Source organism: Centruroides vittatus, unplaced genomic scaffold, assembly GCF_030686945.1.
Source record: "Centruroides vittatus isolate TY-2023 unplaced genomic scaffold, ASM3068694v2 scaffold_944, whole genome shotgun sequence".
In the NCBI taxonomy this organism is placed as follows: Eukaryota; Metazoa; Arthropoda; class Arachnida; order Scorpiones; family Buthidae; genus Centruroides; species Centruroides vittatus.
The window spans coordinates 688,462-810,868 of NW_027122722.1; the positions used below are offsets into that span (position 1 = coordinate 688,462).

At 31.7% G+C, this 122,407-nt stretch overlaps 5 protein-coding genes across 9 annotated transcripts; 2 read left to right on the plus strand and 3 right to left on the minus strand.

Annotated features, from left to right (window-relative positions):
- Nucleotides 1-4,834: 4,834 nt before the first annotated feature.
- LOC136990478 (ankyrin repeat domain-containing protein 18B-like) lies at nt 4,835-6,977 on the minus strand. The gene has a single exon (XM_067288862.1). It carries the CDS (start codon nt 6,896-6,898, stop codon nt 4,889-4,891), a length of 2,010 nt encoding a protein of 669 aa, XP_067144963.1. The 5' UTR covers nt 6,899-6,977; the 3' UTR covers nt 4,835-4,888.
- A 10,983-nt stretch (nt 6,978-17,960) lies between these two features.
- On the minus strand, nt 17,961-18,450 carry LOC136990537 (uncharacterized). Its single transcript, XM_067288939.1, has 2 exons — nt 18,417-18,450; nt 17,961-18,352 (listed from the first exon to the last, which is right to left on the minus strand). The coding sequence occupies exons 1-2, from the start codon at nt 18,448-18,450 to the stop codon at nt 17,961-17,963; spliced, it is 426 nt and encodes a 141-aa protein (XP_067145040.1).
- A 2,397-nt stretch (nt 18,451-20,847) lies between these two features.
- LOC136990513 (mannosylglucosyl-3-phosphoglycerate phosphatase-like) lies at nt 20,848-62,096 on the plus strand. 4 transcript variants are annotated; one of them, XM_067288917.1, is made up of 15 exons: nt 20,848-20,869; nt 21,021-21,069; nt 26,208-26,367; nt 27,858-27,944; nt 30,100-30,239; nt 30,313-30,438; nt 34,888-35,013; nt 38,147-38,312; nt 45,690-45,785; nt 46,699-46,866; nt 49,355-49,527; nt 57,295-57,372; nt 57,463-57,590; nt 61,200-61,380; nt 61,454-62,096. In XM_067288917.1, exons 2-15 carry the CDS (start codon nt 21,028-21,030, stop codon nt 61,529-61,531), a joined length of 1,749 nt encoding a protein of 582 aa, XP_067145018.1. In that variant the 5' UTR covers nt 20,848-20,869; nt 21,021-21,027; the 3' UTR covers nt 61,532-62,096. The 4 variants fall into 4 exon arrangements, with proteins under 4 accessions (XP_067145018.1, XP_067145017.1, XP_067145016.1 ...); XM_067288916.1 differs by having other exon boundaries at nt 20,848-20,853; XM_067288915.1 differs by having other exon boundaries at nt 20,860-21,069; nt 26,193-26,367.
- Nucleotides 62,097-62,249: 153 nt separating this feature from the next.
- On the minus strand, nt 62,250-68,521 carry EMC4 (ER membrane protein complex subunit 4). 2 transcript variants are annotated; one of them, XM_067288932.1, is made up of 5 exons: nt 68,413-68,521; nt 63,105-63,216; nt 62,881-63,034; nt 62,653-62,810; nt 62,250-62,590 (listed from the first exon to the last, which is right to left on the minus strand). In XM_067288932.1, the coding sequence occupies exons 1-5, from the start codon at nt 68,475-68,477 to the stop codon at nt 62,555-62,557; spliced, it is 525 nt and encodes a 174-aa protein (XP_067145033.1). In that variant the 5' UTR covers nt 68,478-68,521; the 3' UTR covers nt 62,250-62,554. The 2 variants fall into 2 exon arrangements, with proteins under 2 accessions (XP_067145033.1, XP_067145034.1); XM_067288933.1 differs by having other exon boundaries at nt 63,105-63,213; nt 68,413-68,492.
- Nucleotides 68,522-70,699: 2,178 nt separating this feature from the next.
- LOC136990521 (neuroguidin) lies at nt 70,700-121,146 on the plus strand. The gene is made up of 13 exons (XM_067288928.1): nt 70,700-70,731; nt 80,691-80,831; nt 80,906-81,043; nt 85,391-85,475; nt 91,645-91,697; nt 95,884-95,989; nt 96,091-96,215; nt 99,755-99,810; nt 110,791-110,839; nt 117,189-117,275; nt 117,409-117,444; nt 117,612-117,642; nt 117,730-121,146. The coding sequence occupies exons 1-13, from the start codon at nt 70,720-70,722 to the stop codon at nt 117,750-117,752; spliced, it is 942 nt and encodes a 313-aa protein (XP_067145029.1). The 5' UTR covers nt 70,700-70,719; the 3' UTR covers nt 117,753-121,146.
- Nucleotides 121,147-122,407: the final 1,261 nt, after the last annotated feature.

The window sequence follows — 122,407 nt, forward strand, 5'->3', positions numbered from 1 at the left end:
CTCTCCGCCTCAAACTAGCACTGTCTTCCCCCTGTACATTATACTTGTCTTTTCGCAATAGAGTCGTGCCGGTCATCTATCTAACACCTTCCAGGAAAAAAATGTTTGAATTGAAATAACACGAATTCCTTTTGCATTTGACGTTTTATATATAGTTAATTGGGGTCTCTTGCCCCTAAGGTTTCCATATCTGGTTTCGTCATTCATGTCTCTAACTCCGTTTTCGAGATTAAGGAAAGACAGACGGACGACGACAGTGGGAATTTATAGGGCTGCAATTCGAAAAAATTGTAACCCCATAAAACTAAAATTCGTTGACAACGTGGTAGTGAATATAGAAAATCGTGAATAAGAAGGCAATAAAATGATCAAGACAGCAAATCGGCCATCTTTTTTACTTCTGTTATAATTCAGATTAGTATCTATGTTTAAAAGTTACAATTACACCATTAGTAATTTGTTTCTGTCTTCTAGGTTAAATCTCCGTTGTACAGGGTGTTTTATTTTTCTATCTTATTCTACAATTTCTTTGTATACTGAAAGTATACAAAGAATCTGATGAAAACGTAGAAAGTAACCTCTCAATTTTACAAAATTTACTTCAGTACTTACTAGCTAAACCAAATAATAAAAATTAATTATATTTATCTATAAATACTTTTTTATGAATACTATACTATATATTACTAATATACTATAAATACAAAAATAATAGTTGAACTTATAGAAACTTTTAACACATCAATTATTTTCGTTTTTTTTTTTTTTTTAAATGAAGTAAGTATCATACACTCTTATACACCACTCGATTTCTTGTTTTTTTTAACTTTTTCCACCCTGTGGGCACTAAGAAGGCCTCTATTAGCAAGCCCATTATGGGTTTGGCCAGACCCACAATGGGGCGGCCGGATAATGAGGGACGGGAGCCGACATATCCGATCGGATCAGGGTCGAAAAATCCCTAGGGATTTTTCGACCCTGTCCGAATTCGATCTCGGGTCCCCCCCAGAGGGGTAGGCTGCCACCTTGACCGCTCGATCATCCGGCCTATTCGATTTCTTTTTTATCAGAAAGAACACCAATAGTAGAAAATATCGCGTCTTCTTTCCAGCTTTACTCTAAGGTAACGTCACTGCACGGGCTGTCGTATCTTATCCGAAAATAAATTTTGAAATAGATATGAAAACGCCATATTCAAAATCAGTCATTCTAGTATGACGTCACAAAGTTTTCCATGCAATCACAAAGTAAGCCCGGTTTGCGATGTATAGATAAATATTCTGTATAAAACTATATTTATTTAAATAACTTGATACTAAAAACGAATTCCTATTCATCGTCTTATCTAAGCACAGAGAACATAAAGATCAATCTTCTGAATTTTCTAACGATTATTGACGATGGAGGAGTTATGGTGGGTCTTTGATGATGTAAAATTGCATCCATTGTTTGTTTTGCTGCCTAAGCATCACAAAATTGTCTGAAAATAATTCGTGGGTTTACGAATGGTTTTAACTTCTGGCTTGATGACATAATTAGTGAGGTGGAGTACCATGATTTCTGATGACCGGTCGTGATGAATGAAGGGGATCGAAAAGAGCAAATTTTTGCTGATTTAGTGCTTAAAGTCATTTTAAGAATGTCTTAATATAACCTCGTTCATTAATTGCAATTAAATTACTAAAAGGTAGATATTTTGAAACAAAAACACGAATAGCAATTTCGAAATGCCCGATAATTAAATATATTTTTAACAAAAAATTGGTTTGCTAATTGACCATAATCCATTAATTGATAAGCGTGGATTCCGAAGTTCGTAGGTTCCGAAGGAGTGTTTTGAAGTTCATAGACACTTAAAATATAAATAAACCAAAAAAGGTATAAAAATAAACATATTTGATGTTTATTCTTCGAATTTTGAATTAACGTTATGAATATAACAGCGAATTTGATAAAGTAACTTCCACGTTAACATATTCTCCTTTCCACAAGCTAGAAAAGTCAATGAGTTACTGTTCAACAAAGCAATAACATCACTATTTTATCTCACTCAGAAAAATAAACTGTAGTCATAAATTGCTACATTACGTTATAGCTAACTCCACTGTACATATTTTACTTTGAATTATAATTCTGTTATTACAAACTAAACGCATTCTTTGTATATTACTTCCAAGTACGGAAATGAGTTAAGAAATATTACCAAAACATTCTAGGAAACGAAACAATGCTGATTAATTCTTCTAACAAAATTTATTTAAATTGTTAGCTATTTCGTAGTAAAAAATTAGAGTTATATTATCGAATAAATTACCGTCTACATGATAGATATGTACAAACATCCTTATCGTAGAATACATTTATCATTTAAAAATATTTATAAATTATTGAATGATCAATTACATCAGGAATGTATCTTAATTCATTACTTCAGCGTCATTCAATATCCGAATTTCAACTGTTACTACCTACTTTTCTTATGCAATATGTTTTAAGAATAAAATCAAGCAACAGTGAAATTTCAATTGATAAGAATCTAGAGAAAAAATAAATTAAGAAAATTACAGTAATACTATAAAATTCTCAATTCCTACAGGAAACATTTTGAAATCAAATATTAGTGACGACTTTAATTTTTTTTTATTATTATTTTCTCGGCTGTTATATAACAGAAGCAGGGCCGGATTTACCAATCCAGGGGCCCTGGGCACAAATTCGGTGGGGTCCCCCCTTTAAGAGTAGGCAAATTTGATGATTTAGAAAATTTACACAAAATACTGTACTTTCAATTAGATTTGAACTAGGAAGTTGTAAATTTCATTTAAAAATAAGGTTATTGTAAAGATACATGTATTTTATTGTGTAAAACTAATTATTTTAATTTAACTGAAAAATACCTATGTGAAATTTTTTCCCGGGTTTGGTTTTCTCTGCCTGTTGCCCTCATGATTAGGCCACACTAGGCTGTCGCGGTAATAGAAAAAAAATTATGTTTAAACATAATTTTTTTTTTTTAGTTTCGTGGGGCCCCTATTTTGTGGGGGCCCTGGGCACAGGCCCCAAATGCCCTTATGTAAATCCGGCCCTGAACAGAAGGGATGTATGGAGATCGGCAAAAAAATGACCACCCCAAAATTTCCTATAAAGTTATTACTATGTTCTTTCTTACCTACTTAAAGTAATACAAAAAAAAAATTATAATTATGTAACTATCTTCTAGTATGTCTACACTCGTATTATGATTAGGAGCACATGGGACATAAATACATGTGTACATTTTTTTTTATTATTTGTTAGTTTAGCTTAAAAACAAGCTTTAAAACAAAAACTTAAAAATCTAAAAATGTTTATTCTATTTTTCCCCCTTTTTATTAGAGACGAAGAACTTGCACCAAGGAAACAGAAAAAATAATTATTTATTTTTCAAAAAGACAAGCTATGCATTTCTGATGATTTTTATTCAAAAATTTTCACCTTTCTTCAGAGGCTATAAAAAAAAAATAATAATAATAATACAATGTTTAGAGTATACAAAACACTAGTATCAATATAAACTTACAACTGACCTTTTTATCTTTTTTCATTTCTTTGACAAATTTTACAAATTAATTGACCGACATTCATTTTTGCACGCGCTTTTATTTCGGACGATCTCACATCATGCTCCTTCTGTTTTCATTTAATTATTTGCATGTACTGTACAATTGCCACATGTTCTTTAACTTTAAGCAAATACATGTGTTTTTCTTCATAGAGGATTTTAACATTATTCTTGTCAACGAAACATCCAAATTCCTCACAATGCTTAAACCATAGAGATTGGTTATATTTTAGTCTAAATCGCTGCTTTATGTTCGCGGATTTTAATTTTCAGCTGTTTTTCCGTTTCACCTATATAATTAATTGGATTTATACATGTGAAATTTAATTTATAGACTACTCCAGCCACTTCTATATTCTTTTTTTTTTTTTTTTTTTTTTTTTTTTTTTTGTTTTGCTAGGTTTAATTTTATTTTTTAAGTTAGCAGCTAATATAATTCCGTAATCTTTAAATTTATTTTTATACTTTTCAAATAAACCTTTAATATAAGGAAAGGATACATATATATTATTCTCATTTCTATATTTAACATTAAATTTATATTTATTACATTCTATAGAGCACTTTTTTAATAACCTGCGGGAGTAGCCACTTAATAAAAATGTGTATAACAACTTACGTTGTTCCTTAATCCTTTCTTCTTATGTTGGTGTTCTAATCCAAATCTTGGATAAGGCCGTTACAAATTTTTTTTTTTTTTTTTTATTTTATTGATAAAGGACAATATGATTTATAATTTATAGTTCTATCTATATTACAACTTTTTTTTTTTACATGAACTAATATCGATATTATTATTGTATCGTATTGTATTATTGAGTTATATAAACGCTATGTATATCTATTTAATAAAATATACATATTTGTAATTTACGGAGAGAAATATGCCTCTTTGCCACTTTCCCTCTCCGAATTCACCATTGATTAAACCTATGAGCAGGGTGGTGTTTATGACTGCTGTATTGGTAATATAAAAATTTTTCTGATTAATTTTTTTAATAGTTTTATATTGCGATAAGCTTTAGGGTTCATAAAGATTATGAATATGAAACCTTATCAACATAAAGTTTATGGTCGTTCACATTTAATGTTTTTCTATCTAAAAATCGTTTTCATTGCTATTTCACGAGAATCAAATTTAATGAATATGAATAACATTAAAATTATAACAGTTTAAGATCTTATTAACTGTTTATTCTTTGATTGAAAAAAAAACTTAAATATTAATTAATAGGCAAGTCCACTTTTATTTGGAAAATTGTTGCATTAATATAGCGATGATTGATTTTAAAGAGTCCATTGTTTGCGTGATTTTGGTTTTAACTTTCGACTCAAGCAATTAAATAATTTTTTCTTATGATGATGGTCATCTGTTTTCTTGTTGTCTTCTTGAAAATTTGACACTAATTCAGAATAATGATTAGAGAATGATTGCAATATATTCTGATCGCCCGAGAGTAAATCCGGTTTTTCGAAATTTTCTTGAAGATCCGTGAATATTCTATTTATTTCCGAATTCTCTTTTTCTAATTGAAACTCCGTATGTTGCAATGCTAAAGGCAATTCGTTTATGCTTTTAAGCAGGTTCTGATTATTTTTTCTTAATTGTTCCGCTCGATTTCGGAGTTCTCGTACCAAGTTGTAATGCAATCGTGATTGATTTTCTAATACTTGTTGTATTTTACTAATTTCTCTTTTTACACTGCTATATTTTACATTCATTACTTGTAATTCTTTTTCTTTAATGACTATTTTTTTATCGAATGTTAGTCTTCTTTTAGCTTCCATGTCTAAACATTTCTCAAGAGATTCTTTTTCAAAATTTAATTGGAGGAAATTCTTGTCGTTAATCTGTAACTGATCCTTCAAAGTTTCTTGCTTCATATTTATCTCTTTATGCAAAATTTCAATTTGCATCTGAAATCTTAACTTTTCATTCTTAGCAATGGTTAATTTATTTTCCCATTCTTCTATTTCATTAATTTTATTATTAATTTCGATATTAAGAAGGTTTCTCTGATTAATCGATGAATAATTTTCTGCATTCAGCTTTTTAATCTGAATTTTTATATCGTCCAATTCATCTTCCTTAGTTTTTACTGATGAAGCCATTTCTCTCTGTTTTAACTCATTGGTGTAATTTTTAAGATTATATGTTGTTTGTTTTTCTTCTTTCACCCTTTTTCTCAAAATATCCATTTCTGTTTTTAATTTTTGAATTTTTAAATAATTACATTTCAATTGGTTTTCTGAAGAGGCGATCGTAGACCTGAAATTCTCGAAATCTTTCTCAATTCTATTTTTATAGTTTTGTTCGTTTAGTAATTCTACACTTAAAGTTTTTAGTTTATGTTCATAACTTTGTTCGTTCATGTGTAACTGATTTATAACGTTTCGTATTGCATCTAGTCGACTAGCAAAACTTATTAATCCATTTGCAATTTCACACAAATCCATAATATCTTTATCAAATGTATTATCTTGAGGAATACACACCATTGACAAACTTTGACCTTCTATTGATATTTCGTTTGAGGCATTTGCAGAATTGTGGATATTAGATGATACTTCAACAATCCTTGGGTATATATTACTTTTTTGTAATTTTTCAGACCTTTCTATCTCATTCGAAACCTGTGTAAATTCATTGTCCGTTTCATTGCCAGTTTCATTTTTAGAATGATAAGAACCCTTATTCATAGTTTTCTGAAGAAGAAGATTTAGTATCTCTAAATGACCTTTCTTAAAAGATATTATTAAAGGAGTCTGGTGTTCATCATCCTGATATTCAATAGAAGCACCTCGTTGTAACAAACTATCCACAATATCTACCAAACCAAGAAGAGAAGCTAAGTGCAAAGGGGTCTGTCTTCTCTTATTAGTTATGTCCACAAACGGTATTTTTTCAATAAGAATAATGGCAATCTCTACGAGTTTGTTAGCAATCGCTATATGCAAGACTGTATTGCCATTTTTATCTTTGAGAGATATATCTGCTCCTTTCTCTAATAATAATTTAACAATTTCATTGTGTCCATGTTGAACAGCATTGAATATCGGCGTATGATTCTCGCAATCCACAGCATTTACGTTAGCACCGCTTTCTAGCAAAACAGTTACGATATTACGAAAACCTTGAATTGCTGCCAAATGAAGCAGTATTCTTTGATATTTATCTGTGACATTAACGTCCTTTGTAAACTTAATTATGCGCTTCACTTCATCGACATCGTCTGTTTGAAATGCTTTGTGAATGAATGATAATTCTGATACATCACAATGATCACTCTCATCCATCTTTTAAAAAAGTTTATCAGTGCGTAGAGAAGACAAATTTGGCTTGTAAACAATAAAACAAATAAATTCAAAAATTCATTATTTAGCAAATTCGTTTAATATTTGTTAAATAATAATGTAGAAATTATAAATCATATTTACAAATCTATTAATTAAAAATAAAGGTTTGTAAAGTTAGATTAATTATTTAATATCTGATATGCTTTACAGACCGGTATTCGGTATTATATATATTAAACCACTCTTAAACCTTTACCACCAAAATTATTTATATATACTGTATTAATAAATAATTTTGCTGGTAAAGGTTTAAGAGTGGCTTGATGTGAAATCGATTATCTTTATAAATATTTATTTAAAAGACAGAAAAATACTAGTTTATTAATACAATTTAAAATAAAGTTTTAAAAAATTATATATCGTATTAGGTTCATTTAGATTCATTCTTTCATTAGCAAACGATTTGTAGATAAAATTTGAATTAACCAATCAATATGAGTATCTTATTTATCTACACGAAATAACCAATTAGAGAATGCTACTAAATTCAAAACAACCAATAACAGTTTCATTTTAAAATTTTTATTTTTCTTTTTGGTGAAAATTGTAATTGTATAATAATTAATATGCTTATTAACAAATATTAATTATCATACAAATATTATTAAACGAAACGTATTATACATTTTTAAAAATTATCTGGAAATTAAATTTTTAAAAAGTGTATTAATTTAATTTTATACCGAAAGGTGGCAGCAGTATCTAACGTAGATTTTTGATATCAGATAACGAATTGGCTGTATGAATTAGGAAAACTTTATCTGATAAGACGTAAACAGTGCATAATATTTATAGATATTTTTTCATATATTTAAATCAGGACATTAGATTTTATCAATTAATTTCGGAAAAAGCGTATCAGTTTCCTTATCACTCCTAAATTTTCAACTAACACCACCGATATAGATATTATAATTAGCATTTAAGAAGTGTAAAGAACTCGATCGGGTTTTCTCGTTTATTAATTTACATTCGAATTGACGAATGAGGAAGTGCATTCCGATATCGATCTGGATCATCTCATTCATCCATCCATCCATCAGAATTGATATCCGACGGATGTTTTCCACGTCAAAAGATCTGTGCGATGAATTCAATTCACAAAAATTCCGATCTATAAACATTTTCTTGTATATTTTTAGGTTTATCAATACCCGACGGGTGAATGTCACCCCAAAAACAAGAAATCGGGGATTTCTGGAGTTTTTCCCACACAAATTGGATACGGAAACAGGGAAACGAAATTCGTAAACAGCTAAAAAATATGTTTACTTTGCAAAGAGATACATTAATTGCCCGTGATCAAGGTCAAAACTCCTTGAGGGCATGCTGCCAGGTTGTAAAATTAAGGCCCACTTTCGTGTTTACTATATTCTTCCAGGTATACAGTATTCTAACCACGTTAGTACCGTTATATCGAAAACAAAATACAGCTTAAGTTCCGTTAGACTAGAAAAATTGAATTAATTTACTGAAGATCCTAGAAGCCAACACGTGGTATTGCCACGGTGGCGATGTCCATGCGCTGATTGCTGCATCTTCAGTAAATTAAAGTTCATTTTTCTCACTAATTCAAAAAATCTTAGTTGAGATCAAGTTTTGCTTGAGGTAAACTGTAATTTTTCGTGTATTATTCCATAAAATATTAATTTTTTTAGATAAAATGAAGGTTCGAACTGTTGCAAAGTAAAATTCAAGTTCATTGAAAAGGGCAAAGTTCATCAATTAATGTAAATACTTTTTATAATGATTCTCAATAAGTTATATGTTAAAATTTACGGACTTTTCGGATAAAACACAATAAAAATATTAATTTAACATTTATTTTAGTTTTGTATCAATTTACTACAGTATCTGATTGTTCTTGGAACTATGCCCTCAGTATTCTGATTTCCCATAAATTCAGAGTGTAAATCAGTAGCCGATATGAGCACATGTTCACTAAAAAATAGGAAAAAAGCTGATCGTAATAGGAACCGAACCCACGATCGTAGTAATATATGAAATGTTACAACTAGAGAAAAATTATAACTTCACACCAGGACTGCCCATTTTAATCACATCATATGTTCATATAATTAATGGAAAGGGTTCGGATCGTATTGAGAACTTAATACACTTTCTCCTGCAGTCTTGGGTCCTTTTTAAAATAAACACGTGATTTGTAAGCTTTCACTAAGGTTTACAGGTTGTTCCCTTTCGAGGGTAGCTAAAGCAAAATTGTTTGTACGATAAAATGCGTTTACCTATTTTACTCTTAAATACACAGAGTAGGTTACGAATTGTTATCACGGATTTAGGTAATCCACTAGTTTTCGAGCTTTTGCCGCTTATGTCAGACTCGTAACTATTACTCTTTGAACAAAAGATTACCCCCGAGCGACTCAACTTTTAGCTTATTTCTGACTCGTACGCCTACATTTATCCTAGATACAAGTTATCCAATGGGTCGGGTTAAACGTGTTATAGTTTTAGTTTAATATTGTTAAATCGACTTTTCCGCTTAGTCTACGTAACAGTTCACGAGTGGCCTATTTCCAACTGGCTGAATGCCACGTTACATAAACGTTTGTACTGTACTTTAGTCGAACCTACGTCATCAATGTCAGTACCTAAATGTTATTGAAACGTGTGGGGACTTGTTAAACGTGCAAATTAAGAAAACAAAAAGTAAAATAAATTGCTTCGTTAGTCAATTTTATTTATTTTTTGAATCGTTATCTTACTAGTTATTGATGAAGATAATAAAAATCTGCACGGTTTTCTCTTCACTTTCGACATTCTTTGACGTCATCGGATCATGTAATTTATGAGGGTTTTTTTTGTGTGTTATTTTCTTAGCTTCTCACCGGTTTGGAATAAAAACGTTGCGATCAAGGACTTCTTATGTAACTTGATGTATGTATTACACATAGAAGATAATAAATCGTATCGTTGGGTGATAAGAAATCGACTTTCTAAGTGTCAAGTTCAATTAGATTTGGGGATATAAAAACGTTTCTGTGATGATTATATACTATCATTCAATCTTAAATATCATTAATAATGCCGTAATAATTATTAATTTAGTCTATAATCCGCGCTGTTCTACGCAATTAAACAGCAAAAGGGATCATCATAGTCCACGTGATGCTCGGGAAAAGTGAGGAAAAGTGCCTAATTATTAGGCAATTTTGGTTATCACAGTTAATTTTATGAGTCTGTTTAACTTCAAGATCATTTATCAGATAAATTATGAGGAAAACAATATAAATTCCCTACTCACGTTCCTGAATTACTCTTTATTCGAGGACAAATCTATAAACTTTAAGCATGTTAATAAATTCATGTTTATAAATTTAAAGATTGTTTTTATTAATTTTCTAATATTTACCTCAATCATTTATTAATTTTAGGCAATGCTTTAATTCTTGGTATTGTAGTTGTAAATAAGTTCTTATATCCTTTTCGCAGAAGTCGCAAAAAAATATTTTGTAAATTAAGATAATTTGAATTTTTGGGGACAAGAATACGGGAGTTAGATCACGTACACCTGTATATTTAATAAGCTTAACAACTTTTAAATTAGTTTGTAGGCAAACTAGAAGCGCGTAACACTTCCTCATTCGCACAGATTTTATGATCTAGTTATAATATTTCATAAAGAAAGGTGGAGAAAAACTGATTTAATGATCAACAAACAGAAAAAAATGTGTTCTTTTTTACGCCTACTTCGCTTTCGTGACATTAATTAATTTTTGAAGTGGATAGTAACGTAACATGCGTTAAATGAGGAGGAAGATTCATGCGATAAGTACAGGAGCTTCACTCCACTAACTGGATATTTTATGGTCCAAAAATTGAACAAAAAGCATTGTGTATGTATAAATTATTCTTTGAAAACACCGAATCTTCACAATGTTGCATTCAGTTAGGTGCATGACCTAAAAATTTGAAATTTTTAGTTAAATAATCACTACCAAAATTGCACTTAACACCCAAAATAAACTCTTGCACTAATCTATTTTTTATGTAAATCGTGTGAAGAGATATATTTCTATTTTTAAACGTAAACAACAAATATTTTTACAGTTAGATAGTAATTCTCTTGGATCTGAATAACAGGAAAGGGATACGTAGAAGCGTAACGTAAGTAACGAAGGAGATAAAGAGTTATCTCATTGTAAACAATTCGTAAGGCATTAAAAATATCTAATCGAATTCAACGTAACGGTTATTTTGTATCTAAAAACATCGATAGGCGTACATGAGATAATTTCGTACACATATTACATAATAGCAGCATCTACTAGAGCCGTACTAGAGTATTTAACATCCGTTAACGCCCACCATTTTTAGAGTTTCGAAGAGATAAACATTATGGACGAAGGTAGACAGCCTTCAAGTTTAGTCTCGACTCTGTTTTGTAATCACTTTTTAAACAATCATTAAACCATTAACCGCTAAAAAATTGCCACAACAGTAGACACGTAACATTTTACGCAAGGTGTAAGTAACTAATGCAATATTGCGCTTCATTAACGTCAATGCAAAAGTAATTATTGAATTATTTGGACCCTACGCTGCAATATCGACCCTGACCACAATTTGGACGCGTTTGTCCCATTTAAGCCTTCATCTAAAGATACAAATTGTAAACATCTATAAACCACACGCGTAGGAATATACAGAAATGATATAAAACTCCCATCCGCATCTAGGGATGGAAGAATCGGACCTGCAAAATTAATTCTACTCGTAGTTCACAAGTGATAACATTCGATTCGAGTTATTTCTTCACTTTTGTTATTTTGTAACGGTTCGAAATTATATATTTAGCAAGAAGTACACTTATAATTGTGTTTATTACGTGATATTGTAAGACTCGATACCGTGTATCAAGGAAAACGAGAAAACGAAAATTGAATTTTGAAGGTCGCTAAATATCTGTTCTATAGGATGTAACTTATACAATGTGATTAGTGGGAAAATCTAGGACAAAATTTCCATGGTAAAATTGTTTTTTTTTTTTTTTTTTTTTTTTTTGCGTTATGAAATGCTACGAAAGACAATAAAATAAATATTTTTGAAGTGAATTTTTCTGGGATTTTATAATAAATATTTACTTATTTCCTTGGCGCAATAAACGTCCTAATAAAATGCTTATAACGCCAAGTGAAATTGGAATTTTGCTTGTTTTTTTATTGGAATGTTCTCTAAACCAAGTAAGAACAATTTAGAATATACTAAAATTTATAGTTTTCTCTCATTAGATTTGTTTACTATTACACATAAATAATGTATAATAGATTTGTATACAGTAAACAAATGCTGTACATAATAGAAATATACAGACAACTTCCTAAAATTCTATAGAGAATTTACTTTATCCGCAATAAAACTAAAATTAAAATTCTGACAAACTTCATTTGTATTAGTTTATACAATTTATAATTACGATAATTGGCCACGATTCAAAAATATTTTTGGAAAACACCCAAATAAAGTAATATCAACGAACCGGGAAGGTTCAACTACAAAAGTCATTTAGGGCTGTTTCACACTGTCACCGACTGGTCCGACCGGTCCGACCCGACCGATCCTATAATCGGACCGACTAGTAGTAAAAGAATTCACACTGAATACGATTATGTCGGTGGCCGAGTCGTAAGGACCAATCGGAACGCGTCTTACAGGTCAGAACACTAGCCAATCGTGGTAAGTTTTTCAATTTAAACAGAAAACATGGCCGTCATTGAAAGGTTGTTGTGTGTACGCGTGTTCGCGGGCTAACGACACCATTTTAGCATTTTTAATGTTGCTTTCTCTTGTAAATGAAATGTATTATGGTGAATTAAAGTAATTCGTTTTGTTAATATCGATGAGTGCCTGCGTATTTCTTAATAAAGTTGTTCTTAAACGAAGCAAATAGACGGAAATAAAAAATCGTTCGTAACTTTTAAACGGTTGATCGTAAGTAATTTTTTTTAATACCAATCGATTCAGCGTATCAAATTACATTTAGATATGTCTACGTCTATTCGTTAATATGAAGTTTAAGACTATTTTTTAGCTGGATACCTTTCGCTTTACTCTAACCAATTATTTTTTTCAATGTCGCCTTTATAATCGGCTCGCCGAATATCATAAAGCCATGGATATTTTCTGACTTCGTTTATTAAAGCTTCCGAGAAAACTTTACCTTCCGCCATTTTCTAACTTCGGATAAATCTAAACTCTGATTGGTTATAGCTTCGAAGCTCTCATTGGCTGCAGCTCACCGACTGCTCCGACGCGACTACAAATATTTAACTTTTTAAATCTGTCCGACTGGAACGACCAGTCGGTCGACCGACTGCTGTTGCCATGGCAATACGACTAGGAGTCGGACCGGTCGGCCCAGAAGGTTCAACTACAAAAGTCATTTAGTTGAAAGTTCCTTGATCGCTTATATGACGTTATTTAGGGGGATACACCTAAAAAACAGAATTAATGAGGAAACTACAAGTTGCAGTTGTTCACTCGGTTATAGCGCAAAATTTACTGAAGAAATGTAAAATATTTCTGGCATGTTTAAAGGCTCTGAAATAAATTCAACCGCATCAACCTTTAAAAAACACTAGACTTTTATATATCGATATTAAAAATAACGTGTTCAAACGCCGCATTACTTTATTTATTTATTTATTATTATTTTTTTTTAATGTATTTTACCTCGTTGTAACGTTGTTTTGTACTTACAAATAACGACTTCCTTACTTTGCGCTACAGATATTTACGAAACACGCTTCGCATGAAGCACCCTAAACGAGGAAAATAACTTCTAATGGTTACATTTCAGACAATTTTTGACTTCAAAGTTATCGGCAAGACAATGCTAGGCGCCTAGTAAAAATTTGGCAACATACTTGGCATTGACATCAGCAGAGAATGAGTTAAACGTCTTTGCTTCTGGCCAACGAGCCGAGCAGAATACAAAACTAACCATAAACTTAGTGCGTATTTATACTGTTATAGTTCCACATCTTTAAATAACCGCTCGGTTCTACACCATCATAAAAAAAGTAACTCGGCTGTTATCCATCGATCGATAATCTAAAATTAATATTCAAATATAGGCCAGTAGGTTCTGTTCTTTCCTTTAACGTTTATTATTATCATAAACACACAAAAAAAATACACAAATAAAATATTTACTAAATGAATCAACTATTGTTATTGTTTATTTTTAACAGTAAACACGATTATTCTAGACATTGGATGACCTTCGTAATTATAAATACATAAACAAAATCGACTCGTCATTTTTACATTACTTTTCACTATTTTGCGAAGTTTATCTCCCCCCTTTCTAGAATTTATTGTCATTTTTATCGTTAGATATTTTCTCTATAATTCTCCTTGTAACGTTTTCGGAACCGATAATGACTTTCCTATTAAAAAATGGCGTGAAACGTGACTTACGTACTGATTTACCTGAAACTCTTGCATTTTTTCGGCTTTTTTAAATTCTAGAACTTTTACTGACAATTTTATAGCGTCTATTAGTACTAGTATACATTATATAACTATGTCATGTACTTTTATACAGTTTTTCATATGTTAAAACCATATTTTTATAGGTTTCGGGTAACGTTTTATACTGTTCCCGATAAAAGTATAACTGATTTTTTTATTTTATGTGATAATTCTAGAAAAATGCAACACATTAAACATTTCTCGTGTAATTGTTTTCCACGACGCAAGCCATTAACAGATATTCTAGAAAATAAAATGCAGAAAATGATGCGCGAAAAAGCATGCTTCACACATGTAAATTTTAGTAGAACTTACTTTTAGATAATTTGTACACGTATATATGCATAAGTTAGCTAAAAGTAAGCACTATTAAATTTTCTATTTTATAGCATTGCATACCATTTTTATAACGAATTTTTAAAACTAGAATTGTATCGTTTGTATAACGTGTATAAAAATGTTATCCATCAATTTATTTTTGTATTCGTTGGTTTAAATGGAGAAAATTTCAACTTTAAAAAAGACGTCTCGACTGATTAATCGGTCCTTAAATCCGATACTGGTGGCCTCTTGCCAGAAATGATTTTCGACACGGGAAATTACCTAAATTGCAGATGTTTTGATTATTCCGAAGTTATATAAAGATTGTATACATTATTTCTTATCTACTCAGATACAATATATCTATTATATACTTTGAAAACAAGCCAATCTTTAAGTAATATTATTTATTAGTGTGCTTTAGACAATTAACTTTGGCATGTTACACGAAGTGTATAAGAATTCATTTAAAAAAAAAAAAACGACGGAAACATATCTTAATTTTAAAAACTTTTCATTTATTTTCTATTTCTGTTGTTCTTTCCATAGCATTCCTGAAAATTATCCTTTGCTTAATCTTCAAGATCATCTTTGACATAAAGAATTGAACTGTAGATAAGCATATAAAATGCATATGAATGACTAACAGAATTAGATGATCTTAAAGAATTAATAAATATAAACAAACAGCTAAACATAACAGCAATTCATACAAATGCAGACAGTTCTGGGCTTAATTGACTGTTTATAAGCCCACTAAATAGGATAAAACGTATTATTATTTATCACAACTATTTGCTTAAACATCATATCACAAATATAAATCATCATTAATCTTTTAATTAGAAAGTATTTTATGTTTTTTAATATCTTTGAAACAAAATATACAAATTAATGAAATTTTTAGAGAAGAAATAATTACATCTTTTAAATATTTTTTGTGTTTTTTTTTTATTGAGAATATATTCACATTTTAGTTTATATTTTAGTAGTAAGTAAACAAGAAAAAACAAGCTGTCACCATAAACAGTAATATTTATATCATCAATATAAACAAGTATTGAAAATTTTTCTATCACATCTTAAATTTATCTATGCAATAAAGAAAATACTGGATAACTACAAACCATTGAGTTCTGTTGTATGTTTGCTAAATTCTTTAAATTATGGTAAGATAGTTTAAGATATTACTTAACTCAATTTACATTGCTTTGCTTGCCATTAATAACAAATCATATTAAACATTAATCTTGACAGTACAATGAAAATAATGATAGAATACAAAAAAGTAATGGCAAAGAAACTAATGCTGATACAACGATAATACAATAGCATTAAATTGCTATCAAGTTTTAAAACTGAATATTTATAGTTGGTCCTATAAATCCCATCAATAAATTCTACAATAATTAAATCAAGCATTTTCTGTTCCTGGTAGCAGTGATATTCAGAATGGCATCATTTGTGGTGCCAATAAAGGTTTCAGTACCCAGAGCACATCACCTGGATCAAAAAGAATTGTTCCACATAAGAAAGATACTCAACAGCCATTGAAGATTTACTTCTACAGAATACTTCATATATAAAGATGTTTATCAACAAAATATGGCAAATGTTACCTGCAATGCTAACCTGACTGTACTTTTAATATGAATGCCAATATACAAATTGGCTAATTTCCAGACAGGTCAAAAATTCACATAAAAACAAATTATTATTATTATTATTATCTTAAGAACATTAAAAACATTTTTCACAATTATATAAACAAAACTGATTCGAATAATAATTTTAACAGACTAAAGAAAATGACAATGGTTTAAAAGCACACCACATACAACAAATATAAGATAAATAAATATTTATCTAGCATCACATAATTCGGATAAAAATGTTAATTATTCCTTGACCAGGTATGTAAAGCTCTTTTATTCTATAAAAATTACTGTAAGAAATCACTACTGAATGAAAAAATAATAAATTCATAAAAATTAGTGTTTAAATTATGATATAAAATAAGATTACAAATTTATTTTATTTAATAGTAAGAAAATTTATCAAACTTTATGCATATTATGGAGATTAGAAGAAATAAGAAACAAGCACAACAGAAAACAGAGAATTCAAATAAATCAATATGACCTACAGAACTAATTTTTGTACATTTTTTTTTATTACTACCACATATAAATCAATAAAATTATATATTTTATTAATATTAATCAATGATTTTACTTCTGAAACAGTGTTGTAAGTCCATATCAAACATTTTTACTAAATTTATTAACATGCACATAAACTATTTTCAACCTGACAATCAAACATGCTGTTTCACTTAAACTTTCTAAACAAATGCTTTTATCAAAATACAAAATCAAAAAGCATTCGATTAAGCATTTTCAATTATGCATAAGTAAAACAAGATATTTTAAAAACGATTAAATTCTCCTTCTGTCAACATAACCGTCCTTGGGACTGTATTCGTCCGTCCGTTAAGATAACATTTATATCTAGCCTTCCAGATGCAAATAAATACATGGCAAACGAAAGACTGCTGGAATCACAAAGCCAAATAGGGAAGTTATGCACAAAGCATGAAGGAAGTCACGAAAAAACAAAAATACCACAAACAATAATAGAAAATGAATTAAAAACACTAAAAAATTTTCCTTAATACTGAATATTAAAATTTCTAACCACATCAGAGTCTCCAATCAAACGATTATGTGTAAAATTAACTTGTTAACTTCATTCATTTTAGAAAATTTTTAAATTCTCTATATTCAAATTTTCAAGATTAGTTTACAACTTTTTTTGTTTTATATAAAATTAAAAACGAATATGATTTAACACATTAAATTAAGGTACATAAATTTCAATTATTTATCTCTTTTAAAGAGCAGATAAGCGATCTAAACGTTTAAAACAATGTCCAATTAATGGAGTGCTGTTCTGTTTACACATTCTGTGCCATTGTCCTCTCAACCGGTTTTTTAATCAGTACACACGATGCTAAATATCATAAATAAATATGCCACAACGGCATATGGTGATAAACAACCGTCGAAAATGCAGTACCATCTTCGAGAACAAAGGCATTTCTTCTAAGTTCCTACGAGACTTGGAATAAAATTATACCTGGTAAGAGACAATACACAAAACACTAATGAAAAATGAGTGTGCATTAATGACTACAACTTCTATCGAATTCGCAATCGTAGTAATTGGAACATTTAGTCCTGGCTGATGAATGAAGACCTAGTTGCAATCTCCTTACTGCTTCTTTCACTAAGGAGCCTTCGTTTAGTAACTCTTGTAATAGTTGATAAGGATCTGTTGTTCCTCCAGTTTTCTTTATTTTCGTTCGACATACCTCGTGTACGGGATCCGGCGATGATGTACTTCCATACGATTGCTTGCTGCTAGTTTTGGTAGGGATCCTGTAGGGAGACATTCTCTTTTGTTTAGAACAAACCAAGTGGCATGGCCTAGACTTAAGTCTCAGATTGTGTTGCAGAGCCACAACTAAATCTTCTACGTCCGTTTGTACCATTTCACTTCCCGCGTTATCCATTTCTATGAAATTAACGTTCATATTAAGCATTCTGTAAACTATCCGCCGATCGCCATGTGTACTTACTTGTTTCTGTTTTTGTTTTGGTGTTTAAGCACATGCGCAAGAGCGCTCATTCGCACGCAGGCGTGCTCGATGACGTTTTTCCATCTCCGCACTCGAAGAAAATTACAAAACCGTTATTTGTTAATTGTTTAACGGTTAAGTAATAATTAATTTAAATCTAATTAAGCGTTAATTAATTTTTCCTTCTTTTATTTTACGAAATTATGCAGTTTCGAATTTCAGTCGAAGGTCGGTTTATTTCGTATCCATTATGTAGTTCGCGCATAACACCGGTAGATGTCAGATCGATCGTTGGCACAAGCGAATACTAATCGTTAATTATTTCAGTTTTTTAACTTTATTGTACAATCCAACCCGCATATTAATAAAATCGATTTTATTTATATATTATTCATTTTTGAAAACAAATAATAATAAAGACAACTTTTAATTAGAGTGCGCAGAAAAGTATTATAACTTTAAAGATAGATGGCAGTACGTTACCACAGACTTTGAACGACTTTGAATGCTTAGTTTAAAATTCAATTCATAACACATTTTTAAAATATTTGAATATATCGTTCTCTCAAATTAAATAAATATTTATGTTTAAAAATAAATCTACTCTGTTGGCACTTTATAATCATATTCATAGTGGATTTGGCCCGGATCATAATGGGGCGGTTGGGTTTTGTTTTTTTTTTTTTTCAACTCTTCCGCCCTGTGGGCACTAAGATGGCCTCTTTTAGCAAGCCCATTATGGGGTCAGCTAGGCCCACAATGGGGCGGCCGGATGGTGAGGGACGGGACCCGACATATCTGGACGGACTATCTCCCGAAAAGTTTCTGGGGATTTTTCGACCCGTCCGGACTCGATCTCGGGTCCCCAGAGCTCCCCCTCTCAGCCATCTGACCATCAAAGGGCGGACATATCTGAGAGAAGTCATCTCCGAAAAATTCCTGGGATTGCTCGCCCAGATTTAATTCCACTTCTCCCAAAGCGCTAGGCAAATGTGTTTTAACAGCCTCAGCCATCTGGGCCGCCTGTTGCCAGTCTGGAGGATCCAATTTGAGTCAAAGTGGCTTTCAAAAATTCTGATAGAATATATAATCCGTGTATAATAAGCCTCATCTTTCAAAACGCAGCCTTTTCCATTTTAAGCCTGATAGAACCCACAATGAATGTAATGATAGAGCCTCGTAGAGCCGATGGCCGGATGGCCGAGCGGTCAAGGTAGCAGCCTACCTCTCTGGGGACCCGGGGATGAATCCAAACGAGTCGATAAATCCCCAGGAATTTTTCGGGGAATAGTCCGTCCGGATATGTTACCATCCGGCAGTCCCATTGTGGGCCTAGCCGAACCCATAATGAGCTTGCTAATAGAGGCCTTAGTCAGCACAGGGCGGAAAGAGTTGAGGAAAAAGTAATATTTACTATACTGTACATTTATCGTTAAACATTAAATATTCATATACAATAATAATTTTTATTATTTAAATATTAAAATGAACGTCTAAATAAGAACTTCACAAAAACAAATCCCCAATTAGACGGCTAAAGGCCATCAGTCTATCACTTTCGGCTTCTAGGAGATTCAGCATCGAATCCGGGCATGTAACTTCCCAGAAATTTTTCATGGGCGTTCTGTTCCGGATATGTCTAGCCTCTTCCCTAACCATCAGGCCGTCCCCATTGTGGGCTCGGCTGAACTTACGAAGGGTATGGAAAAAGGTGAATTTAATGCCTATCGAGCGGAAAGAGCTAAAAATTAAAAAGTTTTTCATAATTAAACATTACACATATTAGAAATTTTTTTGACACTTTCTGCCCTGAGGCAATAAAAGGACCTTTTTATCAACCCATCGTGGGTTCGACCATACTCAAAATGGGACAGCCAGTTGTTAGGAGAATGGGCTTGACTTATCCGGGAAATAAAAAATTCTTGGGGATTTTCGACCGTCAGGATTAGATTCTGAGTAGCCCAAAGCAATACGCCTTAGCTAATATACCATCCGACCGTCTTTATAAAATCTATTGAAAATAACACTGACTTTTCAATCTTTGTTCTTCTGCAGTGTATTAGTGTGCATAAGAAACTAGATGAAGTAAAAACTGAAAATAGTTTCTTATAATGCTTATTTTATCATTTTGGCTCTTTCCACCCTGTAGGCATTAAGAGGATTTTTTAATGCTCATCCTAGTATGGGTATAGACGATACCCATACTAGATGACCGGCCGGTGAGGGACAAAGCCCGACTTGTGACCCGACATAAGTTTTTTCGTTCTTTTCAAAACGAATATTTTAAAGTGAAAATAAAGAGAAAAGTAATATGATTTTTTAATATTATTATTGTCGTAATATTTTATAATTTATAATTTAGCTTTTCCTATAAACAGAAATATAAATCCCATAATATATATTTTTATATATATTTTGAGTGGTGCTGCGATCGCCGGTAAGGGTTATGAATGGTTTGTTTTTGAATTTTTTCGTCTGCTTTCTGAATATTATACATTTAATTTTATTTACGACGATAATTTATCGAAATATATGAAAAGTTCGGGAGGAAGGAATTTATTTCCTTTTTAATGTTCTATTAGTTATTTTAAATTATGAAAAAAGAAGAAAAATGAATATCTTGGAATTATCAAAATTGAATTCTGGGAATGAGGTATATAAAATTCAAAATTGCTTTGAACTGTTACTGTATTTATTTATTTATTTAAATAATACCTTTTTTATAACCGAATTTTCTGTGGATGATTTCCTATAGTAAGTTGTAATTAAATATAATAAATTTCAAAATTTTATTTTTTAACTTGTTACTTTTAATAATTAAATTATTCAATTGGTTAGATGTGAACTCTGAATGAGGGATTTGCCACCCCTAGAGGTATAGACCCCTGTATGAGCAATTTTGTAGTCAATGGAACCGTATCTACGTGTGACCCTTCGCAAGATATTCACCTCCAAAGTCAGTTTTTCTGTTACTGATTCTGCTGCCTATTCTTTGTGCTCCGTGTCAGTTGAGCTGAATGATGGTGAGCCTTGACCGACACTCTGCGTGTAGTGTGCTTTGGTGCTCACTATTGCCCGCACTTTGGTGCCTGTGTGGGAATGAGCTCCTGCATCTCCTAAAACTATATAATGTCTAGTACTCCACGAATGGTCAATTGGACTACTCGAAGCTGGTGTGGTCACCTGGGCTAAATAGTTAAACATGTTAGTTTTGGTGGAGTAACACGATGCCCAATTGCCTGTGACCCGGATTTCTGGGGCTGTATCTTGCCAAGGGTCACATGTAGAGATATGGTTCCTTTGAAGTTTTTGCTCCTATGGGTACAGTCTAAGGCTTTGATAAGGTCCAAACCTTCTCATTCAGAGGTGTAATTGTAGCATTCAATTCCTAATTACATATTTACTTAATATTCAGTGATGCATTTAATATTTTACACTCTGCTGTTATATAGATTACTCCCCGTGGAATTTCGGGACTTTGAATATATATTTGAACTTGGGACAGAGATGAGTTCAACGGTACCCTACTTTTGGACCGGAGATGAAAAATAAGTTATCATATTTACGATTTCTTGCCTTTCACAATGCTTCTACGCCATTTTAGAGTTAGTTTTCCACTAGGTGGTATTTGACTGTTTGTGCTCTCGACAACTTCTTCCCAGAGGGGAACTGCCCAGTGTTTAATGTCACTAGTTATTGATTCACAGTAGTTCTTAAACAAAAGAAAAAAAGGTGGCAGTGTTCGACTTTTTGTGCTATCGACGGACTCCTCCCAGAGGGGAGCCACCAGCAGGCTGCCCAGTGTTTAACGTTACTAGTTATCGATTCACAGTAGTTCTTGAACAAAAGAAAGAAAAGGAAATGTATACTGAACTACAAACAGTGCCACCTAGTAGTAAACTAACTATAAAGTGGTGTAGAATGCATTGTGAAAGGCAAGAAATCGTAAATATCGTAACTTTCTTATTTTCTCTGGTCCGAAAGTAGGGTATTGTTGAACTCATCTTGGTCCCCTGAGTTCAAATATATACTCAAAGTCCCGAAATTCCATGGGGAGTAATCTGTACAACATTCCTACACTCATTCAATACTTTTATTAATTTTTCAGTGATTTGTTAAGATATTTTAATGCTTTAAATTTGAATGAAGCATTAAAATATGCTTCCAATAAAAATGCTTTATATTGAGAATAGTTGCCTTCTTATTGCTATGATGATCAAATCCAATCTGTGTTAAAGGAAGGATGATTGTATGTGTCAGTTGTCTGAGACAGTTCTGGATTTCTCCTGTCTTTAACCCTTAAAAATAGAATAAAATTTTTAATATAATCATTTTATGGGTCTTCTAATGCAATTTATAGGTCAATATATAAATAATTTAAAAAAACAGTTAATTTTAACCATTTTTACGCTAATTTTTCATTCACACTTAAAAAATATCCTGGTTTGAGTGATAAACAATATGGTAAAAGGATGTATTGTGCTGATGTTCTTTCATCTCTTTGTTGATGGATGAAATTTGAATGTTCTTAAGAATATTTTAAGATATATATATATATTTATATATTCTAATGTTAATGCATTATTACTGTGCAAACGACAATGTTCACAAACATGGCATGTTCATTTTTAATTTGTATAAATGGATGGCTTTGTAGTAGTTGTAGGCCAGTGAAAAAAGAATGGCCTTCTGGTTAAAATCACTTAGTGTAATAGATCTGAATAATTAGTCTAATTCATTATTCACATTAATTTTCATCAGATTTATTAAATGGTAAACTATATGGTTAAATTCATACAAAAATAAAGTCATATTAATAATGATATAATGATAAATATATAATTGTTTAAATAAATTGCTTTATAAAGATGTAAGAAATTCATAATGAAAAATCCAAATTTAGCAGTGGCGTGCTGTGACATTTGATGATAGGGAAGCTGTGTTTCTGTAAGAAGCCAACTTCCAGGGGCAGTCAGTTAATTGTGCATCAGTGATGGTCTAGGGTCTATTTGTACGTGCATGGTGGCAGAAGAGATAAAGACAACAAGTATCTGACAAAAACCATTTATTTTAACATAAAATAAACATACACTATGTACAAAATAGTTTGCTTTAGGACAATCAGCCGTTCGGATGTCCTGGGCATCGATGTGGTTCTTGAAGGTGGTGTTGACAAGTCTGTAAGAAGAGACTTCGTCTGTTGGCATTGGAGACACGGTCTAAGTCCAAAATGGCATGGGTTACAGGTTGGCACAATAGACAAGAAACTGTTTTTTTTTGCGCATTGACACATGGCATTTTGGTTATTAGAAACGTTAACAGAGTGCGAGGTGTCCTCGATTGTCGGGGATTATGTCAATCTCCGTTTTTTCTTTCGTTCATTTTGATTGGTCATTCTCCCTCAATCACACTTCTCGAGTGGTTGGTCCTTTGTTACTAAGCGTAACGAGACTCTTACCTGGAGCGCAAGAAAAGTCAAAATTGAAGATGAATCCGATCTTCCATTGATTGTAGGACAACTTCCTTCCACGATTTATGGTTTCTGTGTCGCAGTTTGATATAAACAATGGGTGTCCAACTGCAAATGACTTTTACCTATGTTTTTTTTAAAATAATAAATTTTTCTCAGAATTAACCGTTTTTTCGCGTCTTTCATGATGGGTCAGACCTGTCCGGTACATCACATTTCCATAAAAGTTTTAAAGAAATACTGGAAATGACAAAAATAAACAGTTTATGTATTTTATTTTTAAAATACAAATAATACATACATAATACAAATTGATATGATACAAACAATGATCGAAAAACTTGTTTTTTTTAAATTTTTTATAAACTAACTCTATTCAGCAATTTTTTCCATAAAGTCGTTAATTACTTTATCATAAAAGTCACTAGTTGTCAACTCCATCAATGTATTCGAAGGCTCTTTTTCTATCGATAGCAACGCTAGTGACAACAATTTTTCCTCTGAGTGAGTGTTTCTGGCCAATGTATGAATTTGCTTCGTGGTCAAAAAACAGTGCTCAACAGATGCACTGGTAGATGGTAAAAATTAATGATATTAAATCATATAATTCTTTTAGTACATCTTTGTTCGGATCGATATTAATTATAATGTGTTTTATGTCTAAGAGTTACTTGTTAATATAGTCCGGACACAAATATAAATATTGCGATTCAGTACATAATTTAGATAAATCAAAAATTTTCCATAAAATTTACTTAATTTAAAGAATTAAAACACGCTTGAAAAATTTGTTTTTCATAATATTAAAATTATTAACATCTAAAAGTGATAAAAATTCTAAAGATTTTACGTCTGAAAATATGTCAATATAATTACAGTATAATTAAAAGAAAATTATAATTAAATATAAGTTTGCAAAGAAACGTACATAAAATAACATTGAATACTCTTTACTTTTTAAATCTTAAACAATTCACATAGTCAGCTCCTTGCTAGTGGCTAAGGGATAGAATTGTTGGAAGCGTTATACAATATTTTGGTGTGTAGCTTCCACCATCTAAACCAGGTGAGGTTGGTGCTCTGTAAAGCACGTGCGCCAATGCCTATAATCTGGCTGCTTTACACCATTCAGTTATTTTCGCCGTGGAAGCCGACCCGGTTTTGACAATACAGCGCTTCCCAGACAATACACTACTGATATTTGAATATACAATAGCAATCTTATTGTTTTTTTTCACATGTAGTATAGAAATTTGTAATAAGATACATAATGCGGTTATAATAAAATACTAATTTTAATTAATTCAAAGTATGTTAAAATATGAAAATAATCGTCCAATATGAATTTATATTTTAGAAAATAGAAGGAAAGCGGCACTTCCACCGCTTCCAATGACAACACGCCACTGGAATTTAGTTTATGGAATGCTTTTATCTATTATTTTTTTACATCATTGGATTTACAACAATCTGACAATGCTCATTTATCATATTTAAAAAGCAGTACAACAGAAGATATAAGGCAACCATATCCTTTAGCAGTTTCTTACACCCATCTATACTGTCTGTTGAGGTTGTGATATTAGTTTAATTTGTCTGATTATTGAATCTTATACAACAGAAAAAATTGATTATTTTTGTTGACTTGAAAAAAGTTTATGATAAAAATATATTTTTATAAGTGCATGGTTAATCCAAAAATTGATTAAAAATATACTCATGTTACTAAGAAAAAATAAGTTTAATTAAAATTATTACAAACTTTAAATCAAGGATTTTGGTAATATTTGTGAAACTATTTTGAAAAATTTTTGGTGATATATAAACAATATAAAATAAAAGAAGATTTAAGCCATCAAATATAATTTATTTAAGAAAACATTTTCAATAAGACTTTGATTATCAACAGCTTATAAAATGATTCTTTTTTCATTTTATATTAAAATATAGTGCCAACATTTGTGAACTTTTATATTAAAAAACTAATAAATTGATTACAGTAATGTATAAAATGATATATTAAATTATAATTTAACATACATAAGATAAGTTTCTTATAAAAGTAAAGTTGAAAATCTAATAATATCGATTAAACTTAGAAATTTTGAATCATTGAATGAGTAAATATAAGTGTTTTAAAAAATGTTAATTTGAAATAAAATTTATATTTTTATTTCAGCCATTTTTAACTAAGAAAACAATAATAATAATAATAATGTTTTTGAGAAATTAACATAATGTTTATCTGAATGTGTTCAATGATGATCTGGTCTTGTTGTTTTTCTTCCTGTCCAATGTACCAGTATGTTGTTGAAAGAAAGAATATGATCACCATTCTCCATTTCAACGATGTTTACAATGTAGAACCTCGTGATATAGAGCCTGTGGGAGGAGCAGCCCGATTCTCTACTGCAATGAAGTCTTTCAGTCATTTGGATCCATTGATAATCTTTAGTGGTGATGTACTGTCACCATCTGTTTGTATGTATTTTTATTTGCATTTTATATAATTTGTTGATATTTAATGAAATAGTAAATTGTGATTAATTGCTATGGATTTACTAAATTATATGCATTAAAAACTCATAAATATTGCACATATATACATACTGTACTTCCTTGATTAAACCCTGATCTTCAAATAAATCCTGGGGAATAAAAGTGCTGTTAAAAATAAACTCTAGGTTAAAAAGCATAGGAAACCTGTTAAAGTACTGCATTGTATAGAATAATATAGTTTAGAGTGACAGATAAGGAATTTAACTAAAATTCTATCACTTCATGTTGTCAAGAGTTGGACAGCACTTTCTATTCCAAGGTTCACAGAAACAATTGAAGTAAAATTATAAATACAGGTAACCCTCATATAACACGGGAGTTACGTTCCAAAAAATTGCCATGTTATGTGAATCTGTGTTATACAAAACAAAGAACTAGTGCAAAAAGGGGGGTTAGGTTCCAAAAATTAAAAAAACATGCTGTTAAATCCTTCTTTAAATTGGATTTATGATTCACAAAAGGCTGATGCAGGCATCGGGGCATACAAAATTACAAATAAAAATAATAATATACTGAATATTATACTGTAAAAATATAAAATATATATAAAATAATTTATATTGTTAATTTAAATTAATTTAAATAATTGCTAGGGAGTGCCCCTAGTGGCTATTTTTGGCATACAGTGATAGAATCCGGTTTTTCAGCTTTATATAGTAGATTTTTTTTATGGGTAAAATACTAATTTAAGTAAATATTTTACCAGAGATTATTCATCCTATATGATGATCTCAGCATGAAAATCATCAACTGGTAACAGTTTTTAATACATTTTGTGTTGTACGAAGGTTTTACCTAATTCCCGAACCTTGTTAGAGTGAACCCATGCTATAAAAGCACCGTGTTATACAGGGGATGTTCCCAATTCTTGAACCGTGTTAGAGTGAACCCATGCTATAGAAGTGCCATGTTATATAGGGGTTACCTGTATTGTCAAACGTTGAGTGTGAGAAAATTGCAATTGAATTCTTAAGTTTAGAGTTTATCAGCCAAAGGATAATTGGGAAAACTCTGGTTCAAACTCACCATCTCTTTCTAATAGAGAGGGTAGGGTTGAACCAGAAGATGGTAGACAAGATCTTGATTCCTACAATGACATTGAAACAGACATAAATGATAAGATAATAACTGAATTGAAAGACATTGAATACAGTCAATAAATTTGAATTATATAACTTGGAAAACTTCACTGAAGATTTTACATTTTTTTTATTAAAAATTATATTGATATTTAATATTAAGATTGATTTTTACTACTTAAAAATAAAATTTATAAATTTTTTACTTTAACTAAAATAGTAATATGTAAATATTTACAAATAAATACATACAATGCAACTTTTTGTTGATTTTTACAATTTGTTATAACATCTGTTAAAGTTTTAGATTAATTTTTGTTTAACATTTTACAGTAAGTACTTTCACTCATGGAGAGCATATGATAGACGTACTTAATATTCTAGGCGTACATTGTTCTGTCTATGGAAATCATGAATTTGGTAATTTAATCATACTGTATTTAAATTTATTAATCAGAAATTAAGTTTATTTTCATTATTTCATTATTCAAATTTTCATTATTTTAATATTTAGTTTTTAATAGAGATGTTTATCTATCTTGAATTTTACGAGGGATGATCAAAAAGTAAGGTTACAAAGCCTGCAGTGAAAAGTGTACATTTTATCTCATACAACCAATACAGCCAACTGATAGTACATACATTAGGATATTTTTTGACATTGTCTCCATATCGGTTTAGGCACTTGTCACTTTGTGTGATGAGTTTGAAAATTCTCTCCTGGTAAAAATCCTGTCCTTGCATGTTCAGCCAAGTTGTCGCAAAGTGTTTCACTTTCTCATCTGAAGTGAATCATTGTCCTGCTAGGTTCTCCCTCAAGAGAGGAAACGGGTGAAAGTCGCTTTGAGCGAGGTCTGGGCTGCAGGGAGGGTGGTCGATGATGTTCCAGCGAAACTACTTCAACAGTGTGGTGGTCTTCTGGGCTGTATGTTGTCATGAAGGAAGATGATGCCCTCAATGAGAAGTCCTGGCTGTTTCCTTCTGATTGCTTTGCACAATCATGTCAAGGTCTTGCAGTATAGGTCAGCAGTTACTGTGTGCCCTCTTTCCAAAAACTCCATGAGTATGACACCTGTGCTGTCCCAGAACACTGTGGTCATCACCTTCCTGGCAGATGGTGTCACCTTAAACTTCTTTACCTTTGGAGAGAAGATGTGTTTCCACTCCATTGACGACCACTTACTGCTGGGGGTGTAGTGGTGGATCCGTGTTTCGTCACCTGTGACAATGCAGTGAAGAAAACTGTTCCATGGAGAACCGTAGCAAAAGTTGCAGACTTTTTCCCATGTGCTTCTCCTTATGTTGGTTGGACAGATTTTGTGGAACCTATTGGGCACAAACTTTCTGGTACTGCAGAATATCGTGAACAATGTGATGAATGCTTCCGAACGACATTTCCAATTCTATTGTCATATGCCGTAACGTGATTCTCCTGTTGTCTTGAATCAGCTCCTCCATGCAAGCTGTGTTGACATCTGCTGATGCCGTGCTGGGTCGGCCACTGCAATCCTCGTCGGTGACGTTTTCTCTACCGGCCACAAACGTCTGATACCATTCTGCAATATGCTGATGAGACATTACAGTCTCTCCGTAAACCTCTACCAGCTGCCAGTGAATTTCAGTCAAGGTTACATGTTTCATGCACAGAAATCAAATAACTGAGCGGATTTCTTTGCGAGACCAGTTTTCCAAACAAATCACCATTTGTGTTTACCTACAACTAGCACTGTAGGTGGCAGGTGGCTGAAACTCTGCAGAGTTGCCAACCACATGTATTGGAATTACCGCACACTTCTCATTTCTCTATACCAAATGAAACTCCAGGAATATCAGCTTTGTGACCTTACTTTTTGATCAACCCTTGTAATTATTGATTTTTAAAAAATTATTATATTAAAAATTTAACAGCAGATCAAATATTTTTTATTGCTCTATTTTCATAAATTTTTGTAGATTTAATCGCATTTCTCTTCTGGAAAAGTTTAATTTAGAATATATAAATTTTTTGATAGATTAGATGAATATTATTTTGAAGAAATATCAAATAATAATCATTTATTTTATTGAAAATAATATATCAACATTTCATATTAATGTACATCATTTTAATAATAATTGTTTTGGGTTTTAAATTCTTTAAGAATTTTAAATGTATAACCTATATTTTTATTATTTTATTTGAAATATTGAATCAAATAATGTTCCAATGTATGAAAGCACTGGATTATGTGGAACACACTATATTTTTTGTTTTATAAAAAAATTTTATAACAAGTTGGCTGGAATTTTTGCTTGTTTTACACCTATTATGTTTAAGTTTTAATTTTAAGAAATTGGGAATTTATTTGTAGTTCAATTAGTAATAAATAAAAATGAATTCCAGTTTAACACAAAAAAAGGTAAAAGAACATTTAAAGTGAAATTAGGAATGTATCTGAGCATATTGAAAATTTTAGATAAAAAATGATTATATTAAAAGATTAATTTAAGATAAAGTAAAATTAAAATAAGTAATTATTATTTGTATAATGAAAAATTTATTTGGTTTCAAATAGATAAAGTATTTTATTTTTAGACTTTGGTGTGGATCGTTTATTAGAATTTGCAGAGAGAACAAAATTTCCATGGTTAATGAGCAATGTTATAGATAAAGAAACTAATGAACCTTTAGGCAGTGGCAATATTACATATATTTTAGAACATCATGGGAAAAAAGTATGTTATTGGTTTAAACTTAATAATTAAAATTTCTATGAGGTAAAAATGAATTTAATTTTCAACTTTACAGTTTGGTTTTATAGGACTTGTTGAAAAAGAATGGTTAGTAACTCTTGCTACAGTAGATATAGATGATGTCATTTATTTAGATTTTGTTGATGTAGGAGAAAAGTTAGCTAAGCAATTAAAGGAAAATGTGAGTATAAGTACTTTATAAATTGAGAAATTTTTAACTGTTAGTGAAATTTTGTGAATTTTTTTTATCTATAATTAAGATTTAACTTTTAAGAACTTTTAACATGCAATAACTATATAATAACTTTTAAAAGTTTTTTTAATTACTGTATTTACTCGCATATAAGATTATCTCGCATATAGGACAAGGTGTGACTAATCTAATTTTCTTTATTTTGATCTTTAATTAGATTTATTAATAGAATTCTAATTTTATTTCATTTAATCACAAGTAAAATATCAAATGCATGTAAATGCACACATTGTCCCGCAAAAACTACTGGCATTTTAAACTTTAAGGAAAAAATCTTGTAAAATCTGTCCAAAACAGAACTTGGAATAAAACAAAAACCTGCTTAAATGGGAAAAATTCTTCAATTTTCTATGTTAAAAGAAATCTGTTCAAAATGGAAACCTGTCACACCATAAAAAATATTTGGTACCATGCAATTCTGGTTTATACAGGTTTTACTGTACTAACTTCAGTCATTTCAGCAAATAGGTTTTTCTTTATCATAACTAGCTGTAAAGAATTAAATTGTGACAATTAAAATATCAGGATGGAAAACATTTTAATAGCAACTGTAAATAAAAATAAAGCTTATTATATTTTACTTGTTAAATAACTTGCTTTCTGCAAAATTAATTTGTTTACAAGAACATATTCAAGTTTTAAAAATATAAATAAATTTAAATATTAAATTATTATGAAGTGTTACTAATATAAATTAACTTCTGTCAGTAGTATCAGTCCAAAAATACCAGTCAAAATTTTTTCTACTAATAATTTTTTAATCTTGTATATTCTCCAGATATAAATATATTTAATATGAACAATTAAAAAACAAAAAAGTAATGATTTGTAATTATTTTCAATGCATTTGAGTATTGGGCTGCAATTTGAAAAAATTGTAGACCTATAAATTCCCACTGTCATTCATTTGGCTGTCTGTTCTTCCTAAATCTCAAGAATGGTGTTAGATAAATGAAAGTCAAAGTATAGGGGCAGTATAGACCCAATTAACTATATATGAACTTCTGGTCTAGACTGGAAGTCACATGATTTCAATTCAAAAATTTTCCCCTGAATGGAGTTATTTAGATGACAGAATGACTGTTGTTATCAGGAAAAGTATTGTGTACAGGGGCAAGATACTATTAATTTGAAATGGAGAACATTTATAGTACAGTAATACCTCGACTTACGCTACCCCAACTTACGCGAACCCGGAGTTACGCAATTTTCAAATCTCGTCGATTTGTCTTTTGTTTGAGCACCACGCAACTCTTGATTACTCACTCCCCCCACATTATTGTTCAGCTTACATGTTTGGACATGTCGCGCGGAATCGACGCATAGCTACAATTTATTTTGTGTTGTTTATTTCTGTGTTTGTTATATCTACGGAGACTTGAGAGAGTACTATGTCATCCAAACGAAGTAGAACTGATTCTTCTGCATCAAACAAGAAAAGAAAAACTTTATCTTTGGAACTTAAAGTTAACATTATCAAAGACTTCGATACAAAAATGAAAATTTATAAATTGGCAAAGAAGTTTGATCTACCGGAATCGACGGTCAGAACAATTATAAAAGGTAAAGAAAAAATTCTTGAAGCTGTGAAAACTTGACAGAAGGCCTGAATTCAATTGAAAAGGGGTTACAAATTTTAGAAAATAGACTCCAACGAAGAGCGCATTTCTTCTACAAAACGAGAAATAAAAAAATTATTAGCATGCTATGAGGAAATTTTGTGGAGAAAAAAAATCTTTCAGCCGTCAGACGAATTTGTTCGATTTTATGAAGTATTCTACATCAAAATAACTTTGGTTTACGACTTTAATAATATAATTTGTTATACATATGTATTATCTAAGATTTTATTAAACATTTTTTTCTAAATTATTGTTTACTTTAGTCTCTGGCCCCAATTAAAAATAATTTGTATGTATTTATATGCGAAATTATACCCGACTTACGCAGTTATCGCTCAGTCCCACCTATCGCGTAAGTTCGGGGTATTACTGTATTTTAAATTAAATAAATTAAGAATATGATTAAAAATTGCAGCCTGGCATTGTGATGATGTCACAATAAATAAATGCTCATTTTAAAATTGAAAACTTATTATATGATATAAAATATGTAAAAAATTAATATGAGTAATGTGTAAAATAATTTTAAAGAAACTACAAGCTCATTTCACTATGACTCTAAATTATCAAATTTAATGACTTTCAAGTTTTTATAATATAATATCTAATGTTTAACTATTCTACTTGCTGCTAATGACTGTTGGAAAGTTAATAATTTTTGTTTTATTTATCATTAAATATTGAATGTGTATTATTTTATCCAATATTATCAAATTAAAATTCATACATTTTATCTTCAATTTATTTTATGTATTTTGCATGGATTTTATGTACAGTCAAGTGAAACAATCAGGACATGACAAGTTTGATTAACTAATCACACTTAGTAGTTTGATTTTAAACAAATTAAAAATGTTCATTTTAATTCTAGTACAATATTCTAGTACAATAGTAAAAATAAAAAAAGATAAGGCATAGAAATTTAATACATATGAATGATAAGAAATAATTTTTAAAAATTGTCTAATTTATTAAAGACAAGCTCTAATCTTTCGTTGCAATCTACAGTGTACCGATGAAACTTTGAATTAAAAGTAAAAAAATACATAATGGTAAAATTAATATTGAATAAAAGTACAACATTTGTGTTAAAATTATTTATTACAGTTTTTCTTGAAAGAAGTTACTTATGTTGTTTTGCTTTATATAGTTTAGTTTTTTTTTCTTTTTAACACTTACATTTCTGTCTTGTTTGATCACCATGAGAGTTGAAAAATCTGCTTTAAATTGCATTTCTAGCCATGCCAATGCTGTTTCTAATGAACTGTGCATTTGATGCATTATATGCCTAAGACTCATTCTTTTCTATTTGTACTGTTATAAGTAAAAGCTAACACTAGCATTGATAACAAGATAGCTGAATAGTGGGCTGACATAAGACTACTAACAACTATTATTAAATAAAACTTTGTAATTTCTGGGATTAATACTCTCTGAAATTGTTTAGTTAATTGGTTTTCAGACAATCAATACTTTATTGTATTTGTATAGTTTCAGAGTACCAATATAATGTGTTGACTTTGTGATGCTTACTTAATGAATTTCAATTAATAGCTTCATAGTATTATAATAGAAAGCTACAAATTGATACATTAAACTGTTTTTATTGATTTCTTTCATTTATATGTGATATTTTAAAGTTAATATATAATTTGAAATATATATATATATATAATTATTTTTATATATATGACAATTATATAAATGAAATTATAAAATGAATCTATAAAATATATATAAATGGTTTGCTGTATATTAGCTAATATGACGATTTTAGTCTCTGTAATCCAAATTCTTGGTAGACAAATCTCACAGCAATTTAAAACTTATTGGCAAATTAAATTTATTTTGTAAAGACTACATCAAATGCATTTCGGGCTGGTGTAATATCTTCCAGTCCCTCTTCAGTGAATAACCGTTGGTGGTAGTTACAATGATATTTCCATAGGTAAGGGTGGTAAACTTTGCACACATTTATAGGAATCAAGTTTAAGAAACTTTTCACACACGTGTATAATAAACATACTAAAACCTCCCATCATTAAAACAATTTTTTGACAAACAATTGTATAGATAATTCTAAAGCACTACAAATTTTTGACATCATTAACATCAGTATACCACAATCAACACTTCACAACAGTAATCAAGTGATATCCATTTATTTTATATCAGCGCCATCTATTAGATTATACCAGCTATAGTTTATTTCTATTCCTTTCGACTGATTTATTAAATTATTATTATTTTGTTTTCTAATTTCTCTGTGTTCTTTAAATTTTCTTTTATATATGTCTTTTTCAATATGTAAAATTTTTACATTGTTTCTATTGATATTACAATTATTACTATTGATGTGGTTAAACCACGGAGAATTCTGATACTTAAGCCGAGTGGCTGCTTCATGTTCTTTAACTCTAGTTTCCAGCCACAATCTATAATTAATTTTGTGGGATTTTTATTCAATAAAATCTGAGATTGAAAAAAAAAGTGATTAAAAAGAAATTTAATCTTAAATTAGATACAGCAGGCTTCTATAATTTATTTTTAAATAATTTTAATTTTTTCCAAGCTTTTTAAAATTTAGTTTTGTATATGTATAGAGAAAATTCTAAAAGATCTGCGTTTGTTTTGTATGTGTAAAAGTAATTTCATTTTTATATTATTTTTATATTAATACTTAATATATACATATTATATTATATACAGTATTAGTTTGTGTGTTTATTATGATAAGCTAATTTTTTGAATTAAGGATCAAGTAGATTTTGTAATAGCCATAACACATATGAGATTTCCTAATGACTGTCATCTAGCAGAGAAAGTTGAAGAAATTGATTTGATTCTGGGAGGTCATGATCATGTATATGATATAAAAGTGGTAAGAATTCTGTAAATTGAATATATTTTACTAATAAAAATTTTAATTCTGAAAATGTTTTTAATATTTTATAAAGATATAAGTTTTAGGATCTGGACTATTACTCCTAAGAATATATGTATTTTATATTTGAATTTTAAAAATAAATTTGGTTAATTTATTATAACTTTAATGAAAGCTTTAAAATTTATCCAAAATTAACTTTCATGAAATGAAGAACAACTATCATGAAGGATGAAAACAGGAAATATTTTCTCAGACAAATCACCCATTTATAGTTTTTCACTCCAAGAAAAATTGAAGAGAGAAAATTTTTATTGACTATTTTAGCATGAATTTAATCTTTGATTAGTCAAAGATGGATAATTTGTCAGAAATTTAAAAATAATTTAAAATATTCTCAAGACATTCAGTTTAATATCCATCACTGCATAATGCCTAGTTATTGAAAAATAGTCCATTTCCATCAGTTGATCTTAAATTGTTGATTTAAGTTATATTGTGCATTGTGCAATAATCCCTCCATTTATATGAATTCACTTTAACGCAATTGAAAAATTTTTAAATTTTAAATAATCAACTTTATGGAAATAAATGATAGCTTTATCAAGCAATGTGTCTTTTTGCTATCTGTAACCTGTTGTATAGATGCATATTTCAAAAAAACTTCAGTTAAAACTTTCCTATCCCAATGAGAATAAAATACAGTATTTGAGAATATGGAATAATCTCTATTTTAAACAGCTTTCCATGCCTCCATTTATGCAGTTTTATGGAACCAATTTTATTTGCATAAATGGAGGGAAAATACACAAGTAGTTGCCTGATCTCAGAATTAATTCTGATATTCTTTGTTAAAAATTAAACATCATGTGAATCCAGGATGAAAACTGATAATATTAATACTTTTGTTATAAATTAAAATATTTGATATATATGTATATATAAACAAATTAATTAAAATAATTAATTAAAATATTATATTTATATAATATATATTATATAAATAAATTATTTTAATTAATTTGTTTAATTACATACATATATATCAAATATTTTAATTTATAACAAAAGTATTAATATTATCAGTTTTCATCCTGGATTCCATGATGCTTAATTTTTAACAAGGAATGTCAGAATTGATACTGATATTAGGCAACTAATTGTGTTATCATCAAAATATGCAAATATAACATTGCAATCTTTCTTTATGTATGACTTTTAATATTGACGTATGTAATTAGTTAAAAATACTTTATTTTCCTTGTAGATTTTAGAATTTTTCTGTTTACATGTGTTTTAAATTTTTAATATCATTAATTAAATGCTGGATTATTTCAGACTGTTCTAGCCAACTATTAATTCTACAAACAAAGTAATTTGCTCCAAAGGTTAGGCTGATATCTTGTGCTAATTTCAATAATTACATTAATTTTTGAATCAAATGTAATAATTTAGAGTATTCTGGAAGAAAGATCTATTCAGAATTTGGGATTTGAAGCTGCAATTTCTGATTATCATACAGCTGCATTAACGGATGTCTGTGGTCCACACACTACGGCATGACACACACACACACACCACACACACACAACACACATGTATGTATATAAACAACTAAGCTTGAATATTAACATAAGCAAATCATTAAATATGGGATTATTTCAGATGATATTTCAGCTCAGTGATACTCAAACTGTGGTCTGAGGATCAGTGCTGGTCTGTGAACAGTTTATTACTGGGCTATATGCAATGAGTTTCACTTAAAATCTCATAATTTTTATATATTGTAAGCAGAGTTTAAAACCTGCTACTCATTAGCACCCCTCCCCATTAACTCCAATCTGTGATTGTCAAGAATTCAAAGAACTGAGGTTGAGGGGTCATGAAGGAGAAGGAAGAGCTTGATAGGGGATAGAGGAGAGAAAGGTCACCACCTTTTAGACTGGACATATGTGGAATGGACGTTGAATTCATCTGTGCTTGTGATCACCTTTCTTTTTAGTTCAATTGTTACATTATTAAAATTTGTAATATTACATATATTATGACTATTTAAACTATTATAACTGTTATAAACTATTATAACTATTTAAAAACTTATTGCCAAGTATGGATAAAATGTGGTGATCAAAGTCAGCAAAATTACTTGAAAATGGCCTACAAACCCTTTTTTTCAAAATGGCTAGAACAATTTATCTTACTAATTCAGTGTAAAAATTTTAAAAAAAATGCATTTGAACTTTATTCTCTATTTTATAATTATTTTTATTTAATTTTCCAAAAATACTGGTCTGTAAGGAATTGGAATGAAAAAAAACTGGCCCATGAACACAGTTTTAGAAACATTGTTTTCTAACTATTATGTTCAGTACATAATATATATTAAGTTGGCTGAGAGCCATAGAGGCCATGGGTGGAAGTTGTCCCTTGTCAGCACAATAAATAGATCTGTGTGGCTATATTTTTGAAATTAAATTAAATTTGTTTGAAAGAAAATGTTAGACAAAGATCTGGATGGCATAACAGGTAATACAATTGTCATAAATTAATTGTAAATTGTGGTTTGACTTCCACTTTGGGTCAATATTTTTTTCCAGAATATTCCAAATTATTAAATTTAATTTATACAGTAAAATAATTACTGAAATTTCAGTAATACAAGATGCTGCACTAATTTAGCTTTGGACTAGATTACTTTGTTTGGATAATTAATAGTTAGCTAAAATGCAACTTGTAATAATATGGCATTTAATGATTATGTTAATGTTAGGACTTAGCTTTTTAGTATTGTTGCCTTGTATAAAAACATTTTTGACAAGTAAATTTCAATATTTGAACATATTAGTTTAATTATTTTTAAATTAAAAGACATTGTAATTTGCATTATAGTAATTATGAAAATAATTTTATAAAAATTCATATTAAATAGCATATTTATGTGAAATTATGTGGTATGTCTCAAAATCTGAAAAGTTGCTTTTGATAATCTTTCATTAATATTAATCATTCATTTAAAATGGAAACAGTTTTAACTGTTTTTTAATTTTTCATTTATTTTTAATTTCAGAAATAAAAATGATTTTTGAATAATTTAAAAATTTGATAATAATTTGAATTGATTAATTTACAGGTAAATGGGAAATATATTATAAAAAGTGGTTCAGATTTTCAAAAATTTTCAAAAATAACATTGACATTTGGTAATCCTGTTACATCCATATCAATTGATGAAATTACAGTTACTTCAAAATATGAAGAAGATCCTGAATTAAAAGAAATTCTCAAAAATTATGAAGGTTAGTTAAAATGTTTATTTAAATTTATTCATAGTATTGTATTTTGTATATATATTATTCATCTTTGTTTATTTAGTAAATAATGTAAATATTCTTTTAGAGCTGATGACAGATTTCTCTATAAGATTTATTATGAACATAAATAGCTGTTTATTATTTTCTATATATTGTATAATGATGGTATCATAAAATTTAAATAAGTCAGATGAGCGGTGGACTAGCTTCAAAGAGCATATTTATTGATATAAATCCAAAAAATGGAAGTCAATATTGAATTACAGTTTTTTTTAGCATCATATTAGTGTTATGCCAGCTTTGAAATCATAGATTAATTTTAAAAACATGAATTGAGTTGTTGTAAATGTACCTATGTAGGAGTTACTAAGATGAATTTACATTAAAGTTTAATTGTGTGTTTTAAAGATAATTATTTACTTTGGCAATTAGCAGGTTGTTTGCCAATATTACAAAGTGTGTTGTTTAATGCAAGCCTAAAAATAATTAATATAATTAACATGAATTTATTTTGTCTATTCTGAGAACAATAGCATAGGTTTAATTTTATAAAATAATAATAATAATAATGAATGATGAATTGGTTAATTAACATTTTGAATTGCTTTCACCTGTCATTCATATACATCATTTGTTATAAATTTTATTAGGCTTATATGTAATATATAATGTTATATGTGTTATCAGCATAAAATTTTTATATTAATAAGTATTTTCAGTCTAAATTAGACCATCTTTATATTCTCTCTTATTTAACCTGTCAGCTGTGCATCTCGATAATCCAAAACAACACTGCTGTTGCATAGATGTTTTATGGTTTTTAAAGTGGTTTTTCAATTTGCAATATCTCGCTTAAAAATTATTGTAGATATGATCTGTTTTCGGTTTTATACCACGTACATATTACACTTTACGATTGGTAACTTCAAAATATTATGTATGTTTAAAAAAATTAATAAAATTTAAGATTTTAAAATATTTTAAAAAAATTGTTTTTATGTTTTTTTTTTTTATAAATTTGTTATATACATTACTTAGATATGTCTATTTTCTGTCAAATAAAAAAAAATGCAGCTTTCTAAATCGACGTAGAGAAATAATACGGCCTATAGATTATAACGCTGATTGGTGTGGGGGGGTGGCCTTTCTAAATCTAGGTCAATACACTTTTATTATTGATGATGTGTCTTTGATTCTATTTATACATTATTTACACTATTGTACTAATAGTAGACTATAATAAGCGATTATTACTTTATTATATTAACAACTATACATGTATTTTTTATGTATTACGGAAGTATTACGATAACCGGAAGTAATTTGTTTTTTGAAAGATTTATGGCTGAATGGTTTAAAAAACATGCTTATTTGTTAAATAGGATAAATACACATATAAATTTATTAAATTCAAGCTAAAAATAGATAAGAATAATGATTTATAATTGTTTGTTTATGTTTGTAGCTGACAACGTAGCTCCTAGTTGGTATAACTTTTTCCAAGAAAGTTCCCACCCCACAAACCAAAGTCGATGCTTATTGGTTATAGGATAGTCATTTAGCTATAATATACCAATTAGAGCTCAACAGGCATGCTAACTAGGATTTTATTGTCAAATGAACAAAAGAAGGGTCTCCCATAGACTTAACGTGGAAAGTAGGAGTTTTGTTAGTAAGTTTAAAAATACGGGGTTGTAACAAATATCTTATTCATTGAAACAGACTTAGTCTTTGTAGGTAAAAGCCAATCAGTGCTTAAATTGCCACCAACTAGTTAATTACGAAAAAAATTGACATTTACTCTAACTGGAGTAATGTGCAACAGTTTAATGAAAACTGGTTACTCCAATGGGAGTACTGTGCAAACAACTGGTTAAAAAGAATGCAATGTTTATTTCCTTAAAAGTGTAGAATAAATGTTAAAATGTGTTCTATCATGTATAAGGAACATAATTTAAAATACAATAATAAAATAATTCAAATAAATAAAGTAATTAAAATAATAAAATAAGTAACTTAAAAATAAACAAAAATTATATGAAAAATCAAACAAAAATTTTAATTGAATTAAAAACAAAACACAATAAATAAACCATATGTGTAAAACATAACCTCTTCAGGAAAATGCATTTACTTCGTATTATTTTTATCAGTATACGTCCATACATTAGCGAATGATTTTTTATTCTTGATTTTGATACATTTACAGTAAAAAGTAATAAAAATTCCACATAGTCTTGTAAAAGAACAAATTATGAAATTTACATTATAAGGTAGATAAAATTGTCTGTTTTAGTGAAAGTGTTTTGAGACTATATTATAGAAAAGAAATTATGCATTAAACTCAAAGATAAGAAAGACTCACAAATTTAATTGTCAAAATAACAGGTAAACTGATGCATTCATCCATGTGGGGTATTTTTGTGAATGTTGGCTGTTTGCATGGAATGATAAATAGATGAAAGATTACAATGTGATGATATAAAACCAAAGTTGCAAAAAATTTTAAATTTTCAAATATGGAGTAATGTGCAACAGTTATATTAAATTTAATTTAATAGTATATACAGTCAAACCTGTTTTTATGCGCTCTTTTTATGTGCGATTTTTATTTGTGCGATTTTTTTAATGCGAATTTTTAATTTGTGCGGTATAGTTGGCGACTAGTCTCGTGCGATTCGTCATGTCTTACGTTGACTTATTATAGCTAAATAAACTTATTATAGCATAAATGCACTTATTATAGTAATATTATTGCATGAATATGCGAAAAATGAAATAATTTACTTTTTAAGTCAACAAAACACCACCTGGACAAAAATATGTAAAACAGACGATAGACCAGACGATGCAGTCAAGTGCTGACATCTGTTGTCAATAAATTCTATTTCGTACGGTTTTGAGTTAGTTTCTATGTGAGACTTTTTTTATGCGGTCCCTGTTGACCGCATAAAAAAAATATTTTTTAATTGTGTTGCGAAAACTATTATTTACAGCCATTCGTGAAGTTTCGTGAGATTTTTTTTTATGCGTTTTTTTTTAATGCGGTCCCTATCCCCCGCATAAAAACAGGTTTGACTGTATTAAATTTTCATTTTTAAATTTTAAATTTTCAAATATGGCAAAATGACTGGTTTTCACCAGTCATTTTGCCATATTTGAAAATTTCCAGAGGAATCACTATGTATAACCAATGTTCCATGCATATATCAAAATTTATTTCTTTCACTGGAATGGCATATGTTCTTATCTTACAAGGAGCAATTAAAAAGAAAATGGATTTGGGCTATAATGATTTTAATACTTAACTAATGTAAATTTTTCCATCATTTCCTTCAAAGTAGGCCTTTCCTGCATTTATAAAGTGATCTCACTAAGCTTAAAATGTTCCTAAGAAGTCATTGTTTAAAAATTCCAAAGCATCTGCTATGGTTTGGACTGGATCTCCTCAACTGTATTGAAATGCCACCTTTTGAGCTTCAGTTTTATTTTGGAGAACCAAAAACAAGTCACAAGGGGGCTATATCAAGCAAATAACTAGGATACGGAAAGACTGTCGTATTGTTTTACATCAAAAATGTTTACATTTTGAAGGTTTTGTGCATGGAAGTGTTGGCATGATGAAGGAACCAGATTCAGTTGTGCTACAGTTCTGATTTTTTTTCAACAAATGGCCTCCACAATTGACTCAAAATGTTTGAATTCACTGTCTGTTCAGAAGGAACAAATTCCCAGTACACAATCTCCTTATGATAAAATAAAATCTTTGTTGTGCTCCTGATTTGTCTTGCCTTCTTGGTCTCATAAATTATAGTCTCACTCATGACCTAGTTGCGATAGACTTCAAGGGTCTGTGGTCTTACGCCATATTTTTTTTTTGTATATTTTATTTGTATATATATATATATGTATATGTATATATTCCTCTTTCCCTTTATTTCTCCACCCTTTGTTCCCTGCTCTCTTTCTTCTGGAAACTTCTCTCAGCGGGTGGCAACGAACTGGTTTTAAGACAAAGAAAAAGGGATAGCCTGCAGGGGCTAAAAGAGTGATAGACGGGCCACCTTTTTGGGCCGAGACGACGAGCTGTGAGGACGTGTTTAGTGAGGTCTCCAGGAATTTCGCGCCGACGGGAGCACGAAAGAGGCAGCAAACCGAACGTTACGGAATCTAGAGAAGAACTCTAGAAATCTCATACAAAAGCTCTTCTGGAAGTCTATCGGAAGAACACGAAGTAGAAAATTCGAACACTACGGTCGTCGAATCTCGTATCGTCCAAGAAGGCCTGAGTTATAGCCACCATCACGAGTTCACTAGCTAAGTTTGGGTACCCGTTCTTGTCTTGTTCTGTCCTATTATCTACATCTTCTTTTTCCCTCTCTAGCATAAGTAGTTTTAAGTAATTAGTTATAAGTTTCTTTTTCGCGCCCCTTCTGTAACGCGTCGCGTACATCAATTCTTTTGTCGTGAGTTTTTCGACTACGATTCTGCCAAGTTTTAAGCGATTTTGTAAAAGGAGTGTCGGAATACAAACGTGTATCGAGAATCCTGTATAATTTAACAAACGCGGGTGAAAAATAAAATAAAGTTGTTAAAATTTCCTTTATCTTCTCGTCGGACTTATTTTTTCACCACGTGCGTTTGACCACAGGTCTTTGTGCAGATTTTAAAGTTTAATGCAAAATTTAACATTTGCTCAATTTTCAAGTTCAGTCTTGAATCTCAGGGCAGCACTAACACACTACAAAATTGTGTATAGCAAGCATTTTGGATTAAAAAAAACAACGCCATTTGGCTATCTGATGCTCATACATCTAAGATATCAATTATTGGTGGCAAAAAGACTACTTTGTTGTATCACCAGTGGAAACAGTTTGGTTTTATCATTGCATTACATATATATGTGATTCACTTATTGTTATAGATAATGATTTACTTTAGGCTGAATATATGTAATTACAGTATGGAAATTTCTTAATTTTTAATATTTCATTTTTCATAGATTAGAAAAATCTTTTAAGATTGATGTTATGTATGTACAGTACACTTGCAATTGAAATATCCTGGATTGAAGCATGTGAGCTGAAACAAAGATTACTTTAGCAATGATTTCTTGATTTTTAAATTTTTGTTATAAAAATTTTAATTCTGTTTAATTAATTGAACATTTATTTTGATATACTATGTTTATTCTAATAAATGGTACAGCTACAAAATGAAAACAGTTATACACAGCATACTATTCATTACAATAACTAAGATATATTAGATTCAAGTCAATTACAGTATCTATCTTTTAGAGTTTTGGAATGTTTGTAAATCCAACTACATTAATATATATAATCTTAGAAAACTTTTTATTATTATTCTAAAACTATAAAAATCATAATTTTGTTTGAAATATATGAAACCACCAAAACATGTGTTTTATATTTGTTATATATTGATTTTTGGATATTTAATTTTTCAGCAACTGGTTTTATGCTACCTTTCAATGCAAAAACTACATAAAATATTTATAACTTACAATATTGTGACTGAAGGGTCAGCACCATGTCACGATGCCACTACTATGTCTTAGGTGAGCTAACACGATTTCTGTCACTTAAATACTCAACTACTCGTGTTCACACATGAGTAGTTGAGTATTTAGGTGGTCAGATCTGGGATGGAGGCAATACGAGAGAGTGTGCATTTTAAGAAAGTGCATTAAATGCAGGATTAACAATAACAAACATCTGTTTATGTACAGGAGGGTCTAATGATGTGTTCACTTGTTTATAATCGATCAGCGCCGCCGTAACTTATCCGTTACAATTCCCAGACACGCACCTGTTATCAAAGAGTTGACCGTTACGATTTGACCGTTACAAGATTGACGGTTGCGATTTGCGCTGATCGATTATAAACAAGTGAACACATCATTAGACCCTCCTGTACCATAAGCTATTTATAAATAGGCTGAACATAGGCTATTTACAATTGAAACGTTGAACATTATGACTATCTCTTTGTCTTTTTATAAGGCTAGTATATTATATTAAAGGCTTAGTAGATTATATTAACTATCCTCATTAGTCCTAATCTTGAGAGAGAGGGTTTACATAGGTTCGTGGGTGGATAAATACCTTGTAGAGAATCTGAGGATGCACTTCATTGTCAATCGGGTTGAGGACTTGAATTGATGACACAACGAATTGATGATTCGGAAGTTTCAATGGTAGGCTCTGGAAGGACTTGGTATATTTGGTAAGGTCTTGATATTCGAATTATTCAGGAGTGTCGTTGGATAGAGGGAAGTCACTTAGGACTGAGTAAAGGAAAAATCTTTGGTGTTGGTAAGGTATCCAAGCTCTATTACAACTCCAGAGAGGACGAACTTTCGATGAAGACAATCGTCATCGATTCCTCCTTTTTATTGGGGGGTCCTTCTCATTTTTTCTATTGCATTTTTTTGATAATGTTATAGGTTGTGGCCAATAATTGAATTTCAGTTGTAAGTTCCTGGTGACACATTTGGAAGATGTGTCACCTTTGAAAAGAAGTGAATCTGGTGAAAGATACAATCATATCCTTCCATCTTTTTATTAATTGTTTGGAAAATTTTATAGAGTTTTTTTTGCATTTAATGTAGATTTTTAAGCATTATTATTAATTTTTTGTTTATATAAATGTGCAAAAGTTTTATAGTTAAATAAAATCTAGGCTCTCACAATGTCATAGTTATTTTAATTATTGAATCAAAGTAATTTATAAGTTGACAAAATTCTGCTTTTGCTTCATGGTCAGTAGTACAAAAAGAGCTCTTATTATTATCAAACAGTTTTATTTGATTACTATTTTGTCTGTTTTATTATAAATTTAAAATAAAATTTGTATAATTATGATTATCACTGGACAGAAAAACTAATTTTTATTAATTATATTAGATTTTTTGTATTTGAAAAAATGGAATTTAGAAAAATGTTTATTCATTATTATTTATTTAATACAAAATTTAATAGTATTTTTCAGAAACTTTTCATTAACTATGTTAATGAAATTGCATGTCCAAAAATATTGTATTCTCTTCTAAATAATGTCATATTTTCAATATCTGTTTTCAATTATTTGAATGCAATAATATAAAGGATTTGACTACATTTTTTTTATCTCTATATATTGAAATGTGCGTGAAATAGACTCTTCTTCTAACAAAAAAAAATTAAATATGAACAGTTAATAGCTGGTAGTAAAAAAAATTTTTTGAACTATCAGCTGCATAATTATACAATAAAAAGATGCTTTTTATTTGATATATCCAATTATAAATATCTTAATGGATATTTTAATTTAATTTATATTTAATTCATTCTATTTTAGGAGTTGTTGCAGTTAAAATGGATGAAGTTTTAGCTCATTTTTCTGTAGATTTAGATGGAAGATTTTCAAGTGTTAGAACCATGGAAACAAATATTGGTATATAAATTTAATATTTTTCATAGATTCTTAATATAATTAATATATATACATACATTAGGGTGTCCCTTATTTTTCGAATATTTTTTTTTCTAATGCATAGAGCCTAGTTTTGTTTATTTTACCCTTAAATAAAATAAATCCGGAGAGATAAACCACCAAATCACGGGTGCAAAATTACCGTCAAATCGGCAAGTACCCGCAGTTTTGTTTTTTAACATTCGCGAAGTTAAACTAACTATGAGTGAAAGTGTAAATCTTGTAATATGTGAGTGTATCATATTTTGGGAAAAAGCTAGAATACCTAAAAAATCTATACCTAACTGTGTCAAGAAATTGGATATTTATCAAGTATTTATCAGGTATGGAGACTCTCCATATGTGATAAAGATCCACCAATTTCTTGACACGGTTAGGTATAGATTTTTTAGGTATTCTAGCTTTTTCCCAAAATATGATACACTCGCATATTACAAGATTTACGCTTTCACTCACAGTTAGTTTAACTTCACAAATGTTAAAAACCAAAACTGTGAGTACTTTCCAATTTGACGGTAATTTTGCACCCGTGATTTGGTGGTTTATCTCGCCGACTAAGAAAATATGTTTTTTAGTGCTTCATAATTCCACTGACATCTTCGAAAAAAACTATATGTGTTAATAGCCCGACAAATTGTGTTAGATTGGCAAACAAAGCAAATACGTGCCACTTCTCTAGCACCATATGTATGGAAATGATTCGATGCAAGTCGGCATGGGTTCTAGTGATCAAAATGAGCTGAAATTTATTGTGGGAGTATTTAAGGGTAAAATAAACAAAACTAGGCACTATGCGTTAGAAAACAAAATATTCGAAAAATAAGGGACACCCTAACATATATACATACATACATATATATATTTTTAATTTTAGGAAATTTTGTATGCGATGTTATGCTTGCTGCAACTCATGCAGATTTAACTATACTTAACTCAGGAACCATTAGATGTGATCGTATATATCCAAAAGGACCATTTAAAATGAGGGATTTAATTACTGTATTACCACTGATGGATCCTATGGTAGTACTTAAATGCACAGGTTAAGAATATTACTTTTACTTATGTTTTAACTAGTCTAACATTTAAATAAATCAAATCACTGCTTATTTAAGGAAGCCAACATTTCTTTTAATTAAAAATGTTAGCTTCCTTAAATAAGCAGTGATTTAATTTATTTATTTGTAAGAATGATACCATGTTTTATGAACTTTTATAATAGTTTTACAATATACATTTTTATTACAAATCTAACAATCTAAATTTGCTATAGTGTTCTATTTGAATTTGAATGCTACTTTACTTATTATTTAAATAAAATACAACTAAAATCTAAATAAAATGCCTATTTAATTTGACTTTTTCATGATTTTAAAAGATGATAATAAATATTTACATTATTAAATTGTATTTAATTTATGTGTATATAATATATATCTATATATATATAATAAGCATTGAGTTGTCTGGAAAGTTTGTTCATTTTTAAAACAAATAAATTTTTCTATTCAAAATTATTTTTAACCAAGAAAATAATTTAATATAATATATATTAGCATTTACAATTTTATCTTGTATATTTAGTAATTTTATTATATGATCTTTGAAAAATTTTGGCAGATTTAATTTGGGAAATAATTTTACAATTTTTATTTTCCATACTATATTAAATATTTTCTCATTGTAGTAATCAGGTAGCCTATCTCATATTGCATATGATATCTGAAAAACATAGAAAACAGTTAAGAATTTTCTAGTTAAATTCATTTGTTATTTAGTAAATACTGTACATTGTCCTAATACGCTAATGATGATCATTTTGATTACTAGCTTATTTTAAACTATTAGTTTACAAATACATCTATTTTTAATTAATGAGTTTATTATTTGTTTGAGCAAGATAAATATATTTAAGTTTATTTATGTAGATACAGTTTTTTCTTGGATGAAGATTAGGAAAAGATTGATTACATTACATTGCTGTCATTATTTTTTTACAATATTTACCATTAAATAATATACAGTAGAACATCGATTATCCGACTTAATTGGGGACTGGGGTTGGTCAGATAACCGAAAAGTATGAAAAAATACATTATTAGTATAGTGTATTAGGCCTGGTTTAAATACTAGCCTTCCTTTCATGGTTGAGCCAGTGCTGCCAGCCAAAACATGCAAAAATTTAACAAAAATAATATTAAAGTAGCCAAGACATAACCAAATATTGTAGCGCCACATCACTAGCGGACATTTGAATTTGCCGACTAGAACGTGGTTGGTTAATCGGGGGTCGGATAATCAATGCTCTACTGTATAGTGCATAATAAAAAAAACGCATAAACTTTCCATACAATTTAATAATTTTTCATTTAGCATTTTTGATTATGAAATTATTTTCAACATAGTTATTTGTTGTATAAATAAATATAAAAACAACGTTTAACAAGAATTACTCTGTTTCTGTTTATTCATCCGTCGTTCGCTCCAGATGACAGTCCAATTTCACAATCACGGAGGCGACCTTTCCTTAGAGGCTACTGCCTCCGGAATAAAATGCAAAACAGTCAACTAGCGTTCTCTGGGCTATCGCCACTTTCACAAATTACAATTATTTATTTATACAATTAAATGTATTACCGTCGGCCATGTTTTTTATATTTTTTACTTAAATAGTTATTTGTCTTTAATTTAAAAATTCAATAATTTTTTTACTGTAAAATAGAGGATTAAATTAATCAAAATTGTTTGTGAACAAAATTGTTTAATTGGCATGAATTGAGGATAAAAGTAAAAATACAAAGCATTCTTTTATTTTAATAACTCACTATTCAAATAAATGCAAATACTGTGACATAGAAGATTTATTTTCTGATTAGAACTAAAATTAAACAAGCAAAAATTATTGTGACATCTTCACAATGCTGGGCTGTAATTTTTAATCATTTTTTAAAATTTATTTAATTAAAAATATATCCTCTCGATCACAAATTTGTAGTGTCTTGCCCTTGCACATCATACTTTCTCTGATAACAACAGTGTCATGCCAATCATCTAAGTAACTCCATTCTGGGAAAAATTTTTGAATTTAAATTATGTGACTTCCAGTCTAGACCAGAAGTTCTTATATAGTTGATTGGGGCCTCTTGCCCCTAAGCTTTCCATATCTGGTCTTGTCTTTCATCTATCTAACTCTGTTCTCGAGATTAAGGAAGGACAGACGGATGGACAACAGTTGGAATTTATAGGTCTACAATTTTTTCAAATTGCACCCCAACAAGATCTATTATGATTACATTAACATTTGTACTTTATTTTATATAGTATAACAATAAATTAATTATTGAAGGATTAAAAGACTATTATCTTTTCAGATGATATGAAAAGGTTTATCTTAAAAAAGAAAATTGGTGAAATATATTTATTTGAATAATGTAGTATTTATACTTTCAAATTATTTTAAGAAAATCTTTTGTATTCACAAAAGCCATCAATAAAAATTTAGATATTCAACTCTAATTTTATTTATCCAGGCTATCAGGTATGGAAAGCATTAGAGAATGGCGTATCTCAGTATCCCAGATTAGATGGTAGATTTCCTCAAGTAGCTGGAATTAGTTTCAAGTTTGATCCCATGAAACCGCCAGGTGAAAGAATTGATCCTGTAGATATCAAAGTTGGCTTTGAACCTTTGGATATGAATCAAGTATTTTACATTTTATGTAAATTATATGTAGTAGTTATCATATTTAGCTATACTATTTCATTGTTTAATAATTTAATAGTGGGATATATTGGTTGATCAAACAAAAAGACTTGCAAAAAATAGCACGAGTAGTTTGGCAATGCTGCAAGTCAGATTTGGTGACACTATAAGATAGTTTTTTTTTTTTTTTTCCTTTAATGCATCTCAAGAGATATTTAAATTTTTTTGGTAAAACAAACACACAGTTGATCCACAAATTCTTTTTGGAAGCCACTATTTTATTACACATTCAGAAATAAAACTTTTAGACGACCTGACCTTCCTTTATAGGCTCTAAAAGTTTTATTTCTGAACACGTAATAAAATGGTGGCTTCGAAAAAGAATTTTTGGATCAACTGTGTCTTTGTTTTACGAAAAAAATTTTTAACCATCCGACGAAATCTTATAATTAAGATATTTAAATCTTGAAAATTTATATATTATGGACATAAGAGATAATAATTGGCAAGCGCCAAATCCGACAGAGGGCGCTCAAGATGGCTGCCGAAACAGGTAAGGAACCGACCATGTGTTTGTTCAATGCCTGAGCCGATTCAGTTTCCATCGGTGATGACTACTGCGATGACCAAATGGAGAACAAATCATTGAATTTATAAAGTAAATAATTAATAAAAAGTACATGGCCGGTGTTATTTACATTTAATAAATATATAAAAATATAAATACGACTATACAAAGATAAAACTTTGCTTCTGTCTTTCAGAAGCAAGTTTTATCTTTGTATAGTCGTATTTATATTTTTATATATTTATTAAATACATTGAATTTATGTCAAATTCTAGACTGTATCGGCGACAGGAAACATTGTCTTGTAGAAGGTGAAGCCGTTTTGGATGCGGACACATCGTATTTTGTGGATTAAACTATAACAACAACAACACTGAAAGTTCATGTTGTTGCTTTAGTGTTGCAATCTCAGATATTGTTGTTTTAATACGTCTCGATTACGGGGAGAATGCACGTGCAAAGCGGGGCTGTCTGGTTTTCGTAAACATGTGATAGCCAAGCATAATACTAAAATGAAAACAAAAAACGTAAATTAACTTATATTTTCAATTAAGAATATTTTTAAAAATTTAACTGGAAAGTTATCTCGACATATGTATATGAAGATAGAAAATTTACCTATTTTCTTTCCGATCTGCGTACAAAAACAATTTTTCGACAGGCATGTCCATTTACAAAAAAAAATTAGACATTTTTTTCTTTTTATGTGGACGGCTTCAGATTTTCAAGAGAATAATTTTCAAACTTGAATAGGAATATTACCGCTACGTCATGACTACATAAGAATTATTATTTAAAAATAAAATAAAAGACCATCGTGTGTAGAATTAAAACACTTCTCACCTGTTAACGTGTAACAGGTGAGAAGTGTTTAAATATTTTAAGCAGTATACACCATGTTCTAATATAAAAACATAACTATTATGATAAATAAAACTATGTTCAGTGTTGTTGTTAGAGTTTAATCCACAAAATACGATGTGTCCAGCATCCAAAACGGTTTCACCTTCTACAAGACAACGTTTCCTGTCAACTCCTTACCTGTTTCGGCAGCCATTTTGAGCTCCCTCTGTCGGATTTGGCGCTTGCCAATTGAAACTTTAAATAAATAAATAAAATGTTTCCGAACAACCCTTATGTCATAAGAGGCTAAATTTGATTATTTTTGTAACTGTATGAACAGAACTAAAACATCATTTACTCTCTTCAAATAAATGCATTAAAGATTTCATTGAATTTGCTTTTGAATATATGTAAATGTTCTGAATCCAATTATCTTGAATAATCAGATTTTTTTTTCAGATAACATTTTATTTACAACAATTCTGTTTTTGTTACACATAGTCTGTAGACTACCACTTGTTAAAAAGTTTGTAAACACAAACTTTGGTAGGCATAGAAAATTGGGATATTTACACATGAATTGTTGCCTTAATTCTCAGTAAGTTTTTTATATAACTTTACACTATGAAAACTCTCTATTCCGTAGTGTAAGGCAAGTGTCCTTAGCCTTTTCTTTTTGATGGGCTTACATTCAAATAGTCCAAACATTAAAGATTCCCTGGCAATTTCAAAAATCTGAAATTCAAAACTAGAATTATTGTACTCATAACACACGTATTAATGCTCTAAGTAGAAAACTTGTTTTTAATTTAAAGAACAAGTTTGAGAAGGCTGATGCTGTATCTAAGTGACAACCTTGAAAATATACTGTGTAGTTGAATACTGGATAGACTGATTCTGAGTTGTTATTCAACATTTTCAAACAATTTCTATATTCAAGTAGACTAAGGTGACCAGATTTTAACATTGGTAAAGCGGGACAAAATTCACGGGGAGGGGGAGGGGTTGTCTTGTTAAAAAAAATTGTTCTAGAGCAACAAAATTTTATCATTAAAAAAATGCATAAATTGTATTGTATTTTTTTAAATTTCAACATATGTAAAATTTACAAATATAATAAATATATATACTATTATAAATTTTTAAAAACTCTTCATTCTTTTGCATATTTCTCATTTGAGTGAATTTTTTTTTAATAAATCGCTGTGGTTGTTTGAAATGTCATAAAATTTTTCACAAGTATTTGTTAAATTAAATTTTACACATAATATTACTTTTATAGTCTCAACACTTAATTGTGATTTGTCAGATGTCCACACTTTATTCACGGTAGAAAAAACGCATTCAGTCAGGGCATGTGTTCCTGGTAAGGACAGTGCGTATTCCACAATTTTTAATGCATTATTGTATGGAACATAGTTTGTTTCAAAATGATGAAATATTTCTAGCCATTTGTTCTCTGTTAAGATTTTTGCTGATGCCCAAGATTTAACCTTTTCCTTATCAATATATTTTTTAATAATGATACTTCATTAAAAAGATCATTTTTAGAAATATTGCTATCTGGAAAATGTTGACTAATGTAATCGAATGATTTTTGCACATCTTCCCAATTAAGTTCTTGTTTTAACATGACCCAATGAAAATGTTCAATATCATTGTAATGTCCCAGCAAAGAATGCGCATTGTTCATACACACAGCCCTCAGGGTCACATTCCTCTCTTTTGTTCTAAAGGGATTGGTCACAACCACCCAAGTAGGAAGGGTTAGGAAGGAAATTTCTACAATAGACAAAAGAAAGGAAAATATACAAAAATTAGAACAAAATTTATATCTAATATGGCATACAGCCACAATACAAAATGATCTTTACTGAATCTTAAACATAAGACGCAAGTTTATGACACATAATTGACAAAAATTTAATTTCAACGCCGTGGGACGTGGGACAAATTGTTAAAAATCAGGACTGTCCTGCCAAAAGTGGGACATCTGGTCACTTTAAAGTAGACCAACTCAGCAAAATATAAATCAAAATACACCTTATGTTGCTGAGAAATTTAATAGAAACGCAACAAATGTTTTCAGCCAAATCAATTGGCCATTGTCAGGTTAGACAAATTTGAATATAAACAAATGGAACAAAATTTAAATACAAATGAAATAACAAAGAAAATAAGCATATATACATATAAAAAATAAAAATAAAAAACATAAAATAAAAATTATAATTAACTATATATATTAAGTATAGGATAAATAATTAAATAATAATGTATTATAATATTATACAATAATATCGTGTATGAAATATGAAAAACACAAGATATACAAAAACAAAAATCAAGGCTTAAACTATAAGCTCTCCAAGTTTTTAATTAGGTATTTCCAGGCTGTTGGTAACCCTTCGGCATCTCTAGAATTAATGCACATATCATGCAATCTGCCTTTATAGATTTCAATCTTTTCGGCATTTATGGCCAAAGTCGGGGAATGCACAGGTTTTATGATTCTTGCTTCATCCCACTTGACCACCAAGTCCTCAACTTATGCCATCTGTGATAGTATTGTGGCATTCAATCCTTTACTGACATTGTACTTATGCTCTCTCAATCTGACTCCTAAATTTCTGTTAGTGACACCAATATGTATATTTTATCCGTTATTTTATTTGTTTGTATTTAAATTTTTTGTTCCATTTTCTGTTTGCATTCGAATATGTTTAACCTGATGATGGCCAACAGATTTGGCTGAAAACGTTTGTTATTTATTAAATTTTCTCAGCAACTTAAGGTGTTTGGTTGTTTCTGATTTAATTTTGCTGAGTGAGTTCACTTCAATGTTCACTTCAATGACACCAATATAATTTTTCTTGATGTCTAGTTCCAAGTTTTTATATGGAATCTTGTATACTCCTGCTCTTCTTTCTTTATCAGTCTTGTCTTTATCGTTCCTTAGTATTTTACATAAATTGGGAGCTCTCTTGAAAATTAACATGGACTTTTTCAGTCCAAAATTTCCTTCATGATGGCTTTTTTACTTCTATCATAAGTGAACTTTGTGATTTTAGAGAAATTTCTGGCTGGAGCTTTTGCTTTGTTTATTTGTAGCTTTTGATAAGTGCGGTGATCTTATTTGCATTGTATCCTAGCACTTTGGCAATCTGAGTTATCCTATTGAATTCTTTTTGCCTATCTGTTATACTGCTGCAATAGAGAGAGGCTTTTTTAATGAGGGCATGGAAGACAGCCATTTTGTACCGGAAAGGATCGTTCGAGTGTGATGGAATGTACAGTGGGTTTTGCGTCGGTTTTATGTACACCTAAGTAACTAAATGCCCCTCTTTGAATCCAATATCTGTCTAAAAAATGCATCCATGAGGAACCTTTCTGTTCAATCTTCATCTTGAGGCTGTCATCATTGTTGTTGATTTTGCTAACAAACTCATCGATTTTTCAGTCATTCTTCCATAGCACAAAGACGTTATCTATGTATCTTTTAAAAAACACAACAGCTTTGAAGTCACAAAAAACACTTCTTTCTAGTTTTCTCAACACCAGGTCACATAACAGTCCTGATATGGGACTTCCCATAGGGACTCCTTTTTTTGTCTGTACTGACGGCCATTAAAGGTGAAAAAAGATTCATAACAAATGAGCCTAGCAAGTTCTATCAAATCTGGGTTGTTGTTGTGCATGAATTCCAAAAGTGCTGACATGCATGATTCAATTTTAATAGAGGGGTATAAGCTTACATAGTCCATTACAGTTCCCACTTCATCGTCCGCTAACATTAGATTTTGTATCTCATTAACTACATCTCTGGGATCCTGGGTTTCTTCCACCAAACTGCACTGCACTGCACTGATCCATCCAATGGATCAGCATATCATTCAGTTTGTCAAGCAAGACTACAAGAAAAAACTGCTGCTGACGGCCATATCAAAAGTCCAACCTATAGAAAAAACATTAAAAGAATTAACATGAAAGACTTGTTTCCTCCCTTTGTCAATCTTCGAATGCATTGCCCCCATCAGCCATTACATTGTGATGGAAAATCTTATGGCCAGAAATTGTCACACTCCTGGCACCGCTCCTCAAATCAGTGTTACTTCAGAAGTCATAGAGCAAGTTGCTATCGAAATGCAGATTAGTTCAGAAAATTTAGAAATTGGTATTGTGGAATGGATGAGAAGAAAGTGTGTTCCATCAAATGTCTGATGAGGAGATTGTCAACCAAGTTTCTATTCCAATAATAAATCAAGACAATGATGATGAAGTCATCGCAACTACTCAAGTGTCAGCTAAAGATGCAATTAATTCATTTGAGCTGGGTTTACAATGGACTGAAAAGAATGGTGCATTGTACAATGAAGTTTTACTTCTGAGGAGACTGAGAGACAAGGCCTTACTCTCACATTTAGCCAATGTAAAACAAAATAAAATTGATGAATATTTGCATGTACCATAAATTTATTTGTTTATCCATTTTCAAATTAAGATCATACATAGTATATACAGTACCTTGGAAATACTTGCATATGTTGTATGTAATTGATTGACATCAATATGTTTAGTTATTTTTTTGCAAGTGCTATAGCGTTAATGATGTTAATTTTATAATAAACCCTATGCTATCTATTGTGTTGTTTAATTTACTAAGTCCCATATCGTATATTATGTAGTACATATCGCTGGTACACAAGAATAGTGACACAACTCAAAAATTTCCAATTTCGAGTTTATTGTAGAAATGTATAGCAAACTCCCCATATTTTTATGTGGAAGAACAAACACTAATATTTATTTCAAAAATAGATTTGAAAATTTTCAAAATCCAAGATCATGACAAAGCCTTAACAAAAACAAGAAACTTTTAAGTGGCTGTTCTGGAAGATCTATTTTTTTGAGTTGTGTCACTATTCTTGTGCACCAACGATATAGATTTGATCTTACCATTTTTATAAGTATGTAATTTGTCGGATTACAAGGTACTCCTTTTCAAAAAAGTTCCAGACTACAAAGGGTTGGTGGCAGTACTCTATAGTCCGACAAATTCGATCATCCAACACTGGCTTGCAAAACCTTTGTCAGATGACCGTGAGTCTACTGTATAATAATTTAATGTTTTATAGGGTCTGAATATGTATTTTCTCCCAGCTCCCATTCTCCTTTGGACAGCCCTGAGTATTGGACAATAGTTTTATTCCACATAACTAAATTTAGATGGTGATGAAGAATTATTGAAAATACTTTTACAAATTTCTTTTTTTTACTTCAATTTTAAGTTTTTTTTTTGGAAATTATTTAAAACCATCTGATTGTATTAAGTTCAAAAACTTAATACAATCAGATGGTTCAATTTAAATAATTAATTTTAATTATTTTTTTTAATAATACAGTAGAGCGTCGTTTATCCGAATCAATTGGGGACTGGGGTTGTTCAGATAACCAATTATCTATGAAAAAATTTATTAACCTATCCCACATTGAAATTTTTCTCCGTTGCGTGTCGCTACGCATTGAATTTTCATCGATGTTAAGCCTAACGTAAATTTTTTAAAATAATAATTGTGGCTGTTCTATCGTTAAAAATTATTTCTTTATTTTGTACAAACAAAATAAATATATTGAAAAATATGAAAACAAAAAAATTATATTTTGGAAGTTAATCTAGTATCAAAAATGTTCAATTCAGCATGACACAGTCCACTGGAACGCTTTCAGTTAACCGACATTTTGGTTGATCAGCTTTCGGATAAACGACGCTCTATTGTAATTCATAAAAATTTAACCAAAAACATATTTAGAAAAGTAATATGTTTAGTTGACAAGTAATATTTAGTAATAGTATGTTGGCAAAAAATTTCTTATTAAAAAATATTGCCATGGCTCACTTTTACCACCGTGTCATTCATGGTGCAGGGGTTGGCGTCTTCACCTATTGGAAGAAGGGTTCCGGTTCGAACCTCTTTGATGTGGGTTTTTTTTTTTTTTTTGTGTGTGTGTACGTTCTCCCGGTCTGAGAACACATGGTAATTCATTATCATTTACATATTTCAACCATGTCCTCACAGTATATAATTGTGAGCTCTCAGGTTGAGGGTGGTTATTGTTCTAGCACTGCAAGCTGCAGTGGTTGTACATTCTCTGAGTGAATAAACACCCCTTTGTGTTCCTAAAGACTGGTTGCCATTTGTCTCCATGACAATATTAATATCTAAATTAATATTATTAATTTATTCATAAATTATTTAGATATTAATATTTTTTAATAAGATATTGTTTGTAAATATAAAATTTATTTTTCCCAATTTGTTAATAATACATTTTGAAATCTTTTGTAAATTGTTTAGGTTTATCTTGTTGCCACAAAAAAATATTGTGCCTTAGGAAGAGATGGATACGAAGCTCTGAAGAAATGTGAAATTATAGTATGTGCCTTTTTTAATATTTATAATAAAATGTAACTTTATTTTCAATAAAAATAATAAAGATTATAACTATTATTGTTTTTTATGTAGACCGATGAAGAAAACACACCCGAATTATGTATTTCAGTTCAAAATCACTTCAGATCGATAAAGTTTTTGACTGGTGCTGCGAGGCAACGTTCTCATCACAGACAGAGTTTATTTTGTGTTTCAAGAAGGTAAATATTACTAATAATGTTTTTTATTTTTTAATTTTTAAAGTTGCTTTAGGTTCTGGTCATAGTTTTAAAAGATGAGTTTAATTGAAATAATTCGTAATCAAGTTATATTTTTAAGTTTTTTTATTATTAGGTAAAACATAATCCATTTTTCAGAAAATTGTGCCACTTTTGTTTGCCTGTATATCCCCATTGTGTCTCCACTTTGTTATGGTGGAGGCTTTGTGATATACACTACAGTGTCGTGATGGAGTCTTCTTCATTTGAGGGCTGTGACTAATGCAGAGCCCCCAATGCAGACATAAGGCTAAACACAATGGGGTGTCACGTGATGCCCCAAGGAAATCATTCAAGGCATCCATTATACCATCCAAGTATCTTCCAGTCCTTGGCACAATGCTTTCCACTTTGGTTTATTTGGTTATGGCAATATGACACATGGGTTGGTCATATTGGACATATTGAACCCATATGTCATATGGCAATATGACATATGGGTTGGTCACACTCAACTGTTGGTGGGTGTCTGTCTTAACTGAACTTAGGTTCAGTTAAGACAGACACCCACCAACAGTTGAGTGGATAAAACCACCAAACACTGATAGTTAGTTGTGTGTTCATGCTTTGCCAACAGGCTGACCACATGGAGTTTTCCAGGTTTTCTTTACATTTATAACAGCTAAGTAGGAGCCAATTTCCTATAAAAGTCCTCCTGGGAGACATCTCCCCTTGACAGATTGCCCATGTGTCATATTGCCATAACCAAATAAACCAAAGTGGAAAGCATTGTGCCAAGGACTGGAAGATACTTGGATGGTATAATGGATGCCTTGAATGATTTCCTTGGGGCATCACGTGACACCCCATTGTGTTTAGCCTTATGTCTGCATTGGGGGCTCTGCAGGTATCAACCATGTATTTTCCCCTATTTCAAAATTGCAGTCTATGATACTGATTTATCTTCTGTTAAGTATAAGAAAAAATTAATGGCTTCATAGCTTTGGTGTTGACCTACAGAGAAAACATGATTACAATGGTAGTTTCTGTAGTATTGAATCACCATATAGTTGTGCAGGACAGGAACCAGTTGTTGTTGACTTTGTGCAACAGCATTTCTCAAGAGAAGCTCATCCATCATTTGGTTTCTTGATAAAACAAGGAGTTGAACTGTCTGAGGTCTTCTACTCAGAAGTTATTTAACCAAGCTAAGTGTGCTGGTGAATGGGAAGTTTATTGTAAAGCTCTCACCCAGTACAAAAAATAGATCTTTATGGAGGAACTTTTATTCAAATGTATCTCATGTTTTTCTAACAGTTCCAAATGCACGAAGATTTTATCTGGAGAATCCTGCTGTAAACTGAGTTACTTGATTTTTCCCTTGCATTAGGCTCATTTCCCAGGCACCAAAATCAATGATTGTAGTGAGTTTTTGGTTTACTAATCCCTTATCCAGATCCAGGAATCTTAGACTTTGGTTAGATGAGTGATTTCCATTTTTAAGATCAAATGGGCCATTTAAATAATTTGATCTATTTAAGCCAGCTAGATTTTATATTATTTCAGCTTATTTGGCAATTTTGAGCTGATATTTTGGCTTCTGTTTTTATCACATCTACCATGCCTGTTGGGTAGTCATGTGTCATATGTCAAATGGGTTTGGATTTAATGAAGATTTTATTTGTTAGCATATACAGTTTTTTTTTATAAAATTCATCTCTACCCTCAATATTAAGCATTTTGCCATTTTATAATAATTAAAAATATAGAAAGTTTTTATAACAAAATCTCATAACAGATGGCGTCACAAAATTTTATATATTTATTATGATTAATAATAAAAAAATTATTTTGAAAATGAAATCTCATAACAGTCAGGAAAGTTATGAAACTCGTTCCTAGATTTTTTTGAAAAGTAAGCCATGGACCCCATAGTTGTTGAAAGTTTTGGTATCCATGGAGTAGTTGCAGTTGATAGGTAGATAGCAATATATTGATAGAATATGCCTTCACCCAGAATTGATCAAGTATACAGTACATTGAAAAATGTTTTCAATGAGACATCATAAGTCACGTCAAGAAACTATTGCAAAAATGAGTGTTTAAAAAAGTTGGGATTTTTATGTAAGTGATACCATGGACCCCAGAGGTCTGCAAATTGTCAAATGGGAAAGATCTAGAGGATATAGTCTTGTTTACAGAGAGATCCAAACCAGCAGTGACATGGGGCAAAACATTTTTGTCCCTCTGTCTGAGTTCACTGTTGTGTTTCAAGTTGACTTGCTTGCTGTTTTTGGCTTGGTCAAGTTGACTTGCTTGCTGTTGTTATAAATTCCCACTGTTGTCCATCTGTCTTTCCTTAATCCCAAGAACGGAGTTAGACAAGACCAGATAGGAGCGGTAGGCCGCAATTAACTATATCACGTTATTTCAATTCAAACATTTTCCCCTGAAAGGTGTTAATGACTGGCACAACTCGATTGCTAAAAGAAAAGTATAATGTACAGAGGCAAGACACTACAGTACTAATTTCAGGTGGAGAGCATTTATTTTAAATTAAATAAATTAAAATTTGCAGCCTGGCATTGTGACGTCACAATAAATAAATGCTCGTTTTTCATAGGTGTCTTCTTAATAAGGCTACTTCTGTACTGTTTCTGACAGTCAGACTGCTTTGAAGACACTTGAATTTTGTCACTTCAGCTCTTCTCTGGGAGTGCTGTTTGCATTTCAATAAATTGGCTGCCCACAATGGTTTTTCTCTTATGGGTGCCAGAGCATGAGAGAATAGCTAGTTATGTAAGAGCTTATCTACTGGCCAAGAAGGAAGCTTCATACCTCTTTGTAGGACATGAACCAGCTCTTAGAATTTCTTCCAATAATTTTTCTAGCACTGTCAAAGATTGGACTATTTCCAGTTATTTAAAGCAGTAGATTATTCCTGGACTGTCAGAGTAAGACATTTTCGACTGGCTTACTCTGTGTGAATTTTCTAGCTTTAGTATGAATCACGTTCACGTTTTGATGGGAATCATGACTGATTTTGGTCACTTTTGTAAATGTTTATACCAAATGAAACTTTCCTCAGCCTTTTGTGGCTCTACTGAGGAGACTTCTCTTCATCTCATTTGCAAGAGTAAAGACCTAGGGCAACCCCAAGTAGTTCTTTAGAAGCCTAGAGATAGATGTCTCCCAGCTTTAGAGGTTTGCTTTTTTTTAAGGAGATAGAATTTCTGAAATAATATTGCATGGAATGCATAATGGATCCTTCAGGTTGAGGTACTTTTAACTTTGCCCTTACTTACATAATCTATAGTCTGCCTGTACAAGATGAATTCAAAAATAAAGTGCATAAAAATGTAGAAAGTAGCATATGAAAGAAAGAATAGAAAGTCATAGTTTGAGAATCAAATTCAGATTTCAATAAGTTTGTGTGTAGCTTTTTCCTTCTTAATTATTGTGATTTCTTGACTGTATCAATGCCAAAGTCAGTGCAAGTTTTCAGCATTCTTGTGTCAAATCTTTGTTAATTATAGTTTTTGCATGAACCATAGTAAATTAACAATCTGTGAGTTTCAATATTTTATGTATTTACAAGTTTTGTAATTTTAGAGCCAGTCTACTGCATTTTGATGAGATACCCAGTTTCTCTGGTCTGATGCGATCCATGAGCTGTGATACCATTGCTCCAGATATACCACTGGTGCGTACCATTTCTATCGAAGAGATCGAACATGAACAGTGTAGATTGGCCCCAAAAGTCGAAGGAAGGATACAGATATTAACTGAAGAAGTAAGACTGACTGATTGCTTGCTAACAGATAACTTAGCAAAGTTATACTTAATAAATTCTTTGTTTATTACAGTTCAAAGAGAAATTAGAACGTGAGAAAAGCCAATTGTCTATATTAAATGATGTCATTGAAGAAGTCTCAGAACTATAATTTAGTTTTATATTATATATATATAGTATATTTATTTATTTATTTATTATTATTATATATAAAACTATTACAGTTGTTTGTATCAAACTTACCTAGTCATCTTTTCAAAATTTATACTTACAAAAACAAAAGTTAGGAATTAATATGGCTGCAGTTACTCAATTTTATTTTTTTTATTAGTATTTAAATTTTTGCTCAATTTTGCATGTCTATTGTTAAGTTATTGAAAGTAAAGCATTCAAATCTCATGTTGTACTATAAAAATTTGTTGATAGGATTGTTTTTTATAGCAAAATTTATACCAGATAAAATTTTTAGATTAAATTAGATTTGCACAAAAGTTGTTAAAATAATATATATATATAATCCACGTTATATTTTGATGCAGAATTTATACAATTGTTAATTATTAAAAATATTTTTAATCTGCATTCTATATTAAATTGGTTATAGAATTAGATAAGAACGTACTTTAAGAAAATATTATTTTTCTCTATGTCGGAATTACACACTTCTATGTATTTCTCAATTGGAAGACAGAATTTATTTTCAGATGAGATTCTTTTCTCATTCTGTACATCACAAAGAAAATGTCAAATTCTCAGAATTTGTGCTTATTATGTTATGCTAAAATGGTAAATATAATCTATTTGTAATTTGAAGTACTGTATTAGAATTTTACTTCAAAATCATCATTCAATATTAATTGTTCCATAAATTGTGTGTAAAAGAATTTCAAACAACTTTATTTCTTATCATACAAAAAGAAAACTGTTCAACTTTACATAACATAATAAATTATATATTTTTTATTCTATTGTACAATCATTTTAAATTTTACTCTGAACAAATAGTGCTGCGGGTGCATTTAATCAAATAGATTTATGCATTACCTAATATTCTGAATGTTACAAATTGAATTAGATACATAACCAGGAGAATATTTTTACAAAAAGTAATCCAAATTCTTTACATTAATATTCAAAATGCGTGAAATATCTTCACTTGAGTCAGATTGAACAATCATAAAATAATTCCTCCTCCAGAAAATTCCATTCTCTGAAATTTTAATAGAATAAGTGTTTGGTATACTACTAGTGTTCGGTATTTATTGTACATACCTGTTGTGGTTCGACAAAGTCTAACCAGTCCGAAGCATGTGTCGGAAGTAATCCCATTGAAGAGCACTTGTAAAGAGCCAGAGCCAAACACACGACATTACCAAATAAATACACTATTTTCTGAAATAGTGCCTGTCCTCCTTCAATCAGTTTGAATGCTAACAAAGAAAATAAATTGTGAAATGGGGAAACCAGTAAAAAATAGCAGAAATTTAAACTATTGTTTACTCGACTGTATCGTGATCAGTGCTTTTACTGGACGAAGAAATAACATTCCGACCATCATGATGGGAAAAATGGAAATAGAATTTCCAGCCATGTACATAATAAAAAGATTCATTGGAACTTGTTTTAGTGGTGCAAGGGCTATATCCCAAGATTTCTAGAAAGAAAATTTTTTGATTTATAAATTTGTTTTTCCCCAAGCAGTTTTGTATCACATCATCACCCACCTTTACTATTAAAGTGGCATCAGTTTCTTTGCTCGCTTCGGCATGTACTTGTCCCAGTGAAGAGCTATATCCCGGAGGAGAGGGTAATTCCATTTGTCTTTCTAATTTGCTTCTAGAAAATAACACAGGGCAAATTTAAGAAATTTTTAGTCAAAACAAGAAAACAAATTCTGATTTAACAATAAATTTAATTATTAGTAACTGAAAATGTAAACTTTCTTTGAGAGAACATTCAACGTATTTCTTTGTTAGTTAATAAGAAATGTCAATATAAAGTGTTTTCTGTCAAATTTACGGTATTTTGGAATTATAAACAAAGTTCTTGCAGAGTTCAGCTGAAGAAATTTCTTTTATTGTGTAATTCAGGGATGGGCAACCTTTTTCTATGTAAGGGCCACATTTAAAACTTTTGAACTGACATAGGCCACATACAAGACAAAAAATGCAAGGAAATCACAATTTATTTATTCATATATGATTAATACAAGTATACTTACAATAATTTATAATTTGACTTCTGTCGCTGATGTGAGCGTAATATATCCAAAATATTCGGTTGAATATTAGTTGCTGCTAGTTTTAAATTAGTTTTGATGCGAGTCTGTTAGCCGATTTCTTGTTTTACTTTTCGATTTTTTGTATTAAATTTTTACTGAATTGTAGAAAATAATAATAGAATTTTTGCTGCATATTTCCTTAAATTGAGAAATTGATATATTTTATATTGTTGTGCAATGTGGGATGCACAAAATATTAATGCACTATCAATGCCCACCCCTGGTGTAATTAATAGATACTTAAGACTAATTATAACCTCTTTGGTTATGTTTATGAACTCCAGCAGATGGTGGTACTAATTGAACACTTTTTCTACGAGAAAATCTTTTTCCAAAATTTCTCGAAAACAGAAGTGGACAGACGAATTAAATAGGATTCTAACACAAAAAGACTTTGGTTCTATTAACTTACACTTCAGAATTTTGAAAATCAAATTACCATAGTTAATTTTCTATGAAAAATTAAAGAATTTGTAGAAAATTAATGAATTTGATTCAATTTAATTCCTCTATTAATGTATGACTCTGAATTTTGAAAATCAAACAGTTCCTTGCATTAGAATTCTGTGTAGGTTTCTACCTACACAGATTTTGAGAAATTTTGGAAAAGGATTTTTTTTTCAGTGTTTAAAAATTTGAAGTTTTTCTATCTGCTGGAGATTGCATGCATAACCATCGGTTAGAATCAGCCTTAAAATAATTATCTGAGTAGAACAAAGATAAAATTTAACAATTACATTTATTGTTTTCACTTATAATTTTTTTTGATTTTGCTAAATCTTTCAATGGCATCAAATTTATAATAAAGACATATTTCTTACTTCCTATTGTTATTTGATGCTAAAATTTTAAAAGTCGGCTTTGTAATAAGAGACAGTTTCAATAGTATGTCATGGATACACAAAATGTCACACCCAATTAAAAGTAATTAAGAAAACACACTTAATACGGATTAAGTTAGACAATGCATCTCTTGTTTGACAATAGTGTATATTTAAAAAAAAAAAAAACTCATTTCTACTCTATATTAAGAATTGTCTTGAGACACTGCAAATGCAACAGAAATATTTAAAAGCTTTTTTTTTTGTGATTTCTGAAGTTCATTAGTGACAAATGTCAAGACACTAACCTTTGTTATTCATGTTAGGCATAAGTAAAAGTGGATAAATGGGCTTTTCTGATTTTTTCAGTGAATGATACAAATCTGTTTAAATCTTCATGGGTTTAACAGACAAATTTCTTAAATTTGTCTAATTGATAAAATATGTGAGAAACAAAATTCTATTTTTTTAATAAAAATATCTAAAATAAATATATGAATGTTCACAAATCTTTATAATAAATTTCTAAAAGAATTAAATAAAACAATCACAGCAGACCCGAGAAGCAATCTAACCATACAAAATTCAGATTTTTATGAAGTAACATATTCACATTGCACCTGTTGGTTTCTACTGCTTGGCTTAAAATTATCTCTTCTATAAATTTTATTTCTTCATTTTGTAACCCTCTGAAACAGAATGCATTCATTCTACTTAAAGGTTCAAAATTGCACAAAAAACTAGGTTTAATGGCAGTTTTTCAAATTAAATAAATAGGTTCAATCTGCAAAAATTTATCTTGTTTTTCTTGATCAATATTAATCAATAATCGATAAATTAATATAAATTGTTCTTTAAAACTAGAATTTTTGTCACCTTTAGGATAATTGTGCAATTAAAAAAGTTCACTTTATGCACTAAAGAATTATTCTTAAGAACTCAATTTTAGATAATCTACTTAGTAGCATCTTTGAATATGATAATTGACTTTTGAAGGATACCACAATTTTTTTTTTGGCCAATTTGAATGGTATACAATGAAAAAATGGAGAGAGAAACCATTATACAAATTTGTAAAAATGTTAGTACAAGCCCCAATTATAACAAAACTAACAACAGTTAATGCAGTAATTGTGCATGTACAATTGCACTACAACAGATTATGGTAATCTGTAAATTGCAGTCAAGTGTTATGACAAACTAGTGGCGTTAAAATAATCTGCCCCAAGCCACATTCTGATTTGCTCCTCAATTTATTAAACCATAATGGAATAAAACATGCAACTATTGCCAGTTAAGATTTACAAATTAACCAGACATTGGCTTACATATTAGCAAACTCTCCTTATTTTTTTAACAAAAGCAAATCCTTTGAGATTTGTTTATTTAAGGAGCAATTAATGTTATCCATTTTCCTAATTGATCAAAACTTAAAAGCAACACCATCAAAGAAACTTTCAAATAATTAAAGAGATGTTGAAAAATTAAGTTAAATAATTGTAAATAAATACAGAACATAATTAGTACATCCCATTAATGAATTTATTTCTTCTAAGTTGTGTACAGATTAGATCTGTATGCATTCTCTCTTATTGCTCTAGCATACAAAAATAACAATCGAAAACTATTGTTTAAAATATAAAACGAGAGAAGAAATATACAAATTTAAGTAATTTGTATCTATTACGTTTATTATTTGAGCATTTCTCAAACTGTCAACAATATCTAACTTCTTGATTATTTCAATAGGCATTGGCATACATCTTGTAAAATTTTATTTGAAAATATAACATTACAGAAAAATGGGATCTTTGTTTTAAAATGTTTTTATTGAAGTGTATTGTATTTTATTTGTGTTTACATAGAAATCATCACTGTCAGCAAGTTAGAGCTTTGACATAAATATATATCTAATTAAATCAATAATTTGTATTAAACATGCAGAAGTGCCTATTAATTTGGCAAAACATTTAGTCAGATTATAAGCTAAATAAACATTAGAGCATATTGAAAAGCACACCCAAATAGATTGGTTAAATAATCAGAATACTGGTATATGAAATGTTATCTAGAGAATGCTAAGAATTCACAACAATATGATAGTCAATATATACAATACTATATATTAGAATTGTCACAGGTATATTCAATGGGACATGTATATCTCCTTACACAAAAATTTAAAATTAACACACAAATAAAATTTGTGATGAATACTTATCCATTAGAAAAACCACACAACTAAATACTTGTTAAATAAAAATTAAGATACAAAAGATATTTATGTTTATAAATCTCATTGAATTGACAAAACTTTCTCTTACACACAATGATGTGGTATAATAAGGCAATAGACTATTATACCACTTCATTGTAAGAGAAAGTAACAAAGAAAAGGCATGGTTTCATTATAAGAAAAGGACTATACAAAAGTAATTTTATGCGCAAACCTATTCCCAGTGTTCCTTGTGACAACACCTGGATACACCACTGAATTCTCATAAAAAACTTTATAAATAAAATTGAAGAAGAAGACCAAATATAATTTGTAACATAGCTCAACACTAACATTAAAAAAGTTTAACAGAACATAAATGAATGGAAATTTTTGTAACCGACCAAAATTTTATTACATGTTCCATAAAACCCTAACTGTCCCATAAATTTTATTAACTTATCTGGATTTTATTTTATTTTTATCTAAGTTTACTAACTCTAGCTGTCGGTTTGCAATGATTTTGCAAAATCAACTGCAATAATGGCAAGGCTATTAGATTTACTTATTTAAAATTGTGATAACGAAAGAAAGATAACTTATCTTTATCAGTAAACATTTCGGACAGTCTACCCGCCCCTCTTCAGCCGCGCTTGTCACAAACATTTAAGGAACAGGTGCAGTTTGTTAACAAATTTATTTGCATTCCTTTTTTGGATTCTTAGATATTTATTTATATACTATATAAACATCATTGGAGATTGTAATTGTTTTCTTTTAATAAAGTAAAATTTTTACACAGTGCGTACGTTAGCCCCACACAACCCTCGACCCGAACGACTGGCGATCCCACCCCATTCTCCAACATGGGTATCCCCGTTGGTAACTGCCGCTGACTTAGCTCACAGAGTCTAGAGGCATGCAAGCTCGCTCACCAAATCGATGTGGGAATCTCAGAGCAGGATTATAATTGTTGTTTGACGAATTAGGGACAAAGTAATTAACACACCTTACAAACCGTCAACTCACACATTTGAAGTTTTCTACTAGAACTAAAACTTAGCACTCACATATTCAATTATCATAATGTGCAGACAAAAAGCACATTACCTATCAACTATTTTTATTGCAAGTTTTTTTTTTCTGACAATGCAGTTCACAACCTGCAAGATTGTCTAACTCCACGAGTTTGATTACAGTTGTGCAAATTTTCTATTTATTACATTTTATCATCATTAATTTCAGCGGTCTTTCAAAAACATAACACTTCTGCATAAATTTATACACAAATCCAAATTTCTGTTAAGCTTCTGTAAACAAAACGCCTTATGTAATTGGATGAAGTTAACAGCTTCAGGCTGATCAGTTCAAGTCTGAAAGATCATTAAAGTGAAACCTGATCCGAATTTTTAATTGTACTCCACTGTTTTTAGCTGAAATTCAACATTTCATCCGAAGAAAATGTTAATCATCAAAACGTTTCATCTTAAGCCAAATTAAATGCTTCACGCATGTTTCTTCACGTATTTTTTAAATAAAATCTTAAAAATGTGCGCTATAACCAAAGACAAACGTGGAAAATGGACCAATTTTAGACGTCACCTTACATCAGTAAACAGGCAATTTGTTTTCATTTTAAACGAATACAATTAATTAATTCGTCTTTCTACTTATTATAATTTGGTATTTTGCCTTAAAAATAGTCGATTACTTGCCTTTGAACGAACGAAAATGACCATTTTTGTTTCTTCGCAAAATTCCTATTCGAAGTCGACGCCATATTGAATTTATGACGAAGTTCGTCCGGTTATTTTTCGTCATCGATATTTACTGTTGTTATCTAAACTATTATTGGACGATAATTAACGACGACAAATATTAACCAATTATCGGATTTAAAATACTTTAAAAATTGACAGAAATTCTTTCGTCATTTTTATACTTTGTTATACAAATACTTTTGAGTAACGACGCTGACATTTCAATTACTAAAAGTTATCAAATTAAATATTAATTAATAGTCATATACAAATAATTTTAATGTTATAATAAATACAGTTTTATAAGGGAAAATCTATACAATCCAATATTTGGCATGAGACAAATTCGGTAAAAATATTTACGAATAAGGCGTATTTTAATGGCACTCTTGAAGCGGGGACGTGAGAAACTATGAAAAAGCCAGAAACTTTAAGCAATGTCGACAAGATTAAAATATTATATTTAAATGTGTAAATTTTATATATAATATAGAAGAAAAAATCTTTAAAACTGAATTAAAAGGCTGAAATAGATCATTAAAAAAGCGTCCGGGTTCGAATTCGATAACTATACTCGTAATTCCTGACAGCAATTAGGATCGGAATTTGCTTCTCATTCTCCACTCACGCTAGTTGACTCCGTAAAAACTTTTTCATACGTTTTTTGTTTTTTTAACGAATTACAGAAAAGTTGTTACTGGTACAGGAATCATGATGTTTATATAAATTAATTCAAGATAGTTATCGATTTTCTCTAACTATTGTCGCATACACATGGCAACAGAACGTCTGGGTGTCGTCTACATTTACAAAATAAAGAAATAAATAATAATAATATACAGTAATACCCCGAACTTAAGTGATAGGTGGGACCGAGTGATAACCGCGTAAGTCGGGTATAATTTCGCATATAAATACATACAAATTATTTTTAATTGGGGCCAGAGACTAAAGAAAACAATAATTTAGGGAAAATGTTTATTAAAATCTTAGATAATACACATGTATAACAATTTATATTATTAAAATCGTAAACCGAAGTTATTTTGATGTAGAAGGCTTCATAAAATCTAACAAATTCGTCTGATGGCTCAAAAATTTTTTTTTTCTCTCGCAAAATTTCGTCGTAGCATACTAATAATTTTTTTATTTTTCGTTTTGTAGAAGAAATGCGCTCTGCGTTGGAGTCTATATTTTCTAAAATTTGTAACCTCTTTTCATTTTTGTATCGAAGTCTTTGATAATGTTATCTTTACATTCCAAAGATAAAGTTTTTCTTTTCTTGTTTGATGCAGAAGAATCAGTTCCACTTCGTTTGGATGACGTAGTAGTCTCTCAAGTCTCCGTAGATATAACAAACACAGAAATAAATAACACAAAATAAATTGTAGCTATGCGTCGATTCCGCGCGACATGTCCGAACATATAAGCTGAGCAATAGTGTGGGGGAGTGAGTAATCAAGAGTTGCGTGGTGCTCAAACAAAAGACAAATCGACGAGATTTAAAAATCGCGTAACTCCGGGTTCGCGTAAGTCGGGGTAGCGTAAGTCGAGGTATTACTGTATAGCTCTTTTATTTTGTGAAAGAAAATAGGAAAAAGAAGTGTAATATTCCGAACGAATTAATTACATTTTAATCTTTAACTAATTAAAAAAGAAAAGAAATAAATATACTGTATGATAATGAACACAAACAGAAGGGCGATGGCTTAGAGATTAAATGCTTGTTCTTCAATGAAGTAAACCGAAAAACCTTATTTAACAAGAAAATGTTTTAACTAAAAAATGAGTCTGCCATTTTCTCTCAGATTAAGACTTTTTGTAGTTAGACTGATTTGAAATAATTGCAGCCGCTAAAAAAAGCGGGATTAGTCTACTAAAGAATTTCATTCAGTGATGTCATTTCTGCAAGAAAATTGCAATCGACTACGTTGGTGGACACGGCTCGGTATTTGATCGGCTATACGAAAACACTGTATCATCGAAATATCCGCCATTTTGGACAGTTTTGAAGTTTGTCTTGAATAATAAAATTGTAAACGCAAAGGAACGTAGATGTTATTGCAAGGGATCCTTATTACGTTTTTACACAAATGCGACCAGTTATTTCCCGTAGTTCTTTCACTTATATAACTAAACGCTAAGATGTGTTTTGAGGAAAGAAAAGCAGACGGAAAAAGTATTAGTACCAATAAAACCCGATAGAGTATACTTCGATAGAACTGGCAACAAATGCTCGCTGTTTGGATTTTGTCGGCTGAAATGGCGTGTGTGGTAAGATTTTAATTTTGTTTCAATTCGTTTCTTTTACAATTACGATAAGTGATTAACAAGTTATTGTTTATGAATCCATTTGTAAATTTTTTTCCTTAAAGATTTCTATATAAAAGAATTAAATAAGCACTGATGACGTCTGCTTCATTCATTGCAAAGCGCTTGATAAGTTAGTGTTTGATTGTTCTTATTCACTTTCTGATGAATTTATTTAATATTTACGTCGTGTTTGTAATTTTTAGAAATTTTATACAAAACCTGACTGATTCTATTTGTTTTAATGTCATTAACCCTTTCACTTATATAAGTAAACATTTTTAATTTGGAGTTAGATAGCCTAATAAATAGGATTTAACAATTTGGAGGGCTTATCACACCAAGGCTGACAGAAAAAAGACCAGATCTTTTACAAAAAATTTTTAGCTGATAGAATATTTCAGAATGATCATACTTCATTAAAGAACAACTCTGAATTAGGACAATATGTCAATGTTATAAAGTTACATTTATAAGAATAAAAAATTCAAAGAATTGCAAGTTCAAATGTAAGATTGATTTGTTGATGAAATACCAAGTACAGTACATTAATGTTTTGTTGCCAATTACAATTCTGTTCATATTGGCAACCTAACTTACAATATAGGTGAAAGTATCAGAAAGAATCAAGTGTGGAATGGATCTAAGATATTTAAAGGTTTGGATTGAATTCAAACTTTGATCTCTCAAAGCAGATGGTTGGGTAAGATGTGATGTGAATTCTGAATGACGAGTTTTCCACTTCATCAGAATTGTAGACCATGTAGTCAAAGGAACTATATCTTTATATGTGACTCTTTGTGAGATATTTGCATCCAAAGGTCAGTTTTTACTAGGTAACAGTATACTGCCCGTCCTTTGTGCTCTGTGCTGGTTGAGATGAACAATAGCCAGTCTTGGCTGGCGTTCTGCATGTAGTTGTGTACTTTGGGGGGCAAGCCCCCAAACTCCCCAAAAACTATATAACATCAAGCACTATAAGAATGGTTGAGTGGGCTACTCAAAGCCGGCATAGTTGCCTGGACTAAAGTGCAATAGAATAGTCTTGGTGGAGTGATGCAACTTGCAGTTGCATGTGATGTGGTAAAGGCCGATTTCGGGGGGGGCTGTATCTCATAAGGGTGGTGTGTAGAGGTGTGGTTCCTTTGACTTTTTTGTCATGTGGGTATGGTCTATGGCTCTGATAAGGTCTCGGCTGTCTCATTCAGAGGTGTAATTTTACCGATGGCTGATAATTTGTTATGTGATTGTATCGTCTGCTCTACAGTATATATATGAGATTCCATTTGTGATATTTTAAAATTTCCTGCATTTGCTACAATCTTGCAGAAATAAAAATGTTAAAAGGAACCAATAGTTTGTGTGACCCTTTGTGAAATATAGTTTCCCGAAAATTTGACCCATGTGGAATTTTGAAGATCTCAAAAATGGGGTAAAATTTAAAAGTGAAAAAATCTGGGGCTAATTCACAAAACAATGATAAAAATTGTTTTCCACTTCACTAGAGACAGCTAAAAGCTCATAAAACATGAGAAATTCCATGGACCCACTACTACTAGAATGCAATTGGAGTCATGCTATGTGCTCCAAAATCAGCTTGTTAAACACACTGCACATGTTTAACAAACTGATTTTGGAGGGCTATATCTCATGAAGGGTCACATGTAGACTATCAGTTCTTTTTGATTTTTTTATTCCTATGGGCATGGTCTACAGCTCTGATAAACTTTCAACTGCTTCATTCAGAGCTGCAATTTTGCTATCTTATGTATATTTTCATTTCATTATTTATTGTTTACATTACTTATATCTAATATAAACACCAAAATTTGTTGTTATTGAAACAAAGTTTTTGACATAAAATTTCATTGCTGTGGGGATTGGTTATTTAAGGTGTGCTAATTTTTGAAGTAACATATATTGGGTTGTTTGGAAAGTAATTTTGTTTTTTATTACTAGAGGAATTAGATGTATTTTTACCAGCCAATTTTATTTTAAACCACATTTTCATTATATACTTCGACAGCTGACATTTTAAGGCTTATTTGTAAAAAATTTTGTTTGATTCTGTACAATTTTTTTTTTTTGGTGACCCATCAAATACGGAAAATCGAAAGCATCATTTTCGGCATATTTTGCTTTTTTATAACTAAAAAATCAAAATGCTGTTCAAACAAGAAAAAATTTGTGGTACATGTTTGGAGAAAATGTGTTGAGAGAAAGACAGTGCCAAAACTGGTTTACAAAATTGCGTTCTGTCAATTTTAATATCGAAGATACACCACATTCTGGATGGCTGTTTGAAGCCAATGAAAACAAAATAAAGGTACTGATTGAAGCAAACTGCTGAATAACAACACATGAAATCACTAAGAGATTAACTTTGTTATTATTATTACTTATTATTACCGTTTATTATTACTATTATTACTATTATTACAGTTTATTATTACTATTATTACCGTTTATTATTACTTAAAACGAGTTGGTTTTGTTTCAAAGCTGAATATATGGGTTCTACATGTTCTTAAAGAGGGATGGGATGCTTTCTATGGTGGGATTTTAAAGAAACTTTTTTTTTTAAGCTTTTACCAGACAATTTAACAATTGATTCGAAAGTGTACTGCCATCGAGTAAACAAATTGAATATCATCATCAAACAGAAAGGCCAGAATTGATCAACAAAAAAGTGTAATGTTTTAACATGACAATGCCAAATTTCACACAAGTTTGGTAACTTGTCAGAAACTGTTATAGCTTAGATGGGATGTGTTATAACACCAACCATATTTGCCAGATGGAGCACACTCAGATTATTACTTGTTCTGGTCTATACAAATTTTTTTTAACTGTAAGACATTTACTTGAAATGACAATGTCAAAAATTACATGGATCAGTTTTTTGTAAACAACGATCAAAACTTTTGTGAATGTGAAATCATGCTACTACCAGAAACAATGACAACAGGTATTTGACCAAAATGGTCAATATATAATTCAATAAAATATTTATTTATTATAAGAATATTGCCTTTATTTTTCTACGAAAAAAACGAAATTACTTTCCGAACAACCCAATAATTTTTTTTATTTTGTTGCTTTATTTGAAATATCTAAACATTAATAATAAAATATATGATTTTGACAGTTTTGATTTTGACAGTTAATATATGACAGTTTTAATAATAAAATATATGATTTTATAAGAGAAATATAAATTAGGATAAAAATATAAAACATTTTGGTCCAAGTGCAGGACGTTTTTAATATATACCATATTTACTTGCATATAAGACATAGTTTTTATTCATTTTTCAGTGCTTCAAAAACCTACATCATCCTATATGCGTGAGCCAAGAAGGATTCTTTGCGTTTTTTCAATAATTTTTGTGAACTGCATATAGTTCATGCTACCATTATAGCAGGGTTCTATTGAGGTCAAGGTGAATGTCACTTTCAAAGAGATAGTCTGAAAATAGCTGGTTACTTAGCAATGATTATAAATATAGTTATTTCATATTTGTTAAATTGGTAATTTTAATGAATATTTGAATATTTGCACATTCTGAATTGTTAAAAATAAACTTTTTTCTGTCCTGCGCATTATAATCTTTTAGTTTTGCTACATGGGTATCAGTACGTGGAAAAACAATCCTCAAGATCTGATAGCAAAGTCATTCAGGAAATACTGCATTTCAAATTCACTGGATGGATCAGAGGATGATGCTTTGTGGAGTGAGAGTGAAAAAGAGGAGAGTTGTAATGAAGCTTCAAATGGCAAGTCTGAGTAGACAAAAGGTGATGGCCTCAAGAAAACATGGTTGTTTGCCTTAATACATGCATTTGATAATATTTTATCTGTGATTAAATGAAATAAAATTAGAATTGTATTAATAAATCTAATTTTTTTATTTTGATCTTTAAAGTCACATCTCATCCTATATGCGAGATCGTCTTATACACGAGTAAATACGGTAACTGATAATATATGAGCCAATTTCTCAAACAGTACTTGTTAATAATAATGACATTCCATTATAGCATAATAATTAATAATTATATAATAATATGTTCAATAGTTTTAAAGTACTTAATGGTCTTAAAATAATTACATTGTATAATTGCTAATGCACTAAAGATTATTCTGATATTTCACTCCTGAATTTATAAAGATTCTTGTGAAGGTGTTCTCACATAATCCACTTTCTCCTTATCTTTAAGTTTCTATTGTTAGAAAATTGAACTTTTTGGGACAGCAAAAAATATGATTTTGATTTAAATTAATTTATTGTTAAGTTGTTAAACAATATAATTACATGATTTTTTTAGTATGTTTATTTGTAAGTTGTAACTACCTCAAAATTAAATTGGTTTTGATATATGATAATCAGTTTAACTTTTATTTGCATAACAAGTTGTGTCTTTATATTTATGGGATGCACCTTAGAAGCATCATTCAAACTTTGACATTCAAACTAGAGTTGAATTGCTCTCAGATTTAGTGTTTGAAGTATGAGGTACCATTGTATAATATTTTGGGTTTTCATTTATTTCTAAATTCATAAGTATTAATTTGTAAACAACTTAAATATTAGTTTTTGATAGAGTTGTTGAATTTTATCTAATTGTAAACAAAATTAGATTGATAGTTATAAATATGTCTTGTCTGTTGGATAGTGGATTCATTTAATAAAGAAGAGGAATAAATCCCTATATATACTGTATTTATTCCAATATAAGACATTGTTGAATCTAAGACACACTAAGTTCTACGTGTTTACTCATGGATTTTTTTTGTTTCTTTTGAAAAAAATAGACAACTTGAGACAAATTCGTCCAGTATTAATTGCACAGTAAAGTAAGTTATATGTAACTGCCTTCTGTGGCATCAAAGCCAGAACTGTATTCATGGTAGACTCACTGGCATTTCCAAATTTTGCAGCAATAAAACTGATAAATAAAGACATCAGATGAATGAACAGAACTGAAATGTCACAATTATTGAAATCATGTCACATTTTTGGATATCACTTTGGATAACTAATTCATAGATTTCTATATGATGGAGTCTCTTTGCTATTCATTTATTGATTGCAACTGTGGACTTTTGCATGCGTTGTTTATAACGATTGAACTATTTGGTTACTAGAAAATGCTGCATAGTTCATAAGAAATGATCTGGATGGCCTTCTCTAGCTGTGGTCCATCAATTGGCCATCACTGGTTAGTTTGCAATTTGAAAAAATTGTAGACCTATAAATTCTCACTATCATATGCTGTCTGTCCTTCCTTAATCCTGAGAATGGAATTAAATCAATGAAAGGGAAGACCAGATATGGAAGTTCATATATAGTTAATGGGGCCTCTGCTTAGGGGTAGGAGGTCCCAATTAACTATATACGAACTTCCAGTTTGTACTGGAAGTCACGTTACTTGAATTCAAAAATTTTCCCCTGAAAGGAGTTAGTTAGATGACTGGCATGATTCTATTGCTAGCAGGAAAGTATGATGTACAGGTGCAAGACACTATTAATTTGAGGTGTATTGCATATATTTTAATTTAAATAAATTTAAAAAAATATGATTGAAAATTGTAGCCTGGTATTGTGATGATGTCATAATAAATAATTGCTTGTTTAGACTGCAATTTTGAATATACATCTACCATCTAATCAAAATTATTTTATTTAGACATACAATTATATGTTTTGTGTCTAAATAAAAGCAGAAATATTATTTATATACAGGGTGTTTTATTTAACTTGAGACTATGAAATATCTTGAGAATTGCACATCATATGAAAAAAATGTTTGAATCAAACCTGCAATATTTTGGAGGGGACAGATCATCCCTGCAAAAGTTAGCCCCCTGCTGTTGCTCCTGGGGTGGGGTGGGGGCAACTTTGTAAATTCAAATGGAAATCCCCCATTTTTCATAGCAGATTTGGATTCTATATCAAAAATTATGTAGGGTTTTCTGAAACATTTTTTAAAATTGTGGTAGATATTTGTGGTGAATTTTCTGGACAGACCTCATATACATATGTGGTCTGTCCAGAAAATTAACCACAAATATGAGGTCTGTCCAGAAAATTTGCAAACTTGTTTGCACTTACCTACAAGCTATTCATAATAAAATAATATTACACTTCACACCAACTTACAGTAATGAATGATTAACACATCGGTGTTGCGGCGTTACAAGCTGTGATTTGTAAAAATTCACATGTACTCTCAAGCACTTTCAACAGCTTACAGCTGTCATCTTCAGGAGAAAATCAAATACTCTAATTTTTGCTTGAAGATGACAGCTGTAAGCTGTTGAAAGTGCTTGCGAGTACATGTGAATTTTTACAAATCACTGCTTGTAATGCTGCAACACCGATGTGTTAATCATTCATTACAAGCTATTCAGTTTTGTTACCTTTACTCCTGAGTCTATGCACAAATCCAGCATTTTGCCTTGAAAAGGAATGCTTCTTTTGGGATGCTCTGCTAGTGAATTTTTTTTAATGACATCAATGGATTCAAAATGGTGACCTTTAAGAGTGGATTTTAATTTGGGAAACAAAAAGAAGTCTGCTGGAGCTAAGTTCAGTGAATATGGAGGTTGGAGAACAAGTAGTGTTGAGTTCTTGGCCAAAAACTTATGAACAGTGATGTGTGGGTGGGCACATTGTCATGTGGAGCATCCAGCACTGTTCTCTCCAAGTAGTCGGTCTCTTCTTCCTCACTGCTTCATGAGGATGTTTTGTCATGTCAAGATACTATTACTTATTGACTTTGATTTGATTTGATGTTAAAGATAAGAAGGGCTATCCGTTATAACACAAACTTAACCCTGTAGGAAACGGAAAAAAGAAATTAGGAAAGTAAGAAGTTAGGTATTACTTATTGACTGTATTCTCTTCTGGATCTGGAAGAAATTTATGGTTAATGACATCTCAGAATTGAGAAAAAGTCAGTAGGACCTTCACATTTGACTGAACTTGTCAAACTTTTTTGGGTTATGGTGAAGATTTTCTAACCCACTGTGATGACTGATGTTTTGTTTCCACATATACCTAGACCTAGTTCATCCCAGAAACTCTTCACTTGCAGTCGTGTCTGCTTTTGATTTTCTGACAACAGTCATAACAGAAATTTTTCCACAAGGCAGTGCATTTCCAAAATTTCACGATACACAGTTTTTGAAATGTTAACCTCCTCAGTTACTTCACAAACTGTCAGGCAATGGTTGGAACAAATTACTTCATGAACTTTCTCCACAATTGAATCAGTTTTTGATATTGATGGTTTTTATGGATAGCATCATCTTCAATAGAAGTACAGCCTTTAAAATGTTTTCACCATTTGTGCATTGCAGTCCTCCCTAAAGATGAATTCCCAAATGCTCTTTTTAACATCTTGTGTCTCAGTAAAAGATTTTTTAAGTTTCACCCAGAACTTCACACAAATTCAATGGTTCAATTATTGATTTAAATGATATTATATGATTACTGATTCAGTTATTAATTTAAAAAGTTTGCAAACTTTCCAGGCAGACCTCATATATACATTTATAAAGCAAGAGATCAGTATTTCTATTCAACATAAGCATAGCATTTATGATTAAAATATCATACATAAATTATGTACATACAATTTGGGGAAATTTAGTAGTCTATGAAAGATCACAACTTCACATATGAGATGTAAGACAAAAGTTGCATCTTATATGCCATAAAATATGGTATTGAGCTTATGAAAATGGGATTTGAACTCATAATGAAATAACCAATTCAACTTCTATTCAGAATCAATCATTTTCTGATTTATATTGAATGTTTGAATATTAAAAATATGAGAAATTAATTTATGTTTGATTATATACAGTAGAGCATCGCTTATACGAAACCCAGTCAACCAAAACGTCGGTTAACCGAAAGCTTTCCAGTCGGACTGTGTTGTGTTGAATCGAATGTTTTTGATACTAGATTAACTTCTAAAGTATAATTTTTTTGTTTTTATATTTTTCAATATATTTATTTTGTTTGTACAAAATAAAGAAATAATTTTTAACGATACAATAGCCTCGATTATTATTATAAAAATTTTCGTTAGGCTTAAAATCAACAAAAATTCAACACGAAGCAACATGCAACAGAGAAAAATTTCAACATTGGATAGGTTAATATATTTTTTCGTACATAATCGGTTATCCGAAAAATCAGTTATCCGAACAACCCCAGTCCCCAATTGATTCAGATAAACGATGCTCTACTGTACTTACATCAAAATTTTTCCAATGCCAAAACTATTTCAACTTGCAATTTTACAAAAATATCTATTTGATGTGTGCAGTAGTCTTTATCATTGATATAACTCAAGCTTATATATTCTTGTTTAAATTATTATTTTAAGCATTCTAGTATGAGTTTGTTGAAGTAAAATAAAAGAAATGTTTTTTAAAAATAATTATTAATAAAAGTTTAATTGATTTCAAAGAGCATAAATAATAAGAATTTTTATAACAGTAAAATTTAAGAAAGAAAACATGAGCCATTGCAAATGAAAATGGTTTAAGTCCATTTATTTTTAAATTGAGATATTGAAAGGTTGCATTCGTATTGATTCAAAAATATCTATATTATTATTAAAACCCTATCTAGTAAGATAACTAATTTAATCTAAATCAAAAATATCTGTAACTGATATGTTGGTACAGGTATCCCTTATACAACATGGTTTCACTCTAACACAGAAAATTGGGGCTATCTCCCGTATAACAGTATTTCTGGTTTCGCTATTAACATGGTTTGAGAATTCGGAAAATTGTCCATACAAAATTTCACAGTTTGTAAGTGCAAACTTCGTTATTTGATATATTTTTATTTAAGTAAGCATGTGTGTTGTCTCAATTTGCCCATGAATTTTAGAATATTAAAATTTTCAATTTATTTTTGTGCCAGGTTTAATGAAAACCAATAGTACAATTTTTTTTTTTTTTTTTTGGTTTTCCTTGCTTTCCTATCAACCAGAAATTGTTGACATTGCTTTCAGGCACTAGCATTTAAGATTGTCATCATGTTTTAGTTTTATAAATTAATCTTTGTATTTAGTAAAGATTATTTAAACATTTTTAGGTAAGTGTTTTAAACTTTTTTTTAACTGTAGGTAAGTAATCATTCGTAAAAATGACGAACAAAATATGGCGGTATCTCGGTACTTGAATTGTTCCCAACTCAAACAATTTGGTATTTGAACACAAATTCTTGTTTGTTTGCTTGATACTCAACTGAACAAACAAAGGCCCCCTAGAACAAATTTTTGATTAATAACATAATTTTATTTTTATTTTGTCATCCACAAAAATTTTTTATGATAATAATAATGTGTGAAGAAAAATGAGACTGTTGATATTTCTGATCGAGATCAATAAAAAAGCTTGGAATATAACAATACTTTGTAAAAAGAAGACACCCTCATTTAACTAAAATTAATATTGACACATGATATAGTACTTTTAATTGTGATCATTAGTTAATTATTGATTGCTTTAATAAACATAGTTCTCATAGTAATGAAAAAGAATAGTATAATTTTATTAACTTTTGGAACCTAAGCCCATGTTTTATATTAGTCCATTGTTTTGTATAGCCATCGATTCCCATAATATGGCACTTTTTTGGAGCATAACTACTGTGTTATAGGAGGAATACCTGTATTATGTTTTTCTGATTTTAAATATGTCTTGTATTTTATAAAAAGATCACATAGGACTGTAACTAATGTCATCATTAACTTAATTTCTTAAAAAAATGGATGTAGATGACTTTCATTTACAATGGCTCATATATATATTTTTATATTTATGAACAGGATATTTTTTTTATAAATTTTGTTTAAGTGATTTCTTTTAAGTTTTCAATTATTTTCCTTAGACGTCTGAAAATATTGTTGCTCGTGATTTACCTGAAGCCTTAGCATCTTTTAGGGAAATAACTGAACAAGCAAACAATGTAAGAATAACTGTAGAAACATTATTAAAAAGAATTGAAGATAATGAATTTAAAAATGAAAAGGTATGTTGATTTTTTGCTAAACAAATTATTATTTTCTGTAATAATTTGTAAATTAAATTATTTATTTTTAACAGGGCAACAGTTTTTTGGAATTGAAAAACCAAATGTTGCTTAGTTATCTTATTAACTTGACTTACATCATTCATAGTAAAGCTATTGGAAAAAGCATAGAAGGCGAACCAGCAATTGAGAGACTTGTGGAAATTCGTACGGTATGTAAATAATGTAATTTTAGAACATTATGTAGAAACTAAATAATGTTAAATTTTGAAAATAATAATCTTGTTATAATTTTTTTTGTAATAATGAAGTTTTCCAACCTGCTGTTTTGACATGGAGTAGTACAGTATCTTTCAAATGAGATAATTCATAAATATAGCACAATAACTGTTAATTAACACATTAACAAACTGGATAAAAGATACACATCCATAGAAGCAAACTTCAAATAACAAATAATCACTTTGGTTTTTTAAAGAATACTCTCTTAACTTCTAGGACTAAAGAATACTCTCTTAACTTAACTAGGGAGGAAGAGTGCTAGAATAGATTTTGCTAAAAGAAGATTACACCTTTTCTTCTAGAATACTGAAAATTTTATGTTTTACTTTAGAACTTTTTCTCCAAAACCAAAAGGAATTTTTCAGATTGAATGCATCTTCCATTCTCCATTTGAAGCATCTGTTTAAAAATTGATGACAACTTAAAAATTATTATTCTTTTTATGCAGGATTCTGGCAATGATGATTTCATATTATTGTGTATGTTCTTTATTTCAAAGATGATATTTTTGTTAAAAACTATGATTAATGAGAAAATTCATGATATACACTACAGAGATGCAGAATATGACTAATTGTGCAAGCAAGGCTTGGAGGAAATTAAAGCAGTTCAGGGGAAATTCGTTGTAGAAAATTAATATTATGGCAATAGCTGTAAAACTCTCTTGGCTAAGCATATAGATATTAATTGGGGTAATTTGCCAAAATGCAGGAAAATCCTGTTTTAAAAATGAAATCAGAAATTACAATATCTAAATGCATGGTTAAAAAAATATTTAAATGTACATAGAAGTTATGAGTATGAGAGACATGACTAGGGTTGAAAGATGTCCTTTATTTTATAGGACAATACTTTGTTTTAGCTAAACTCACCTTATCATTTATTGAAACAAGAAAAGACACACTTGTCCATTATTTTCATTTTTTTAATGCCTGTGTTTCATAACAGTAGTGGTTGATTTCCACACAGATGTATACCTATCCTTATATATTAATTCATATCCTTTTCCATTGAAAGATATTATTTACTATTAAATATTTTAAATTCTAAATTAAACTAAAATTTGCGAATATTTATGATTAATATGAAAACTATAATTTTTAAATCAAAATTTAAAACATATAAACAGAATGCTTAGTTAACTGAAAAATGATTCAATTTTGTTTTTAAGATGGGAATTGATTGGAGTAAAGGCTATAATGAGCTTTGACATAAAAACTATTAGTTTTTCAATCTTGTAAAATGGACATTAATATCATATGCAAAGGAGGTGAAATATGGACTAACATCTACCAGAAACCAGGCCTGAATAACATCATCATCTCAAATAATTCAACGGATTCTAGACACTTTAAATATGTGGTTTTCCGAGCGTGGATCAAACTAGCTTTTACTCATTGCACAAATATACTTGATACTTACAAGGAATTGGAGTACATCATCCAAATAGCACAACAGAATGGTTACCAAAAGAATCTTATAAAGAAACTCATCGCAACCTTTCAAAATAAAACTAACCAGGCTCCCTTAAGTAACAATGAATGCATGACGGTAATCAACTATCATCCATTCCTAAAGAAAATGACGAATGATATTGCAAATATCAATAACTTATGGATCATTTATCACTGCAATCCCACGGTGTACAGGTTACTGAGAAATGATAAAAAGAATGACAACCAGATCGCTACCTTGGGCATTTACTCTATACCAATCAAAGATTGCTATTTCGATTCAGATAGTGTTTATATAGGTGCTACTTTGAGAAGTTTGCAGCAAAGAATCAAAGCACATAAATACTCTATTAGAAAAAACAACGACAGCACTGTTTTAGTATTTTATGCCAACCAACAGGAAGTTAAAGTTATATGGGACCAGGCTTCTATTATTAGACCCACTTCTAGCAAGCACTCTATCAAACACCTTCTAAATTTATAAAGCACAAGTGAAAACAAATTGTATTAACCATAGAGATGCCGACTCTGTCCACAGCATGGAAATCATTTTATGGAGATAAACTGTGATTATTAAGATACAATAATTTTAATGCTAAACTATTGAGCTATTTTTGTATTATTTATATATCCTTATCTTTATTTTGTGTTTATTTCCCCTAGTGCACAACATTGTACATGCAAGTGCACTTATTATTTTTCATAATTTTAATTTATTATGTTCTATTTCGTTAAATGTTCTTTTTGCTTTATCGTTTAACTGATGAAGATCATTAAAGATGATCGAAAACGTTTTTACAACATTAAATTATTTACTGGATTGTTTAAAAAGGTGGTGATTTATTTAATTCTTTCTAATTTCAGTATAAGTTAATATTTTATTTTTTAAATGCTCATCTCACCCTCAAAATTAAGCAATTTGCCTTTTTATGTAGTCTGTCTATGGAAAGAATCAACTTGAGAGCAATGTCACATGTGATGTTGCTTCAGGTAAACAATCAGCACATTCCTTAATGATGTCAACCCTTTTTGTTTAATATGTCATGCAATGTGTGAATTTTATTTTATTTTCTCTCACTAGATGACTGAATGACTTTTCCATTAATTGTGTTAATTTTTTATAGCATGTATTAACTGTAAAGAATCATACATTTAACAACTACTATAGCAAATTTCCTTGTATTCCAATACCAGAACATGAAGCTTTCATAACACTGTTTATAATGGCAGTGACATGTTTAACAAATGAGGAAGAAACCAGAAGTAACTTGCCACAACTAAGTGATTAATGGATGATGCTCATTAGTTAATATCCAAGTTAATTCTTTCAATAGACAGACTATAGTAATTAATAATATAAAAGTTATTTTTTTTATAACATCTGTAAACACACAATACCATGCACAGTTTTAACTTTGTGCTAGTGTCATAATGATTTTTAAATGTAAATATATTTTTAAATGGAGATTTTTATCATAATTCAGCAAAATTACTCCTTTTAAGCTTTTGTTATTACTTAAATCTTATATCCTAGTATAACTGAAATTATTGGACTTTCTAATGGTTCTCTTACTCTCCTGTTCAAATGCCTGGAAAGTTGAGCAAGAGCCCTTGTTTTTAATTTAAATTTTAAATTTTTTATGTATTTGACAAAAAATTGCTTCAGTAACTCTCTAAAGTTATTAACATATATAGTGATGCCTTGTACTTGAAATTTAATTCATTCCAAGAGGCCATTTGAAGTCCTAATCAATTTTCCCCATTAAAAACAATGGAAAGTGAATTAATCCATTTCCAGACCTGAAACAATACTCATTTTGATAATCTTAAAACTGCAAATACATGATAAAAGTAACACAATTAAATGAACTAATAAAAAATAAAATATGAAACAATGCCAGATGCCACACGTGCACCTCTTTCATGCTTTATAATAAGTTTCTTTTTCATCTCAATTGTCAATATTATGGCCTTCTTCTTACTTGTTAGACTTTGTTGCTTTCATACATTTCTCGGATGCCATGGTTAATAAGTAAAGGTTGTATTTATTGGCTTGAAGAAAAAAGTTTTTGAGTATTTTTAACAGGTCTTGTTACTTAATGTAGATGTGTAATTTAATTATAACAGTTGTGAAATTTAACATGTTGCTAATTTGAGATGTTATTCTTGATTTAGAAGTTTATTTTATGCTTTATGCTTTTTTCACTTTGCACACACTCTGAAGCAAACTTTTGCAAATTTAGCATTTGAAGTATGAGGTACCACTGTATTACATTAAAAATATATATAGATAAAATTCCACATCTTAATCCTACAGCAAAGTTTTATTCCTATATGCAAACATTTTCAGATGTAGTAAATTTGCCTGAGGACAGATGTTTAATCTGTCCTCAGGCAAATTATTATTGAATAATACAGAAAAATTAATAAATGGAACATACATTCCATGGGTTTAAATCTAATTAAAAAAAACAAACAAATGATGGATGTTTGGTAATCCTCATTAATGCTGCACTGGCTTAAAAATTCCAATCTGGTCTTTGTTCTATTTAACATTTCAAAACCAACTACTGTACTGTTTGACTGACAACACAGAGTCAAAATCACAAAAGTCAAGCTGGATATCATTAAAATAACAAATTTCTGTGTTTGCGCACAGAAATAAAACTTTGCTGAAGGAATAAGTTGTGGAACTTTATTATTTGAACCATCTGAAGTTTGACTTTTGTAAAAAATATGACAAGTTAATAAATCAGTCTTGAAAAGTTTTTGTTTTTCCTTGACAGATTTGTTTTAAATCTTTCTATTTTTTTTTTTTTTTAGGTGTTAGAGAAAATGAGGCCTATTGATCAAAAATTAAAATATCAAATTGATAAACTCTTGAAATCAAGTGTAGCAGGAAACATTGGTGAGTAATGTATTTTTACATGATATAGTAAATATTTTTTATATTGTTAATCTTAAAATATATCTTTACAGAGTAGAAAGATTGTACATATGTCTATATATTAAATTTATTCATTACTCAAAAATGGCTAAAATAAATTATCATTATTGAAAAAAATGTTTTGTATAAAGTTTAACTGTTAAATTAATCATACGTTACATCTATAGGATCATTATATGCATCTGTGATAGATGCAATAATTTATTTTCCTGTAAACTGATTACAATTTGGAATTTGTTGAGGTTTTAAGTTTTTTAATGTCAATTTTATAATTCACAATAAATTATTTTTTTTCTACTTCAAAAATACTAAAGAAAAATTGAAATGTTCTAATACTTTTTGATTAACTACTAAACAATTTTTTGCACACTGTTACATTTACTTTATGATTGATTATTTTACCTTTTTTCTATTATATTTATATACTATTTATCTTTGTATTTCACATTTTTATTATGAGACACACTTTATTCCAAAAACATATTTTACATCTCCATACTTGTTAATCTTTAGAATGGGGAATTGTTGGGACTAGGGTTTCTCATTTCCCAGTCTTTTGCTTGTCCTGGGATTTCGGGAAAAAAGTGAACTGTTTCCCAGAATCCTGGGATAGAATTAATTATTTTTAAGATATACAAAATATCTTGAAATCAAATGATATAATTATTTTTCATTTTTTAAAGTAATTTAATATGTTCTGCAACCTCCAAAATCATATTAATAATGTTGTGTAAGATATATATTAAAAATTACCTTCGAATTACGTAGAAATTTTCACAAATAGAAATAATTTAGTGAAGTTTGCTGGAAACTGCATACAACAACAAAAATGCTTTGAATTGAGTTGAAAATTTAAAAAAATGAACTTAGATCAAATTTCTAACTTAAAAAGTAATTTTCGTTTTTTAATAAAACATAATACAAAATATTGTAAATTTTTATAAGATTTTAAAAAGCAAAGATGACCAATACTCCGATCACTCAATCTGGTTATTATTTTAATAATGAATATTATTTTAATAATGAAAAGTCCTGCTAACAAGAATGCCCTTTCCAATTCAATTCATGTGAGTGGAATCGTGTTTAATGCATTTAAGAGAAGACAGATGTTACGAGTTTTTTCACCTGTAGCCTGGAAGATTTCTAGTTCATTTTCGAGATTGTAGTACTTTTTTTTCTCTCTAGTATTCTTGACTTGTCTACCTCAGCTGTTTTAATAGAAACATAAAGCTTATAGCCCAATAATTCGGCAGTTCATTTGTCCTTAATAATCAGTTGTGCATGATAACTCAGGAATTAAAGTTAAATTCAATAAATGAATTGTTAAGGTAATACAAACAATAGTTTGAGTCCTTTTTTCTTTATTTTCATCCTTTATTCCGATCAGGAACCACAACACAACTGGCGACTTGAAGTCAAATAACGAACAAATTACTATTAGACGATTCACAACACAATTAAAAATGATCTTAGTAATTTGTTCGTTATTTTAGAAGTTTTTTGACTTCAAGTCGCCCACTGTGTTGTGGTTCCTGATCGGAATAAAGGATGAAAATAAAGAAAAAAGGACTCAAACTATTGTTTGTATTACCTTAACAATTTGTTTATTGAATTTAATAATCAGGTTTATGAAGAAAAACTTCATACTTGCAGACTTCAGAGTCCTACCAGAAATAAGCTACATATTGATTATTGATTATTTGTGACATGCCATAATGAGCAAAAATTTAAAAAACTAATAAGTAGGTTTAAAATTAATAAATACAAATGTATTCTGACAGTTTGTGAGTTAATTATACTTTCTATTTGCAAAATTTCCTCAACCTTAACACAAAATAAGAAAAAAAGTGAACTTTTAAAAAATTTGTGGGATTTCCCAGGATGAGAAGAATTTTCCAGGTTAAAATAAAAGAACCGGGATCCCATTTGAGAAACCCTAGCTGGGATGTTGATAGAAAAACACTGATTTTTGAATAAAAATGTTGACAGCATAAAAGTGATATAATTCTTTATTAACATTGATATTGCACAATGCTTATATTAAATACCTTTAATAAACAAAATTTAATTTTATCTCTGAATCTGATATCTTATAAAGCTATGACCATAAACACTGTCAAGAGTATGGCTTTATACTCTTTAACATCATAATTTAAAAAAGGTAAAATATATCATAAATCTACACCTAGATTTATGATGTACAGTGGGTGATCGGTTAACGAACATAATCCGTTCCAAGACTTTGTTCGCTATCTGAATTGTTCCTTAGCCAATTATCGATTTACCATAGGTTTTTATGAGAATTTGATTAATTCGTTCCGGAGACCTCAAGAAATAAAGAAATATATACTTTCTTACTACGTTTATTTATATGTAAAATTTAAAAATACATATGTACACAGTCTTGCATTTTTATTAATCATGTTTTTTCCATTTGTAGGGATTAAAGAATCTGTCTAATGTCAATTGCTTTTCTTTCTTCAGGATTTTTTGGAAGTAATTAATAGAATTGTAATTGTAGAGATTGCTCAGCCTATTAACCTCAACCTGGTTTGGATGCCATTCTAAGACTATCCTTCTGACATCCTCCCTCTTCTTCACAAGATCTTTAATAGCAGATATCGGCATTAATCCTCTTTTTTAGAAGAAAGCATATCTCGCTGAGTTTCTTGATGTTCTCTGTTCAAGAGTTCTTGGTGTTCTTCTGTCGTCAGATCAGTTTCAGGTCCATTATGAGCTCTTCAATATTCTTTATTTCTTAGATGTGATTTTTGTTACTCATTTAGCTGATTGAGTCTTCTTGATTATACTGTATCTTTCTTAAATAAGATTGAACTGCAGCCTACTATAGACCTGTTTGAGCCATACTGCCCAGGAACATCTAACACCTTCTGCCCACTCTCTACCTTTGCTATTATACTCTCACCTTTTGAAAATAAAAACCGACGCAAAACATAATGAGTGCCTATTCGACAGTCTCGTGAATACTATAAAATAATTGTTTCTGTCAGAAAAATAAAAGGCTGGAATTACAAGGGAGAGTTTCAAAGTTTGGAGGAATATTATCTGATCAGTATATACTGGGTTGAGCGTCGATAATGTCTCCTGCACTCCGAAAAGTTTCGAATTTTTGCCCAAAGACGAGGGAAGATCAATTGGTATTTATTATTTTACATCGCTTCTTCTTATGTTTGTTCTGGGAGGTGTTTATTATTCGAACATGTGTTCGTTGTCCAATCAAAAAATCTTCTGCGAAAGTGTTCATTATCCGATTTGTTCATTAACCGATCACCCACTGTATTCCATTTTGATGTGTCATGAATCTTGATATTGCATGATGAATGCTTCCTGTTATATGCCTTTATGCAATGTTTTGCTTTGTTAATTTCTTTTGTTATGTTACAATGTATTCAAGACAGATGCCATCAGTCAGCTTCAGGAGTACATTGACTTTCACTGCAATTATTAAGGACAATAATTTTTCTGGTTATTTATTTCCTATCTGCTTTTTCCTTACCATACTGAATATCTTTCTTTTTTGTCTTCCATCATCAGTCTTATTATTTTACAAAGATTACAAATCTTTGTAAAATAGTAAGGCTGATGATAGTTCTTTCCTTGAGAAAGTTCATACCATATGGCCTATATATTCTTAAATGATGAATCAAATGTTTCTTTCTTTTTGGGCAGAGAAACTGTAGTGCTGCTTAATAATTTGGTATAACTGTAAAACTAACTTGTTTCCTTTCACTGATGAGTCAGCCATAATTGATTTAACCACCAATATGGTGTACTAAAGTTGCCAGACTTGAAGATGCAATTATCTGCCATTTAAAATTATCACATTTGAGCTAAAATTCCCATACATATACCAACATACATATATAAAAATATCAATCTTGATTCTTTCCCAATTGAAGGAATTTGAGAACATCATTCTGGTTTGCTTTAGTCATTTGTAATAAAACATACAATGTCTTCACCTTATATTTTGGTGTTAGACTCGTTAAATTTGATATTATCACAAACATTTTTTTGTGATAATATCAAATTCTTTAAAAACACTGACAAAAGGGAAAAGCGTCTTGTCCACTGACAGAGCATACAAAATGCTCTAGTCAGGGCTAAACTCTAATGGTCGGCAACTATGCATTTCTCAAGAGTTGAGATTGATAACTGAAAAATGTTTGTAAAATCTGAAAATAGCTAATAAAGATAAGCCTAGCAAAATGATTCATCTTATTTTAAATGAACTAGAACAATAGCCATCCCATTTCACTCATATTCACATTTTGAGTGAGACACTCAACTCATCATTATACAGGATAACAACCACCCATATATCAATTTTTAAATTAAGAGAAGTGAGTTCCATGAAAAATCCAAAAAATTTTGATAAGTGAGTGAATCAGATACACAATATCAAATGGTGATGTTTTCACCTTCCAGTTTTGGCTGGAAAAGGACTGAATAATCCATTTCTGGCCAGTAATGGAAGTTGAATATCAATATTTAATAAAATGTACAGTAGACTCTGACTGTTCATTGCACAGAGCTGTGCCAGAGTAGCGTGATGCTGAATTACTGAATGTGTGTGGATCTAAAGGCATTGAATGGTCATGTCCCATTGCTGATTCTTTATGGAGGCAGGTGGGCAAGAATGAAGTGCTGCTATGCAATAATGTGCATAGAAATAAAACAGGGAAACAGGTTGTGTGACATGACTAACATTTTTGTGAAAACAGAAGCATGTATGCAATTACACTAGAGGATAAACTGGACAATTGAGAGGCTGGATTATTGTGGACCAGATTGGTGAGTCTATTGTACTAATTTACTTGTCAAAATTTTTTGGCTTTTTGTAAAACTCTGTATACTTCATTTTAAAAGGGGTGTATTGATGGTCTGTGTTACTCTGTATATATGTTATGGACAAAGTGATTAATACGGGCATTACGAATAATGATCAACAAAATCAGGCATTGTAATAAATTTCAATAATTTATCAAATTGACTGGTCATTATGAATACTGCTATCACCTAGTCGGGCAAAGTGATGATAATAAGTTAAGGAATGATCATCCGACATGCGCTAGCTAATCGGCACTCAGTTGTGTGTGCGTATCGTGTTTAGTACCGAATTTAAAATTTGATTAAAAAAACCTCCACTTATTTCATTTAGAAATATTTATTTTTTGTGAATTATTTCAAAGTATTTTAAAAAGAACATGTAATCTTTTAAAACTAAAGTAAAACTAAGTACTATTAACTTTATTAATTAAATGGCAAAATTTTACCTATGTGCACCATCTTGGCAGTGGTTGCGACTGTTTGTGCTCTCGACGGATTTCTCCCAGAGGGGAGCTGCTGGCAGGCTGCCGATTGTTTAACGTTACTAGGTATTGATACATACTAGTTATTGATACGTGTGTTCGAGAACTACCGTGAATAAATAAGTAGTGACATGACGTTAAACAATCGGCGGCCTGCCGGCAGCTCCCCTCCGGGAGGAATCTGTTGAGAGCACAAACAGTCATGACTGCCGCCAAATTCTGTACTAAACGCAATACGCATGCGCAACTCAGATGCAAGTGCTGATTGGCTAGTGTATGTCGGATGATCACTCTCAACGTATTATTATCACTTTGCCCAACTAGGTGATAGCAGTATTCATAATGATCGGTCAATTTGATAAATTAATCAATATTTATTACACTGCCCGCCCTTTTTGGTCATTATGAATAATGCTCGATTAATCACTTTGTCCATAACGTATACATAACAGAATGGTCAGATGGAGTGAGGTGTTTCAAATGCTCTAACTTGAGTCTATAGTAAATAAGTATTTAAAATTTTTTGTGACATGTAGTAGGCAACAAACATAGCTGGCTCATGATATTGCATGTTGGTCTACTGTTTGTATGTAAACTTTTTATTTGATTACCCATTGTCACATCTCAGCCATCTTCCTTCTTAAAATATGTAAAATTTTAAGAATTTTTCAAAGGAAAAATCTGATTAATTTATGATATAAATGCCATTAATTTTTATTCTTTTATTTTTTATTAAAGTATTATAATTGAATATTTATTTAATATTTTCACATTGATAACAATTTCATCTTTTATAGATCCCAATGATCCCATTCATTTGAAACCTAATATTGGAAATATTCAGAACAAGGTCAGTATTTTTAAAAGAATTCTACAGTTGAAATTGTAAAAATTCTATACTAGAAAACAGATACATATCATTTGTAAAGTTATGTTAAAAGATGATGTTTTCCATGCTCTATGACACTGTATTAATTACAAATTTTTAAATCGCTATAAAGTTTGAAGTTGTTAAATTAGGGAATGCTATAAAGTTTAAATAGCTTTTCCTTTGACATATGTTTAACTGAACCCTTTTTCATTTAAATCAACTTTTGCAATCACATCTCTTATAAACTGGATTGAACCATTATTAATGTTTCAGATGCATTTTAGACATTTACATATGTTGAAGTCTCTTCTCAGTTGTCATAACCCATTAGTTGCATAAAGTTTTCTATGCAGAATTTTTTGAATTGTTTTATGTTTTTTTAATGTAACAGACTTCTAATTACATATTTGTAAAAGTTAAAAAGAAAGATACTGTATAAGGCTAATGTCAGACGAGCGTGAAAACACATGGACACTGTCTTTTCAATTCAGGAAGGACAGAAAGGTGGTCATCAAACGAGTGCTATTTTCATGAAGTGTGTTGGTAATCAGTTTCATTTCAGATGTGTATATGTCAACATGCTCTCATAGATTGTAATGTGCTGTTTTTTATGTACAGAAATATTTAAAAACAAAAAAAAAAAGACACAGGCAATATTGGATATGTCCGTTTGATTGTAACCTGCCTCCCTTTACTTATTTCTGTTTTTATAAAGTTCAAATAAAGTTTCTCTCAATTCTGGCCCTCACTAATTTGTATGATCATTTTACTTATATAGATGTCCATTTTTTAAAATACTCTGGTACCTTTGGCAGGAACGACACCGACCCTGCACTTCTTTGAAACGGTGTTAACGCATCTGTCATTTTTCATACTCATCTGACAACCATAAGCTTGGAATGTATCTCTCAATGTGCAATGGGTCATACAATGTCAAGAGATTATTGTGGGCGATTCAGCGACCCATCTGTGCCTTGCAATGTGATTTTTCGCATCCACATTCGTCTGACTGCTTCCATATGTTTTATGCAATCCTGTGACGCATGTGAAAAATGATGGATGTGAAATTACACTCATCTGACGTTAGCCTAATGCAGTGGTTCCCAACCTTTTCTAGGATGCAGAACACTTTTGTGAGCAATTTTCATTAGCGGAATACTTACTTACGTTAATATGAAATACATAAGCTTGTCATCAGTTATTTTATTAGAATTGAGCAGTTATAATTCAAAATCTCTCATATTATTAATGCCAATTCTAAGACAAGAAAAAATATACCTAAATAACTTTAATGGGAAACTTGTGCCTGATGTTTTTTACATATTTCATTCAGTTTTTATCATTGCCTTTATCTTATTCGAAACAGTAGTACACTCCATAAGTACGAGTCGTACATATATATTTAAGTTTATGAAAATTTTATGATTTTAATTTTTTGATATTCGGCGGCTCGAATACGATTGTACACTTTCCGTTTTGCGACTAAATCTGCGGAACACTTGGGAGATGCTTACGGAACACCGGTTGGGAACCACTGGCCTAATGGTTGGAAGAAGACATTCAAAAAATTGAATCACACACACTACAGATGGACAAATTTTGAAAATGTTATAATCTGGCAAAATTTTTATTAATTTTATTATAATTTCATTTTTTATACAAAGACAAAAAATAATATTTACATAATTATCCATGGTCAGTTCTGAATATTTATTATTGTCATTAAAATTCTCTGTATTTTTTGAAAAAGAAAGTTTTTTTATTCCATAAATATGGATTTGAAAAGTAAGATCTAATTTGCCATAATAGGTTAAAAGGTTTATAGGAAAAAAAAGAACATAGTTATTCTTAAATGTTATATATCAAATACAATATAAATTTAATCTTCTGTTTCATTCATTGTTGTCAAAATTTTAGGTCATTTTATGTATTGATAAACTTTAACCAAATGTACAGTACATGTTAACATACTTCTAAAGAGTACATTTAAAAAAATTTAAATATTATAAAGATTAAATGTCAAACACTATCTCTAAACATTTTAAATTTAAAACAAAAGTGACATGCTTATTACAGTGTTTTACTTCATTTCAATGTTTACAGTTGGTGTTCTATGGTATATTGTAAAAAATTGAAATGAAGTGAAAAAGAATTGGGATAGAAAGAATGCTGCTTTTGTTTTAAAATGTTTAGAGTATAGTTTTTGATATTTAATCTTTACTATATTTTAAAGTTTTTGTTTTTTAAGTACTTTTTAGAAGTGTGCTAACATGCACCTTTGCTTGAAGTTTATCAATATGTAAAATGATCTAAAATTTTTCCAACAGTGAATGAAACAGTAAGATTAAATTTATATTGTATATAAGAATTCTGTTAATTACAGTGGGACTGTATACATCTGCAATTTGAAAATTGAGATGTATACAGTCCCACTGTTGTCCATCTGTCCATCCATTCTTCAGTAATCTTGAAAATAAGGTTAGATACATGTAAATCAAGACCAAATATGGAGAGTTTAGAGGCTGCAGACCCCCATGAATTTCCAGTATGGACCAAAAGTGAAATGATTGCAATTCAGAATTTTTACCTTACTATATAGAGCAATCATTATGGTATAGAATTAATTCTTATGATAAAATGAGATCAATAATATATCACTCTGACCCTCTAATGTGTATAATATTCATGTGATCTTACATTTTCTGTAATAAAGTCATGTAAAAAATAAAGAAAAAACTGTAGAGAAAAAAAGTAATCATAGTTTCAGATTCAGCATTAATTCAGAATAAATAAAATACAATTAAAAATGTCAGCCTGGTATTATGATGATTTCACAATCATCTAGCACTATTTTATATCTGTTAAACATTTTTAATGTTAACTGGAGTTCAAGAAAAAAATGTTTTCTGGTATACACACTGAATATATCACCATTTCCTGTCATTACAAAGTGTTTTTCTTATTAATGGTATAGAATCCTATTTTGATATGCCCTAACTAACAACAAAAGCTTAGCCAAATTCTTGTTTCATAAGTGAGTTTTCCTTTGTAATAAGAATTTTATTTTCATCATTATAAATTGGAAATAATTTGTAATAATTTAAAAATTATATTGTGTGCATGAACAAATAGTTGTATTATGTTAAAATTATGTCAATTGATTTTATATGTAATAAGTTTTTTTATGAGAGGAGGACCATTTACAGTAATGTAATACAGTAATCCCTTGTATTGCATGTGTTGAGAGACAAACCAAATGAGCACATTTCAGATGGCATGAGATAACTAATGTATCCATTCATCTGTTTTGTTTATTTTCTATCTCCATGCCGACTTGTCTTTTGTGGGTCGTATTTCATATAGTGGTAGTTTCAAGGTCAGTGATTGGGTGCTAGTAAAAATACAATGGAAATTGATTTTTTAAATTATCGGCTAAAATACTTTAATATTTGGAAGACAAAAATAGAGTGATATATTCATATGAATAATATAATGAAAGGCTACTATACCTGCAATTATGAGATGATGTCTTCATCCACTGTAGATTTTAGTATGATATTTATCATTCATTAATTCATGTCATCAGCTTTATCTGGAATAATTAAGCAATATTGGTGGAACACTTAACATATTATTTCTGATCTTCTGCATATTATGAAAATATTGCCAGATTTTAAACTTGAAACATACTTTTATTACAGAAAATTGTTTGTTGACATTTAATAAGGTGGTTTGATAGGGATATGTTTTATAACTATTATCATTAATGGTATTGCACTTATTCAAAGTTAATACTAATAATTGAGTTATAATGTTTAATTTTGTATAAGCTAGACAATCTGCCAAATTATCTGGCTACAATTAGGGTAAGTTAATAATTAGATACAAATTAATTTTGTATGTTATATTGTTCTGAATAGTAGCTACTAAATAATTTGTACAAAGATATTAAATTTTTATACAGAAGAATGAATTTTTTAAAAGTTGCTGCTAATAATACTAGTTATCAAATTTTAATATTTACATACATGAATGTTAAGTTTCGTGGTGTTTTGGATTTAAGAAGATTTGGATGTGAAGAAGATTAAATTTCTTAAAATAGTTAAGATAAAAATTTAAATGTAGTGATTGATGTACACACAAATGTAATTTGATTATATTGCAGGAAAGCGAAGAAGAAGAAATGTCTGGTTCTGAGGAGGATGAAGACCAAAATGAAACAAAAAAATCAAAAGTATATGTGGCTCCTAAATTATTACCAATGCATTATGGTAAAGCATTTATTTTAAAATTAAATGGTTTTAAGAAATAATTATCTAATATAATTCATTTGATTTAAAAATTTTTTTTAAATAATTTGTATCGTATATAGATGGAGATGATACACTAGAAGTTAAGAGAAAGAAACTTTTTGATAAAGCTAAGAAAAGAGTTTTGAACAGTAGTATAATGCAAGAGTTGAAAAGAGAATTTGATGAAGGACCAGAAGAAATATGGGTAACTTTTAAATATTTTTATATATAGAGCATATATCAAAAAAATATTCTACATTGAATAATTTAACAATTTTGCATAATTAAATTTTTTATAAAATGAAGAATTAGATTATTTTTTTATTTAAAAAACGTTTTAAATATTTTTTGGTTTCAGTTTTATTATGAGGAAAGCTGCTATTTACTTTAAGTTATCTGGAATACTTTTGAATTTTAAAATTACTCATTAGTTGCTAACAAGAAATTATTATGCAAGCTTTATGTGGAATTAATTAATGTATCAAAATTTATCACGAATTTTAACTGATTTAAAAATTAACAAAATATTAATTATTTCAACAAATTAATTAATACATATTTATATGGTACAGAATTAATTTATTTCTTATTTTAAAAGAGACAGTATTAAATTGAAATTTTGTATAGTTTGTCTCTTAATATTAATAATAATTAATTGACATACTGTAATTCATTAAAATAAATAACATTTCGATGCAAAATATTAAACTGATATTTAGGTAAAATTAATCCCTGTAACAGGGTTTTCCAAAAAAATACTTTCATTTTAAATTACTGTAATTAGGTTAATTATTACTTGGAAGTGTGCATTGCATACCAATTGATAGAGTAAACTGTTTCAGTTTTATCAATCCTCTGCGTTCAAATGTTTTTTGTATGCTGTTTATAGGAAGCACCGTAAACAAAAATGGTGACTCCACAATAGAAAAGATGTTTTGTGTTCTCAGTCTGCAAACTTTGACTCGGTCATCATTATTCAACAAGATTCCTTGCCTTACATTGTGGATCACTTTGAAATTATCTGCAAAACTCACATTGCACGATGATAATTGATTCTGATTTTGTGAACTGCATAACATGATGCTCTGCTGCAGAGTTACCATTTTTGTTAACACTGCTTTCTAGAGGTAGCCCACAAAAATACATTTGATTGCAGATGGTAGAGAAAATTCAAACCATTTACTCTATCAATTAGTATACAATGCATTCTTCTCAGGTAATAATAAACATAATTACAGTAATTAAAAATGGTGGTATTTGTTTTGAAGAACTTATATTAAACATGTATTGTGTTATTGAATGTATAACATTGTTTAATTTAAAAATCAAATGTTATGCTAATTATAGCTGAATTTCCATGTAAAGAATTCTTTGAATAGGAAATGTTCTAGTAGTGAAAACAAAACACAGTGTGGTGTAATTATGCTTTATTCACCACAAAATGATCCTTGTACTTACATTAGTAATGAGAGTATCACATGCATTTTATATGAAAAAATCAAACAGAAGGTGCTATACTAGTTTTATATTGAAATTGAAAAAAATGTTATGATTGAAATAAATACTTTTATGCATTTATATTGAAAAATAGACAATAATTTTCTGTACTTTTAGTTTGCTTTTTACTAAAAGCTATTTCACTTCAACAAACAATTCTAACTTTATTTGCATAATTGAAAATTTGGCCTGAAATGTTTTTTTGAAATAAAGCCGTTTCTTAGTTTTGAAGGCATCAAAAAAATTGCTGTTCTCCTTGGATACAGATGTTTCAGTCTCATTATGAGTATAGTAATTGTATTGTAATATAATGGCTGTCTGACAGGCATAATGAGTTATTATTTTAACCAATTTTAATATTTAGTAATATATATAACTTGGATTTATGCAGAAATTAAACTGTTAAATAGCGATATTTTTAAATGTAAAAGGACTTCAACTTTTGACAGAAAAATTTAAAATACAGAACTTTGTACTATGGAAGTTTGACCATGTGATTATTAAATAATTTTCTTGCACATTTGATGATGAGAATTTGAGAAACCAAATTTCTTCAACTTAAAACTAAAATCTGAATTATAAATCTTTTGCTTAAAATTGAAGCTGGAATTATATATGCATGGCAGCCTGAAAAGAAAAGTACATATACAACAGGCGAATCCTAACCAAAATTTTTGGGCATATTGAAAGTTATAACAAGAATAATAGGCTTATCTCTAGCACTAAACAATAGGAAGAAATGTTATATGGTGTGAATAAAAAAGTATGGACTGTTAAAAAGCTTATTGTATCTACACATGAAATATATTATAATGAAAAAGTATTAAAAATTTATGATGATAATTCAATTTTTGTGGGCCCTGGGCTTAAGCCCTATTAGTCCCTATGTAGATCCACCCTGTACACAATACATGTATGCTGACTGGGTACTGCAAGCTTTCGATAGAATCTGACCATGTTAAATGCTTTGAATGGCGCACCTGTTTGCTGCGGCAAACCTCCACAGGAGCAAGCAATCGAATTTCTGCAAGCATTGCACTGACTTAAAACGGCTAGCCGCTAGCTGTCAACGCAAATTCAAAAGCAATGTAAAAGCAAACACAAATGATAAAAGAATTTACATGTTAGACTAAATTATTATTGGCATATTTGTTGTCATATAAAAAGTATATTAACAGTCAAAAATTCTTAAGTATGCAGTGCATGCTCAGCAAGCCCATAGAATTTGCCCGATGTACAAATAAACAGATTTAGCATAGAAAAATACAAGTCTTCTACTTGGAAATAGAAAATTAAGTTTTTTAATATATATATAATAAAAAATAGGTTTTAAAAAGTATTATGCTATTGAAGAAAATACAAAATTTTCTTGGGTAATATTCTAATAATTTTTAAACAAAAAAAGTTAAATTGTAGATTATTATTGAATTTGTATAGTTCAGTTTATGTTGTGTTAAGTATCTGTATTTTGAGAAAGAAGGTCCAAACAATAAAGTTCTGTTCTATATTTTATATGGCTCTTTTGGTGCCAAATCATTGTATTTTGCCCCATGTTATTAATTTTGCATCATAAATTTGATTTTTTCAATTTCTATTCCAAATCATTGTTATAAATATATAAAGATATATTGTTGATAGTCATATATTAAATTGAAATGAATATAGCCTGGTGGCCAAACTGCAGCTTCCATATATTTAATTATAATTACCAGTAAATATACCGGAATATGTATCCATTATATAAAATACAAAAGCCACATTCTTTATTGAAACTTGTATTTTTGATAATGATATATGGTTCCTGTTAAGACGAGGTTTGGCCAGCCCTGGTATAGTAAGTGAGAATTACAGTTATAAATAATACTATTAAGCAAACATTCATATTAGAACATTTTTGTGATATTTATCAATATAGTTGTGAAATGACAAATCCAAAAATATTATCAGTATATTTTGTTTTTCTGATTATATGGAATGTAATAATATGTAAGTTAAAAGGATGTATTTCCTTTTCAAAACAAATTTTTTAATATAAAATATTTTGTTTTTAATCATTGAATAGTCATTGACTGTAAAAAATTTCAGAGAATGTTTCAAGCATTAAATAGAGTAATATAAAAACACTGCTTTAAATTTGTTTATAATTAATTTTTTTGAAATATTACACACAAAATACTTTATAAATTCAATATGGTTTCTTAATGACTTGTAAAATTGAATGTAAAATTATCTTTCTTTTTTAAATAGGATTCAGTTGGCCATCATAAATTAAAACGAAATAAAGAAATGAAGGAAAGGCAAGAGTAAGTACAGAGTTTTGTTGAAAAAAATCACTTATGTCTATTAGATAAGCTCTCTTCTATTGATACAGACATTAATTATTGCTATTCAGAAAATAATAAACTTTTATGATAAACAGCTTTTAATTACATTTTAGTAAATGGTTATATTATTGTGTCTTAATTAGGAAAAATGAATTCCTGTCATAATTTATGAATTAAAATCTTAAAGATTTATGTTCTGCCATTGGCAAATCTACTCTGTCTGTCTCTATATAAAATACTTAGCTTAAAATTGTTGCATTGTCTTTTTCTGCCCCCCAAATAATGGCAACATTGGGAATCAATGAATTGTCATGAAATTTTTGAACAAGTGAGCAAAGCCTGCAAGACAATAGTACCTATTTTATATACAGGGTGGGCCAGCGAAAACGAAACGGCAGAGTGTTCGTGTTCGTCCAAGCAAAGCGCCCGGACAGGTCGATCTTTTGCTCGAGGGGACATCTTTTGCAATAAAGTTTTTGCGATTCTGAATACAACAGAGAACAAAAAATTTTAAAAACTCATTTATTTTGTATTAACTAAACAAACATTTATTTCGAAAGAAATGTTTGTTTAGTTAATATTCAGAATCGCAAAAACTTTATTGCAAAAGATGTCCCCTGGAGCAAAAGATCGACCTGTCCGAGCGCTTTGCTTGGACGAACACGAACACTCTGCCGTTTCGTTTTCGCTGGCCCACCCTGTATAATACACACCATGGGCTTACTGCCTCGTATAGATCATGCATTGCAATGACCGGTTCATGGCACTTGCGGGCACATTGCCACCAATACCCACCTCACGGCTCGTGGACACCCGCTCATTGTTTTGAAATTGTTGGATAATGTGGCATTGACCCTATTGCTAAAAATAAAAAATATCAAAATTTGGTGTCTCCCACCTTTATTGAATGATGACCTGGTGCTGCTCGACCACTAACTCCATATATATAAATAAAAGTGCAGCAAGACATTTATGGACAAACTTTATACATAAGTAAGGAAAATAGGAATAGGGCATTGGGAATTGATGAATCATCATAAAATTTTTTTTACAAGTAGTGTATATTGGGAATAAGGGGGTAAAATTCTCTAGTACTCTTATAAAATTTGTTTGAAAACTTTATTCATAAAAAGTAATGCATTGTTTAAGATTACAAGAGAAAGATCTGCTAGTTTTGAGTTATGAAAATATTTTTAATAAGTATAGTTTATTATGACAAAATTATAATTTCTATTACATATTCTGTTTTTATTTATTTAACTTTTAACATACTTCATAATTTTTCTATGTAAGTATTTACTTGGAATAGTTTAATATGCACTCTTAAGGTAGATAACACGCATACAGTACTTTTATTAATTACTAAGTTGTTACACCCAGGTTTATTAATTGTAAATTTGAAAATGTATGTGGTAAAACCCATTTTAAGAACATCAGAATGCCTATAAACTACATGGGAAATATGTCCTTGTAAATAGTCAGTTTATGGAAAAAGTAGTTTGGTTTATTTGGTTATGGCAATGCAACACGTGAGTGATGTGCCAGGGGAAGTGCCTCCTGGCAGGACTTTATGGGAAATTGGCCCCTACTTAAGTGTTACAAACATGGAGAAAACCTCAAAAACTCCACATGGTTATGGGTTTGTGCATATCCAGCAGAATGGTGAACTACCAGTGTTCTGTGGTTTTATCCATTCAGCTGCCGGTGGGTACTTATAATAATTAAGAAAGTACCATTCACAAATGAAAAATCCTGAGTTGTTAGGTCTGAGAATTAAATACTTATATAGTTTTCACAGTGTAACACTTTTGACTCCACAAAGGTGAATGCTATGTGCTACCGGTTGTAGTAATGATATAGCGTATCCGCTTCGTGCTATATCATTGTTGTCATAGTTGAATGGATATAATATTTATTTATTTATTTGTTTTTTAAAAATTATATTTAGTTTATTATTTTTAAATTGTTTTGCCAATAGATGGCACTACATGTAAAGACAGCAAATAAAATATAAACAGAAATTAATTTATATACAGAAATTCAATCCATATTTTGGGGTGGTATGTATGACATTATCTACGTTAGAAGTATGTTGATAGTAACTGCCAAGTTTCATACCTATAGGTTAAACAGCCTAGGAGTGCATAGAGAACAAATATCCTCATTTATATATATTGAGTCAGTTTGTAAATAAATAGTCAAATTTAAATAAATTTTAATGTTTTCTATATTTCTGTGCAAAATTTTTAATTTTAATGGTATAAAATGTTATCTTAAAAGTCAGTCAGATGCTGATCAATACAGCTTAATGTATTGATATGGCGTAGAATGTGAAATAGTTCTTATAGTTAGACTCCATGTGCTTGTGAAACAGTTTAGCACAGAAGAAATTTTTAAGAGTTTATTGATAAGTATCTAGATGTATTTTTGGGAATAATGCCAAAATGAAATGATTTTGAATTACGTTGTGTTGTGTGTGTGTGTCAAAATACAAACATTTTTGGATTAAGGATGGCTTCTGAGTCTGAAGATACCTTTGATACCATTCTTATGAAGAAAATTGAAGTTCTGGATTTCTTAAATTGGGATATTATTATTTGTTAACTTGTATAATTTATCACAAGATTTGTCAATTGGATAATGTTCACAAGCAGAATATTTTGCTTAAATATTATGGGCAAGAGACGAGAAAATTAACATTCAGGCGTTAAACTATGTACGAATATCACTATAATTACTGGCGCTTTCGACGAAACTAGTTGGGAAAAATTTTTTGGTTCGAAAAAAGGATTTTAACCGTTATTATCTACCTGACGAAGATGAAAATAGTTTTGTCGAATGCGCTAGTAATTATAGCGATATTCCTACATAGTTTAACGCCTGAATGTTAATTTTCTCGTCTCTTGCCTATTCAGTGATCGGCGTGAAGTCCACCATCATTACAATTAATTTTTAAGATGAATTCTGGACAACGGACAACCTTTTTTACCATGTTAAATCTGAAAAAGCAGTGGTATAAGTTACATGCCCAGCTGATCTTCTTACTTAAGTGTAGAGGACACGGCATAATCCCGAAGTGCATCACCATCAACCAAACAGCCTTTCCTGCATGCCTTTGAAGTGCCCTGCTGAATGTGGAGAAATCGCTACTTTTGAAGTTAATTAAATGTAAGCGTAAATCTCTAGCCGATGTGGAGCTAAAATTATATCTCGCCCATCAACAGTTTACAAAAGCTTGCTACCCGGCCTCTCTGTACGTCCAGCTGGGAAAACTACAAAGTATTGCAGCAGTGTTTGCTGAAAAGATAGCCTTGAAATTAAATAAGAAATTCAGATGGCTCCTGGAGGCTACACGTAGGCAACGTAGGCAAGCGCAGCCAGTCCCGTTCTACAATTACACGGAGGAGCACGTTCCTCCCCGGATTCTCAAGATTATACAAAGGGAACCCAAGTATATCCCCCACCACACGATACCAGTGCCTCGGATGCGGTCCTGGCGATCTTATCAGCGCTCAAGAACTGTCAAGCTGCTACCAAATTCCCAAGTATGGAGCTTTCCATCGTTTCAACACTCACTTCTCAAAAGTGTTCCATGAGTGACAACAATAACTTTGTGAACACCCCAGAAGTCATAAATTGGACGTCTCCAAGTACTGCCTGTAAGGCAGTACTTGGAGACGTCCAATTTATGACTTCTGATCTCGGACAAGGAAAAGAAATTTGTCCTATGTAAAGAAGACGACTTTCTAGCCAGGGCCGCAGACTTCCTCAACCACTCCCACACGGTAGTCTTGCAGTCTGACCCAACTCCTACTGTCTTAAGGAAGACTAAGAAAATAATATCTTTTCCTAGTATTTCTGCTCTTCCTGGGCGCGTGGGTCCTCCGTCAAACGTAGTGTGTCCTAGACTCTTTTTTGAGGTTAAAACTCATAAGGAGGGTTGGCCATCGAGGCTGCTGGTTAATAAAAGGACTCACCCAACCTATCACCTTGAAAAGGTGCTCGCCAAGCTACTAAGTGAACTCCTGCCTCTTTCCCCCTGGGTTACATCTTCCTCCATTGAGGCAAAAACATCAATTTCTTCGGTCTTGGGTAACTTATCCTGTAATGAGTATAGTTTTTACAAGTTGGATGTTGTTGCACTCTAACCCTCGGTTCCTCAGTTCGAGGCTGTCATGCTTGCAAATACTCTTCTCGTCAAGAAGTGCTTTACAGTGCAGCAGGTCTTAGAGATACGTGATGCCCTGCTTTTTATTTCCGAAAACAATTATTTTCGGTTTAATGGGAGGATATACCTACAGAAACAAAGGGGTCCCCATGGGCTCACTTCTTTCTGCTGTATTGGCGGAGTTACTCATGAGGCATGTTGAGCAAAGGGTCTTCAATTTCCCCCTCACGATAGCATACCCATTGTTATACCTCAGATATGTAGATCGATATCCTTGTAGCTTGGCAGGACATGGAGGAGGATTTCCTCACCCTCAAAAGTTCACTCATGAAGATTTATTCTACCATCAGCTTTACCTGGGAAAAAGAAAATGAAGGGGCTGTTGTGTTTTTAGATCTAAACATCTCCAAATCCCAGGGAGCTTTATCGTACTCCGTGTTCCATAAATTCAGCTGCATACCACCTTTAATCCCTGCTACAGCATTCCAGCCGCAGCATTATGTTAATGCAGCTATCGCCCCATTAATTAGAAGGGCTTTTTTGTTATCTTTCAATCAAACAGCTGTCGACATTGAACTTAATGCCATTCGCTCAGCAGTAAATGCGGCAGGGTACACTAATGCCAAGTACAGGTACTTCTTAAACAAGGTCAAAAGATCGCTCTTTCCTGCCATGGCATTACATGTTCCGAAGGAATGCGCGGTAGTCCTTCCCGTATTACCATTCTGTGGCCAAGTCACCATCCATACTTGCCGAGTATTTTGGCAACACGTGCTTTTTCTACCAGTCTCCCCACGGCCAAATCTTAGGAGGCTATTGTGTAATGACAGGGATGCTACCTCCGTACTAGAGAGGTCTGGAGTTTACTCTATCCCAAAGGAAAATACTACATCCGGTATTCACACCATGTTGGTGCGACAACTAGAATGTTGGCTTGTCGTATTTCCGAACACCAACTTTCCATCAGGGCAGGCAAAGGTGATACCGAACTAGCAAGAATGGTGTTACAGCACCTATACATCTCGCTGTGGGACCAGGTGGTGATGCTCAGGCATTGTAATAACAGGAGCATCGTGTTTATTTGGGAGGCCTTTCTTACCGCTGCACTAAATCTGTGCAACACACCCACGCTTGATTTACCTGTTATGTGGGTCAACTTATATAACAGATTAAGGCAACACCTCTAGCTCCACGTCTCAGTATTTTATAGCGCATGCGCTACGTCACCACGCGTGCATGTTTAAATTTCTTCTCGCTCAGTTCCATTGTTGATCTTGTTCCAAAGTTCTAAAGCGGTTTGTTCATTTCAAAAAATTTTTTGGTTCGAAAAAGGATTTTAACCATTATTATCTACCTGATGAAGACGTTGAAAGTGCTAGTAATTATAACGATATTGGTACATAGTTTAACGCCTGAATGTTAATTTTCTTGTCTCTTGCCTATTCAGTGATCCATGGTTACAATTAAATATAAAATTAAGAATTATAAAATGTAAAAAAATTTGTAAGTGTTTAATTGTTCCACAGGAAAACAATACAATAAAAAGTATTTAAATTCCATGTGAATAAAGAAACCATCATTATTATTGTTAATGATAATACTTTAACTGTGTATCTATAATATGTCTATCTAATGTACAGTACAGGGTGGGTGGAGAGTAATTGGGCATTGAGAAATTGCTATATTTCTAATGTAGTGACGATGAAAATTATTTGTTGTGTACCTTATTAAATGGAAATACAGGTGTACATCTTAAAATTCATTGTAGACACCAGTGCCATCCACCAGCTTCCTAAAGTTACCTGGGATCGTAACGTGAACAGGTCACTTTTCTGTGTGCCTCTCTGTTACTGTTCGCACTGTTGATGTGCATATTTTAAAATTCCATTTATTGATGTACAGGCATACACAAATTTTATGATTGCATTATTATTATTACAAAAATTAGTGATTTCTCAATGCCTACTTTCCACGCACCTTGTATATTTAAATAAATATAATTGGAAATTTTTCTTTGCATTATGTAGAATTGTCTTTAATGAATTGCATCCATAATTGATAATGAAGTTCATTAAGATTCTATTTATAATTATTGAATTATTGCTTTTTGAGAATGTTAAGTTAGAATATTTGTTACAGAACATTTTGTTTACAGAATAATACTAGAAACATTGTGCATGTGTTAGAATGTTAAACTGAATGAACAGTTATATTTATCAGTTCATTCAGTTTATTAATTTCACAGTATTCACTGTCTCTCCTTTCTTGATTCCATTTGGGGTGAGTTGTCTGTAATGTATATAATTGTGGCCAGTAATATAGTCTACATTATGGTAGTGTTTTTTTTTACTAATTAATTTAATAATTATGAATATGAGTATATATTTTGTAACACTTATGTTTTGATTATTCGTGAATAAGTTAAATTCTAACAAGCAATTATTTATTGTGACATCGTCACAATGCAGAGCTGCAGTTTTTAATTATATTTTTAATTTATTTAATTTAAAATTTAAAAATATATGCTCTACCTCAAATTATTAGTAGTTGGCTTGCCCCTGTAAGTCATACTTTTCCTTCAACAACAGAGTCGTGCTGGTCATCTATTAACTGCTTTTGGGGGAAGTTTTGAATTGAAATAACATGACTTTTGTTTGCATCGGAAGTTTGTATCAGGTCAGTCCATAAGTTCGTGCGCATTTTTATGACCTTGAGAAAAATCTTGTTTTGCTGTTAAAAATGTCAGTCTAATGTGATAATTTTTACATCGAAGTGTTAAATTGGATCTCATTCATATAATACTGTTCAGAATTGTGAACATTTCAGTTGTTTACTTTCGTTAAAATGGAAGTAACCGACGAATATAAAAGACACGTTTTATACTTTTTATTTTTAAGTGGTGAGAATGCTACAAATGCAGCCAAAAAAATAAATACTGTACATAATCAAATCGTAATTAGTTCAAGGACTGCGCAGAAGTGGTTTGAAAGATTTAGAAACAATGATTTTAGTGTGGAGGATAAGGCTCGTACCGGAAGATCCGTCGTCGACTTCGACGACGGATCTTCCGGTACGAGCCTTATCCTCCACACTAAAATCATTGTTTCTAAATCTTTCAAACCACTTCTGCGCAGTCCTTGAACTAATTACGATTTGATTATGTACAGTATTTATTTTTTTGGCTGCATTTGTAGCATTCTCACCACTTAAAAATAAAAAGTATAAAACGTGTCTTTTATATTCGTCGGTTACTTCCATTTTAACGAAAGTAAACAACTGAAATGTTCACAATTCTGAACAGTATTATATGAATGAGATCCAATTTAACACTTCGATGTAAAAATTATCACATTAGACTGACATTTTTAACAGCAAAACAAGATTTTTCTCAAGGTCATAAAAATGCTCACAAACTTATGGACTGACCTGATATATGGTTGATTGGGGTCTCCTGCCCCTAAGGTTTCCATATCTGGTCTGGGATTTCATCTATCTAACTCCATTCTCGAGATTAAAGAAAGACAGACAGTTGGATGACAGTGGAAATTTATATATGTACAATTTTTTCAAATTGCAGCCAACAAACTATACTTAATTAATAGATTCCAAAAGTCATTCATTTTTATGGCTAACTGTAGTTAGCCTTAATGGTATGTCAATACTCATCAATGAATTTGAATTGGTGACTGACAAAAAATGATACTTTAACGAATTTGGACACTAGATTGATAGTGTTTTAAGTACAAAGAGATTAATTATTTTTTTAAATTACTACTTATAGAACATATCTTGCATATCTGGGGTGATCCATTTTAATCAATCAATCTGCCAAGATAACTTGCAAAATAGGCATTGTACAAAAAGTTACACTATACTCTATTAAAAGAAAACTTGTTTGTTTTAATTTTGAATTTTATGAGTACATACAGTACAACCTCCCATTTGTGATCACTCTTGAAGGAAAATCAAAAGTGGTCACATGTGGTGGATGGGCGGATGGGCGCAAAACAGGCAGTGTCTTTTATAACTCTTATTTCAAAATACGGTATTACAGAATTTGCAACAACTTGCAAAGACAATAGATTGCTTGACATGAAAATTTTAGATATTTTAAGCAATCAAAGTAAAGACAGTTTCATTAGTAATTTGTTTTTTAATGATTTACTATTTTGTCAAAATCTTTTTGAGTGTTGTTAATAACTTTCAGTCAATTAATTTCAAACATCAAAGATATTCGTAGAATATCTACATAGACATTCTGTGAGAATCCTTGATATTTGAAGTAACTTTGCCTAACGAGGCAATTGGAACAAAGGATCGTCCCAAAATTTACACAGGACATCATATTATACAGGAGATATATAGATATGATGTAATTGTGGTATGGAAAAGCCAAATGTCAACAATTTTTTAAAAGCCATGAATATGGGCTCATACCCATATGGGCTCACACTCAAACTAGACCAAATGTCGCCCTTGTATGTACACTTTTTAGACATCTCCATGCAATTCTACAAAAAAGAAATACAAACGAAGGTATACTACAAACCAGGGTTCTTGCCATTATATATCCCAGTGGACTGAGAAGACCCATATCAATATAAAATAGCTGCTTTCACGGCATTGATAAAAAGAGCATTCACGCACAACACCAGAAGTGAAGACACGGCCAAAGATCTCAAATGCCTGGAGGATATAGCAGTTGCTCACGGATACAAGAGAAGCATGATTCGTAGGTTAACCCGGGAGCTACACACTTCAGACACAGGAGTCCGCGACGAACATGAACAAAGCTTTCCAGAACAGGAATGGGTGCTTAATAGAAAATGCATCCTCATCCAGTACAACAAAACCCTTTATCACTTATATAAGGAAATAGCAGAAAGGAAAGGGATCAAACTAGCATACACAAGAACCCAACAATATATGCATTGCTAAGGAATGACAAAGACAAGCCAAGTAACATGCGGGCACCAGGGGTGTACAGAGTACCAATCAAGGATAACAGGTCTCATAGAGACTTAGTGTACATAGGATTGACAAAAAGATCATTACAAAAAAGACTAAAAGAACATAAATATGTCATAGATAAGGGTAAGTACACCATAGCACTGGCAACATATGCATCAGACCTGAATATATATGCGGACTTGGACAATGCTGTTCTCATAACAAAATCATTCCATACTGATCACATAAGAACACTTGAAAAACTAGAAATATATAAAGCTAACAGAACAGGGAACTGCATGAACTACAAGGACAACAACACAATATCATACGCATGGCAATATGCATATGAGAAAGATCCCCAACATTGATGACATTTTATTCACATAATTTCTAGCTAAAACATTAGTATGAGGACTGGGGCCCAATATATCACAGTATGACATAAATATTTGAAATTTTGTGTATTAAAGTTCGAACACTTGAATTTAATTGGTTTTTAAAAATTCAAATTCCTGGCATTCCAAGGTTGGAACACCATCGAACCTGAAGCAGATCTCAGTGGAGATTTGAAAACATTTGTTCACTCAAGTAAACATTGTAACTTGCTGGAAATATAAAGGTTTTGAAAGGTTAGTTATTGACAGAGGCTTTTGAGTAAGGTGAAATGTTAGTTTTTAAGGAATTTATGGTTGTGTTAACAAATGCAGATTGCCAGTCACCTTAATATTCTTATTACCATAGAGAAGTTTACATTTCGACAGTTAGTGATAACCATAATAGTACCCCGGAAACAGTGTCGGATTGCCCGCTGGGTACTTGAAGCATGTTGCCTAGTGGGTCCCAAATTATGTAGAAGGCCCAAATTTTCGGTTTCTATGGGCTCCGGAAGGTCTTAATTTGTCACTGTTTGAAAAAAGAACAGAGAAGTTGCATTTGAAGTAACTGCCAGCTTAGACTCTGCCAGATGGTCACATATTCGAGGTCAAATTATACAAAATGGACCAAAAACACGGTTGTACGTTGGAGGTGGTAACGGAGAGGGACCCTACTGTAATATCTTTTTAACCAGCCCAAATTGTTTTAAATTAATTCCATATAATGTTGTTTAAACATTTAATATGGTATTAAAAATATAAGTGTCATCTGGAAATTGTAAATTACAGTCAAACCTGTTTTTATGCGCTCTTTTTATGTGCGATTTTTATTTGTGCGGTATAGTTGGCGACTAGTTTCGTGCGATTCGTCATGTCTCACATTGACTTATTATAGCTAAATAAACTTATTATAGCATAAATGCACTTATTATAGTAATATTATTGCATGAATATGCGAAAAATGAAATAATTTACTTTTTAAGTCAACAAAACACCACCTGGACAAAAATATGTAAAACAGACGATAGACCAGACGATGCAGTCAAGTGCTGACATCTGTTGTCAATAAATTCTATTTCATACGGTTTTGAGTTATTTTCTATGTGAGACTTTTTTTATGCGGTCCCTGTTGACCGCATAAAAAAATATTTTTTAATTGTGTTGCAAAAACTATTTTTTACAGCCATTCGTGAAGTTTCGTGAGATTTTTTTTAATGCGTCTTTTTTAATGCAGTCCCTATCCCCCACATAAAAACAGGTTTGACTGTATTAAAAATCTGTTGATTGTACTTTTTATTCTTTGCAGATATTGGGAATATATATATAATTTACAAAATTTAACATATAATTAGTTTTGAAATATGTTTGCAAGTTCTGCTTGTAAAGCTTAATAACTTAATTATCAAATTAGTTAAATGTGTTATATTTTCTCACATTAATTAATTTAAAAATTTTTTATTTTAGGTATGAAGAAAAATATATGATGAGAATGCCATTAACTAAAAAGCAAAAGGTAATTTTTTTAATCATAAATTACACTAAATGCATCATATATAATACATTTACACTAAATTCGACAAAGTTCCTGTAGAGTTCAACGTATGGGTCGTACAGTTTTAAAATAGTTTTGAATCAAGACAAAGCTACGTACGCCATGCCCTTATTGTCTTGCCATTGTTAGCAAATTGCAGTCTCTGTGGGCACATTTGTTTTGTTGATCCATTTGGAATTTGGTGATAAATGTTGACCTTTCAAAATCTTTAAATTTCAGAACGACTGCAAATTCAACGGTGCCATATCCAGGCCCGTAAATTTGAATCATTAAGTATTCCTTCTGTTTCCTTACTCTGGCATGGCCTAGTGTTGTTGTGGTGTGAGGATAAAAAAAGAAAACTGTTCTTTTCTGATTTTACACTTCAAAAATGAATTCTTTTGTCAGTTTTATTGTTTCTGAGGCAATTTTCTGAAAAAAAAAATTCAATCACCAATTACAGTGTTATGCAGGGTGAGGAAAATTAGTTGTCAAACAAATCTAAACATGAACAACGAGGCAATGCGACAAAACCGAAACTGTGCGCGCAGAATAGACTGCGGAATGGGGAACTTGCCGCCCTAAACTTACACATGGCCTTCTGTGGTTTCCGGTCAGGCTGGATGAAATACAAAACCGGTAAAATTTCCAGCGGAAAAATTAAATTTATCCGTTAAGAACAATTTCTGCCATCTTTCTCGACAAAGATCTCTAACTAGAATTTATGTGTATTATTGGTGCATGCATACTAAATGCGCATGCTCCTGCAACCCGCAATATGTTATGCAGCCTTAAAAGTTCTTCCAAAATGGGCAAACCATTTCTGCATGCCACGTTAGGCATATTTGACTTTAAAAAATTTATACAGGCCAAATTATTGAGCTATAAAAAATAGAAAATAATTATATACTCCAAATTGAATCTATAGTTTTTACACAAAAAAAGAACATTATATGTAGTTTGTTTTTAACTAGTATGCCTTATTTTTCTTGGTTTAAAAAATATTAACAGAGAAAGACAATTTTAAAATACACACTTATAAAGATACTTTTTAAGGAAATGAAAAATATACAGGGTATTGCAAAAATATCAGGCTATTTTGATTTTTTGAAATTATAAATTTTTATTACATTTATTTACATTTATTCCTGTCGCTAGTCAAAAAACTAGTGACAGGAATATAAAAGAATTCCTTATTCTATTTTCATTTTAATGGACTCCCGTCGGCCGGAAGTCATGCAAGAGCTATGGCAAAGCAGCCAGAGAGATCTTGTCCTGTTATAGCCAAATATATTAAAGTTAGTGTGCCAGACGGAAAGAAAAAAACAACAAACTGGGTGGCATTCCAAGTCAATTAGGAAGCAGAAATCGGCACTTATCCGGAAAATAATAATGCACAAAGACCTGACGACGATCACAAGTCCACACTTTCCTGGGTGGTAAAATCAACAAAACATCTAGTGTATAAACAAGAGAAGCATCATCAACAAAAAAGACCAAAGATAAAATGTCACGAACGTAAATGGCACAGAGTCCTTTAGACTGAGGAGAAAAAAGTTCAATTCGGCACGATCTTAGGAGAGATGGGGTCTTTGTTTGCCAAGCGTGGGCGAGGAGGGGGATCAGAAATTTAGCATTGGTAACTGGCCCGACAAGGCAGTCCAGCGTCGAAACCCCTGGGATACGCATCTTCTGCCATTTGGAGAAAAACTGGGCGGCACTTGCAACAAGATAATGTACACGTACCTATCCACAATGCGAACTCTATCGGTGGTTACTGGATAATGGTGCTCGAGTGGTGGATCGAGCTGGCTATTCCCACATTCGAATCCCATAGAAAATCTATGGGGTCTAATAGCTAGGGATGTATGTGTATGGAGGAAAACTGTATCCAATGCTGAAGAACTCAAAGCCGCAATTGTAACTACTTTGCTTTAATTGGAATGAATTAAAAAGAAGATAAACCGAATATAGAATCAGAGTTAAAAATTGAAATTAATGTAAAATCGAATTACGTGACATAATTTTAACGTTACTCGATTGGAACGACTTGGTTAGCTAACGGCAAAGAATATTTAAAGGTACAAATTACACAAAGTAGCGAGACTATGATAGAACAAATTTTGTAATACGGCTTTCAAAATGTTTAGAGTAGAAAGTTCTAGTCCCCAGTCCAATATATTGGGTTGGCCCATAAGTTCTGGCGTTTTTTTTAAAGTGAAAATTTTGCGTGAGAAATAAAATGTTTTGGCAATACATTTTATGTTATTCGATAGAGAATTATGTTCTCTACAAAATAGTGTGTTTAGTTTTTTTATGCTGATATACTTTTTGTTCTTTTCAGGTCAATAATGGAGTGTAAAGTCGACAAAAAAGAGCATTTTGGACACCTTCCTAAGAGGCATGCTTCTTCGCCATACACTTCACAAATCTCTCGAGCAGCTGCTGTGGCTTTGGCATCTCGATTAAATGCAAAAAGCAGAAGGTGTCGAAAATGCTCTTTTTTGTCGACTTTACACTCCATTATTGACCTGAAAAGAACAAAAAGTATATCAGCATAAAAAAACTAAACACACTATTTTGTAGAGCACATAATTCTCTATCGAATAACATAAAATGTATTGCCAAAACATTTTATTTCTCACGCAAAATTTTCACTTAAGAAAAACGTCAGAACTTATGGGCCAACTCAATAATTGGCAAATCTCTACTTTTTGAAATGTTGTACACATTGGCTATTAAACGCTATATTCCGTTGGGATGTGTTTTATGTTTTAGAGCATAGTTATGATCTTACTAGTCGGTGCCTACAGTTCTTAATCTCGTTATAACGATTTCTGATCTTTGGTCAAATACCTCCGTGTCGAATTTCCGTAATTGGTCGGATCTGTCGTAGTTTATTACGGAACTGTTCGTTTCACAAGTTTTGGCACACTTAGTGTTTTTAATATCCGATTTCCGGCCAGTTACACTCTTGACAGAATAAAATGAAAATTAGATTTTCTCGAGAGCAAAGTGAAAATTAGATTTTCTCGAGTGCGTCAGAAAATCGGAACGGTCGTACAGATAACGTCTAACCTTTCTCGACAATATTTTAAATACAAGTGGCGGCGCGTAACACTGCAGTAAAAACGGAAACTGGTTTGTCGCCGTTCGTTGTGGCCAATGCGACAAAATTATCACCTTTAGATTGGTCTACGTAAGAACTTACGTAGTGCGTAGACGAATCTAAACGCGGTAACGAAGTCGGATCAACCGCGGACTACTGCGGAAGAAACTGTAGCAGATAAGATCTCTATCGGCTTCCATTTTTACTAAATAAAAATCCCCGTACTTAGACCAAGATTTTGAATGGAGTTACGTGTACGAATAAAGGGACGTGGGTATTACTGGCCGATTGGCTCGGCGACAAATGCTCGAACGGAAGTGGGCCAAAAAAGGGTCATCTTTTTCATTACTGGAGAAATCCAAAATTGCAAAAAAGTAAAATTTTTTGTTACGAAGTATCAGAGTTCCGCCGTTTTTAAAGATGTGTGTTATTTTAAATCGAGAATGTTTCCTTTTGTCTTATCGTCAATTATTCTCTGTAGAATTTTTATATTGCATTTATGTAATCGGCATACACAAAAGTAGTAGGCTATTATTAAGTCGCAATATGGATGTGAAGAGTTGCAAAGCGTTTGAAAATATCGGGTTTGAACTGCAAAGAGGACCACCGTACCATTAGAATTTATCAGTGGGAAATTAAGATAGTACATATACAGTTTTACGAATTGTGTAATTTCGGAAGATCGGACGAGTTTCATCTTTTCTAAATTTTGGCACTCTTGTCGCAGAAAGGAATTTCCGGGGCCGTAAGCGTGTGGCAGGAAATACGTCTAGGCCGGCGCCGTCAAACGGAATACTAGTGTTCGAAACTTTGGTGTTTACGTGTATTTTTTAAAAAATGCCGCCGATCAACGTTACTCGATGATAGTATACATTTATTTTGGCCTATAATAGAGTTTCTGGCAGGGTGGCATCGATCCCCATCGACATTTTTGGAAAGGAAACACACCGCATACGTTATATCTGAAAGAAAAACGTACGGGTTTGGCTGCGTATTATGATGATTCTACAGCAGAGTTCCAACGAACCGTTGGAGCCGGAGGCGCCACAAAATTTCAGGGAACAAAAATATGGTAGCGAGTACGGTCCGCACCTACACTTTTTCACGGTATTAGAGGTAAAAAAATTCGGCCACCGTGGCCGAATTTTTTTACCTCTAATAACTTTAAATAACTTTTACATCATTAATGGTAAAAACTAAAATTGCGTGTGGCGCCACTCGTTGCCACATTTTCTTATAAAGAAACCTAATAGGAATTATTATAAAATGGCAAAATACTTAATTTCCTGGGTCGGGACGAGTTTTATAATTGTACAGTAAATACAGTAGAGCATCGATTATCCGAATCAATTGGGGACATATTCGGAAAATTGATTTTTGGGATAACCGCTAATGTGCAAAAAAATACATTATTAATACAGTATATTAGTATATCCCACGTTGAAATTTTTCTCCGTTGCGTGTCGCTTCTCGTTGAATTTTCGTCGATGTTAAGCGTAACGAAAATTTTTATAATAATAATCGTTGTATCTATTGTATCGTTAAAAATTATTTCTTTATTTTGTACAAACAAAATAAATATATTGAAAAATATAAAAACCAAAAAATTATACTTTAGAAGTTAATCTAGTATCAAAAACGTTCGATTCAGAACGACACACGTCCCTATGCAGTCCGACTGGAACGCTTTCGGTTAATCGATGTTTCAGTTGATCGGTGTTCGGATAATCTATGCTCTACTGTACTAATAACCAGTAAAATCTCCATTAACTCCCACTCCCTCTCGAGATATGATACTTGATTACCCATTATCTCCTCGCCCCCTTGACCTTTAACCATCAAAATTTAATAGCACCGATGCCCCTCGTAAGCAAGCCACCGTACCTAATTTTGTTTCGTAAGCTTTACTCATCCCCAGATATTAAACGTAATATACACGGAATATTTTTGGGCGGGTTTGACATTTTTGAGTACGGAAGGTCTCAAAACATGGAGGGAGATAAGTGAAGAAAGCAAACAACACGAAGGATCAAATTTGATACGATTCCGATACTTTCCCTCGTTAATAGCCCTGCTTAATAGCCGGGAAAGTAAACTAAAACACTACGGTACCGACGCGGGCCTAAGGCGCGAGCATTTAACGTGGTGTAACTACACGGGTGGAGAAAAAAGTATAAGAATCTAGTCCAGAAGTATATTTCTTACCGTTATTTTACCTTTACTCTTCAGGCCGTTACAGAAAAGGAAGTAAGGGAAAGTGTGGCCGCGGTTCAAACTTCCACCCCTTTCATATCTTTCACTTCCGGACATTTCGACCCTTTGGCAAACCGAAAACGTAAAACAAAACCTGGCAAAATGACGCGTGGACGTCTTTCCGGCGTTACATGCGGGGACTGGAAGAAGCAAAATTTCCAAAATTTGGCAGAGAGATTCCTATACCGACGCCATTGAATTTGGAACCGGAGGGGCAGGAAATAGAAAGGGATGTGCGTGGCGTCCGGGGTGGGGCGAGACCGGACGAAAATTTTACCGTTCATAGACATTTAGGATATTTTTTGGAAGTTCTTCCCCGCCCGGAAATCATGCTTTTTTTGCCTTTTTATAATAATTTTAATCCGGCAACGAACAGCGCCATCCACAATTTTAACTCCGCCACTGTTCGGGTTCCCCGACTTCCGGTGGCCAAACCCAAACCGCCGATATTCCGAAGGCAAGTTTTTCGGTCGGTTTATTATTAGCGTTTGGAACGTCAGTCGAACGCCATTGTTAAACTTCTAGGTTTACAGGAAGGCGGCGCTGAACGTCCGATGTACACGTTTTCGTGATGAAAACGTCCGCCGCAACCTCCCTAATGGCGCCTGGGATGGAGAATATATAAAACTGCCAGAATACCACTTAACTATGTGTAAACCCAGTAGGGGAGAAAGGGTGAAGTGGGCGGCAGATGACAAACTCTGGGAATCGTTGGGTTGGTGGATTTAGCGCCGGAAACACATTCAGGATCCCGGAATCAGCGTTTTGTCCGATTAGAAAAACCGTACAGAGAGAAGACCCGAGGCCGGCCTCGTACCTACCCACACCCGGGAAAAGGAGGGACTCGTTTCCCAATAATTTCGGGCGTTAAAAGTGGGTAGGTGGGTGCCTCGGAACGAGCGACGCATTCTTGGTGTATTGCGTTACCGTTAGTACGTTACGCTCCATGGATTTTCTTTTTCCTTTCAGCACAACTACCGACGTCTTCCCGCCGCTTCCGGTCTGGGAAATTTGGCCAAGTTCGAGGACGTGTCTATTTTGGACGCCGACTTCCAGGTGAGTAATTCCTAAAACCTGTAAAATTACACCAAACGAAACCAACGTAGAATATCGTAGAATTCCGGCGGAGGGAAATTCTCTTCGTTTCTTCTTGCGAAACCTTAATCCCAAAGAACGAATTTCGTTTCAGGAGATGCCCGCCCCCCGGATGACGGCCGGAAAAAAGGTAAACTTTTAGTTTCTTCCATCCACGCGCCGCGACGAAAACGACAATTCCCACGATTTATTTTAAAATCGGGGGCGAGGGTTGCGGTCGTTTCGTCGTCTCTCGGGTGTTAAAACGGAAAAACGGCGCGCTTTACTGCATCGATAAGAGATTTTCTTCTTTTGCAGAACGGAAGAAAGAAGAGGGAAAAGAAAAGAGGTGGGTACGACCAGCGGCGCCACCCGTTCGCGCCCGGTGAGTACGGGAAATATTAATCCGTGGCCAACGTTCTTGTGTATTTTTCAGGGCTTAGAAAAAAGAGACGTTGAGGGAAAGACACCGGTGTCATTTAAGAGGAATAAAGTTACTTTCACTCTCGATACATTTTCGCAATCGGGTAATCGTGTCCTTAGCCCATACGACGGTTAATTGGGGCGGGTTTACGCCGCCTGGCGGAAGAGATAGTTGCCAATCCTCCGATTTTTGACCGGGTTCTTCCCAGATAAGGAGAAATGGAAAATCCCCACCGAATTTAAAATCGACTCCGGCGGGCGGAAGTGGCCCTGGCAGAAGAGGGAGAATCGGTGACTTTGACCCGTCTTCCCCCGGGGGCCAGTAAGGGCCCGCTTCCGGCCGCGGCGGAGGGGGAGGGGAGGCGGGGGCCGAGGGCCGGGCGCGCGCGTACCTGGCCGTCGGCCTATCTCTCGGCAGCAGCGCCCGCTAATCCCCGCCCGTCCGGGAAAGGGGATTAAATTCTGACGTCTGGCGAAAAGCGACGAGGTAAACTTCGCTCCGTCTTGCCGAGGATCCGTCTCGGACCTCGTCCGCCGGATCAAAAATCCGCATCGGACCCGGCCCGGATCACGTGACCGGATGTCTGCGACGCTCCGATAGCGTTATCGGTCGGGCCGAGGGCAGCAACCAGTCAGACAATGGACTTATTTATTGGTCGGAGGGACACGTGTTTTACACAGACCGGGTGACATCCGGCCCCTTTCTTATCTCTGTCGGGACATCCGCGTCTGTCGTCTTATCTGTGCCAGCCACTTTCTCTCCTCTGCCCGACCTCCTAATAACGTGACAGGTGCCGCTTCTGCATCCTCCCTTCCCTCGTATTTCTTCTCGACGCTATTCTTTATGAAAGATTACTCTCGGTTATTACTATTATCCCGATCGGACCGGCGTCACCGCGCCGATCGGCGTCGCTCGCCTAATTATTTTTTGCCCTTTCCTTCCCCCGGGGGCGGAGGTGCCACTTTCGGTCGACGGCAGCGGGGGGAGCGCAAGCGAGAAGAGCGTCGGCACCGGGTGTAATTCCCACGACCGTTGCACATTATCCGGCGCGCGACTTGACATTTTCCCTGGGTTACCTGGCGAACGGAGGGGAGAGAAAAAGCGTCCGCATCCCGGATATATCGAGTCCGGAGGTGAGAGAGAAGGAAAGCGAATCCGAAATCGAAAAGGAGCGCCCCTGTAAATTCGCTTTCTCCCGACGGCCGGACGACTCGGCCGAGGGGCGCAACAATCGCCGCCCACGAAAAATCCCTAGTTTTTCCCCTCCTCCCTCTGTCGCTTTCTATTACTTTTTGCTTCGGTGGGATTCGGTGCAGCTGCACCCGGATCCCGGGAAATTGGTCCCAAACTCTGCGGCGAAAAAAGCATATATATATTGCATAAGATTAATGTTTTCTTTAATATAAATCAATTTGTTGCCCTCTGCAAAAAGAATTTAACCGATATTTTGAATCGAAATTGCATTCAACAGCTTCTTCCTTCTCGCTCCGTTCTCGCCCGGGCTTTTGACTCTCCGACGCCGAATTTCGACATTCTTACGTCACTGATTTCGAATTAGGAATCCTCCAATGGGGATGGACTTTGATGGCGCCTCCGTCTGGTTCCTGCGTCCAAAGCCATTAAATGCGACTCGATTCCCAAGACCCGGCATTTACCCTTTGACTCTAAATTCTGATAAATTAATGTCCCGCGGGATTTTAAACTTTGAAAATTCCAAAATCTGGTCTGTGACGTGTAATTCGAAATTGGCGCCGATTTATCGGCGGAGGTTATCGCTTATCGATCGGAGGAGGAATTGGATACCGGCATCGTTCCGGAATCGATATTGAGGTTTTTCTGGAATGCTCGGCCGTCGACAGGGCCGCCCAAAGGGTTGTGGCGGGGCAGGACAAAGGGTCTTTGCCCGCCGCCGCGCCAATATTTACCTAGTTTTAATTTCTCGCGTTATAAACGTCGATATTCAAATTAAAAAAAAAAGATTCGATTTTCGCTCCTTTAATTTATTTAAAGGAGCGAGAAACCGCATTTCGGAAATAATTTGCGCGATAACGGCTAAACATTATCGAACCCTTTCTGGGATCCGGTTGCCCGGGCAACGGCCCCGAGCATTTCGGGAGGGTCGCGGAAAAACGCGGAAAGAGATTGGCAACTACAATTTTCATATTACTTTTTTCCGGGATTATTGTTTTCCGAGGAGCAACGTGAGACATATCGCCCTCTCCCCTTTTTTTGCCGCGCTTTTTTCGACACTCTCTCCATAAATCATTCGCCCGCCTCCCCCCTCTTCCCCCTCCACCGGAGATTTGACCCATCCGAAAAGGTAGCGTCCGCCCGGTTGCACCTGGCGAAGAAAGGGCCCGTCCCCCCGACGTTTTTACCTGTGGAAAAATCGCATTTGAACGGGTCTGATACCGAGCCGAGGGTGTTGCGGCAATTTCCTTTTTTTTTTCCTTCCCCGGCACTCCAACTAGGGAGTGCGATAACAATATTTGGAAAATACTTTAAACTTTTTTCTTCTTACTTTAAAGTAAATCTGGAAATTGCTTCCTCCTCTCTTTCCACACTCCGCGTCATTCGTTATCGGCCCGCGCCATTTTCTTCTCTTTATATTTGCCGGAGGTGGAAAGTTACGCGCTTGCCACCAGGGGGGCGGAAATGTGGTTTTTGCCAAATTTGTCGGGAGGTCGAGGAGCAACGGGCTAAACGTAGATACGATACGAAGTTCGGAAGCCGTCCGTCGAGCGTTCTTCCTCCACCCCAGTGCTTTTTGTTTTTCTTTTTTGGAAACGTCGTCACGTCACGAGACTGGGAAAGCTTATTTAAATTTTAAACGCTCGGCGAAATGTTCTTTCAATCTTTTCTTTCTCGGTTCCGTGATAGTAGCCTACAGACACGACTTACACCGACGTCCAATCACCGTTTTTTTTTCCGCGGGGCGAGTATTCCCCTCCCTCCACGGAAATATTCTAGATAAAAGGTAGAGAGGAGCAAGCTCTGGCTCTCTCCTGGCAAATTCTTAATTTAAGGTGCGAGGAACCCACCCAATTAAAAGTGGGAATTTCGGGAAAGCCCGTGTTTACTTTTTATTCCGTTAATCGACCCGGTCTTAATTTAAATCACTTCCACTTGTTTCTCGTGCGTCCGAAGAATTTATATTGTGTTACTTGTGCGCCGGAGATGGGCCTTTTCCCGTAAGGAAATAGCTTTGTTCCGGAAGGGAGTCTCTCCGCTTCCTATTATTTTGCCGAATCTCTCCGTTTGCATTCGTTTGATTTAAAGAAAATATCCGTGGAAGAAACGACGGGTTCGTTATGTATTCTGCGGTGTTTACGCTGGATTTCCGGGACGAAGCCAACAAATGGGCATCAGGGACAGAAAATGAGTGGAATGTAACCAAGATGGAAAATAAAAGTGATTTTTGTCTTTCCAGTGTCGGGTTTTCTGTAAGCCAGCCAAAGCCACTTCCTCCTTCCGGCAAAAAGCCGATTTATCGTCATCGACACCCAAACGACTAAAAGCCTTATCGGCCCTCACCTTTCGGCATTCCGTTTCGGTAGGCGGCCGGGAATCGATACCGAACGCGTTCGGAATATCGTCGCCACGCCGGTGTAGAGAAGTCGCCTTTCGGTACGACGTTATAAACGGGGCGAAAAATAAATTCCGGCTCGACCAGAAAAAAAACGTTATGTACGGTGATTTTCGGCAGTCCGGACCGAGGGCAGTCGCGGTTGAAATTTATTCTCTAACCCCCGACCGTAGCCTCGGACCAAAAGTTAAGGCGAAATTTGAATTCCCGGGTTATCCGGTGGGGATTAGAGGATAAATCCCGCTAATGCCGGAGGGTTTAATACACCGGTAAGAGGAGGAGAAAGGAAGGAGACGGGGTTAATTAAGAGGGGTCGATCCGTATCGACCCCATTTTAGGGAATTTCTCGGTCGGAAGAAAAGGAAAGGGGGAGGAAGACGAATGAAATCGTAATTAGAAAGCGGCGAAAATAAAAATGCGGTAGCGGAAGAGCCGCCATTCCGGTCACGTGGCGCCGAACGGCGCGAGACTCAGGTGCGACGACTAATCTCGGCCGGGATTGGAAGGAGACGAGTTTAGCGTCCGTTGTTTATACGGCCGAACTCACCACTCGAGACCAGATGGCCGGACGCGCGCCTCCCTCGCCCCTATACAAGCCGAGATGCCGGCACATCTGCGCCCCCGCCGGCGCGGCTCCCCCGGGACGCGGCTTCGCGTTCGATTGCCGCGCCTCCTCCCGCAATTAAAACGCGCGGTTAAAAAGTTTCCTTCCGCCCGCCGGGATTTCTCTCCGAATTAGCGTTCCGACGTCTGGCCGCCGCTTCGCCCCCGGGTTTTTTTAAACACCGGCTTACTCGACTGCGCGGCGCGTTTCTAAGCCCACGCGACGTCCGTTTATTCGAGAATCCAAAGTGGGGGAAGTCCGCGGTTAAAAAAGTAAGGGGGCGCTTTCCATTTTTTAGTTTTCCGAACCGGAGAAGGGCGCGTTCCGCCCTCCGCAGTCGGGGATTTTCACAAGAAAAAGCTTGTTCCGCCCGAAACCAGCGAGGAATTTCGAAAGAGGAGGAAGGCGCGGAGTCGTATTCGTGCCGTTAATTGCTCCATTTCCGCAATTTCGTATTAAACCAGGTGGAAGACGTTTAAAGGAACCGGTTAAGACGTCGC

Excerpts from the sequence above, each read along its gene's own strand:
- LOC136990478 (XM_067288862.1), bottom strand. The coding sequence starts at position 6,898 with ATGGATGAGAGTGATCATTGTGATGTATCAGAATTATCATTCATTCAC.
- LOC136990513 (XM_067288915.1), top strand. The coding sequence starts at position 21,028 with ATGAATATCTTGGAATTATCAAAATTGAATTCTGGGAATGAG. Across the intron at positions 45,786-46,698 it reads AACCATGGAAACAAATATTG|GAAATTTTGTATGCGATGTT; the intron begins GTATATAAATTT and ends TTTTAATTTTAG. Across the intron at positions 61,381-61,453 it reads TACAGATATTAACTGAAGAA|TTCAAAGAGAAATTAGAACG; the intron begins GTAAGACTGACT and ends TGTTTATTACAG.
- LOC136990537 (XM_067288939.1), bottom strand. The coding sequence starts at position 18,450 with ATGTGCTTAAACACCAAAACAAAAACAGAAACAA. Across the intron at positions 18,353-18,416 it reads CAAAACAAAAACAGAAACAA|AAATGGATAACGCGGGAAGT; the intron begins GTAAGTACACAT and ends TTAATTTCATAG.
- EMC4 (XM_067288932.1), bottom strand. The coding sequence starts at position 68,477 with ATGGCGTCGACTTCGAATAGGAATTTTGCGAAGAAACAAAAATGGTCA. Across the intron at positions 63,035-63,104 it reads ATGCCACTTTAATAGTAAAG|AAATCTTGGGATATAGCCCT; the intron begins GTGGGTGATGAT and ends TTTTCTTTCTAG. Across the intron at positions 62,811-62,880 it reads ACTGATCACGATACAGTCGA|CATTCAAACTGATTGAAGGA; the intron begins GTAAACAATAGT and ends TTTCTTTGTTAG.
- LOC136990521 (XM_067288928.1), top strand. Across the intron at positions 80,832-80,905 it reads ATGAATTTAAAAATGAAAAG|GGCAACAGTTTTTTGGAATT; the intron begins GTATGTTGATTT and ends TATTTTTAACAG. Across the intron at positions 91,698-95,883 it reads TTGGAAATATTCAGAACAAG|GAAAGCGAAGAAGAAGAAAT; the intron begins GTCAGTATTTTT and ends ATTATATTGCAG.